We start from the raw sequence: 144,179 nt of genomic DNA, 5'->3' as shown, positions 1-144,179 counted from the left end.
GACTCTGGGGTCTTCCAGTGATTGGTCAGTGTGAGGAATTTGCCTGCCAGTGCAGGGGACGCAGTTTCGATCCCTGATCCAGGAAGATCCCACAAACCTAGGAGCCAGTGAGCCCGTGTGCTGCAACTATTGAGCCTGTACCCTAGATCATGGGAACTACACCTGCTGAGCTCCTGCGATGCAACTACTAAAGCTCCCGAGTCTAAAGCCCATGTTCCTTAACACCAGAGGACACCGCAATGAGAAGCCCTTGAACCACAAGAGAGTGGCCCCCGCTTGCTACAGCTAGAGAAAAGCCCACATAGCCGTGAAGACCCAACAGAGCCTAAAATAAATAAATAAAATTATGTTTTTAAGAAGGCATGGACTCTGGACCCAGTTGCCTAGGGTTGAATCCAGGCTCTCCCCAACTTTGTAACTGACCGAGGACTCAGTTTTTCAGCTGTGAAATGGGGATAATAATATTCCCTTCAACAGAAGGTTATTATGACAACTATTGGGGTTACTGTTTCTAAAGCACATGATATAGTACTTAACTAGCACGTGTTCATACTTTAAATGTTTAAGATCTATATATATTGAGAGTAGTTCTGGAGAGAATGACAGAGAGCTGGGTATTAACACTAAGATGCAAGAAGGAAGAAGGACCCTGTGCCAGTTGACAGTATTGGAGAGAGGCAAGACTGGTACAATCTGATGACCTTGAGGGTTTGAGAGAAGATGGAGTGTGAATGCTCTGCCACCACGAGGAACATCGAGGATGCCCCCTCATTGCTCTGCTACTGGAAAGCAAAGTCCTCAGGTGACAACTAGGTTCCTAAATGGTGCAGAGAACCTACATAGAAGAAAACATGTTTGTGAAGTTATTTCTCAGTATTTATTCATTTCAATGTTGTCTTTTAATCTTAATTCAGTTATATTGAAAAGCCAGTCTGGGAATCAGTGCTGATTTACGACCAACTCCTCATCGATCAGAGGAAGAGGAGAAAAACAAGAGCAAAGAGATAAACGATGTGTTTCCTATAGTATTAATATCAAAGCATGGTAAAGAATTCACCTACAATGCAGGAGACCCAGGTTTGATCTCTGGGTCGGGAAGATCCCCTGGAGAAGAAAATGGCAACCCACTCCAGTGGGTTCTTGCCTGGAGAATCCCATGGACAGAGTAACCTAGCACATTATAGTCTATGGAGTCAAAAAGAGTCATTCATGACTGAGCAAAAAAACATACTTCTCTTTAATGAAATTTTGCCAAAACATAAAATTGTCCCTGCAGCTGCTGCTGCTGTTTGTGAAGTCCTTAGCTGGCAAAGTTATTATTTGGCAAGCATTTGTGGTTTCCTTGGATATTTTTCACCAATTTTATTGTTTCTGAAACCCAAGTTTCCAGGAACCATTAGTTTTCTCAATAACAAAGGTGGTATTTTAGCAGGTAAGCCTTTTAGAGCCTTAAAATAGACCAGGGCATCCTCTGATCAATTCCAAATATTTAAAATAGTAAAATTTCTTCCAATAGATGTATATGTCCGAGAAATCAACCTCATAGAAAAAGCAATATCTAATGTCTGCTGTGAAAAGAAAAGAGTCGCCTTGCATTTTTTTGCATTTTCTCTTTTGCTACCTTCAAAACTTATTAGAGGAACCTAGGTTATTTGCTGCTCTCATGTTTGGCCAATGAAGGACACCTAGCCTTGTGCTGCGGAGAAGGCAATGGCCCCCCACTCCAGTACTCTTGCCTGGAAAATCCCATGGATGGAGGAGCCTGGAAGGCTGCAGTCCATGGGGTCGCTGAGGGTCGGACATGACTGAGCGACTTCACTTTCACTTTTCACTTTCATGCATTGGAGAAGGAAATGGCAACCCACTCCAGTGTTCTTGCCTGGAGAATCCCAGGGACAGGGGAGCCTGATGGGCTGCCATCTATGGGGTCTCACAGCATTGGACACGACTGAAGCGACTTAGCAGCAGCAGCAGCAGCCTTGTGCTGAGATGAGGTAAAAATTGGAGGCTCTTCCTAAACCCTCTAAAATTCTTGCAGTATCTGACTCTTCCTTTTATGCTCATACATCTTGAGAAAGTGATCTGCCTCAAATAAAGATAAGGTTAGACAATAATCGTATTTCTCAGAGGCAGTAATCATATTTCTCATTCTATCCTTCTAATACCAAGGACAGAATTTGGAGGCAAATTTTGGTTATCTTGCATTATCGAAAGTTTCCAGTCCCTATTTGCAGATTTTGAAACTCTCAGGCATTCTTAAAATAAAAATCCATTCAATAAACTCTCTCCCCAATGAGTGATAGTGTGAGACTTTCCTCATTAAAACAAAACAAGAGAAAGATGCATTAAAGTTGTGATTTTTCCAGCACACAAACTCAGAAGCTTGTTAATGGGAGAGGTGAGAGTGAAATGCTTTGTACTCTTCTCTCTTTGGATTAGAGGCTAGATGTAACCAAACACAAAGTAGGGTAGAAGTATTGAACTGGGGTGGGATGATATGGGAGAATGGCATTCTATCATGTATACTATCATGTAAGAATTGAATCGCTAGTCTATGTCTGACGCAGGATACAGCATGCTTGGGGCTGGTGCATGGGGATGACCCACAGAGATGTTATGGGGAGGGAGGTGGGAGGGGGGTTCATGTTTGGGAACACATGTAAGAATTAAAGATTTTAAAATTAAAAAAAATAAAAAATAAAAAATAAAAATAAAATAAAAAAGCATTAAAAAAAATAAAAAATAAAAAAAAAACCTAAAAAAAAAAAAAAAAAGAAGTATTGAACTATGAATCAACAGCAATTGGCACTGATAACACATAATAAGTACACACACATTAATTATATGTAATAATAATATTTAAAGCATTTTTACAAGTGAGTGTGAAACTGAATCATACTTGATTCTTTATGAATCATTATGAACTTGATTCTTTACATAATCTATTTGTGTTTAATGGATATTTCTCAGAAATGTATGTTAACCTCTTATGGAATAAATTGAGTGAAATGGGAAATGATATGTCATTGTATTTTCTCCAACCACAGACTCCCAATGTCCTCTACATATCTTCCTTCCTCAGCTCGCATCAAATCTCAGAGCTGTCTAGTCATTGTGTGTGATAATATCTCAGTTTGGATGACTTCAGGTTGAAACACAACCTAAATGTCATGGAATATCCCTGTCTTCCCTGTGTCCAAGCTAGCCAGGTCTGAACTTAAACATTTCATCATTTTCACAATGGACTGGCTGAACTGGCAGGCTTATCTGAAGATAAGCCCTACTAACTGATCACAGTGTTTACTTCCTCCTAAAATTCCATTGAAATGTCCCTGAAATATTTCTGAAAGATAAAAATTCATTGGAGCAAACTAATGGAAAGAGCAGGGTAGAGAAAATACAATCCACACTATACACAATAAAAGTTTACCATTAAGATGAAAAAAAAAATGTTCTTTCTAATAAAGTATGGCAGAGATTCTTAATCCCAGAAAAAGTAAATAAAAAATGAGGGCAAGGGAACTTTCCAGGTGATCCCATGGTTAAGAATCCACCTTGCAATGTAGGGGACATGAATTTGATCCCTGGTCAGGAAACAGATCCCACATGCTGCACAGCAATTAAGCCAGCACACCCTAACTACTGACCCTGTGTGCTCTGGATTCTGTGCACTGCAATAAAAGATCCCACGTGATGGAACAAAGATTCTGCCTGCCTCAGCTAAGACTGGATGCAGCCAAATAAACATAATTTTTTTTAAATGAATGAGGACAAGAAAATCATAAAACAATGCTTGAGACATTTTATTCTGAGCTAAAGGGTCTAAACTTGAAATGCAGGTGCCTATCAAGTTTAAAGAAGGAAAACAGAATACACACAGGCACTAAATATGGACAAGTCTAAAGAGAAATTCTCAAAAGTTCCTGGGAACAGAGACCAGAGGGAACAGGTCTATGAAAACGATGTGAATATCATACTGGGGTCAAAATCCTCATCAGTACACAATAAAAATCCATTCAATAAACTCTCTTCCCAATGACTGATAGTGTGAGACTTTCCTCATTAAAACAAAGGTCCAGGAAGGCAGTGGAGTCATGTTTTTTAAGTTATCAGAGAATTTATTTTTGAAACCATCATTCTAGTTAAAATTAAAATGATGATTGAAATCCTATAAAGTTCTTTAAAGCTAGTTTGGAATTAAGAACATTCATTCTAGTTAGCTGTATTTATAGTAGGCATTTCTATGTATTATACAATATATCGATATATTATAACAAATATTTTATTAAACTGAATTATAATTAATATACTATATGCTTGTATAATTCAAATATGTAATTTGCATAAGTATAAAACAGAGCTACAAATAGATGGTCATGGATCATTAGAAGCAGGCAAGCCACAAATAAGCGAGCAGAGGTGGGGCAATTCTTAGCAAGAGGAGGTTGTGCCAAGACCTAAGGAAGGAGCAGATGAAAGTGGACCACTGGGCTGTTCCAGCAGGACCCAATCCAGCCTGACATTCCCTGGGTGGTGGCAAGCCCCACTCTGCGAATTCATGAGACTCTGGGTATCCAGCCTTGTTCAGGTCACTTAAACTTCAGCCTGCATTTTAAAAATGATGGTTCAAACCCAAATTCAATCAACAAATAAGAAGAATAAACAAATTGTGGCCAACCCACACAGTGCAACACTACTCAGTAAGTCACAAAGTCACAAAGAAAAGGGAATCAGATACTGACTCATCCTTTGACATGGCTTCTCCAAATCACTAAGCACAGTGAAATGATTCAGACAAAAATAAGTGTATATAATGTATGCTTGCATTTACATAAAATGCTAAAGGTACAAATTAGTGTAGAGTAACATGAAGTTCATCAGTGGCTACCTGGGGACAGAAGGGGGCTAAGTTTGTAGGGATAAATAAGAAGGACATTACTAAAGACATGAAGAAACTTTTGGAGTAAAAAATGTTTAGTCTTGATTTTGGTGATGAATTTGCAGGTGTCTACAAATGTCAAAACTCATCAAATTGTATATCATTTGTATGTGTAGTTTATGTCTATTATGCGTATGTGTATTATGAAAATATTAAAAACTGAGTTTCTCTGTTAAAAAGTAAAAGGTAATGGTTCAGAATTGATCATCTCAAAGTTACCTTCAGTTTTAGTGTTTTGTACATTTGTTGCAGAGGGCCAATGATTGGATGGTCAAGAAAATCTGGCTAATGTGATATTCTTGGCCAGGGAATTTTTCTGGCCCTGAATTCACCTACCAAAATCTGACAGAGAGGGATGCTCTGTCCAAGGGATGATCCCAAGAACCACAAAATAAGCGTGTATAGAGTCTGCAGTACTATAAGCACTATGATACATGAGAAATTTATGTGGCTGTGGATGGCAGGTATTCTTTCCTTCTTGAGTTCCCTCAAGGTTACCAGTTCGCTCTCCTTGGTGGCTGCAATTGCTGATGATCATAACCTCCTCTGTTAACTGATATGGCCGAAAATATTCCATTTCTTGCTTTCAATAATTTGATTTCAGTGGCTGGGCCACATCAGGGGAGGAAGAGTTACTACTTACTTCACTTTCTGACTCCCTGGACATGAACACGGACCCTATTGTTTAACAAATATGCCACCTTGGGCATAAGACTCATCTCTCTTTGCTTCAGGTCCCTCATTTGTGATCTAGAAGTAATAGTAATTTAATATAGTCAAAATATTTCCTCTCACATAGTGTTGTTGTAAAGATTGAATAGGGCAGGTAAGATGGTCCCAAGCAAAGAATGAGCAGTATATAACAAAGCACTCTTAGGTTTGCATACCAGAAGCACTCAATAAGTGTTCACTGAAGCAAAGGCGAGTGGACAAGTCCCACATGAATAGAGTAATTCATAGAAGAGAGAAATGAGGCCTAGAGTGTATTCTTTTATAAAGAAAGTTCAGAAATATTTTTTAAAATAGAATAATATGTAGTTCTAGGAAACAAAGTGGTAAAATTGAAAGATTTGTCTAGCATGTGTAAAAGGTTACTAAAAAAGGAAAAACAAGTGTAAATGTATTAAACTAGATGTTAGAACTGCTTATTTGAATCCAGAAGCTTTATGGTATTCAACAGACTTTTAAACACTTTGATTTTAGCTTTTTCATTTTTAAAATGAGGAAGTATGACTCCCTATAGCTTGTGGCATAGGATTAAGGATTAAAGAAAGTTACTATATTGAAAGCACTAAATCAAAATAAACTGATGATTTACTAAGCAGGTAAAAGTACCTTTAAATCATCTTTAATCACCAAATGAAGATGAGAGAACTTCAATCAAGTATAGTATAAGGTAATCAGAAATAATTCACTATCTCAGGAAAGGTTTATTGATTTAAAGCATACATCTAATAATAGTCAGAAATGATGTGCGAATATATGACTAATTTCTATCAAGCAAGAAAGTAGAAAAAAATCAGAATATATTGATGTGAATTCACTCCTGCTCAGGAGACATGATGCTCTAATTTTTAAATTTTGATGTCTGATTACAACAAAAGTTAAAATGTTTTGTTGTCGTTTTAGTTGCTAAATCAAATCTGACTCTTTTTTTTTTTAACTCCATTGGACTGTAACTCACCAGGCTCCTCTGTCCATGGGATTTCCCAGGCAAGACTATTGGAGTGGGTTGCCATTTCCTTCTTCAACGTAACTTCCCAACCCAGGGATCGAACCCACGTCACCTGCATTGGCAGGCAGATCCTTTACTGCTGAGCCACCAGGGAAAGTTAGAATAGAATCAAGCAATTTATGTAAAAAATTTTTTAGTTTATTTTTAAAAACCCAGATGTATAGCATCCTCCAACCTTTGTACCAAAAACAGGGCTTCATTTCTGAAAAGCTGGCTGGCTTTTATCTAATGTGAAAATTTGTGAGTCATATAAAATGTATTTATCAGCCTCTGTCTGTCATACTTTTATGCCCCCTTCACTTCAGTGTTCTATTTTTTTAAATACATTTTTAATTGGGGCTTTCTTGTGTATCAATGAAAACCCTTATACATAATTTTTGGAACAATGCAAAAGTGAACAAAATTGTAAGTTAATTTCAGATAAAGTACAATATGAGTGACAATCTTAAAAACTCATGCATGGTCTAAACATATGTTAACTAGTAAAATTTCTAAACTCCAGTGAAATTTTATGAGCAGAGGATCACCAACAAGAAGCCCACTCAACAAATGAATGTTATTTATGACATCAATTATCTTTCCCATAGTACATAATTCAACTGATATATGTCTGCATGTTAGTCACTCAGTTATGTCTGACTCTTTGCGACCCCATGGATTGTAGCCCACCAGGCTTCTCTGTCCATGGAATTCTCCAGGCAAGAATACTGGAGTGGATTGCGATGCCTTTCTCATATACATATATATATATCAGTCAATAAATCTAATTCAGGATTGATTTTACCTGACACTGAGATCATATTTCTGAACTCATAAATCTGACCACCTGACAGTGCAGACTTACTGCTTTGCCCTCCTTCAACCAGGACCTCTCTAAGTATTCCACAGAGGCATTTACTTTGTAATAGAAAATATTACAAAGGAATAAAGAGAATCTATAACCAGGGATTAAACTATTATAAAATGATAAAAGAAGATTTTGAATAAAATTATACTACATCCTTCCCCATATATTCTCTTACATTTTCTCAAGAATGCTGCAAGGAAGGGATTAATAACTAGAGATTGTACAGCGAAGTTCAGAGACAAGTAGTAGCCCAAGATCAATGGTAAAATGCCACGTTTCTGGCTCCAAGGTCATGTTGTTTCCATAACAACCAGGTTTTTATGTTATATTGACCAAAGAATGATGAAACTGAATTTAAGTCTTCAGGTCATATTGGAAGCATAATTTATTCTTTTACTTTACAAGTTTTTGCATGTATATGATGAAGTTTTCTACCCAATGCTGTGTTCACTGTAAATCTATATTCAATTCCTCCATCTAAAATGTGGACTTACCCAGAAAATAAATTTACTGTTGAGGAATTCTCTCTCAAGACTTTGCCAGTGATAATGAGTTTGATGGCTTTTCGAAACCAAGGATAAAAGAAAGCATAAATCAAGGGGTTCATAGCTGAGTTATAATAAGCAATCCAAACCAGTATTTCATAAATATATGTGGGAGTGATGAAACCTAGGAAGGCATCAATTATGGAATCCAGGAAGTAAGGCAGCCAGGAGATGAGAAACGCCAGCACTGCGACGCCCAGGGTTCTTGCTGCCTTTCTCTCCCTCTTGGCCACTCTGTCTTGGAAGCTCTCTGAGCATCGCCCAGTCTTGTTGTTCAGATTCTCAATTTTTCTAGCCTGCTGTTTAGCAATGAGGAAAATCTTGGAGTACAGAACTATCATCACAAGGGTGGGGAGGAAAAATAAAAGGAAACTGACCAATACCCAACTCTGATTCACTGCAATTTGACAGCCTCCCACACAGGTGAGAGCACTTACTAGATCCTCCAGTCCAGCTGCATTTGCTCCTGTGCCAAGAAGGGAAAAAGAAAAAATAATAGAAAAGAGCCAAGAGGTGGCAATACACATGCCAGAAACAGACACAGTGAACCTTGTTGGATAGACCAGGGGGTCAGTGACGGCAATGTACCTGTCCAGAGAGATAAAGCACAAGTGGTAGATGGAAGCATAACAGAATGAGCCTTCAAAACAAGAGTGGAATTGACAGTAACGCTGCCCAAAGTACCAGCAGCTCTCCACGGACCTCACTGTGCTGAAGGGCATCACAGTCACTCCCACCAAGAAGTCTGCACAGGCCAGAGAAGCAATCAGGAAGTTGGTAGGAGAATGCAGCTGCTTGAAGTGGAGAATGGAAATCATCACCAGGAGATTTCCAAATACAGTCAGCACAGCTCCAAAGCTGAACACTGTGTACAGGATGAGGCGGGGAGCTGGTGAGTAGGGGGTTTTCACACAGGATCCGTTCAGGTGCTCGTAGCAGAGCTGCACAGCTGCAGCAGGAGACACACTGCTCATGATTCTCTGATTTAATGCCTGGAAACCTGTCACCCTCTGTGGTCCAGGATGTCATTCCATTTTTCAAAATATTCTTAAAGAAAAGATAAATACAATGTCAGCACTTGCCAGTGTATTCTGTCTTTGCTCCCTTGTAAGTGCAAATCTTTACTTACATGTTTAGAAAGTGATTCATATCCTCATCTTGTAAATGATTCACTTCTAAATGAATAAGCAGTTAATTTTCATTGTTACATAAAATGCTGTCTACTTAAATTTTTTAAAAACTTCCTGCATTACCTTGTTCTTCACTTCAGAGGAGAGTTTGTCTTCGAGAAACTATTACATGATGCATGCCCAAATGCCACATTTTATTAGCATTATTTTCCTAATTTATCAGAGCAATGATAATGCCCCAAACACCCTCTCCCCTCAGGAACATAGTTTCATAATTTCAATCCCCAAAGCTCTTAAGATTGAATCCCCACAAGTGCAAGGTGTTTAGAAAGAAAGAATTAAATAACAATTATGTTTATGCTAAACTAAGCTTATGTCCTATAATTTCCTGATGCCATTTGACCTTTGCATGAAATATAATAATGCCTAGTCTTTAAAACCTTTGAGCAGAAATTGAAAGTCATATTTATTGTTATTAGTTACTGCCTTTTCATTCTTGTTAGAATCATTTATGATTTCTGTGTTGAATGTCACTAGAACTCTTCCAAATAAGTCCTTTCTCTCTTCCAGTATCAGTTTGTGTTAAGGAAAAAAAAAAAAAAAAAAGAATCATATATTAAACAGTTGAATGCTTCAGATTTAACTTTAATAATTCAGATTTAGAAAAGAGGAGGAGTAGAGGACAAAATGTTTGCCTCATGAAACAACCAAGGAAGTCCAAGTACAAATAAAACATTGTTGCTGCTAATGTTTTTCTTGTAATGGGAACTATATGGAAGATATTTTTAAAAATAAATTGTTGAAAGAACTCTTGGAATGTGAGCATTCCTATGTTATACTCCATATTTTACCATTGACAAATTTCCATTTCCTCTTGATGTTCTAGAATAGATCAGCTTGTGTTTCAAAAAAATGTTTTCTGATGAATGACTTCTATGTGGTGTGCTCAGTTGCTCAGTCATGTTCAACTCTTTGCAATCCCATGGACTGTAGTCTACCAGGCTTCTCTGTCCATGAAATTTTACAGGCAATAATACTGGAGCAGATTACTATTTCCTCCTCCAAAGGAATTTCCCAACCCAGGGATCAAACCCATATATCTTGCCTATCCTGCATTGGCAGTCAGATTCTTTACCACTGTGCCACCTGGGAAGCACTCAATGACTTCTACTTATGTTGAAAAATCAGCTTTTTAATATTGAGGCATAAAATATATTTGAAAAGTTTACGTTTTTAGTATGTACAGACTGAAGACATGATAAATGTATCCACTCTTGTATTCACAATCAAGAAAGGACACAACACCCCGTATTTCTCCTCAGGCCCTTTTATACTTAATCTCACCCCACATATCCCCTCTCCTATCCTGGGGAACCACTGATCATCCTTCTATGGCTAGGGATTAATTTCTGAGGCCCAAAAATCTTGTGTCAAAAAGGTCACACAGTTTGTGTTCTTCTCTGTCTGGCTTATTTTACTCAGCTCAGCGTCTGTGAGTTTCACCCATGTCTGAGAACATTTGCAGTTCATTCCTCGTTATTGCTAAACGGAATTCCATTGTCTGGATTCAATTGCCTTCCAGTTATTTTATCCATATACCAGTTGATAAATATTTAGACTGTTCATCTTGGGACTGTCATATTGGGAAGTGTATGCTTAACTCTGTAAGGAAGTACACATTTTCTAAGGTAGTTGGACCATTTTATGCTCTCACCAGCAAGCTATGAGTGTTTCAGTTTGCTTGAAATCTTTCTTTCCTCCTGGTGGATTGCCTATCATCTTATAGGATTTTTAAATAAATTAGAGCTTATCCATTATACTTTATTTTACTTCTCTTAACTATATGTGAGAGGCTAACATGTGGACAAGTAATGACAACTCGATGTGGTGATGGCTCTGATAAAGTTTAGGGGAGGTCACCACAATGAAGCAAGGGAATTGTATTCACAGGTAATTTTACCAAGAAGGTAACTTTAAATATAGGTCGAGAGGATCCAGGAGATATTTAAGGTAAAAACAGACAAGGGTTTTCCAGGCCGAGAGGGCAGTGTGTTTTGAGGCTCCGAGATGGGAGCTGGGCGCATTCGCAAGGCTGAGAGCGGCTGTACCGCAGGGGCAGGGTGGGGAGTGGCATGAACTCAAGGAGACCTGCGCACAACCTGGCCCCACCCCCCTCATTTTGCCAAGCTGTTTGGATTTCTGCAGAGGTGAAGGGTTAGGAAGGGAGAAGACATGAAATACCCGTGGTGACAGATACAAATCTTTGCTTCACCTGCTCATGGATGCTAGATAGGATTTATATTTTTCTGCAATACTCTTAAATCTACTTAGAGCCTCACACTGCACCTGGTACAAGAAAAAAATCTCAATAAATACAGGGATTCTGCTCCTTTATCCCCAGAGTGGCATCCATGTTCAGAAAGCTCAGTCTCACAGTATCTGAGGGTGTTTTTTGAGGTCTGTCTACTGAAGAATGCGTTTCCTACCTCTAAGGAGCTGACTTGGCAGCATCTTTGCCTTCCCTGAGGGCTCCTTCCAGCCACTCTGGGAGGTTATGTCGTCTCTCAAAAGCATGTGCATCTACTCAACACATCTACTGTGCATGTTTATCACTTTTCAGAAATGACCTAAAGAGTAGAAATAAAGCACAAGTGGGACATGGAAACATAACTCTTGGTAGCTTCCATCGCTCTTGAGTACAGCACATAATTAATATAGAGAAGAAGAGTCGGAGCATTAAAGATCTACTGAAAGAAACCATTAAAAATACTTTTAAAATATTAAGATATAAATCCTTAGATACTTAAATCTCTTTAAGATGCAGTTTCTAAAATATACCAATGTACCTACAATTTAGTTTCATTAGATAAGACAAAAATATACCAAAGATATATGCTCAAATGTTAGTCCACCAAAATAAAACAAGCAAGCACACAGATAAAACTAACTTCAATGCTTAGAGAAAAATAGAGATGTGCATTGTTAACATCAATTTTAATATATTTATTTTATCACAAGCATTAACATTTTAAAGATAAATTACAAAGTAAATCCCCGCATACACAGACACTGTCTATTATACACAAAGGTACATTTTGTAAAAGTGTAATATGAGGGCTTATTATACGTTGCTTTATAATTTAGGTCAGATTTTTCGCTTTTGTTTTCTTTTGATTTTAGTCAAAAAAGTATATTGAGATTTTCTTTCCTTGTCAATTGCTATTTTTAATGGTCAGTTGTGCTTTTTAATGGTTTCATAACATCTCATTTCAAAGGTAGAGCATACTTTATTTAATTTACACCATATGAATCCTAGTTTATTGTACTTAGCAATGGGGAGATATACAATGAATGTCCTTGTCACATTTCCTTCCTTGCCTGACTCTCTTCATATGCTTCTTTGCCAGAAACAGAACTACAGTCATGTGACATGTGTGATTTGAAATTTTACATAAATATCTTATTTCCCCTCTAAAAGAAAATGCTAAATTATGTTTTTCCTAGTAGTTTATGAAAGTGCTCAACTTTCAGCAGAGTACTCAACTTCTCATACTCTGATTAATCTGATATTAATGATCCAGTGTTGTCAAATATGAGACACAAACTGTAAGATTTTAATTAATTTTAAAATTATGTGTACTTCTGACATTTTAATGTATTTATTAACCATACCTCTGTAAAATTTCATGTTTATGTTCAGTGGGATATTCATCTCCATCTTAATGTTTTGTAAATTCTTTTTATATTTTTAAATCTACTAATTCTTCATCCTGTTTGCTGCCAATAGCTTTTCCAAGTTTGTTTGTTTTTCTTTAATGTGCCTTTCTTTCACTTTGAAGTTGAAAATTTTAAATTTAGTGCATGAATCTATATTCTGTCATGATTCCACCAATAAATTATAAAAACTATGTTTTCTTCTAGTTTTTTAATATCTCAAATAAATCAGTTTTGATTTTGTAAAATACATGAAGCAAGATCATTAAGAGTTTTTCAAAAAGTTTTATACCACATTAACATTTCTAAATTATCCATTTTTCAATAACATAAATAGTAGTGTTATTTTTATCATGAATAACTATAAACTCCAAATAGTACTTATAGGGGGGAAAATAAAAGACAATTGCCCTCCATTATGAGCTGGAAGGTAAAAGCAACAAACTTCATGAAATGAGAAAATTGTTACACAAAAGAAACTACTATTGCAGTACACACACATATTGCTCATTGGTATTCCTACCTTTACAAAATATCTCATCAAATATAAAATATGAATCTCATCCTGGGTCTGTAAAAGCTGATGGATATGGCTCAGAGATCTTTAGGAGCTCCAGAAAGACTGGACCCCAAGAATCAATTCACTAAAAATAAAAACAAACTAAACTGAGTCCTGGGGTTGCGGACACGACTGAGCGACTGAACTGAACTGAAACTGAGTTCACAGAAAGACATTCACAGAGAACTTGGAAGAAACATTTGAAAATGAAAAAAGAAAAAGTTAAGCTTGGTAGGAAAGGTAAAAGAATAACAGGGACTTGAAAGAGAAAAATAACAACTGGTAGAGCAGGACAGTGTAAAGATGTGAGGAAACTAGAAACTATGACCACTCTGTCAACCACTAGTAAGTAATATGTTTTTATCAAATGCTCAAAGGATGTTCACTTCTCAAAAAATAACAGTATTAAACTGATGCTGCTGAAATTGAGGTACTGTTTTTCCTCCCCAATTTAGTGGATCATTTTCAAGCACTATATTTCATATAACAATTATTCAGAAATTTTCAATGTATCACTAGATCACTGTTAAATTTCTTAAATCATCACTATGAAATTTGTTTTAGAATTTAGTTTTGACTGATGAAATGTCCTTTAATATTCCCAGTTTAATAAGTCCTATTACTCTTTTAAACCAAAGGAAAATGAGGCATAAGTCAAAGGATTTAGAGCCAGTTATAGTAACTGAATGAGCAAAATATCTCATAAGCATATTAAATGCTATAAAACTCAAAAAAGAATCAATGAATGAATCGATTACATTGAGAAATCATGAGACCAAAAGTACTAAGCTGTGATGTCCAGGGTTTTAGCCGCTTTTCTCTGTGTCTTAGCCACTCTGTTCTTGCAGTTCTCTGGTAACAATTTTACTTTCTAGTAATGTTTAAATCTTTTAAATCTGTTTTCCAATCACAAGAATAGTATTTCTGTACCGAAGAATCTTAACAAAGCCAGGTGTGAAAAATGATAGAAATCCTACCAATATGCAGAACTGATTTAAACAAGTTGACAATCACTTATCAAGCAGAGGGCACTTACTTATCCCTCCATCCTATCATCTTGGGCATCTGCGTACAATTTGGCGCCACTGTAGGCCAGAGACAGGATGCAGAAGATGCTGGAGGCAATTTCTCAGACAGACACCAGTGCAGACCTTAAGCATAATAGATTTAACTGAAACCCAAAAGTTTCCTGGGAATATGAGCTAAGCTGAAAAGGCGGGGGGGGGGGGGGGGGGGGGGGGGGCAGTGGGAAGCAACAACCTTGAGAAAGTTAATCACAGAGAAATTTCTGAGGAGTTGGAAATAAGTAGACCACTTTGTAAAAGAAAGACAAAGGAAATCAGAGACGACTGAAATGTTTACAGGATACAAAAGGAATGGTTAATGGGACAAAAAGGTGTGTGGCAGAAGAGTGGACTGTCTGCAGAGAGTGGGCGGGCTACGGTGAGTTCTGCAGTAGTTAACAAATAAGGGAGTTAACATTTATTAGTCAAATAAATAGTTTTGGAGAAGCAAAAAGTAGTGCACATCCTAACAAGACTGAAATACAAGGGCTTCTCCAGTTAAATTGGAAAAGCCATTTGTTTTCTTTCATGAAAAATCTTACTTAAAACTCATTTCATTTGGAAAAGGTAAAGATATCTTCAACCTCCTCAACCCAATGGCTTACATTTTTTCAGAGGACAAATTCATGCTCCCAGAACTATCCTTGAAAACCCGACCACTCAAACTGACTTTGATGGCTTTCCTAAACCAAGGGTAAAATAAAGCATAGATCAAGGGGTTCATGGCTGAGTTGTAATAAGCACACCAACAGCAAATCTCATAAATATAGGCCGGGGTTATGAAGCCCATAAAAGCATCAATTAATGAGTCAATACTGTATGGTAACCACGAAATCATGAATGCTATGACCGTGATACCCAGGGTTTTAGCTGCTTTCCTCTCTCTCTTGGCTACTCTGGATTTGTAACTGTCTGATGATGACTCTGTTTTGCTGCCAGTATTTTCAATCTTTTTAGCCTGTTGTCTGGCCACAAGGAAAATATTACTGTAGAGAATTATCATGACAAGGGTAGGTATAAAGAAGGACAGAAAATCTATCAATACCCAGTTTTGATTTACAACCATCTGACAGCCTCCTACACAGTTGAGGGCACTAGACAATTCCTCAAGCCCATTCTCATTGGCACCCGTGTAGAACACGGCACCACTGTAAGTAAGGGGCAGGATCCAGGAGATGCTGATGCATATCCCTGACACAGACACCGTGAACTTGGTGGGATAGACCAGAGGGTCAGTAACAGCAATGTACCTGTCGATGGAGATGAAGGACAGGTGGAAGAGAGAAGAGTAACAGAATGCTGCGTCAAAGCATGTGTGAAAAGTGCAGAAAGTTCGCCCAAAGTACCAGCAGCTCTCCACAGACCTGACCATACTGAAGGGCATCACAGTCATTCCCACCAGAAAGTCTGCACAGGCCAGAGAGGCGATGAGAAAATTGGTTGGTGAGTGCAGCTGCTTGAAATGAAGGATGGCAGTCATCACCAGAAGATTTCCAAACACGGCCAGGACAGCCCCAGAGCCATACACCATGTACAGAATCACGCGGGATGCGGGTGAGTAGGGGGTTTTCACACAGGATCCATTCAGGTGCTCGTAGCAGAGCTGCACCGCTGCACTGGGAGACGAGTTGCTGCTCATGATCTGCCCTTTACACTCAAAGAATTCTGTCCTTGATTTTCATAAAGAATATAGGATTCTGATTTTCAATACACCTAGGGGAAAAACATACATCCACTAGGATATCTGAGGAAATTATCAGATATTATTACAATTATTTTTTAAATTTTCCGTATTTCATAAATCACAAATGTGTTTAATAACAAAGCACAAACATTACACTGAACAATAACATTGGGAGTAATTTCAACTAATGCTTCATTCCCTGAATTTGATAAAATTTTCTTTTAGTCATAAATATTTTTCTATTTTTTACCTCCAGAGTTTCTCTTTGCAACAGGCAGTGATATGGGAAGTAATTACAGAGTGAAAGAATCATCTCCTACCAGGTTATCTGCATTACTGCCTAAAGCACACAATCCTTCCTGATATATAAAAGCTATCTATAAGAGAATCCCTAGATGGAATCCCTGTAGTGAAAGGTGTGAACTTGGAAGATTATTTTCAAGAGTGATTATTAAGAAAGTTATTCTCCAAAAGAGTTTCTCGCATTAAGCTACCCATTATGTTTTTTTGGCCAAAGACTTTTTAAATCCTTAGACTTGAACATTTTGCCAATTCTTAATCCTGTTGTGGCCACTTTACTGGATTTTAGCTAAAAAGATATAACTGGGTACACACAGTGAGAGCAAATACTTGGCTTTTTTCCTCCAGTCAAGAATCATTTTTATATCTTCAGTGGGCACCAACAAACAGACAAGGGAACATACACCATGAGCAGCTTGTAATGGACGAATTACATTACAGGAAAGCATTAAAAACACCATGATATTTAGGCACACCCACAATTGTGAGCTTCTGCAAAAGTCAGTGCTGGTTGAGAAAAGATTGCTCTCTTCTCGGGATGTTGTCACTGGAAGCAGTTTGCAATGTCTCTCCATCCACCTGAGAAATGGGTGTAATCCCTCTGAATACTGCTGCTGTGAGATCCTCACAGATAGAAGACCTTACATTCCCCTCTGTAGTGCACTCAATACTGCCCCCTCCACAAATGATATTTTCATGTTCTAACCCCCCAAATCAAATATTCTTTGGAAAAGATGTCTTGCAGTTTTGATAACACATAGTATGTATATTAATTATATGCAAGTTTTAAGCATTTTTGCAAGTCAGTGTAAAACTGAGTTGGTTATGAACTTGATTCTTTACATAATTTATTTCTGTTTAATAGATATTTCTTAATATATGTTAACCTCTTATGGAATAATTTGCTTGAAATGGCAAATGATACAACATTGTATTTTCTCTAATCAGAGACTCCCAGTGTCCTCTGCAAATCTTCCTTCCTCATCCCTCATTAGATCTCAGGCACACCCCAGAGCTTTCTAGTCACTCTGTGTGTTAATAATTTAGTTTGGACAACTCTAGTTTGAAACTACAGTCTAAATATAAAAAGAGTATCCCTGTCTTTCCTGTGCCCAGGCTAGCCAGGTCTGAACTTAAGCACTTCATCATTTTCACAAGGGAATGCTTGAATTGGTACGTACCATCTGAAGATAAGCCCTGTTAACTAATCACAGAGTTCATTTCCTCCTAAAACCCTATTGAGATGCCCCAAAAAGTATTTCTGAAAGAGGAAAATCTGATGGAGCAAACTAATGGAAAAACCAGGGTAGAGAAATACACTCACGATATACACAGTAAAGTTTACCAGAAAGGTGAAAGAAATGTTTTTTCTAATAGATCCTGAAAGAAATTCTTAATCCCAGAAAAAGCAACTAAAGAATGAGGACAAGAAAATAATACAAACAATGCTATAAAAAGTTTCTTCTCAGCTAAACTTCATGTTCCTACCAAGTGCAAAGAGGAAAAATGATGCAAATGCAGATGCTAACTACAGACACATATAAAGAGAAACTTTTAAAAGTTCCTAGGAAGAGAGGCCAGAGGGTACCAGCTTATGAAAAAGACGTGAATATCATATTATGATCAAGCTCCTCATCAGTACACTATGTCCAAGAAGGCAATGGAGTCGTGCTTTCAAAGTTATCAGACAATTTATTTTAGGAAACATAACTCTAGTTAAAGTCAAAATTTTAACTGAAATCTTATAAAATTCTTTAAAACTATATGAAACTAAGAAGAAATATATAATGCATAATTGTATACATATAGCATATATTTCTATATATCATACAATATATCAATGTATTATACCAAATTTTTATTCTACTGAATTATAATTAATATAATAAAATACGTGCTTATATCATGTAAATAATATATAATATTTGCATTAGTATAAAATAGAGAAGGAATAGATGGTTGTGGATCATTAAAAGCAGGCAAGTCACATATAATGGAGCAGAAGTGAAGCAATTCTTAGAAAAGAGAGCTTGTGCAGGACCAGAGGAGGGGCAGATGAAGGTGGACCACAGGGCCGTCCCAGCAGGACCGGATGAAGCCAGACACCCTCTGGAGAGTGGTTAGCCCCACTCTGTGAATTCATAAGACTATGGCTGTATGACCTTGTTCAAGTCACTTAAGCTAGGGTCTGTACCTGAAAATGGATGATTCAAACTCAACTAAAAACGAAGAAACAAACGTGGTCAATTCACACAGTGAAGTACTTCTCAATCAAAAAGAAAAAGAATCAAATGCTCATTCATGTTTTGACATGGCTTATTCTCTATATTATTCATCAGAGTGAAATAATTCAAAGAAAAATGAGCACATAATATAATGTATGGGTGCATTTATATAAAATGCTAGGAAGTACGTTCCATAAAATTCTAGGACATCCCACTTGCTGGACATGAGTTTGAGCAAGCTCCAGAAGTTGATGCTGGACAGGAAGGCCTGGCTTGCTGCAGTCTATGGGGTGACAAAGAGTCAGACATGACTGAGCAACTGAACTGATTGAGGGAGTGCAAATTAGTATAGAGTGACATAAAGCTGATCAGTGGCTGCCTGGGGATGGAAGAGGGTTGAGTGTGTAGGGATGAGCAGGAATAACATTACAAAGGACATGATGAAATCTGGGAAGTGATATATAACAAAGCTAATGGAGGTGATGGAATTCCAGTTGAGCTGTTTCAAATCCTGAAAGATGATGCTGTGAAAGTCCTGCACTCAATATGCCAGAAAATTTGGAAAACTCAGCAGTGGCTACAGGACTGGAAAAGGTCAGTTTTCATTCCAATCCCAAAGAAAGGCAATGCCAAAGAATGTTCAAACTACCACACAATTGCACTTTCCTCACATGCTAGCAAAGTAATGCTCAAAATTCTCCAAGCCAGGCTTCAACAGTACATGAACCACCAACTTCCAGATGTTCAAGCTCGATTTAGAAAAGGCAGAGGAATCAGAGATCCAATTGCCAACATCTGTTGGATCATAGAAAAAGCAAGAGAGTTCCAGAAAGAAACCTACATCTGCTTTCTTGACTATGCCAAAGACTTGACTGTGTGGATCACAACAAACTGCCAAATTTTCAAAGAAATGGGAATACCAGACCACCTTACCTGCATCCTGAGAAATCTGTATGCAGGTCAAGAAGCAAAAGTTAGAACTGGACATGAAACAACAGACTGGTTCCAAATTGGGAAAGGAGTATGTCAAGGCTGTATACTGTCACCCTGCTTATTTAATTTATATGCAGAGTATCATGCAAAATGTCAGACTAGATGAAGCACAAGCTAGAATCAAGATTGATGGGAGAAATATCAATACTCAGATATGCAGATGACACCACCCTTATGGCAGAAAGCAAAGAACTAAAGAGTCTCTTGATGAAACTGAAAGAGGAGAGTGAAAAAATTGGCTTAAAACTCAATATGCAGAAAACTAAGATCGTGGCATCCAGTTCCATCACTTCATGGCAAATAGATGGGTAAACAATGGAAACAGTGAGATGCTTTATTTTTTAGCTCCAAAATCACTGCAGATGATGACTGCAGCCATGAAATTAAAAGATACTTGCTCCTTGGAAAAAAAGCTATGACCAACCTAGATAGCATATTGAAAAGCAGAGACATTACTATGTCAACAAAGGTCTGTCTAGTCAAAGCTATGGTTTTTCCAGTAGTTATGTATGGATGTGAGAGTTGGACTATAAAGAAAGCTGAGGGCCAAAGAATTAATGCTTTTGAACTGTGGTGTTGGAGAAGACTCTTGAAAGTCTCTTGGATTGCAAGCAGATCAAATCAGTCAATCCAAAAGGATATCAGTCCTGAATATTCATTGGAAGGACTGATGTTGAAGCTGAAACTCCAATACTTTGGCCACTTGGTGCAAAGAACTGACTCATTGGAAAAGACCCTGATGCTGGGAAACATTGAAGGCAGAAGGAGAAGGGGACAACAGAGGATGAGATGATTGGATGTCATCAAGCTCCAGGAGTTGGTGAAGGACAGGGAAGCCTGGCATGCTTCAGTCCATGGGGTTTCAAAGGGTTAGACATGACTGAGTGACTGAACTGAAGTGAACTGATATATGTTCAGGCTTGATATTTATAATAACTTTACAGGTGTCTACAAATGTCAAAATTCATCAAATTATAGAAGTATGAATAGATTATATCTGTTATGCATGTCTATTATGAAAGTATTAAAATTAGAGTCTCTAAAAATAAAAGGGATGGTTCAGAATAGATCATCTCAAAGTTGCCTTCAGTTTTAGCATTTTATACATTTATCACAGTGGGCTAATGATTGGAAGGTCAAGAAAATGTGGCTAATGTGATATGCCTGATTTGGAAATGTTTCTGACCCTGAATTTACCTACAAATGCCTGACAAAGAGGAATGCTCCTTCCAGGGAATGATCCCAAGAACTACAAAATAAGTGTCTGCAGTGTCTGCAATTTTGGTATTACTATAAACACTATGATGCATAAAGAATTATTTATCTAATATATGTGAAAGGATCCCATCTTAATGACCCAGATAACCACAATGGTCTGATCACTCACCTACACCCAGACATCCTGGAGGGTGAAGTCAAGTGGAATTTAGGAAGCATCACTATGAATAAAGTTAGTGGAGGTGATGGAATTCCACCTGAGCTGTTTCAAATTCTAAAAGATAAAGCTGTTAAGTGCTTCACTCAATATATCATCAAATTTGGAATACTCAACGGTGGCCACAGGACTGGAAAAGATTAGTTTTCATTCCAGTTCCAAAGAAAGGCAATGCCAAAGAATGTTCAAACTTCCACACAATTGCACTCATTTCACAGGCTAGCAAGGTAATGCTCAAAATCCTTCAAGCTAAGTTTCAACAGTATGTGAACCGAGAACTTCCAGATGTTCAAACTGGATTTAGAAAAGGCAGAGGAACCAGATATCAAATTGCCAACATTCGTTGGATCTAGAAAAAGCAAGAGAATTCCAGAAAAGCATCTGTGTTTCCTGCATTCACTACACTAAAACTTTTGACTATGTGGATCACAACAAACTGTGGAAAATTCTTGAAGAGATGGGAATACCAGGCCACCTTAACTGCCCCCTGAGAAAACTGTTCAGGTCAAGAAGCACCAGTTAGAACTGGACATGGAACAACAGACTGATTCCAAATCAGGAAAGGAGTACATCAAGGCTGTATATTGTCACTCTGCTTGTTTAGCTTATATGAAGAATACATCCTGTGAAATGCTAGGCTGGGTAAAGACTGGAGCTGGAAATCAAGCTGGAATCAAAATTTCTGGGAGAAATATCAATAATCTCAGATATGCAGATGATACCACCCTTATGGCAGAAAGCGAAGAAGAACTAAAGGGCCTCTTGATGAAAGTGAAAAAGGAGCATGAAAAAGTTGGCTTAAATCTCAGCATTCAAAAAACTAAGGTCATGGCATCCACTCCCATCACTTCATGGCAAATAGATGGGTAAACAATTGAAACATTGAGAGTCTTTTTTTGGTTCCAAAATCACTGCAGATGGTGACTGCAGCTATGAAATTAAAAGATGCTTGCTCTTTGGAAGAAAAGCTATGACCAACCTGCTGCCGCTGCTGCTGCTAAGTCGCTTCAGTCGTGTCCAACTCTGTGACCCCATAGACGACAGCATTAAAAAGCAGAGATATTACTTTGCCAACAAAGGTCCATCTAGTCAAAGCTATGGTTTTTCCAGTAGTCATGTATGGATGTGAGAGTTGGACTATAAAGAAAGCTGAGCACTGAAGTACTGATGCTTTTGAACTGTGGTGTTGGAGAAGACTCTTGAGAGTCCCTTGGACTGCAAGGAGATCCAACCAGTCAATCCTAAAGGAAATCAGTCCTGATTATTTGTTGGAAGGACTGATGCTGAAGCTGAAGCTCCAATACTTTTACCACCTGATGTGTAGTGATGATCCATTAGAAAAGACCCTGATGCTGAGAAAGATTGAAGGCAGAATCGAAGGGAAAGACAGAGGCTGAGATGGTTGGATAGCATCACCGACTCAATGGACATAAGTTTGAGGAAGCTCCAGGAGATGGTGAAGGAGAGGGAAGCCTGGTGTGCTGCAGTCCATGGCGTTGCAAAGAGTCAGATACAACTAAGTGACTGAACAAAATGTTTGTTCTTATATAATCTATGAGAAATAGAATATGTCCTGCCATATCAGTAAACAAGAATGTTACAGTCATCAGCAACTACAGTCCTCCAACATGAGCCTCTGAGTCCTAACGAAAGTCAGAAAAGAATACCTATCATTTAATAACCATCACACTGTACCACTCCCTACAGTGAGACCTGAGAATACTCAGAATGTGAAAATACAGGATACTGACCCCAGGCCGCTGAGGTGCATATCAAAGAAATGGTTTCAGTGAGCCCAGACTCTTACTTCTTCCCACATATAGAAAAGCACTAAATTTCTTAACTTGACACATCTGGTTTCTTTAATTAACAGTAATTTTTTGATATTCACAACTACCCACCCTTTGTTGCAAAACTCCTATATATCTAGTTTCTCCCCTTGCCTCCTCGGAAAGTTCTTCAAAACTCTCTGAAATGCCATCTCCTGGGCTGTGGTCCTTGTTTTGCCCTAAATGAAACTTAATTCTCAACTTTCATGCTGTGCAATTTTTTTCCAATGTCTATGAAGTATTTCTATATTTAAAGGAAATATACATTTATTTATTCAGCAAATAGGTGTTGAGTTTCCCCTATATTCCAAGCAAAGTGGAAGGTTCATCTTGAAGCTACTCATATGAACAAGTAGGTCATTTTCTTCTGAGGCATGCACTGTGGGGGAGAGATGTGCTTAGTCAGTCAATCATGTCCGATTCTTTGTGACCCTATGGAATGCAGCCCGCCAGGATCCTCTGTCCATGGGGATTCCCAAGGCAAAATACTAGAGTGGGATGCCATGCCATCCTCCAGCGGATCGTCCCAACCCAGGGATCAAACCAAAGTCTCCTGCATTGCAGGCACATTGTGGGCCACAGTGCAGGAGGAGAGATAGGGCACTATAAATATATATATATATATGTATAAATATAATATAAATATGTCCAACATATGATCAGAAAGCAGCAAGTAGTATGATGGGCAAATGAACAAAGTGGTGCCTAAGAAGGTAGGAGCTATTTAGATATGTATTCAGTTGCTACTGTTTTAATTTCTCATCCACACAAAAAAATGAAGACAGACTTTACAACATATTCTTGATACATGAGCTATTCAAGGAGTATAAAAGGTGCAAATATAATCATTTGCTATCATAATAATATACTATATCCATGAAAAAAGTTAAATGCAATCTGGAAACCCACAACACAAAGATGGCATGAGGTGTTTTGAATGTACAAGACTTGCTATGGAGAAGAGGCTATGAGTGAAGTCGCTCAGTCGTGTCCGACTCTTTGCAACCCGTGGACTATAGCCCACAAAGCTCCTCCATCCATGGGATTCTCCAAGCAAGAATACCGGAGTGGACTGCCATTTCCTTCTCCAGGGGATCTTCCCAACCCAGGGATCGAACCCAGGTCTCCCACAGTGCAGGCAGAAGCTTTTTTTTAACCTCTGCACCACCAGGGAAGCCCTTTGAAAGTGAAAGTGTCCAACTCTCTGTGACCCCATGGACTGAATTCTCCAGGCCAGAATACTGGAGTGGGTAGCCTTTCCCTTCTCCAGGGGATCTTCCCAACCCAGGGATCGAACCCAGGTCTCCTGCATTGCAGGCAAATTCTTTACCAGCTGAGCCACAAGGGAAGCCCCACTATATCCATGAAAAAAAGTTAAATGCAATTTGGAAACCCACAACACAAAGATGGCATGAGGTGTTTTGAATGTACAAGACTTGCTATGGAGAAGAGCCTCAAAGGAACCAAGTAATCAGTAATAGAAAAAACAAGAGCCTGTATTTGCTTGATGTGCAGACCAATCCTGCTGTAGAAATTAAGATGTAATTTATTTAAATGAACCTCTCTTCACCCTCAGGGGGGAAACTTTATACAGTAAAATACATAATGAAGAATTGTAGGTTAAATGATACATCACTAAATCAATTACTCCCATCAATGTACTGGTATCTCCAAGGAGTTGTGTTTAGTCTTTTCTCTGTGATGACTGATTTTTTTCCTTAAAAAAATTGGTACCAAGTCTTATGTTCATATTGCTCTCAATAACTTGACTGCAGTGACTGGGCCACAACAGAGGAGAAAGAATTATTGGTTACTTTACTTATTCTCTGATTCTTTGGATGTGAGTATCAGCTCTATTGTTTAACAAATACACCGCCGTGGGAAGGAGACTCACCTCATTATGCCTCGTGTCCCTCATTTATGACCCAGAAGTAATAATATAGCAATAGTATTCTCTCTCACATAGTATTGTGAAGACTAAGTAGGGCAGGTAAGTCAGTCCCAAGCACAGAATGAGTGGCCTATAACTCAAACAAAGCATTCTTAGGTTTGCATATCAGAAGCACTCAATAAATGTTCATTGAAACAAAGGCCAATGGATTAGTTCCTACACCAACCAGAGTAATTCATAGTAGAGAAAAATGAGAGCAGGAGCTTAATTTTTTTAAAGAAGAAAGTTCTGACATAGTTATAAAAACTGAAGAAATGTAGATCTAGGAAAGTGGAAAAATTAATGATTTGTCTAGTACGTGTGAAGCTCTACTGAAAAAAGACAAGTGAAAATGTATTAAACAAGATGTTAGAAGCGCTTGTTTGAATCTGGAAGCTTTATGATATTCAGCAGTTTGTAAACACTTTAATTTTAGCTTTCTTATATTTAAAATGAGGAAATATGATTTCTCTATAGCTGTGAAATAGAATTAAAGTTACTGCATTGAAAACCCTAAATGAAAATAGCTGATAATTTCCAGTTCAGAACTGAAGAATTGTGGCTAAACTAATACTAAGCAGTCTAGAGTGCCTTTAAATCGTGTCTATCATCTTTAATCATCAGATTGAGAGTTTCACACAAGTAGAATATAATCAGAAATAATTCCCTATCTCAGGAAAATTTTACCAATTTGAAGCATTTGTTTAATAATAGAAATGATGTGCTAATGTAAGACTGATTTACAACATGCAAGAAATTACAGAAAAATAACAAGAATATATTGATGTGTATTTACTCCTGCTACAAAGATGTGACACTCTGAATTTTAAATCTTGATGTCTGATGACAACAAAGCTAAAGTTAGAATAGAATTAAGCAATTTATTTAAAATTTTTAAAATTTATTAAAAAAATATATATACAACATCCTCCAATCTTAGTACCAAGAACAAGTCTGCATGTCTAAAAAGCTGGCTAAGTTGTACCCAATGTGAGTTGCTTAACTTATTCAGTTTCAAATTTGTGGATTACACAAAATGCATTTATCGGCCTCTGTCTGCCATCCTTTACACTCTTCACTTCAGTTTTCTATTCTTTTGGGCACATTTTAAATTTGGGCTTTTGTTTGAATCCATGAAAACTTTTATAAGTAATTTTTGGAATAATGCAGAAATGAGGAAATAATAAGTTAATTTAAGATGAAGTACAATAATGAGTGACAATCTTAGAAACCGATGCATGCACTGAACATAAGTTAACTGGTAAAATTTCTAAACACAGCTGAAATGTGATGAGCAGACAATCAACAAGAAGAAGCTCATTCAACAAATGAAAGGTATTTATGGCACCAATTACCTTTCCCATAGTGAATAATTCAATTGATAGGGTAGTAAAGAACTCTGTCTCTGGATTGATTTTACCTGACTCTGATTATCATATCCTTGACTCAGAAATCTGAAAACCTGACAGTGCAGATTCAATATTTGCCCTCCCTAGACCAGGACCTCTGGATCTTCCAGCTCCTTTGCATTTTAATAGAAAAATGTTACAAAGGAATAAAGAAAAGTCTTAACCAGGGACTGAACTACCATAAAGTAATAAAAGGGAGGATTTAGAATAACAAAAATATACTAGATCCTTGTCATGCATTCTTTTCAATTTTTTAAGGATGCTACAAAGGGGAGATTATTAACTAGAGAAACACAGTGAGGTTCAGAGAGAAGTAGCAGCCCCAGATCAGTGTTAAATGTTTCTGGCTCCAAGGTCATGCTGTTTCCGTAACAACCAGGTTTTTATGTTAGATTGATTAAAGACTGATGAAACTGAATTTAAGTGTTTGGTCATATCAGAAGCATTTTGCATTAGATCTTGCACATATATGATTAAATTCTCTACCCAGTGGTGTGTTCACTGTGAATCTATTTTCAATTCCTCCATCTTAAAAGTGAACTTACCCAGAAAATAAATTTACTGTTGAGGAATTCTCTCTCAAGACTTTGCCAGTGACAATGAGTTTGATGGGTTTTCGAAACCAAGGATAAAAGAAAGCATAAATCAAGGGGTTCATAGCTGAGTTATAATAAGCAATCCAAACCAGTATTTCATAAACATATGTAGGAGTGATGAAACCTAGGAAGGCATCAGTGATGGCATCCAGGAAGTAAGGCAGCCAGGAGATGAGAAACGCTAGCACTGCGACGCCCAGGGTTCTTGCTGCCTTTCTCTCCCTCTTGGCCACTCTACCTTGGTAGCTGTCTGAGCATCGCCCAGTCTTAATGCTCAGACTCTCAATTTTTCTAGCCTGCTGTTCAGCAATGAGGAAAATCTTGGAGTACAGAACTATCATCACAAGGGTGGGGAGGAAAAATAATAGAAAATTCACCAATACCCAACTTTGATTCATTGCAATTTGACAGCCTCCCACACAGGTGAGAGCACTTACTAGATCCTCCAGTCCAGCTGCATTTGCTCCTGTGCCAAAAAGAGAAAAAGAAAAAATAATCGCAAAGAGCCAGGAGAAGGCAATACACATGCCAGAAACAGACACGGTGAACCTGATTGGATAGACCAGGGGGTCAGAGATGGCAATGTATCTGTCCAGAGAGATAAAGCACAAGTGGTAGATGGAAGCTAGACAGAATGACACGTCAAAACAGGAGTGAAATTGACAGTAACTCTCTCCAAAATACCAGCAGCTCTCCACAGACCTCACTATGCTGAAGGGCATCACAGTCACTCCCACCATGAAGTCCGCACAAGCCAGGGAAGCGATCAAAAAATTGGTTGGAGAATGCAGTTGCTTGACGTGGAGAATGGAAATCATTACCAAGAGATTTCCAAATACAGCCAGCACAGCTCCAAAACCAAACATTGTGTACAGGATGAGGCGGGGACCTGGTGAGTAGGGGGTTTTCACACAGGATCCGTTCAGGTGCTCATAGCAGAGCTGCACGGCTGCAACGCTGGGTGAGCTGCTGTTCATGGTGCTGCTGTCAGTAGCTTGTAAACATTTGGAGAAGTTCTGTCCCTTTGCAGTCACACAAAATAGAGCAGTTTTCTATTTCCTGGTGGGAGAAAAAAGATCTCGTTGCACTGATTACCTTTGTTATAGTTACCAAACATTATCCCCGTCACCTGTCATATATCTGTATCAATCTGTGAATGTATAACAATGTATTCTATTCAAATGTCCATAAATCTTAGCTATTATTTTTCTTATAATTTAGAATGTAATTTAAAACAATATTCTAAATCAAATAAGAATGTAACAGAAAATAAATATTTCAAATATTCTTTGCTACAAAAGATTTCTTGTCTTATAATATATCAACAATCGTTTATTACCTGATCTATATATGAGGAATATTCCTCTTTGCCAAAGGTAGTAAATGTGTGTAATTTTTTACTCGTTGGTTACCTTGTACTACCCAACCACCCTCCCCAGACTGTCTAAAAAGTTAATGACAAAACCCCCCAGGAAGCACAGCCAAATCCCATGTCCAAAATTATCCACAGTGGAGTCCCTATACTGCAAGGTGTGAAGAAGAAGAAGAAACTTACGCTTAATAATCTCTGGTTAAAATGTATTGTTTCATGCATGGCCACAAGAAAAACTCAAGAAAAGCAAAGGAACACACTCACTCAAAAACAAAGATGCAAACTAAACAGAAGTCAAATACATATTAAAAGATGATATATCTTGATTAGAGTGTATGCAAAGAATGGAAGTTTGCTTTAACAATTCTGTAATTCACCATTTTAACAGGTTAGAATTCTATGACCATCCAATGAAATGCAAAAATGCATTTGATAAATTTTAACTTTTTGTCACTGCTAAAAGAAAAAATTCTTAGCTAACTAAAAATACAAGAGATCTTTTGTATCTGAAGAGGTCTATATACTAAAAGGATCTATCACATATGATATACCCAGCAGTGGAATTTGAGAGAATTCTCTTTAATATGAGTCAAAAAGCAAAGATGCTTCAGTGGGAGAAGATTTATAGAGTATAAGTCATTGTAAGACATGCATGAATTCACTTGCATTCCATTCATTCATGTAGGCAACATTTATATATGTTTATTCATTGAGAATTTATTTGGGTCAAGAGTCTTAAAGATAGGAGAGTACACAAGAAACATCCCCTGCCCTTAAAGGGGGTCTTCATGTAATATGAAAGACAGACAGAAAATAGCAATAATAATCTGCTTCAAGCTAAAATCAACACATATGAAAGATGTAAAGTAATGAGAAAAAGAACAAAGCTGGAAGTATCACGTTCCTTGACTTCAAATGATGCTATGAAGCTGCTGTTGCTGCTGCTGCTGCTAAGCCGCTTCAGTCGTGTCCGACTCTGTGCGACCCCATAGACGGCAGCCCACCAGGCTCCCCCTGTCTCTGGGATTCTCCAGGCAAGAACACTGGAGGGGGTTGCCATTTCCTTCTGCAATGCATGAGAGTGAAAAGTGAAAGTGAAGTCGCTCAGTCGTGCCCGACTCTTAGCGACCCCATGGACTGCAGCCCACCAGGCTCCTCCATCCATGGGATTTTCCAGGCCAGAGTACTGGAGTGGGGTGCTACGAGGCTAAAGTGACACAAAAACAGATACACAGATCGATGGCCTCTGAATAGAGAGCCCCAAGATAAACTCACGCTTATGGTCAGCTAATCTGTGGCAGAACAGGCAATCTATGACACAAATGGGGAAAGGACCGTCTCTTCAGGAAGTGGTGTTGTGAAAGCTTTCACTTCTCAGAGAAATGGATTCTTCAGCTATGCTTGTACACATGGGACCATGGGACACAGGGATTTCTAGGACCTGTCATGACTAAATGCTACTCTCAGTAGCTCAGGAATCTTTTACTGTCCCTGTGCTGCGGCAGAGTGGTGAGATGATCTGTCAGGCTACATCCGTAGACAGCCTAGGTGACCATTTCCGCCCTATGGTCTCCATTCTTTTTGACTTCTTGTCCAGAAAATGGAGAATGAGCGTCCCCTACTCTTGGATCTTCTCCCTTCAAACACACTTGACTCTATCAGATTTCTGTCACTGCTACAAGAAATCACCACAAACTTGGTAGCTTGAAACAACAGAAAGACATTCCCTGATAGTTCTAGAGGCCAAAATTATAGAATCCCAAATCAAGGTGTTACCAGGACCATGCTTCTTCTGGAGGGTCTAGGAAAGAATCCACCCCAGCCTCCTTTAGTTTCTGCTGACTCCCAGCATTCTTTGGCTTGTGGCCTCGTCACTCTCATCTCTGCTCCTGTTATCACATCACCTTTTTCTCTGTGTGGGTAATCTCCTAGTGCCTCTTCCTTATATGAACATGCAGGGCGATGCCTTTAGTACTCACTCAAATAATAAAGGATAATTTTCCCAACTAAAGGTTCTTAATCACATCTTCAAGAGCTTTCTTTTTTCAAATAATATTAGCATTGATGGGTTCTAGGGTTTAGGATGTGGATCTCCATATAGGGCTTCTATAACCAATTTTATGAGCTTATCATTTATTATTACTCTCAACTCAGACCATATTCAGAGAGATGGGATACCCTTCCCAATAGACCTTCACTATTCTTTTACTAATTTTTGTTCTCCAATTATCCTTCCTACTCTTATTCCTGGATGCAAGGAAGCTTTGCTATTGTCCAGAACTACCTCAAATCTATTGAACATTATTTCTTCCTGTCCCAACAGAGTCTGGCCTTGAAAGTCTGAAGTGTTAGGAAAATAATCCTACTTATTCCTCATTTCAACCAAAACAATCAAAATAGAATAGATGTTCTAAAGAGGTATTTCAAGTTTCTCTTATTTACAACTTGATTTTTTATTATGTGGAAATTTTAAATTTTGAAACATGATGGTAAGAGAAAAATAGGAAGAAGACAATGAGCATTGAAAATAATAGGGAGGTGGGCATGAAGGGTGAAAATACCAAAAAATGTATTCACCAGAAGACTGGGAAATGGAAAAGTAAAAAATCTTAGCAGTAAGGAAAGATGACCAACGTGCTTTTGAAAACACATTTCTAGGAGATGGTTGAAGACACTCACTTTAAACAATGTTTGTTTCATTGAATTTGAGCAGCTTTCCCCAAATTTGGAATTATACCCAACACTATATTCTATGCCATTAAAAATGGAAATTTTTTAAACTAAATTTCCTCATTTTAATTTCTTATACAGAAAACAAATTTATATTGATAAATTTTCAATCTTGATCAGTTATATTAAGTTTTAATTCTCCCCAAACCAAGGGTAAAGAAAGGAATTTAAAGCTGAATTTTTAAAATCCAATCCAATATGTTTATTGTAAATTAGAATGATTACTGTGTATATATTTAATATGATTGTTGATGTGTTTGCATTTAAATGGATTGTATTACTGTTTCTTCTAATCATCAAATTCTTTTCTTTGTTCTTTTAAGCCTTCTTGACTTATTTTAATTAATTTTTGTTATTATTCAATCATTCCCTGCTTTGAAATGATAAATATCACTTTTATCATTCTGTTGGCAGGTACCCAAGAGTTTCAATACATATTGTTGATTAATTAAATTTTATGAATTCCAAGCAGTGCAAAGAATTGCCAGGAATCACAGCTAAATATTTAAACTTTTTATCTCCCCCACCTCTTTTGATAACTGTTGTCATTTATTTTATTTAAATAATTTAATTTAAATTGAATTAAATCCCAAAAGATTTAATTTAAATCCCAAAAGACATTTATTTTAGTTTAGCATGTATTAAGTTTTCTCTTCTTTATACTTTGTGATATTCTTCATTATTTCCTACCTTTCAGTGTTTCCTCTGGAATCGGTTTTCTTCTCCATGGAGAACTTGCTTTAATTTCTTTGTGTGTGATGGTGTGCTGGCAATGAACACTCACTTTTTTCCAACTAAAATATATTTTTATGTTATGTTGCCTTCAGCTTTGAAAGGTGTGTCTGATACTACCTCCAGAATTCAAAGTTGTCAGTCATTTTATATGATGTGAGCTGGAAGCAGACATCTTTCTTATAGAATTTTTTTTTTTTTTTTGGCTGTGCCACTCCCCATGAAAGATTTCCCCCTATCAGGGATCAGACCCATACTCCCTGCAGCGGAAACTCAGAACCTTAACCACTGGACTGCCAGTGAAGCCCTTGTGTAGGATTTTTAAAAAACATAACAGGAAAGTTTTCTTAGGGGACATATATGGTATAATTCAAAGTCACAGAGTGCTTTTCCAACTCAAATAAATTAAACAATTGTGGGAAATGTATGTCTATAATCTCTATTTGTATGGCAGGTGAAGGCATTTGGTGTCCAGAACTTGCTTCTCAATAATATCAAGGCAAACTGAAATTTTTTTTTTAGTCACATCATCTGCAAACAATGATACACTAATTTTTCATTTTTGAATTTCCATGTCTATTTATATAGCTTGTCTAATTGTATTAACTAGTACTTATAGCATTTATAAAATGTGATAACATTGGACCATTTTGCCTTTATCTGAGCCTTAAAAAAAGTGCTCCTAAAATTTTACCTCTGAGTATGTGTTGAATTTCAGTGATAGATATATTTTTACCATGTTAACATGGAAACAATGAGCAATCAAAACTTTGCATAGAACTTAGGGAAGATCCAGGAACTTCATTCAAATGCTCAGTATTAACATGGCCTGTGTCTTTGTTCTTTCTCTCTTGGGTATAATATAATAGACAATATAATAGATTCATCCTGACCTACTGATGAATTTTTCTGGAATCATGTTGCCAACTCTAATTTAGTCATCTAAGACCAAGGAGGTTATAATGTGGTGTCAATACCATCAAAGCATTGTAAGTTTTTATTAGAAAGCCATGATAGGCATATCTGGGATAGTCACATTGAGAAAAGACTATCACGAAGCATATGACAGAATCTGATCTCTTATTTTCTTTTGTTGTATTCCACATACTCACTTCATGATCAAGTGAATTTCATATTTAGAATTACATTGAGATTTTGGTGTCATTTGTAACAAAATATTTTGCTTACCCATGGGATAAACTTTAGAAAGCTTAATTTTCCTTTGGCCTTGTCATACATTATCTATAATTTAATTTAGTAACAGTGCAATTCTCTGTGACATTTATTGAATGGAACTATCAGTTCAGTTCAGTCGCTCAGTCGTGTCCAACTCTGTGACCCCATGAACCACAGCACGTCAGGCCTCCCTGTCCATTACCAACTCCCGGAGTCCACCCAAACCCATGTCCATCGAGTCGATGATGCCATCCATCCATCTCATCCTCTGTCGTCCTCTTCTCCTCTGAACTATAATATGATCCAACTCTTTCACTTAATTTTTTCTATTGTCTTCTATACTCTAAAAATAAGGAACATTATGTCTTTTCTTAAAAATCTGCTACAGCTAATCTAATCTATTAAGGATAGGAAGTGATAGCATGAAAATGTGTTTATGGTTACCAGGCCACTCATCTATTCTTTGTAGACTGTGTTTCTCTTTTCCCTAGCCCAATCTTCCACTTAAGGAAATTAATCCCACCATCCAAAATAGCTTTCACACTCCAGTCTGCCTATACAAGTTGAAACATGCTTGAAGACACCTCAAAAGTTCTTTCTACTAAAAAAAAAGCCTCTTTAACAATATTTTAAGTCCTCATAATAATTTTTAACAAAGCCATGGGACCATATGTGGGCGAGAAGACAATGTTATAGGAAAGACCAATACCGAGTACCAGTCTGGTAATGGCAACTAGTCCTCTGCTTACAGGATTTAACATCTACGGTACTCTTCTAAGCCTCAAAAATATAATTGAAAATTCATTGTCCATATTACCTACAAAAATTATTTCCCTTGAGGAAAATACTACACAAAGTACTTTTTTTTTAATCTTTAGCCATCCTTGACACAGGTATTTGATTATAATTAATCTTCAGTATTTGTTTGATAACAATGAAAAGACTCGGTGAAAACCAATGAGAAAAATTACTTCAACCATTTTAACTGAAATGACAGCACAGAACAATCAAAAAGAAAAAGGCTTACATACCAGTACTTTATTACAAATTTGTTTCATTATAAAAAATATTCCAGAAATGCATTCCAAAAACTCTTATTGAATCAATAATGTAAAATATTCCAGAGATCAACATGTAAACTTAGAGCACATGTTGTTTGTACTCTCATTAATATAAAAATTTTTGTAAAAAGCATAAAATTCTTGACCCTACAATATCCCAGAGAAGTAAATACAGACTACGTTTAGGTGAGAAAACTGCTGAGAGTGAATGGGGATGTGAATTACACTTTACTTTCAAGCAAGAAAAATTGGTGCCGAAATGGTCACTGTCAGTGATAATTGCTTTCACGTGCAGATTTTACATTAGCTAATGATGGTGATTGCAGCCATGAAATTAAAAGACGCTTACTCCTTGGAAGGAAAGTTATGAGACATTACTTTGCCAACAAAGGTCCATCTAGTCAAGGCTATGGTTTTTCCAGTGGTCATGTATGGATTGTGAGAGTTGGACTGTGAGGAAAGCTGAGCACTGAAGAATTGATGCTTTTAAACTGTGGTGTTGGAGAAGATTCTTGAGAGTCCCTTGGACTGCAAGGAGATCCAACCAGTCCATCCTAAAGGAGATCGGTACTGGGTGTTCACTGGGAGGACTGATGCTGAGGCTGAAACTCCAGTACTTTGGCCACCTCAAGCGAAGAGTTGACTCATTGGAAGGGACTCTGATGCTGGGAGGGATTGGGGGCAGGAGGAGAAGGGGACGACAGAGGATGAGATGGCTGGATGGCATCACCTACTTGATGGACGTGAGTCCAAATGAACTCCGGGAGTTGGTGATGGACAGGGAGGCCTGGCGTGCTGCGATTCATGGGGTCGCAAAAAGTCGGACACGACTGAGCGACTGAACTGAACTGAATGATCATTATGCCAGTCTTTTTGTGGTACAATTTTTCCACAATTTTCTACTTCTGAGTAATGTCTGTAACTTATATCTGATTCCAAAGCAGAATTACTGCTTCCACAATACTGCGAGTGAACATTCCAAGATTCTGCCCAGCCATTAAGCAGAAGAGGCTTACCTCCTGCTCCAAAAGCTCCAGGAAGGTACAGAGGAGATAGAGGTACAGACCCTTGTGTGTGTGTGTTAAGTCCCTTCAGTTGTGTCCGACTCTTTGATACCCTATGAATTGTAGCCCGCCTGCGGGGCTCCACAGCCATGGGATTTTCCAGCAAGAATCCTGAACTGAGTTGCCATGCCCTTCTCCAGGGGATCTTCCAAACCAAGGAACTGAACCTGCGCCTTACATCTCCTGCACTGGCAGGTGGGTTCTTTATCACTAGCGCCATCTAGGAAGCCTTATGTAATGTTATTGAGCCTGGGCTGTCTGATAAGGGCTGAATCAGGTCCCCTCACCCCTAATTCACATGTTGAAGTCCTAATTCCCAGTATTAAGCAGTATAACTGTATTTGGAGACAAGATCTTTGAAAAGGTAATTAAGTTAAAATGAGTTCTTAAGGACGCGCCCTGATCCAACATGACTGGTATTCTTAGAAAAGGAGATTAGGACGCAGACTCTCACGTTGCAAGGACCATGAGAGAACACAGAGAGAAGTCAGCCATCTGCAATCCAAGGAGAGGGGTCCTCAGAAGAAACAGACTGCTGACACATTGATCTTGGAATTCTACCCTCTAAAACTAGGAGAAGATAATTTCTGTTGATTAAACCACTCCTCTGTTGATGCTTTGTCACGACAACCCTAGTAGCATAATACAATGTTGCAAAAGACTGAGAAAAAAGAACCATTGAAAGCTATATGAAAGTTGAGCATGAATGAGAAAATTATGACAGATATGACAATGAAAAGTGAGATTCAGGATTCAATGAAATGGAAAGAGACAAGTGCATGTGGTAAAAGCATGTGCAGAATGTTGAGACAGGCGACACAGGTAAGGCACTTTATCATTTATTATTTAGTGCAATAAATATCTTCACAATGTAAATATCTTTACAGCTTATGATTAAAACACCTGCCTGCAAATTTGTTCCTGCTGCTGCTGCTAAGTCGCTTCAGTCGTGTCCGACTCTGTGCAACCCCATAGACGGCAGCCCACCAGGCTCCCCCATCCCTGGGATTCTCCAGGCAAGAACACTGGAGTGGGTTGCCATTTCCTTCTCCAATGCATGAAAGTGAAAAGTGAAAGTGAAGTCGCTCAGTCATGTCCGACCCTCAGCGATCCCGTGGACTGCAGCCTACCAGGCTCCTCCATCCATGGGCTTTTCCAGGCAAGAGTACTGGAGTGGGGTGCCATTGCCTTCTCCGACAAATTTGTTCCTGGCTAACTTGAAAAAATATAAATATTTCCCCAATTTTGAAAGGCTTTATTCATTTTTTGTATCTAATTTCATCATAAATTCATAATTTTAAAAACAGCCCTAAATATTCAACTTAGTGCTCTCATTCATTCTGAAAATAAACTAATGGTTGACGAACTATCATTAAAAAGTCCCCCAGTTAAAATGACTTTCATGGCTTTCCTAAACCAAGGGTAAAATAAAGCATAAATCAAAGGGTTCATGGCTGAGTTATAATAGGCACCCCAACAGCAAATCTCATAAATATAGGCAGGGGTTATGAAACCCATAAAGGCATCAATTAATATATCAATTGTATATGGTAACCATGAAATCATAAATGCTACTACTGTGACCCCCAGGGTTTTAGCTGCTTTTCTCTCTCTCTTGGCCACTCTGGATTTGTAGCTCTCTGATTCTGCTTTGCTGCCAGTATTTTCAATTTTTAGAGCTTGTTGTTTAGCTACAATAAAAATCTTACCATAAAGAATTACCATAATAAGGGAAGGTATAAAAAATATCAGAACACTTATCAAAACCCATTCTTGATTTACAACAATTTGACAGCCACCTATACAATTGAGAGCACTTACTAATTCCTCCATCCCATCGTCACTGACACCTGTGTAGAACACAGCTCCGCTGTACACAATGGGCAGAATCCAGGAGATGCTGATGCATACCCCTGACACAGACACCGTGAACTTGGTGGGATAGACCAGGGGGTCAGTAACAGCAATGTACCTGTCGATGGAGATGAAGCACAAGTGGAAGAGAGAAGAGTAACAAAAGGCCACATCACAGGAACTGTGAAGGGCACAAAATCTGGCTCCAAAGTACCAGCAGCTCTCCACGGACCTGACCATGCTGAAGGGCATCACGGTCACTCCCACCAGAAAGTCCGCGCAGGCCAGAGAGGCGATCAAGAAATTGGCTGGCGAATGCAGCTGCTTGAAGTGAAGAACTGAAATCATCACCAAGAAGTTTCCAAAGATAGCCAATAAAGACACAAAGCCAAACACTGTGTACAGAATCACCCGAGATGCAGGTGAGTAGGAAGATTTAATACAAGATCTGTTCACACTCTCATAGCAGAACTGCACGGTATCAGGTTGGGAAAGATTGCTGGTCATGGTTCTGCAGTTGGACGCTTGCTTTTTTTTTCTGCCCTTCGGAAAAAATGGTTCAATTCTGAAAATTAAATAAATAAAATAAAACTGTATACTTGAATTGTGCTTTTTAAAACTTCCTCATATTACATGTATTTTCCATTTTGTTATGTAAAGAAATTAAAAGAATTTTTAAAATTCTGAAATTTATTCCTTCTGTGTTTATATAATTATTTCTCTGTATGTCAATCTCATAGGCAGTTAACTTTAAGCAAATCTATTATGATTATTCAGAAATCACATTATCTGAATAATTGAAGAAATTTCATTTAAATACCTGGCCCTTCACACCTGTGAACTTCTTCCTTGCAAAGGATAACCACATGCAACAATCACACATCTAAAAAGTCACCTCTTAAAGGACCTCAGCCTTCACGTTGTCTGAAAAGTTAACACCTAGGGTGCTTTAGAAAGCCAGCCAATAAACTTTGCCCATTATAAATTCCTCACAAGCAATCCCTGTAGTGTAAGGTGTGACTGATGAATTTTGTTGATTATAATTAAAAAGTTTTTCTGCAAAACATGTTTCTCTGTGCCCTTTTACTTTATCAAAACACGATTTTCACATCCAAGAAATCTATTTTAATTCAACTGTTCCAAAATAGCCTCATTCTATATTCGGCAATGATGTTACCTATTCCCTGTTTATAAGACTGGCTGCACAATTTGCAGGATCTGGGACAAAATAACAATCTGGAGATCTTTGTTCAAAAATATGAAAAATAGTGCCCTCACATTGACAAGTTTTTTCCCCTTCTCTGCAGTTTCTCTCGACTTGCCAAGATATTTGATTTTTGCTGTGGAATGCCTCACTCCCTTGGACATGGAGATACTAGCAGGTCAAGTGCAGGTCCTCGTAGGTGCCTGGAGACCCTGTTCTGCAACTCAGTCGCCCACCCACTGCCAGGCTCCTCCTCCCCCAACCACTGAAACAATAGTCCAGGCTCTGTTTGGGCTGAGGAAGCTGAGCCAGGCATCTGCCCTTCTCCTGGGCCTGCTGCCTGAACCACAGACAGATAGACAACCCCTGGGACTGCGGCCTCCACATCAGGACCCACACAGTGCATGAAGCGGGGGTAGGTGAAGGGCTTGGCCCACTGAGTCTCTACTGGAACGTGCCGTGGCCCTCCCAACCTGAGACGGGATGACACCTGCCATGCCGACAGTGAGGCTGCTGGCGTGCACACCTGACCACAGCCTTCCCGATGCCACGTCCAGTCCTCGCACAGGGTGGAGAAGGAATGGCTGTGCTAGGAGGTCAGAGTAAGGAAGGAGACACTGGACTGGGCCCAAAGAGCCAGGGGCTGGCTGAGGAGCAGGTGGATGAAAACCCCTCCCAGGGAGAAAGGGACATAATGGGAGACAGTCATAGGTAATGTGATTCCAGGTTCCAAGACCCCGCACATGCTCCATGGTCCCTTCCAACTTCACATACAATATACAACTCAAAGATAAAATTATTACAAATTCCAACTGCAGCCACACACCTCAAAGCCTGATAGCAGGATTCAGTGCTGCTGGACTAGTGGCAACCCATGGAAGGGCCCTGTCTGATTCGCTTCTAAAACTAAATTATCTCTTTGTAACAGCAACTAAATGAAGCAAAGAATGTCAAGCGGAGGCAGCTACCAAACTATCTGATGGGACAATTGGGAGCTGAGGGCCAGGCAGTTCTGATGGTAATATCCTTTCTGGAAACAGAATTTTGCCCTTTGGGTATCAACAGGAAATCAGAGAATTACAGAAGCAGACTAAAGACTGTAAAGTGTTAATCACTCAGTCTTGTCCAACTTTTTGGGACCCCCATGGACTGTAGCCCATCAGGCTCCTCTGTCCTTGGAATTCTCCAGGCAAGAATACTGGAGCGGCTGTGGTACTGTATTAATGTACTTTTCAAGGTACTGTATTGTAAGATTAAAAATGTTTTCTTTTTTTTGTGTGTGCTTGTGTTTGTTTGCCTTTTATGTATTATTTCTGTGGAAAGTATTATAAACCTATTACATTACAGTACTATATAACCGATTATGTTAGTTGGGTACCTAGGCTAACTTCATTAGACTTAAACAAATTGGACTTAATGAATATGCTCTTAGAACAGAACTTGTTTCTATGTAGGAGATTTATTGTAATTGTATCCCTCATCTGAAATAAAAAGGAAAAATGATGTGTTTGTCTACAGAAAGAAAAAACAAGAATACTGGAGTGGGTAGCCATTCCCTTTTCTAGGGGATCTTTTTCTAGGGGATCTTCCTGACCCAGGAATTGAACCCCAGTCTCTTGCATTGCAGGCAGATTCTTTACCACCTGAGTGGTATCATTCTGAGTACCATTCTGAGCCACCCCATTAAGGTATTTCAAGTCTGAGGAAAAAAGTTACCTTTGATCCTTTAAAGCATATAGGAAGCAACCCTACAAAACAAACAAGTGATGAAGAATTTTTTCCTTTACATTATGTTTAATAGTGAAAAATTAAAGTATAATCTGTCATTAAGGATAAAAATAGTGAAAATAGCTTGATATAAAAATGAAACAGATATTAAAGATGTGCATGAAAACAATTACTCAGCTAATTGTCAACCAAATTCTCCTGGGCTGTGCTACCTTTTCTTCACTCTCAGTTCTCAAACCTAACTTGTTTTCAGCCCACTCTTATTCAGTAACCTTGCCTCCCTATTTTCTGACAATATAACATATAGAATTTAAAGAGGATGCAAAGATTTGGGGTGCATACTGGAAGCAGGAATCAAGGATGATTCCCAGGTTTTTAGCTGCCAAAAAGAAAGATACAGTATGTAGGACAAAAAGTACATTTGAGAAGAATGATGATGGATTAAGCTGGGGTTGGGTGGAAGAACATAAAACTGAGGTTCTTCAGTGAGTAGGTTAGCCTGCATACTTTTAGCTCAGGAAAAAAATTGTGCCTGATATGATCGTGTGGGTTTCCTCAGCATACTGGTGTCTTTATGGGCATAGGAGTATATGTGATTGCCCGCTCTACACCTGCCATAAAGCTTAGGATATATCTGATATTCAGTAAGTATACAAAAAAGATCTTCATGACCCAGATAATCGTGATGGTGTGGTCATTCACCTAGAGCCAGACATCCTGCAATGCAAAGTCAAGTGGGCCTTATAAAGCATCACTATGAACAAAGCTAGTGGGGGTGGTGGAATTCCAGTTGAGCTACTTCAAATCCTAAAAGATGATGCTGTTCAAGTGCTGTACTCAATATGCCAGCAAATTTGGAAAACTCATCAGTGGCTACAGGATTGGAAAAGGTCAGTTTTCATTCCAGTCCCAAAGAAAAGCAATGCCGAAGAATGCTCAAACTATCACACAATTGCACTCATCTCACACACTAGTAAACTAATGCTCAAAATTCTCCAAGCCAGTTTTCAACAGTACGTGAACTGAACTTCCAGATGTTCAAGCTGGTTTTAGAAAAGGCAGAGGAACCAGAGATCAAATCGCCAACATCTATTAGAAATAATCAAAAAAACAAAGAGTTCCAGAAAAACATCTAATTCTTCTTTATTGACTACACCAAAGCCTTGGACTATGTGGATCAACACAAATTGTGGAAAATTCTTCAAGAGATGGGAATACCAGATCACCTGACCTGCCTCATGAGAAACCAGTATGCAGGTCAAGAAACAACAGTTAGAACTGGACATGGAACAGCAGACTGGTTCCAAATAGGAAAAGGAGTGCATCAAGGCTGTATATTGTCACCCTGCTTATTCAACTTTTATGCAGAGTACATCATAAGAAACGCTGGGCTGGAAGAAGCACAAGCCAGAATCATGATTGCTGGGAGAAATATCAATAACCTCAGATATGCAGATGACACTACTCTTATGCCAGAAAATGAAGAAAACTAAAGAGCCTCTTGATAAAAATGAAAGAGAAAAGTGAAAAAGTTGGCTTAAAGCTCAACATTCAGAAAACGAAGATCATGGCATCTGGTCCCATCACTTCATGGCAAATAGATGGGAAAACAGTGGGAAAAGTGGCAGACTTTGTTTTGGGAGACTCCAAAATGACTGTAGATGGTGACTGCAACCATGAAATTAAAAAACGCTTGTTCCTTGGAAGAAAAATTATGACCAACCTAGACAGCATATGAAAAAACAGACATTACTTTTCCAACAAAGCTTTGTCTAGTCAAAGCTATGGTTTTTCCAGTAGTCATGTACAGATGTGGGAGTTGGACTATAAAGAAAGTTGAACGCTAAAGAATTGATGCTTCTGAACTGTGGTGTTGGAGAAGACTCTTGAGAGTCCCTTGGACTGCAAGGAGATCCAACCAGTTCATCCTAAAGGAAATCAGTCCTGAATCTTCATTGGAAGGACTGATGCTGAAGTTTAAACTCCAATATTTTGGCCACCTGATGCAAAGAACTGACTCATTGGAAAAGACCCTGATGCTGGGAAAGATTGAAGGCAGGAGGAGAAGGGGACGACAGAGGATGATGGTTGGATGGCATCACCGACTCTATTGACATGAGTTTCAGTAAACTCTGGGAGTTAGTGATGGACAGGGAAGCCTGGCCTGCTGCAGTCCAAGGGGTCACAAAGTATTGGACACAACTGAGCCACAGAACTGAACTCAACTTACCTCTGCTATTGTAAGTTCTTCCTCTGCTCCTTTGAGGAGCAAATCTTTTTAATAGCCTCTTGTCTATTTTACCACCCACAACTCTTTCTTTAGTACCTGACAACCATCCCTTTGAAATGTTAGCATCAGTTCCCCATTTGCCATTTCAGTTCACTTCAGTTCAGTCGCTCAGTCCTATTTGACTCTTTGCAACCCCATGGACTGCAGCACACCAGGCCTCCCTGTCCATCACCAACTCCGGAAGTTTGTTCAAACTCACATCCATCGAGTCAGTGATGCCATTCAACCATCTCATCCTCTGTCGTCCCCTTCTCCTCTTGCCTTCAATCTTTCCCAGCATCAGGGTCTTTTCCAACGAGTCAGTTCTTCACATCAGGTGGCCAAAGTTTTGGCGCTCCAGCTTCAGCACCAGTCCTTCCAATGAACATTCACGACTGATTTCTTTTAGGATTTCTTTTAGGATTCTTTTAGGATTGATTTCTTGCAGTTCAAGTGACTCTCAAGTGTCTTCTCCAACATCACAGTTCATGTTGAGGATGGACAGAAAATAGCAAAATTCTGTAAAGCAATTATCCTTCAATAAAAGATAAATTAATTTTTTTAAAAAAACATCAATTTTTCGACACTCAGCTTTCTTTATGGTCCAACTCTCACATCCGTACATGACTACTGGAAAAACCATTTAATACTGGGAAAATCAATCCAGGGCCAGGTGGGCAACAATATTTAGCCAGCAGACTCAGGCTAGTATGTGGATAGAAACAAAAGCTGGACAGCAGGTTCATTATAAGACTTACTCAACATTGATTTTGCATGGGAATGGAGAAGGAAATCTTCTCAATAAGTGGACCTTTAATTTGGACTAATTGAGGGACACCAGGAAGTTTTCCCAACTGAATAAATCTTCCCTTCTTGAAATATCACTCCTAGCACTTCATCCTTTTTACAAAGTACTTGTCTCTGGATGCCCCCTAAAACTTCTCTTGTGCCTTCAACCACTGCCAACTCAAAGGGGAAGCTGTGTGAGAATGGTACATTTCACTGTTCATAGTTTCATTCAGTCGGTAGTTACTGTTTAGCAGCTCATAGGAAGGAGACAGGGTTCCTAGGAGATGGTAGAAGTAAAGACAGGGCAAATGGGAGACTCTAAAGTAGATTTTACCTGCCTCATAAATTTAACAAAGATGAGCCATAGCAGAAACCTTACCTATTCTTCTCTTTAAAATTGTCTATTCTGCTTAGCTTTGTATTGTCCTTAGAATTTGATGAAAGATCACCCTTTGCCATTAGATATAATTGAGTATATACCTTTAAACTGCTGTGTCTGTGGACAGAATAAAATATAAATGTCAGTTGCTATGTAATACCTGGGAATATAGTCCACACTTTTTTATTTCTGAGAAATGCTATTGGTTTTTTGAAATTTATTATAAGACATTATGTTATTTCCCATCACTGTGTACGATAGCCAAGAAGTCTTTTTGGTTAAAATGCTTGATTGTATGACTTTAGCTAATCAATCTTATAAAGGCATGTTCTGAAAGTGTCTCAAATAAAACATCCTAATAAAATTCTTTCCACTGATAAAATTTATAGAATTGAAACAAGCAATTCCAATGCAATAATAGTTTGTTTATTGGCTCTTTGAACTCCAAAACCTATAGATTTGTTTAAATCATCCTAATTTTTACACAAGACCTCAATGAGAACACCTATTATCACTTTTATTTTATAGGTAAGCAACTAAGATATACAAAAGGGTAATGACTTAACCAAGGTTGAAGCTAGGAAACGGTAGGGATGGGTTTCAAACCCAGAGAACCTGGCTTTAAAATCTCACTCTGGACTCTGTAGTGTATGTAGATTTTACAGATAAAAGAAGGCACATGTTTCCAAAAATAACTAGACATTCATAATCCAGATAATAAATCTCTGAGGCATCACCCCATGAATTTCCATTTCCACTCTGTATTATGGAAGCTTATGTGTTCTAGCATTTTTCTCATTAAATATAAAATTTGGGGATTAGACAAACACTATCAATACCCAAATCTGGATTTTTCCTAACTACTGATTAGTAAAAATTTTCTACTTTAGAAAACCAAATTTAAAATGAGACAGATTTTTTTAATTTATTTTTTTTATTGAAGGATAATTGCTTTACAGAATTTTGTTTTCTGACAAACCTCAACATGAATAAGCCATAGCTATACCCTTTTGAACCTCCCTCCCTTCTCCAGCCCCATACCACCCCTCTAGATTGATATAGAGCCCCTGTTTAAGTTTCCTGAGCCATACAGCAATTTCCCATTGGCTATCTATTTTGCATATGGTAATATAAGCTTCCATGTTACTCTTTCCATACATCTTACCCTCTCATCCCCTCTCCCCATGTCCATAAGTTTATTCTCTATGTCTGTTTCAAAAGGATGTAGATTTTTAATGCAAAAAAGCAGTATACAATTATTTGATGGATGAAAATAAAGTCATTATTTGCTTAAAAATAGCCTTAGGTGCTTAGAAAGAGCAAGGAACTGTACCAGGTATTGAAATAAGGTGAAAAAATAACAAGTAAAAAGTACACAGCTATTTAGTATTGTTAGTAAACATCAGATTACTTGATATACAAAGTATTATAGATCTGTCTAAAGCCAGAAAATATCTAAAAATTATTGCTAAGGTTCTGTGATAAACTTAGTTTAAAATATAGTAATCAAAATAAATTTCTTGCATGTCAAAGGACAGTTGTCTTTAAAACTCATTTTTGACTTTTAAATTACTATTACTAGTGTGTTTCTGCTTTTTTTTCAAGTGAGATGTAATACTGAAGAGTCATTCTTCAAGATTGATATTTAAATAGATTGGAATGTGTCAAAAATGAAGAGTGAAAACATAAATGAAGAGCATTAGAGCTGAAGAAAAATAAACAGCAGCTTCAAAGGTTGTAAACATGGGGATCTGTGAAATTCAGGTAAGCATCAATTACATCAGTAACAAAAGAAGAAATGTTACAGCAGCGACCAATGAGTGACGCTGACAGTTCTCCAACAGAACCTGTCTATTAATGACGGCCTGTTTTGTCTTTGCAATGTGTTATTGATGGATTATTCACAGCCTTTATGCCAATTGATATATTTGCTCTAATTCCAACCAACACTGAGGCAAATGACAGCAACTGTTCTATAACTTTCTTTCTTTTTTAAATGTATTTATTTTAATTGGAGGCTAATTACAATATTGTAATGGTTTTTTGTTCTACAACTTTCTATTTCTGAACACCCCATTTCAATATTTTTTAATATCAGTTCAGTTCGGTTCAGTCAGTCAGTCGTGTCCCACTCTTTGAGACCCCATGAATTGCAGCATGCCAGGCCTCCCTGTCCATCACCAACTCCCAGAGTTCACCCAAACTCATGTCCATCGAGTTGGTGATGCCATCCAGCCATCTTATCCTCTGTTGTCCCCTTTTCAATATACAGTTTTTAAAAAAGTAGCGCTGTACTTTTAGTATCAACCGATTAAGAAAAATACATGTTGGACAAAAACAATTATGAATTAAATAATGCTTTTACATAAATAATTAATAAAAATAAACATCCCAACCCAGGGATCAAACCCAAGTCTCCTGCATTGCAGACACATTGTGGGCCACAGTGCAGGAGGAGAGATAGGGCACTATAAATATATATATATATGTATAAATATAATATAAGTATGCAATATAAATATAAATAAACATGCATTTTAATAATAGTACGTATATGTGAGACACATAGTATTTATGAAATTTACAACCTGAGGCCTAAGTGGATTAATTACATCTTTGCAATAACTGTCTACTTCCATCTTCAGGGTGTCTTGCTCCAAATACATCCAAGGCTCTGCAGCAATTTTGTATGCAGCTAGCCAAGAAGTTAATCTATTACTTGTATAAATAAATAAGATGTAGAAGAAAGGAGTGGTGCTGAGGTCATCACTGAGATACTTTGGGGGTAAATAACCAAGTGTTGTGTTCTTTTCAATCAAAAGACTTTTATGAAGAACTTCTAGGAGAGTAGAAAAATAAACAATGTATTCTTCTAGGAGAGTAGAAAAATAAACAATGTATTCTTCATTCATAAATGTGAATAAGAGCTTAGAAACATCACTGGACAGTATTTATTTTTGCAATCAGTTCATCCAATGATCACCCTCTACAAAGTGCAAGTGAATACAACAGTATATTTATATATATTTTTTAAGTCCCCCAGATTGTTTTCCTCATTAGATATGAGTGTCACTGTCAGTTTACACTGGCAATTAACACACATTTCTATGAGGACAACATTATTGATTCACTATTGAAGGGACACAGCTTTGAGCTCTTCTCCAGAGAGAATGTGAGGGACCTTAATTACGATCATTTGAAAGGTGACCAGTAGACCTGTTTGGTGACATCATGTCTGAACCAGATAGGTGTTCTGCATGAAGACTCCGTATTCTCTTCATCCTCCTTTATCTTTATTTTTTTTCTCTGAAATACTGTCAGCTCTATTTGAAAGGTATTAATTCATAAATGTGAACTAGCTTAACCTTGTATAAAGTATTTCACAAAGCTTTTTTTTAATAAAACATATAACATACAAAGTTTATGTAACTCTGTTTAGCTATCTCTTCTTTTCATCTCATTAAACAAGTTTGTTATAGAATAGTCTGCGAAAATGAGTTACCTAAATAAAGATTTAAGGCTGTGGTTCAAAGATTTAAGAAGGCAAATCACCTTATTCTTGGTTTTTTCAAATTTTTCTCCATCTTAAACACTTGACATACATGTTTAATTAAAATGAATTAAAATTCATGTGAATAAGAAATGTTATCAGATGAGAAAACTAACGATCTTCCTAGAGTCTATAATACCAACTTGGGTACTTGCTATTTTGAAATAATCCTTGTTTATATTTGGGTAATTCAGCTGTTATTATAATTCAGGTAATGTATACCTCCAAATACAGTGTCTAATACAAACAATGAACTCAAAAGTAGAACAAAATGTTCATTTGAATTAGCATTTTGTGGCTCAAACAGTCAAGAATCTGCCTGCAATGTGGGAGACCTGGGTTCAATCCCCAGATTGGGAAGATCCCGGGGAGAAAGGCATGGCAACCCACTCCAATGTTCTTGCCCGGAGAATCCCCACAGACAGAGGAGCCTGGCGAGCCATAGGGTAGCAAAGAGTCAGACATGACTGAGTGACTAAGCATATCACAGCTTATCCAGATTGTTAAAAAAGCAGTCCATCTCTTTGTCTACATGCTCATTTGACTGTAATAAACTACGTTTTCCAGCAGTAAAATGTTCTGTAATCATGTAATTACTGTACATGTTTTCTGTGAACCCAGTGTCCATAAAATGGAGAGAAAGTATGACTAGGATTTAGAAAACACAGAAATTCAATCTTTAATTCACTAGAAAATTTCCATTGCACCTTTTGCTTTTCCCCTTTTTCTAAAGTCCTTTTTAGATTAACACATTTCAAGAGTTTGTAATCTTACATTAACTTTTAAATAAAATATACTTTAAAGAAGATTTTTTTTGTTCCCCAAAATCTAATTTCAAGTTAGGTAGGATTTTTTTAGCCTCTATATATTTTGGACAACTTAACATTGGTAACAAGTATAAAAGAATCGACAAAATTCACATTATTTGTAGAAACAATGAGAAATTTCAGAGGAAAAGGTAGAGAATCAGAAAAGCATAAAAGAATATGAAATGAGAGGCAACATTACTCATTTATCATTAAATTCTAAAATAAATGCCAAAATTCAACACATGAACACAACAAAATTTTGGAACAACTAACTTTTAAACATTAATGTCCTCCTGGTTGGCAAATGATTACACTTGCCTCTCTAGATCCAAGTACTTAATTTTGCCCTTGACCTTACTTCCATGTTAGTTTTTAAGTTCCTGAAGCAATCTTGTTAATCTATGTCTGCTTCCTCAGAACATAAATTAACTGTGGATGAATCAACTCTTAAGACTTGGCCACTTATGATAAGCTTTATTGCCTTCCGAAACCATGGATAAAAGAAAGCATAAATCAAGGGATTCATAGCCGAATTATAATAAACACACCACACTAAAATCTCATAAACATAAGGAGGAGTTATAAAATTCATATACGCATCGATCACAGCGTCAATAACGTATGGAAGCCAAGAGACCAGAAAAGCTGCCACGGCAATACCCAGTGTTTTCGCGGCTTTTCTCTCTCTCTTTGCTACTCTTTCCTTGTAACTCTCTGAGGAGCACTGAGCTTGGCTGGCTGTACTTTCTATCTTCCTGGCCTGATATTTAGCCACCAAAAATATCTTACCGTATATAAACACCATGACAACAGTGGGTATAAAGAATAGGAGAAAACAGAGTAGAACCCAATTTTGATTCAATGGAGCCTGGCAGCCTCCTACACAGGTGAGAGCAACTACTAAGTCCTCAATCCCTTCCTCATTGGCCCCCGTGTAAAAGATAGAAAAACTGTATGTGACAGAAAAGAACCAAGAGAGAACAATGCATATTCCTGAAACAGAGACCGTAAACTTGGTAGGATAGGTCAGAGGGTCAGTAACAGCAATGTATCTATCAATCGAGATACAGCATAAATGAAATAAAGAAGCAAAACAGAAGGAAGTATCGAAACAAGTATGAAATTTACAGTAGCTCTCCCCAAAGTACCAGCAGCTCTCCACCGACCTCACTGTGCTGAAGGGCATCACAGTCACTCCCACCAAGAAGTCCGCACAGGCCAGAGATGCAATCAGAAAGTTAGTGGGAGTGTGCAGCTGTTTGAAGTGAAGAATAGCAATAATGACCAGTAAGTTTCCAAACACGGCCAGCACAGCCCCCAAACTGAGGACTGCGTATAGAACTGCCCGAGGACCTGGTGAGTAAGGCGTCTTAACACAGGACCCATTCACGTTCTGGTAGCAGAGTTCCACAGCTTCAGCTTGGGAGAAATTGTTCACCATTGCCTTCTTTGAAAGAGTTTAGGGTTCTCCAATTCCCTATTTCAGCAATGTAAAACGAGAAGGAGATGGCAATTTTAAAAGCTTCTGGAAGAAGGAAAATTTTCTGGTTAAAATAAATGAAAGTTAGTAACTTTTCTCCCATTTGGGGGAGAATAGGAACTCTAACCTCTTGGTCTTTTCAAAAACTATTCCCAAGTTTTTAATATAATTAGATTGGGAATTTGTTGCAGAGAGTCATTAAAATACAGTCAGCATTCTTAGTCCAGTGACACATTTTATATAATGTAATTAGTTAATGGTTAGAAAGTCCCTTTTTTGTGTGTTACTTTACCTTTTGAAATCTTGCCTGTAACCTCCTGAGCTGAGAACTGATTAGGCTAACAAGAGCTGAATTTTATCTAATAAGTCATCTCCCCTGAGTAGTCCACCAGTGATGATAAACTGTACTTCATTTTTTCAAGAAGGAAGAAGTAAATTACATCTCCTTCAAATTACAGCCTCAAAAATCCCTATAGTATAGAGTGTAAAGACTAAGGAAATATTTACTCATAACTTGCTAAACTTATTTGGACAGTGTATTTCCTCCACTGGTTATATTTTCAGAGTTTGTGGGGTTTTTGATTTTGTTTTTTTTTTTTTTTTTTTGTATTCCTCCACGGTTTGGACTGCTTGAGATGATTTGGAGAACTATTCTTCCCAAATTGCTACTAATATATAAGCAGTATATAAGTATTTTGTGGCTAACAATCAGTTTTCAGTTCAGTTCAGTTCAGTCGCTCAGTCATGTCCGACTCTTTGCGATCCCATGAACTGCAGCACGCCAGGCCTCCCTGTCCATCACCAACTCCCAGAGTTCACTCAAACTCACATCCATCGAGTCAGTGATGCCATCCAGCCATCTTGTCCTCTGTCGTCCTCTTCTCCTCCTGCCCTCAATCTTTCCCAGCATCAGTGTTTTTTCAAATGAGTCAGTACTTCGCATCAGGTGGCCAAAGTATTGGAGTTTCAGCTTCAGCATCAATCCTTCCAATGAACACCCAGGACTGATCTCCTTTAGGATGGACTGGTTGGATCTCCTTGCAGTCCAAGGGACTCTCAAGAGTCTTCTCCAACACCACAGTTCAAAAGCATCAATTCTACGCTCAGATTTCATTATAGTCCAACTCTCAAACCATACATGACCACTGGAAAAACCATAGCCTTGACTAGACAGATCTTTGTTGACAAAGTAATGGCTCTGATTTTTAATATGCTGTTTAAGTTGTTCATAACTTTCCTTCCAAGGAGTAAGTGTCCTTTAATTTCATGGCTGCAATCACCATCTGCAGTGATTTTGGAGCCCAAAAAAATAAAGTCAGCCACTATTTCCACTGTTTCCCCATCTATTTGCCATGAAGTGATGGGACCAGATGCCATGATCTTCATTTTCTGAATGTTAAGCTTAAGCCAACTTTTTCACTCTCCTCTTTCACTTTCATCAAGAGGCTCTTTAGTTTGTCTTCACTTTCTGCCATAAGGGTAATGTCATCTGCATATCTGAGGTTATTGATATTTCTCCCGGCAATCTTGATTCCAGCTTGTGCTTCCTCCAGCCCAGCGTTGCTCATGATGTACTCTGCATATAAGTTAAATAAGCAAGGTGACAATATACAGCCTTGACGTACTCCTCTCCTGATTTGGAACCAGTCCGTTGTTCCATGTCCAGTTCTAACTGTTGCTTCCCAACCTGCATACAGGTTTCTCTTGAGGCAGGTCAGGTGTTCTGGTATGCCCATCTCTTTCAGTCTAAAATCAGTAAGATTGTTTAAAATACATAATAACTCACCTAGCCCTCCACCTTTCATCCTTAAAACAGAGGCCTGTGTAACTCCTGGAATGGTCTGGGCTAGGGTGGGGAGGTGGTTAGATTAGCTACCTCCCTGGTGGGAATGGATTCACTCAAAGGCATCCAAAATTCAAGGAGATACAAAGTTTGTTTCTCCCAGTGTTTGTTTTTATTTGATTATTTCTATGCTGAAGAATACAGTCTTCAGACAGTTTACAGAAGTCACCAAACAATTTAGTTCAGTTCATTCTCTCAGTCATGTCTGACTCTTTGCAACCCCATGGACTGCAGCATGCCAAGCTTCCCTGTCCATCACCAACTCCCAGAGCTTGCTCAAACTCATGTCCATTGAGTTGGTGATGCCATCCAGCCATCTCATCTTTTGTCGTTCCCTCCTCCTCTTGCCTTCAATCTTTCCCACAATCAGGGTCTTTTCCAACGAGTCAGTTCTTTGCATCAGGTGGCCAAAGTTTTGGCACTTTAGCTTCAGCATCAGTCCTTCCAAAGAAGATTCAGGACTGATTTCCTTTAGGATGAACTGGTTGGATCTCCTTGCAGTCCAAGGGACTCTCAAGAGTTTTCTCCAACACCACAGTTCAAAAGCATCAATTCTTCAGTGCTCAGCCTTCTTTATGGTCCAACTCTCATATCTATACGTGACTACTGGAAAAACCATAGCCTTAACTAGATGGATATTTGTCCATAATGTCTCTGCTTTTTTAATATGCTATCTAGGTTTGTCATAGTTTTTCTTCCAAGAAGCAAGTGTCTTTTAATTTCATAGCTGCAGTCATCATCTGCAGTGATTTAGGAGCCCAAGAAAATACAGTCTGTCCCTGTTTCCATTCTCTCCCCATCTATTTGCCAGGATTGGTGAGACCAGATGCCATGATCTTCATTTTTCTAGTGTTGAGTTTAAACCAGTTTTTCACTCTCTTCTTTCACACTCATCGAGGCTCTTTAGTTCCTCTTTGCTTTTTGCCATAAGGATGGTGGCATCTGCATATCTGAGGTTATTGATATTTCTCCCAGCAATCTTGATTCCAGCTAATGCTTCATCCAGTCCAGCATTTTGCAGGATGTACTCTGGATATAAGTTAAATAAGCAGGGTGACAATATACAGCCTTGATGTATCCTTTCTCAATTTGGAACCACTCCATTTTTCCATATCTGGTTCTAACTGTTGCTCCTTCACCTACATGCAGATTTATCATGAGGCAGGTCAGGTGCTCTGGCATTCCCATCTCTTGAAGAATTTTCCACAGTTTGTTGTGATCCACACAGTCAAATGCTTCAGCATACTCAATGAAGTAGAAGTAGATGTTTTTCTGGAATTCTGATGCTTTTTTATTATCCAATGGATGTTGGCAATTTGATCTCTAGTTCCTCTGCATTTTCGAAATCCAGCTTGAACATCTGGAAGTTCACGGGTCATGAACTGTTGAAGCCCAGCTTGGAGAATTTTGTGCATTACTTTGCTAGTGTGTGAGATCAGTGCAATTGTGTGGTAGTTTGAGCATTCTTTTACATTGCCTTTTTTGGGGATTGGAATGAAACTGACCTTTTCCAGTCCTGTGGCCATGGCTGAGTTTTCCAAATTTGCTGGCCTATTGAGTGCAGCACTTTCACAGCATCATCTTTCAGGATTTGAAATAGCTCAGCTGGAATTCCATCACCTCTACTAGCCTTGTTCGTAGTGATGCTTCCTAAGGCCCGCTTTACCTCACATTCCAGGATGTCTGGCTCTAGGTGAGTGATCACACCGTCATGGTTATCTGGGTTATGAAGATCTTTTTTGTATAGTTCTTCTGTGTGTTCTTGCCATCTCTTCTTAATATCGTCTGCTTCTGTTAGGTCCATACCATTTCTGTTCTTTATTGTGCCCATCTTTGCATGAAATATTCCCTTGGTATCTCTAATTTTCTTGAGAGCTCTAGTCTTTCCTCTTCTATTGTTTTCCTCTATTTCTTTGCATTGATCACTTTAGAAGGCTTTCTTATCTCTCCTTGCTATTCTTTGGAACTTTGCATTCAAATGGATATATCTTTCCTTATCCCCTTTGCCTTTCGCTTCTCTTCTTTTCTCAACTATTTGTAAGGCCTCCTCAGACAACCATTTTGCCTTGTTTGCACTTCTTCTTCATAGGGATGGTTTTGATCACCATATCCTGTACAATGTTATGAACCTCCATCCATAGTTCATCAAGCACTCTATCAGATCTAATCCTTTGAATCTATTTATCACTTCCACTGTGTAATCATAAAGGATTTGATTTAGGTCATACCTGAATGGTCTAGTGGTTTTCCCTACTTTCTTCAATTTCAGTCTGAATTTGGCAATAAGGAGTTCATGATCTGAGCCACAGTCAGCTCCTGGTCTTGCTTTTGCTGACTGTATAGAGATTCTCCTTCTTCAGCTGTAAAGGATATAATCAATCTGATTTCCGTATTGACCATCTGGTGATGTCCATGTGTAGAGTCATCTCTTATGTTGTTGAAAGAGGGTATTCGCTATGACCAGTGCATTCTCTTGGCAAAACTCTGTTATCCTTTGCTGTGCTTCATTTTGTACTCCAAGGCCAAACTTGGCTGTTACTCCAGGTATCTCTTGACTTCCTACTTCTGCATTCTAGTCTCCTATGATGAAAAGGACATCTTTTTTTTTTTGGTGTTAATTCTAGAAGGTCTTGTAGGTTTTCTTAGAACCATTCAACTTCAGCTTCTTCTGCATTAGTGGTTGGGACATAGACTTGAATTACTACCTTGAGAACCCCATGAAGAACACCAAACAATAGTAACTATTTTTAACTTCATTTAACCATGAAAAGTTACAACCTTGAACCTGAATCTTAATTGAACTAGAGACTAGATTACTTACTTTAGTGCCATCAGCTTTCCAGGTGGCTCAGTGGTAAAGAATCTGCCTGCCAGTGCAGGAGACACAGGAGATGTGGGTTCGATCCCTGAGTTTGGAAGATTCCCTCAAGAATAAAATGGCAACCCACTCCAGTATTCTTCCCTGGAAAACTCCATGGACAGAGGAGCCTGGCATGGTACAGTCCAAGGGACCACAAAGAGTTGGACACAACTGAGTGAATGAGCACACACAGCACACGTATCTCATACCATAGATTTGGCCTCCGTTGAAAGTGCAGGTTCTTAAAAAAAGCTGGGTGAACACATTTGTGTATATGTGTATCTTTTATCTACATGTCTATACTCTGTAGTTAGCAAGCTTTGCTAATCTATGAATTATAAACATATATGTGTGGTGCTGCTGCTAAGTCACTTCAGTCGTGTCCGACTCTGTGCGACCCCATAGACGGCAGCCCACCAGGCTCCCCCATCCCTGGGATTCTCCAGGCAAGAACACCGGAGTGGGTTGCCATTTCCTTCTCCCATGCATGAAAGTGAAAAGTGAAAGTGAAGTCGCTCAGTTGTGTCCAACCCTCAGCCACCCCATGGACTGCAGCCTACCAGGCTCCTCCATCCATGGGATTTTCCAGGCAAGAGTACTGGAGTGGGGTGCCATTGCCTTCTCCATATATGTGTGGTATGTGTGTATATATGTCTGTGGCATTTTCAGGCCTTACTAGTCCTTGAGTTCTAAATCAATTCATTTTTACTTTGATTTCTGAAGTTTATACTTATTTAAGTTCTGGCTTACTGGCATAAATCTAAGTCTCCTCCTTAGAACAGATCTCATAGTTACTCCTCAGATTCCCAAGGTAGGTGCATGCATGTACTCATAAGCCAGTTCACCCAATAAAATGACCATTTCACACTTCCATGTTTCCATCTTCTGCCACATAATCGAGAAATTGTTTATTTAACAAAAGTATAAATTATGATGCTTGAAATCTAAATCCCTGAAATAGTAAAGGCATAAGGGATTGAGGCATCTTAACTCCTTATTTCTTGGCAGGTCTTTCTTACTGATCTATTTCGAGGGTAATGTCTCCCGTCTTTGACACTTTCATTTTTCCCTGTACTCTGCTGCCCCTTAGTGGTCACTGTCGGCAATACTGGGCTGACCAAATAAGATTAAGTTAAAGCCCAGAAAGTAAGTTTGTTCAAAAACGTCACCACCCAAACCCCTCCCCAAAGTAAGCTCCGCATCGAACACTTTGAAAAGAGTCTCTGCCGTGACTCAGATGGTAAAGAATCCACCTGCAGTGCAGGAGACCCAGATTTGATCCCTGGGTTGGGAAGATCCCCTGGAGAAGGGAATGGCAACCTACACCAGTATTCTTGCCTGGAGAATTCCAGGTTCCAGAGGAACCTGGCTGACTGCAGTCCATGGTGCTGCAAAGAATCAGACACGATATAGCAACTGAACGACAAACACTTTGAAAGCATGACAGCTAGAGACTACCCACTTTCTCCCTTCCAAGCTACCCCTCCATACAAACAAGTCAAAGAAAGATTTTTGAACTTGTCTTCATGTTCAAAATCACATGGGGTGCTTAAGATTTCAGGCCTTGTACCTAGAAGTTCTAGGACTGTGGTGTAGTGTGTTTTTTTAAGTCATGCACCACAAATGATTCTGGCATTCCACAGAACATTTCTTGAGAAACTCTGCCCGAGGGGAAAGTAGCCCTAGTAGAATGGAAAATGCTCTCAACTCAATCAGAAAAATCAGGTCCATTCTTTCCACTCACACTTGCTAAGCACTTTCTAGAGCCAGGCATCCATGTTTGGTGCTAAGAATGCAGATAAAAGTCACAACCCCTAACCTGCTCATGGTCTAGTTTGGGAGAGGCCAAGCAAACAATTACAGAGCTCTGAGATAAGAACTCTGGAGAGAGGGAGGAGGAGCATTCCAGGGAACAAGGAAGGGGTGAGGGGAGGTCCCTGGGAGAGCCAGGCTGATGTTTTTATTGTAGAATGTTCTCCAGTCAGAGACTCTGAAGTGAGTAAGGACAGATTGTATTCAAGTTCCTAATTTCTCTCACCCTGAACCCATCTTCAAACTCTCTGGGTTTCAATTTGTTATAAGAAAAAGACAGATTATACACATGTCGATTTATACATGTGGTTTTACATACATGTTTAGCTGTTCCTGGCACTTTTCACTTTTACTTGACAGTGTGCTTACAGTTTACACTAGTGACGGTGTTTCTAATAGGTACAGTGACCTCAAGATGTTATTCACTGTCTCCAAATACCTCCCACCCAATGTTTTACGATCCTATATATGTATGTGATCCACATGCCTTAGGAAGAACAGTTGGCTGTTCTTTCGAATGAGCCAAGGTCCTAACTGTTTTGTTGTTAAATTGTGTCTGACTCTTTTGCGACCCCATGGACTGTAGCCCACCAGGCTCCTCTGTCCATGGGGTTTCCAGGGCAAGAATACTGGAGTGAGCTGCCATTTCCTTCTCCAGGGGATCCTCCTGACCCAGGGATTGAACCTGCACCTCTTGCATGCATCTTGTGCACTGAAGGCAGATTCTTTACTACTGAGCCCCCAGGGAAGCCCAAGGTCCTAATGGCTCATTGTATTTCATTATTAATTCATAATAATCTACAAAATAGAAAGCTATAATGCATTTTTGTTTGATCTGATCATTGATCATGGCACTTCAGTGAATCCCAAGGAAGGTCCAAATGGAAAATAAAACAAGATAACGTGAGATGAGGGCAGATGAGATGAACAGAGAGCAAGAGGCAAATGATAGATAAACAAAGGAAAAGATGAAGGAAACAGAAAAAGAAATGATTCCCTGTCCCCACTGTACATTTCAGTATCTCTTCCTCTTTCACATCCCAGCATCACAAAAACCTCCTCCTCCCGAGGTCTTTCCTGAAGCAAGGTCAACATCTATGCACACTGTTTTAATCCTGGCCGTGACTCCTACAGTAGCAAAAACACGTACAGAGTACATCCCTGTGCTAGGTGCTCTCACAAATGTTTTACATTGTTAACTCATTTAATCATTAAAACAACTGTATGAGGCAATATGATTTCTACTTGACATGTGAAAATAGAAGTACACAAACTTTGAGTAACTTATGCAAATTTAGGGAAAATGGGTGGCAAAACTAGAATTTCAACAAACCTGTGTCTTTGTCTTAAACTCTTTCTGTGACTGTCTGAAGACAGCTTTTTAGTCCCTTTCTCTACCTCTTTAATTCAGTGGCTTGTGAAAAAATGAGGCATCGGAATTATATTGATGACTTCAACAAGGAAAAAAGAACTTGGAGGGGAAATGCGTTAGCAAGTTTTGAGGAGAATACCCATTGAAGGTCATAACAAAGCCACGGCTCAGCTGGATTATTTCCTAAACTGTAAACTGAGTAACTGTTATAAGAATTTCTTCAATGTTTTTAACATGTACACTTTTTCTTTAACAGTCTTCAATAATCTTCCATTCTAATTAACACGAGATTTTTTTAATTGAGATATAATTGGTGTAATGGTATAACTGACATATACCATTTTATTCGTTTTAAGTGTGCAACATAATGATTTGAGATAAGTACATACTGTGAGGTAACTACTAGAATAAGTTTAGTTAACAACCATCGCCACACTTACTGACTAGCTACAATTATTTTACTGTGATGGGAACTTTTAAGATCTGTTCCCTTAGGAACTTCCAAATATACATTACACTATTTTCAACTATAGTCACCATATTGTACATTATATTTCCAGGACTTTATTTTGTAGTTGGAAGTTTGTACCATTTGACAGGTAAGAAAACTGAGGCCCAGAGAAGGTAAGTGAGTTGTCCAAGACTACACACCTTTAAGTGCTAGAGCTGGGGCTTGAGCCCAGGCAGCCTGATTCCAAAGAGCATACTCTTAACCACCACATGATGGTCTTCCTTTCCCTTGCCTTTATTAAAGCTGCACTGTTGTCTGTGTGCAAACATCCTTAGGGAATTCCATTGACAGATATTTATTTTGTTCCCAAATGCTTGACACTTAAAATCATATTGTGATATGTCGTTTCAACACACCTGTCCAGGCATTTCCTCAGGATAGATTTCTAAAGGCGGTGTTGATGGGCTGAAGAGTTAGTACATTGCATTTGAAAGTTTGCAGAAAGGGTGTGTCGATTTATAAAGCTGCCGCACTGTAAGAGTGTCCATTTCCCCATATATCTACCTGTTCGCACTATGTAGTATCATTCCTATATGCCCAGCCTCTCATGTGTGACAGTGTAGAGCCCTTTCTTACACAGGTAAGACTCATAGATGCCCTCCTTGTTTACTTATCACAAGGTGGGACAGACTAGATCAAATTCCCATTCTTAGCCTCATAAATGATTGGCTGAACTTCTAGTCTCTACAAATCAATCAGAACAAAATGCTAATTGAGTTCAAACAACAGTTAAGATTCCATCTTTCCCTCAGGTGCCTGAACTTGGTCTAAGGCCAGCCCCTCCCTACAAATGGCCAGCCCCTCCCTAACAGCTTCTCCTGAGAAAGGACAGGCCTCCGGAGAAAACACTTTCTAATCTTTTCACTCCCTTTCATTCCAAGTCCTGACACCTAGTTCTTCTTAGCCTGGTTTCCTCCTCTCTAGTAAAGAAACGGAGAAGGCAATGGCACCCCACTCCAGTACTCTCGCCTAGAAAATCCCATGGACAGAGGAGCCTGGTAGGCTGCAGTCCATGGGGTTACTACTAGTTGGACACGACTGAGCGACTTCCCTTTCACTTTTCACTTTCCTGCATTGGAGAAGGAAATGGCAACCCACTCCAGTGTTCTTGTCTGGAGACTCCCAGGGATGGGGAGCCTGGTGGGCTGCCGTCTATGGGGTCACACAGAGTTGGACACGACTGAAGCGACTTAGCAGCAGTAGCGGCAGTGAAGAAATGGCCTATTACCTAACACCCGAGACCTTAGAGATCTTGTGATCTAAAGGCTCTCCTCACTGCAACAGCTCCTTTCTCTCCACTGCAATAACTTTCAAGGAAATTCCCCTTTCACTAAGTCCAGATTTGTTTTTTAACAGGTCAAAACAACAACCACAAAACAGCTTGCTTTATTTTGCTTTTCCTTTTGTACTTTTGTTGGCTTTTCAAGTATGATTATTGGCTATTTTGATTTCTTCTCCTGCCGTTTAAAAACTTTTCCAGATTTTCTCAGTCCCAGGTTATTTCAGCCATTTGTTTCCAGGAGATCCAACCACTAGGAACAGTCCAACACAGCTGTGTCTCTTTGCCTCCCAACCATGAGTCTAGGTTTCTGCAGAGCTTCTAGTCTCTACATGCAAAGTTACCGAAATTTTGGTTTGCTGAGGTGGCTTCCTGGGCAGGAATGTCTCTATCTTGGACTTAGAAATGCATCTCAACACTGCTAAGAGACTGGACCTCAATTATTCCCACCATAAAAAGAAATGGTGATCACATGACGTGACGGAGGTCTTAGCTAATGTCACAATGGCAATCATAGTGCCATACAAAAATGTATCACGTCAACATGTTGTACACCTTAAACTTACACATTATGTGTCAAACATATTTCAATTATCAAAAAAGCTTTAGTATATAAAATTTTGCCTTAGGCTCTCCTTTTTGGGAAGCTTGGACTAAGACTCTTCTGTGAGTTTTCTATTCTGAGCTTTTGCTACTTTTTCTAATGTGATGTCTTAGGTTGGGGTCTCTAGATGCAGAAACTGAACTGGGGTACAAGAGAAGGTGAGAAGAAAGTGTAGAAGAGAAAGGGAATAAGGGAAGGAGGATGAGCCAGGGGCAAAGCTAGGAATGTGGTCTCAGCTAGAGACTAGCTTCAGTCCATCCCATAGGAGCACAGGTTGCACCAGAGAATCAGTTCTACCACAGCTCCAGGAGTTCAGTTCAGTCAGTCATTGACTGAGTCTATGGGATCAGGGCATGCGAGCTTCTGAAGGGAGCAGCTCATCTTGAGTCAAGGGTAGCTCTCCAGAGAAGGCAGTCGTGATTTGTTCTAAGCCAATACAGCTACTGAGGTTTGGTTCCAGTAGCAGTTAAAGGGAATTTGATTGGAGAATCAATAGCCTCCTCCATATGAGGTTTGTCTTTCTTATAAGTGATGAGGCTATGAACCATTTGTGCTAGAATTTGCACATATTTTCTGTTCATTTGTCATTCTCTTTAATTGTGTTCATGATTTTAATAAAGAACTTATAAATTTTTCTGTGAAGATAATCAGCACCCCAAAATAGAGACTACTTTGGTGCAAAGAATATTTTAAGCTGAAAGCATTTGAGATTCAACAGATGCAAAGAAAGAAGAAGAAAAAGAAAGCTTTCTCAAAGCTTCTCTTATCTGTTTAAAAGTAGTAAATTCTGGGAAATTAGGCTGCTGTAAAATTCCTCTTCGGGGCATATCTACTCCAAGAATGGGGAACTCAACTACGTGCATGCATGCCGTGCGTGCTGAGTCACTTCAGTAGTGTCCCACTCTGTGCGACCGTATGGACTATATTGTTATTGTTTAATTATTAGGTCATGTCCAAGTCTTCTGTGACCCATGGACTGTAGCCTGCCAGTCCTCTGCCATGGGATTTCCCAAGCAAAAATACTGGAGTTACCATACCCTTCCCCAGGGGATCTTCCCAACCCAGGGATTGAACCCGCATCTCTCATATCTCCTGCATTGGCAGGTGAGTTCTTTTCCCACTGAGCCAATTGGGAAGCTTTATGGGCTGTAAACCTACCCCAAGTCCCTTCCTTAAAGGAGTTTTAGTTTTAAGACCATTTATGCCTATGTAGGTGCTTCCCTTGCGGCTCAGAGTTTAAAGCGCATGCCTGCAATGAGGGAGACCCGGGTTCCATCCCTGGGTCAGGAAGATTCCCTGGAGAAGGAAATGGCAACCCACTCCAGTATTCTTGCTTGAAGAAGCCCATGGAGGGAGGAGCCTGTTGGGCTACAGTCCACAGGGTTGCAAAGAGTCAGACACGACTGAGCTACTTCACTTTCACTTTCGTGCCTATGTAGACAAATATTAACCCAAACTTTTCTACCGCCAGTCTGTTCTCCTAAAAACCTATTTGTCTTTCCTAAAGAAATCTGGACAAGGTCAGTTTTCATTCCAATCCCAAAGAAAGGCAATGAAAAGAACGCTCAAATGAAGTGAAGTCACTCAGTCATGTCCGACTCTTAGCAACCCCATGGACTGCAGCCTACCAGGCTCCTCCGTCCATGGGATTTTCCAGGCAAGAGTACTGGAATGGGGTGCCATTGCCTTCTCCAAAGAAGGTTTCTTTCCTAAAGAAATCTGGAAAAGGTCAGTTTTCATTCCAATCTCAAAGAAAGGCAATGAGAAGAATGCTCAAACTACTGCACAATTGTACTCATCTCACTTGCTGGGAGGGATTGGGGGCAGGAGAAGGGGACAACAGAGGATGAGACGGCTGGATGGCATCACCGACTTGATGGACGTGAGTCCAAGTGAACTCTGGGAGTTGGTGATGGACAGGGAGGCCTGGCGTGCTGCGATTCATGGGGTCGCAAAGAGCGACTGAACTGAACTGAACTGAAAGAAACCTATTTGCTTTTCTAAGTTTTTCTCCTCCTTACCTTTCCCCTGTGGAGTTAAGCATATAAACCTTTGTTTCTATCTTTGTTTGTTAACACGTAACAAACCAGTGACTTCCTCTGTTTGCCCCAATATTCATGCAAACTAAACCTTTTGGCCTGTTAATCAGTCTTCTGTTAATTTAATTCACAAGGCCCAGCTGCTGAACCTAAAGTGTTAGTCTCTCAGTCCTGCCCAACTCTTTGGGATAGCGTGGACTGTAGCCCACCAGGCTCCTCTGTCCATGGAATTCTCCAGGCAAGAATACTGGAGTGGGTAGCCATTCTCTTCTCCAGGGGATCTTCCTGACCCAGGTACTGAACCCCGGTCTCCTGCACTGTAGGCAGATTCTTTATCAGCTGAGGCACCAGGAAAGCCAAGAGAGTAAAGAGAAAGCTTTTTCTCTACTGCGCTGAGAGGGATTGGGGGCAGGAGGAGAAGGGGACAACAGAGGATGAGATGGCTGAATGGCATCACTGACTTGATGGACGTGAGTCTGAGTGAACTCCGGGAGTTGGTGATGGACAGGGAGGCCTGGTGTGCTGCGATTCATGGGGTCGCAAAGAGTCGGACACGACTGAGCGACTGAACTGAACTGAACTGACATGTGTCATAAATACAGATCATCCCATTCTGCTTTCCTTGCCTTTTTCACCCCAAGATAAAAGCAGTCATCAAGGTATATGGAATATACATAAACCATAAACTTAGATTTACTCAAAGAAATGAAGAGATTCAGGAATGGAATATATGAAGGTAAAATAAATGTTTTTCTCATTTTAAATTGCTCTAAAATATGGATGACCATATTAAAACCGTAAAATACATTATGTTTTTATAGCATATGTAAAAGTGAAATGCATGACAATAACAACACAAGGAAAGAGAGGGAGGATTTAGGAAAACACTACTATAATGTCCTTAGAAATATTACTTGAAGGTAGGCTCAAATTAATTTTTTTCTCTCTCTTTTTTTTAATTATGAAAGTATGACAACACATTTACAGGAGATTTGGAAAATACAGAAGAAAGTTACAAATAGTTTCACTATATATTATAATTTTTTAAGCAGATAAATTAATATTCTTAGTTGGAGTTTCAATATCAAACTCTCAAAAATTAATAGAATGAATAGACTGAAAAGTAGAAGGATATTAGTAGACCTGAAAAGCGCTGTGAACCAATTCAATATAAATAAGATTTATATAATTTTCACACAAAAGTAGAATATAAATTCTTTTCAATTTCCCATAGACTATAATCTAGGAGACACTGGAACATATCCAGGGACATAAAATAAGGTGCAAAAATTTCATGGTCGAAAGGTATTGAAATCATGCAGAATCTGTTCTCTTATCACTGTGGAATTATGTTAGAAATCAACATAAAAAGATATCTGAAGATAACCCATATATTTTCAAGTACAATGTGACATTTACCAAGGCTCAAATTAATTTTAAAAATGGAAACAAATATATGTCAATAAAGGAAATAAAATTATTAAAAATTCTTAATTAAACCCAGGGAAGAAAGAAAAAGGTGAACAAAAAAAGAATAAAAGGAACAAATAAGCAATTAACAGGATGGTAGACTTTAATTGAAACATCATAGATTTAACTCAAACATAGTTTAAATGTTAATGATCCATACATGTTGGTTTAAGATTAAGAGGAATTTGCTCCTACACTGTTGGTGGGAATGCAAACTAGTGCAACCACTATGGAGAACAGTGTGGAGATTCCTTAAAAAATTGCAAATAGAACTGCCATATGACCCAGCAATCCCACTGCTGGGCATACACACCGAGGAAACCAGAATTGAAAGAGACACATGTACCCCAATATTCATCGCAGCACTGTTTATAATAGCCAGGACATGGAAACAACCTAGATGTCCATCAGCAGATGAATGGATAAGAAAGCTGTGGTACATATACACAATGGAGTATTACTCAGCCATTAAAAAGCATACATTTGAATCAGTTCTGTTGAGATGGGTGAAACTGGAGCCGATTATATAGAGTGAAGTAAGCCAGCAAGAAAAACATCAATACAGTATACTAACACATATATATGGAATTTAGAAAGATGGCAATGATGACCCTGTTTGCAAGACAGCAAAAAAGACACAGATGTGTATAGCGGAATTTGGGACTCAGAGGGAGAGGGAGAGGGTGGGATGATTTGGGAGAATGGCATTGAAACATGTATACTATCATGTAAGAATCGAATCACCAGTCTATGTCTGATGCAGGATACAGCGTGCTTGGGGCCAGTGCATGGGGATGACCCAGAGGGATGTTGTGGGGAGGGAGGTGGGAGGGGGGTTCATGTTGGGATCACATATACACCCGTGGTGGATTCAGGTCAATGTATGTCGAAACCAATACAGTATTGTAAAGTAAAATAAAGTAAAAAATAAATAAATAAAAATAGAAAAAAAAAGATTAAGAGGAATTTGAAATAAAAAATACATTTACAACAGCATCCAAACAAATGAATACATTACATATGACTTACAAAATATGCTCAAGATTTGTATACTGAAAATGATAAAACACTTTTTAAAAATAAATAAAAGAAAACCTATATAAATGCAGAGATATACTGTGTTCATGAATTGAAGAGTTTCGGTTTTGTTAAGATGTTAATTCTTTTTAACTAAGAAAGCTTCCCTGGTGACTCAGATGGTAAAGAAACTGCTTGCAATACAGAAAACCAGGGTTCGATCCCTGGATCAGGAATATCTCCTGGAGTAGGAGATGGCAACTGACTCCAGTGTTCTTGCCTGGAGAATCCCATGGACAGAGGAGCCTGGCAGGCTACAGTCCACGGAATTGCAAAGAGTTGAACACGACTGAGCAACTAATTCTTTACTTTCACTTTCCTCTTCGATTGACTTTTGACTAGAGTGCTGTCTACTTAAGATTCACAACATGAGAGTTGCAAATTGAGTTTTACATGGGGGAAAATGAGGCCTGCTGCCCGGGAGACAGCACCTCAGATAACTCTGAGAAACTGCTCCAAAGAGGCAGCGGGGGAGGACAGTATGTATCATTTTGTTAAAAGGAGAGTACAAGCAATCAGGCCCATATTTTTCCAGAAGGCTTTTGCTAGTCTTTTGAAACTTTCTGCTAGTCATGAGAAACAGTGATCACTATGAAGGATTTTAATGCTTTTCTAGATATGAGGAGCTACAAGAATTGGGCTCATAAAATCACCTCCTGAGAATATCTATCTGAAAACCCGTCCTGCCAGTTTTTCCCGAAGCACAGAGTGCCTCATTTCTCCATTACCCTGAACTCCTTTCAGAGGGATGTTGAAGGTCAGCAGCTACAGCAGGACATGATTTAGTCTTTGTAGAGGTAGAGACAAGTACCCATAGCACATGCCAATTTCTAGCTGACAGTGCAAAGGCAACTCAATGGAGAAAAAAGTCTTCTACAACTGATCCTGAAACAATTAGACATCCATATTTTAAAAAAAAGAAACCAAAACTTTGATATACATCTCATACAAAAATAAAAATTAATATGTATTATAGATCTAAATGTAAAAGGTAAAATTATAAAACTTTAAGAAAACAATTTAGAAGAAAATCTGGGTAGTTCTCGATTTGTTAATGAAAAGATTCAACAACAGTAGCATAATTTATAGAAAGAAAAATTTGGCAAATTGGATTTTATAGAAAATAAAATTTTTTGCTCTGTGAAAGACACTGGAAAGGAAAAAAAAAGACAATAGGAGGAATATTTACAAATGACACATTTGTTACAGCCCCCCAAAATATAAAGAACTCTCAAAACCCTACAATAGGGAGACAATCTAACAAAAAAAAAAAAAAAAATGGGCAAACGATTTGAACAGATACGTCAGTAAAGAAGACATATGGATTTTAAATAAGCATATAAAAATGTTCAATATCATTGAGAAAATGAAATTAAAGCCACAGTGAGATGCCACTACACACCTATTGGTTTGGTGGTTTAGTCGCTAAGTCGTGTCTAACTCTTGTGATCCCATGGGCTGTAGCTTGCAGCTCCTCTGTCCATGGGATTTCCCAGGCAAGAATACTGGAGTGGGTTGCCATTTCCTTCTCCAGGGAATCTTCTTGACCTAGGGATCAAACCTGTATTTCCTATATTGAGGGCAGATTCTTCACTGCTGAGCAACCAGGGAAGCTTATACATCTATTAGAATAGACACAATTAAAAAAGAAAATCTAACAATATCAAAGGTTGACAAGGAATTAGAGCAAAAGAAATTCTCATTCATTGCTGGTGGGAATGCAAAATTATATGACCACTTTAGAAAACAACTCGGCAGTTTCTTATAAAATTAAACATATACAACCCAACAATACCACTTCTAGATACTTACCTAAGTGAATTGAGAACAAGTACTTTTATCTAAACCTGCACACATATATGAGTTTTATTTGTAATTGCCCCAAATTGGAAACAACCAATAGGTGACAGATAGTGTCACATAATGACAATGGAATGCTACTTAGCCATAGGAAAGACCAAACTATTGATTCATACAATAGTGTGCATGTATCTTAAAGGCATGCTGCTACATGCAAGAAGGCAGACCCCTTCTATGATTCCTTCTCCCAACCTTACACAATCCCTCACCCCTGCCCATTCCAGGCACTTTTATTTCTAAGAAGTACATTTGAGGGCATGTGGCAATCATGGTGATGACATGAAGCCTGAAGTAATGTTTTCAGATTTGTGCTTCAAATATTCAGTGCTGGCTTTGAGAATAATGTCGTTGAGTGGAGTGGAGGGACAGATGCTGGTGGATTGGGACACAGACCATGAGAGACAGAGATAAGAGGCCACCTATTGACAATATTTAGGAGGTAAAATTAGAAATGAACATACCACTTGTCATGCTGTCATGCTGTAATTTTCCACGTAAGATTTCTCTGGGATGCCTATTAGCTCTATGTTTAAAAGTGAGAGCAAAATCTGCTCTGTCCTTGGCATTTAAGTAGGCACAGGGTGATCTTAGAAAACAAAGAGACTGCAAAGGAAGGTGCTGCTAAGCTGCTAAGTCACTTCAGTCGTGCGCAACTCTGTGCAACCCCATAGACGGCAGCCCACCAGGCTCCCCCGTCCCTGGGATTCTCCAGGCAAGAACACTGCTGTGGGTTGCCATTTCCTTCTCCAATGCAGGAAAGTGCAAAGTGAAAGTGAAGTCGCTCAGTCGTATCCGACCCTCAGCAACCCCATGGACTGCAGCCCTCCAGGCCCCGTCGTCTATGGGATTTCCAGGCAAAATTACTGGAGTGGGGTGCCATTGCCTTCTCTGGCCAAGGAAGGTGAGGGGTGCCTAAAAGCAAGGCACAATGAAGCAAACTTGTTTATTAGATATTAATTTCAGCTGCCTCTTAGTCTAGGACAGATTTCTTAAAACAGCTGTGGTTTTCCCACTAATAGTCAAAACCAAACTTTCACAAGTACTCATGTTCTCATTTATCAATAAATTCCTTGCCTTGCGGTATTTTTCTTTTTGTCTCTTTCATTTCTCTAGCTGTCCCACAAGATCACATGGTGGTCCTTTAAAAATTTTTTTAGTTCAGGGGCTGTCACATGAATGGGCAATTATCTCCTTCTGTTCACTAGAATTACTATTCTAAACACTGGAGATATAGCAGTGAAGAGTTCCCTAGCCTATCCCTACTATCGCAGCAACCTCCTAAGTAGCCAAACCTCTCTCTCTCTCATTCTTCCATGTGTGCGTGATAAGTCATATCCCCATGGACAGCAGGCTGCCAGGCTCCTCTGTCCATGGGATTTTCCAAGCAAGAATACTGAAGTGGGTTGTGATTTCCTTCTCCAGGGGATCTTCCTGACCCAGGGATCAATGCAAGGTCTCCTGAATCTCCTGCATTGGTTCAGTTCAGTTCAGTCATTCAGTTGTGTACAACACTTCCCAACCCCATGGACTGCAGCAGGCCAGGCCTCCCTGTCCATTACCAGCTCCCGGAGTTTACTCAAACTCATGTCCGTTGAGTTGGTGATGCCATCCAACCATCTCATCCTCTGTCATCCCCTTCTCCTTCCACTTTCAGTCTTTCCCAGCATCAGAGTCTTTTCAAATGAGTCAGTTCTTCAAATCAGGTGGCCAAAGTATTGGAGTTTCAGCTTCAACATCAGTCCTTCCAATGAATATTCAAGAATGATTTCCTTTAGGATGGACTGGTTGGACCTCCTTGCAGTCCAACGGTCTCTCAAGAGTCTTCTCCAACACCACAGTTCAAAAGCATCAATTCTTTGGTGCTCAGCTTTCTTTATAGTCCAACACTCACATCCATACATGACTACTGGAAAAACCATAGCCTTGAATAGAAAGACCTTTGCTGGCAAAGTAATGTCTTTGACTTTTAATATGCTATCTAGGTTGGTCATAACTTTCCTTCCAAGGAGTAAGTAAGTCTTTTAATAAGTCTTTAAGTAAGTCTTTTAATTTCATGGCAGTAATCACCATCTGCACTGATTTTGGAGCCCAAAAAAATAAAGTCTGACACTGTTTCCCCATCTATTTCCCATGAAGTGATGGGACCATATGCCATGATCTTCATTTTCTGAATGTTGAGCTTTAAGCCAACTTTTTCATTCTTATCTTTCAAATTCATCAAGAGGCTCTTTAGTTCTTCTTCACTTTCTGTCATAAGGGTGGTATCATCTGCATATCTGAGGTGATTGATATTTCTCCCAGCAATCTTGTTTCCAGCTTATACTTCAGCCAGCCCAGCATTTCTCATGATGTACTCTGCAGAGAAGTTAAATAAGCAAGATAAAAATATACAGCCTTGACATACTCCTTTTCCTACTTGGAACCAGTCTGCTGTTCCATGTTCAGTTCTAACTGTTGCTTCCTGACCTGCATATAGGTTTCTCAAGAGGCAAGTCAGGTGGTCTGGTATGTCCATCTCTTTCAGAATTTTCCACACTTTATTGTGATCCACACAGTCAAAAGCTTTGGTGTAGTCAATAAAGCAGAAATAGATGTTTTTCTGGAACTCTCTTGCTTTTTTGATGATCCAACAGATGTTGGCAATTTGATCTCTGGTTCCTCTGCCTTTTCTAAACCCAGTCTGAACATCTGGAAGTTCATGGGTCACATACTTTGAAGCCTGGCTTGGAGAATCTTGAGCATTACTTTAGTAGCATGTGAGATGAGTGCAACTGTGTGGTAGTTTGAGCATTCTTTGGCATTGCCTTTTTTGGGATTGGAATGAAAACTGAACTTTTCCAGTCCTGTGGCCACTGCTGAGTTTTCCAAATTTGCTGGCATATGGAGTGCAGCACTTTCACAGCATCATCTTTTAGGATTTGAAATAGCTCAACTGGAATTCCATCACCTCCAATAACTTTGTTCATAATGATGCTTCCTAAGGCCCACTTGACTTTTCATTCCAGGATGTCTGGCTCTAGGTGAGTGATCACACCATCATGATTATCTGAGTCATGAAGCTCTTTTTTGTACAGTTCTGTGTATTCTTGCCACCTCTTCTTAATATCTTCTGCTTCTGTTAGGTCCTTAGTATTTCTGTCAGGTCCACACCATTTCTGTCCTTTATTGAGCCCATCTTTGCATGAAATGTTCCCTTGGTATCTTTAATTTTCTTAAAGAGATCTCTAGTCTTTCCCATTCTATTGTTTTCCTCTATTTCTTTGCACTGATCACTGAGGAAGGCTTTCTTATCTCTCCTTGCTGTTCTTTGGAACTCTGCATTCAAATTGGTATGTCTTTCCTTTTCTCCTTTGCTTTTTGCTTCTCTTCTTTTCACAGCTATTTGTAAGGCCTTCTCAGACAACCATGTTGCTTTTTTGCATTTCCTTTTCTTGGGAATGGTGTTTATCCCTAACTCCTGTACAATGTTACAAACCTCCATCCAGTTCATCAGGCACTGTTGATCAGATCTAGTCCCTTAAATCTATTTCTCACTTCCACTGTATGTATAATCATAAGGGATTTGAATTAGGTCATATCTGAATGGTCTAGTGATTTTTTCTGCTGCTGCTGCTAAGCCGCTTCAGTCATGTCTGACTCTTAGCGACCCCATGGACTGCAGCCCACCAGGCTCCTCCGTCCATGGGATTTTCCAGGCAAGAGTACTGGAGTGGGATGGCATTGCCTTCTCCGAACGGTTTTCCCTCCACGTTCAAGGTCAGGAGGGGCAGCCATGAGGAGATACCCCTCGTCCAAGGTAAGGAGCAGTGGCTGCGCTTTGCTGGGGCAGCAGTGAAAAGATACCCCACGTCCAAGGTAAGAGAAATCCAAGTAAGACAGTAGGTGTTGCAAGAGGGCATCAGAGGGCAGACATACTGAAACCATAATCACAGAAAACTAGCCCATCTGATCACACAGACCATAGCCTTGTCTAACTCAATGAAACTAAGCCATGCCATGTGTGGCCACCCAGGATGGGCGGGTCATGTTGGAGAGGTCTGACAGAATGTGGTCCACTGGAGAAGGGAATGGCAAACCATTTCAGTATTCTTGCCTTGAGAACCCCATGAACAGTATGAAAAGGCAAAATGATAGGATACTGAAAGAGGAACTCCCCAGGTCGGTAGGCGCCCAGTATGTTACTGGAGATCAGTGGAGAAATAACTCCAGAAAGAATGAAGGGATGGATCCAAAGCAAAAACAATACCCAGCTGTGGATGCGACTGGTGATAGAAGCAAGGTCCGATGCTGTAAAGAGCAATATTGCATAGGAACCTGAAATGTTAGGTCCAATTGGAAGTGGTCAAACACGAGATGGCAAGAGTGAATGTCAACATTCTAAGAATCAGGGAACTAAAATGGACTGGAATGGGTGAATTTAACTCAGATGACCATTATATCTACTACTGCGGGCAGAAATGGAGTAAATGTAGAAGAAATGGGGTAGCCATCATGGTAAACAAATGAGTCCGAAATGCAGTACTTGGATGCAATCTTAAAAATGACAGAATGATCTCTGTTCGTTCCCAAGGCAAGCTATTCAATATCATGGTAATCCAAGCCTATGCCCCAGCCAGTAACACTGAAGAAGCTGAAGTTGAACGGTTCTATGAAAACCTATAAGACCTTTTAGAACTAACACCCAAAAAAGATGTCCTTTTCATTATAGGGGACTGGAATGCAAAAGTGGGAAGTCAAGAAACACGTGGAGTAACAGGCAAATTTGGCCTTGGAGTACGGAATGAAGCAGGGCAAAGGCTAATGGAGTTTTGCCAAGAAAATGCACTGGTCATATCAAACACCCTCATCCAACAACACAAGAGAAGACTCTACACATGGACATCACCAGATGGTCAACACCAAAATCAGAGTGATTATATTCTTTGCAGACAAAGATGAAGAAGCTCTATACAGTCAGCAAAAACAAGACTGGGAGCTGACTGTGGCTCAGGTCATAAGCTCCTTATTACCAAATTCAGACTCAAATTGAAGAAAGTAGGGAAAACCGCTAGACCATTCAGGTATGACCTAAATCAAATCCCTTATGATTATACAGTGGAAGTGAGAAATAGATTTAAGGGCCTAGATCTGATAGACAGAGTGCCTGATGAACTATGGACAGAGATTCGTGACATTGTACAGGAGACAGGGATCAAGACCATCCCCATGGAAAAGAAATGCAAAAAAGCAAAATGGCTGTCTGAGGAGGCCTTACAAATAGCTGCGAAAAGAAGAGAAGTGAAAAGCAAAGGAGAAAAGGAAAGATATAAGCATCTGAATGCAGAGTTCCAAAGAACAGCAAGGAGAGATAAGAAAGACTTCCTCAGCAATCAATGCAAAGAAATAGAGGAAAACAATAGAATGGGAAAGACTAGAGATCTCTTCAAGAAAATTAGAGATACCAAGGGAACATTTCATGCAAAGATGAGCTCAATGAAGGACATAAATGGTAGGGACCTAATAGAAGCAGAAGATATTAAGTAGAGGTGGCAAGAATACACAGGAGAACTGTACAAAAAAGAGCTTCATGACCCAGATAATCATGATGGTGTGATCACTCACCTAGAGCCAGACATCCTGGAATGTGAAGTCAAGTGGGCCTTAGAAAGTATCACTACGAACAAGCTAGTGGAGATGATGGAATTCCAGTTGAGCTATTTCAAATCCTAAAAGATGATGCTGTGAAAGTGCTGCACTCAATATGTCAGTAAATTTGTAAAACTCAGCAGTGGCCACAGGACTGGAAAAGGTCAGTTTTCATTCCAATCCTAAAGAAAGGCAATGCCGAGAACGCTCAAACTACTGCACAATTGCACTCATCTCACATGCAATGGCACCCCACTCCAGTACTCTTGCCTGGAAAATCCCATGGATGGAGGAGCCTGGTAGGCTGCCATCCATGGGTTCGCTAAGAGTCGGACACGACTGAGCGACTTCACTTTTACTTTTCACTTTCATGCATTGGAGAAGGAAATGGTAACCCACTTCAGTGTTATTGCCTGGAGAATCCCAGGGACGGGAGAGCCTGGTGGGCTGCCGTCTATGGGGTTGCACAGAGTCAGACACAACTGAAATGACTTAACAGTAGCAGTAGCATATGCTAGTAAAGTAATGCTCAAAATTCTCCAAGCCAGGCTTCAGCAATACGTGAACTGTGAACTTCCAAATGTTCAGGCTGGGCTTAAAAAGGCAGAGGAACCAGAGATGAAATTGCCAACGTCTGCTGGATCATGGAAAAAGCAAGAGAGTTCCAGAAAAACATCTATTTCTGCTTTATTGACTATGCCAAAGCCTTTGACTATGTGGATCACAATAAACTGTGGAAAATTCTGAAAGAGATGGGAATACCAGACCACCTGACCTGCCTCTTGAGAAACCTCTATGCAGGTCAGGAAGCAACAATTAGAACTGGACTTGGAAAAACAGACTGGTTCCAAATAGGAAAAGGAGTACATCAAGGCTGTATATTGTCACCCTGCTTATTTAACTTCTCTGCAGAGTGCATCATGAGAAATGCTGGGCTGGAAGAAGCACAAGCTGGAATCAAGATTGACGGGAGAAATATCAATCACCTCAGATATGCAGATGATACCACCCTTATGGCAGAAAGTGAAGAGGAACTAAAAAGCCTCTTGATGAAAGTGAAAGTGGAGATTGAAAAAGTTGGCTTAAAGCTCAACATTCAGAACACGAAGATCATGGCATCTGGTCCCATCACTTCATGGAAAATAGATGGGGAAACAGTGGAAACAGTGTCAGACTTTATTTTTTTGGGCTCCAAAATCAGTGCAGATGGTGATTGCAGCCATGAAATTAAAAGATGGTTACTCCTTGAAAGGAAAGTTATGACCAACCTAGATAGCACATTAAAAAGCAGAGATATTACTTTGCCAACAAAGGTCCGTCTAGTCAAGGCTATGGTTTTTCCAGTGGTCATGTACGGATGTTAGAGTTGGACTGTGAAGTAAGCTGAGGACCGAAGAATTGATGCTTTTGAACTGCGTTGTTGGAGAAGACTCTTGAGAGCCCCCTGGACTGCAAGCAGATCCAACCAGTCCATCCTAAAGGAGATCAGTCCTGGGTGTTCTTTGGAAGGAATGATGCTAAAGCTGAAACTCCAGTACTTTGGCCACCTCATGCGAATAGTTGGCTCATTGGAAAAGATCCTGTTGCTGGGAAGGATTGGGGGCAGGAGAAGGGGACAACAGAGGATGAGATGGCTGGATGGCATCACCGACTCAATGGACATGAGTTTGAGTGAACTCTGGGTTGCTGATGGACGAGGAGGCCTGGCGTGCTGTGATTCATGGGGTCGCAAAGAGTCCGACACGACTAAGCTACTGAACTGAACTTCAATATAAGTCTGTATTTGGCAATAATAAATTCATGACCTAAGCCACAGTCAGCTCCCAGTCTTTTTTGGCTGACTTTGTAGAGCTTCTCCATCTTTGGCTATAAAGAACATAATCAGTCTGATTTCGGTGTTGACCATCTGGTGACGTCCATGTGTAGAGTCCTCTCTTGTGTTGTTGGAAGAGGGTGTTTGATATGACCAGTGCGTTCTCCTGGCAAAGCTCTATTAGGTTAGTGGATTCTTTACCACTGTGCCATCTGGGAAGCTCCTCTCACTCTTATTTCTCTTTATTTTCCCTCATTCTCCAAAGTCTTCTTCGTACAATGGAATTATGAGCACATCACACCTTTGCTTTCATCCTGTAACTCCTATTAGGTATTCATGTAACATGATATGCATGTTTTCAGTATGTAGATTCCATTTGACTTCCTGGTCTCATGCCCCTCCATTCCACCCACTTTGCTTTATCTAATGAAAGTCATAAGAGATCCCTGAGAGTTTACACTTGCCTATGATTTTATGTTTTACGTGTTCTTCCTTTCGAGTGGAATGTCCTTTCCCATCTTGTCTCCCCAGTAAACTCTTACACATTTTTCAAGATTCTAGTAACTCTTCCTTTTTTGAAATGGTCCCTGTCCCTGTAAGTGATCTTCATCTCTGGGCTCCCTCGGCACTGTGTAGAAATCTTTATCACAGCATTTCTTGCAGTGTTCTGGGAGAGATCTCATTCATTGAGGGAAAATACTGTAATCTCATTTTGAGATTTGCATTGCCTCACACAGCACCTAGCACAGGGCAGAGCATCAGTGAGTATTTGCTGAATGAAATAAAGGAAGAAATCAAGATGTTGAATTAGGTCACCTGGACCTGTGCTTCTCATAATTACTTGTGTGATTTTGATGATGTTTCTTTGGGTTTCAGATTTTTTTTCATCTGTCAAATGGGGAAATAGAGCTAGCTTTTCTGTTAGGCTTTCTCCAGCTTTAATACTAGATGGCTGAAATTATCATCTATTACAAAGGCTGAAATACATATTTTATTTGATTACATAATGTTTTATAAAAAGGTTAAGAATACTGGAAAAAAATTTCACATAAAAATCAGAGTTTCCACTATATCTCAACAAAGCTGATAATTTGATTATATTGGGCCAATATTCCTAAAAGTCTACAATCGGCTCTAGCTGAATCATGCTGCCCCTTTAGATGCGAGTGTATGCGTTTTGTCTGACAATCCTGCCCATCTTTTTCTATTGTCCCCTCTTAACAGAGACAAAGTATACGTTGCTGCCTATTGTCACACTTACACCACAGTATTCTTCAGGAAAAATGAGAAATAGAAAATATTTCTTGGGGATTTTCCTGGTGGTCCAGTGGTTGAGAATCTGCCTTTCATTGCAGGGGATATGGGCTTGATCTCTGGTCAGGGAACTAGGATCCCACATGCCATGGGGCAACGAAAGAAAGCCTGAGTGTTGCAACAAAGATGCAGCATAACCACAAAATTTAAAAAAAAAAAATTCTTGTTCTCATTTCTCTGTTTAAAGGAGAAAAATGAAAAATAAATGGAGAGTCTCTTCTATTTCTTATCTTTGGGTGAGCTCTCACTTAAGTACATTTGTATGCATAATTACAAACAACCTAAAATTTGCTCCTAAAGTGAAAGTATTAGTCCCTCAGTCATGTCCAGCTCCCTGCATTCCATGGACTGTAGCCTGCCAGGCTCCTCTCTTCTTGGAATTCTCAAGACAAGAATACGGGAGTAGGTTGCCCTTTCCGTCTCCAAAAATCTGCTTGGGTGGTACCAATTCAAAGTATTCTGGCTTTAGATTTCTTTTCCAGCTTAGCTCATCTGGATTTTGATGTCCTGATGATCCTCTCAGAAAATACTGTTGCCTTAATAAAGACAAATATGTGCTTTGTGCTCAGTTGGGTCCAACTCTTTGTAGCCCCATGGACTGTAGCCCACCATGCTCCTCTGTTCATGGAATGTTCCAGGCAAGAATACTGGAGTGGGTTGCCACTTTCTATTCCAGGGGATCTTCCCAACCCAGGGATCGAACCTGCGTCTCTTGGGTCTCCCACATTGGCAGGCAGATTTTTTACTACTACAGCACCTGAGAAGCCCCAATAAAGACCTCATTAATTAATCTGGTATTTCTTTCACCTGAAGCAACTGATGCTTTTTATCTAACGATTACTTTATTTTTGAATATCATAAGAACATTCTCTGCTCACTTCAAATCCTGGGAAAACTACTTCCTGCCTTTCAAGGATGCTATGAAAACTTGTCTAAGAAAGCACAAGGAAATTACTCTTCGTTTATTCCTTCATTGTTCCTGTTAGAACGGCAAGAACTGCATATTTATACGTTTGCATTTTTTTAATGGACCTGCGAATACGGTCTACTGTAGATAAGTGTTGGGAAACAAGATAAGGCATGCGTTGATGATACGGCCTGAAGTCTAAGGAGGCCGAAATGACCCTATAAAGAAAACAGCAGCTCTCTATTCCCTCTTCTTGTTTTTTACACGCAAACTAGGGCGTTCGCCATCCGCACTTCAGACCTCAAAGAACACCTCCTATGTACTGTGTAATTTTGCAGGAACCCCTATTCCTTATCTTAGAACCAGAGGGGGCGGGGAAGGCAGCTGTCACTCAATTCCACTGGCCAATGAGAGGGGAGAAAGCCCCGCCTCCTTCCCCGGGTGCTATTGCGGGCATGCGCAATGAGCGTTCCAGCGCCACCACCCATCAGCTGAGAATCGTAGCTGGGGGCTCAGGGGCCCTTGGGTCCCCGCGGCCAAAGAAGGAGAAGGAAGCCGAGGAGGTCGGGGTAAGAGGAGCCTCGGGAGGGGGTGTCTCTGGCGGGGCGCCCCGAAAGCGCGTGTCCCCGTGGCTGCCGCGCCACCTCGTTTTTTGTGCGCGTTGTCAGGTGGCCGCCGCCCCTGCGCTTTGCTGCAGGCTCCCGGGAGTCGGAGGGCCGGCGCTAACCCTGCCCCGAGATCGCGCTGCTCCCCACGCCCCGCCGGCTGGCGCGGGTGCGCCGCCCGATCAGGCGGGTCCCGCCGGCCCTGCCAGCCCGGCCCGCCCAGCGCCGGCTGCGCTGTAGCCTCGCCTCCGCCCCGGCCGCGCTCGCTCAGGCGCACGGGCGGGCTACGGCGCCCCGGGGCGGGGCTGGTGCCCGAGCCGCTCCGGCCCAGCTCTGGAATCCAGCTTCTGCCTCGGGCTGGACACCAGTTGACCTCTTCCTCTTTTTAACGCACGGATTTAGAAAACGCGCTTTAAAGTTCTCCTCTCGAATACAGATGGAGAAGGAAATGGCAACCCACTCCAGTATTCTTGCCTGGAGAATCCCATGGACGGAGGAGCCTGGTGGGCTACAGTCCATGGGGTCGCAAAGAGTCGGACACGACTGAGCTACTTCACTTCACTTCTCGAATACAGAACGACTGAAGACGTACATTTCTGTAGTAAAGGAGCCGCCTGTTTATTCGAAGGCTCATCGTGGTTGGTTTTCGGTTTGGCAAGGAGAGTTTGACATGCAGCCTTTCTTTGATCTTTTCAGTGCAGGAAAGCGTTAGTCGCTCTTTCGTGTCCGACTCTTGTGCGACCCCATGGACTCTAGCCCTCCAGGCTCCTCTGTCCGTGGAATTTTACAGGCAGGAATACTGTAGTGGGTTGCCATTCCCTTCTCCAGGAGATCTTCCCGACCCAGGGATCTAACCCACGTCTCCTGCATTGTAGGCAGATTCTTTACCATCTGAGTACCTGCCCTTAATTGGCTTGCAGAAAGCCCTTTGCAGGTACATAAAATATTCCAGGATACCTCCCGACCCCGCCCCTTTTGTTTTTTAGGTTGTTACTTTCCTTAAATTCAGACAAAAAGAAAAAAATGCCCTTCCAGTCAAATGTATATTTTTTTCCTCTCAAGGCTCTTAGATTTGCTTGGCTCTTATATTTGCTTGGCTCTTGTAGACATACGTTAATTTTTGTTTAATTCAGATCAACATATTCTGACCATAATTATACATCATCAGCCCTGGGATTTCTTTGGAAGGAATGATGCTAAGGCTGAAACTCCAGTACTTTGGCCACCTCATGCGAAGAGTTGACTCATTGGAAAAGACTTTGATGTTGGGAGGGATTGGGGGCAGGAGGAGAAGGGGACAACAGAGGATGAGATGGCTGGATGGCAGCACTGACTCAATGGACGTGAATCTGAGTGAACTCCGGGAGTTGGTGATGGACAGGGAGGCCTGGCGTGGTATGATTCATGGGGTCACAAAGAGTCGGACACAACTGAGCAACTGAATTGAACTGAAAGCTTGCACAGCATCTGGAAGAAAAGAAAATGGTTAAATGCTGTGCTGTTCAGTGATACTGGAGGTGAACGTTTCTTCTGGGGTTGTCCTGATCACCGCCCCCACCCCCCCAGGGCAGAGACTTATAGCAGTGTTAAACTGTTTGCTGTGATGTGGACAGGACTCTGCTTGGCAGGCTGCTTTGAGAAGTTTGTCCCAGACTTTTGACTGGTTAAGAATTAAATTCTAGTTCAGATTTTCTGTAAAAGTTACCATTTTAACTCAGTTACATCTACATTTTTCTTCAGATATCTTACTTCTGCTGTTCCTGATCTTGAAATCAGTCTGAATTTTGATTATGATCTCAAACTTTAGCCAGGGGCTGCTGGTTAAAAAATAAATCATATAGAACACCTGCAGTAAGTCTGAGTAAAGTTTGCTGTAATTCCATTTAATTTGAAAGCTTAGAGCGTGAAAGGGTAAAAAATAGTTCTTGGTATTGTGGACCAAACCAAGATAGTATGATAATTTAACGGATGGAGGAGGTGAGCTAACAAGTGCAGTTAATGCAACTTATGTTGACAGTGCTCATGCTTGTAGTAGAGTGATCACCCTGACATCTCTGGATCATCTTCTGTGGCCCCAGCACTTGTGAATTCCACAAGACTGGCAGGCTTGTCTCTCTCATCTCTGTATTCCAGAGGTAGGAATAGATAACAAATGATGTACTGACTAGATGATTTTAAATGATGATTAGCACTGTGATGCAGTAGGTTAAATCAGCAGAGTGGCAGAATGGTGACTCCGCACTTCAGATCAAAGTGACCGTAGAATACTTCTCCAGCCATGTGACATGACTTACGGGGGGGGGAGAGAAGAGCAAGTCACCGAGGGAGGGGGCGGGGGTCATGGGACGAGCTCTCCAGGGAGAGAAAATAGCATGGAGCAGTGGCCCAAGTCAGCGATAAGTCTGGGACATCCTGGATCTGAAAGAAAGCCCTCGAGTTCACTGTCTTAGCAGTGGTTATATTAACCCTCAGCCTGGGCGTGTGTTCTTAGGAAATAGGTACATTTGTTTTACAAATATTTATTAAGCACTTATTATATATACAGATACTGAAAGTAGAGCAGTCTACGCAATAGACCAAAAAAAAAAACCACCACCAAAAACAAACAAAATAAACCTGCCCTTCTGGGAGCTTATTTTTGGAGCACAAGTTGGAGGGAAGTACTGCTGATGCTCACCGTTAAGAAAGTGAAACTGACTATAAACTATTTCTGTTGCTTTATCCGCACTGAATTTATAGAGCATGACCTTTATGTTAATTGGAATTTTAAGGATTCTGCACTGTGTCCATTAGTAACTAGGAATAATGTTTGATGCTCAAGATTCCTTTTTAAAAATCCCCTTTGTTCTTTTATTTGTGCTCTTTAGAAACAGGCTTAAGATTCTCAGTACAAGTATTGCACTTTGATCCTCTCTTCCCATCTTTCCCTTTGTAATGTTTATATATCCTCTTAGAATGCTATTTTTTGAGGTGTTTGGTGAACACTGTTCAATAGAATTTTGCTGAAATGGAAATGTTCCATCCGTGAGCTGTCCAAGCCAGTGGCTACACAGGTATGAACACTTGATAGTGCAAGTTTAGATAATGAGGTATAGTTATTCTGAGTCATAAAACTAGGAATTCTGAATGGCCTTTCAGAAATATACAGCGTGAGTGCTTTGGTGCATTTTAGCTCTGGGCTACGTGCTGGATGGAGAGTGACATGCAAAGCAGACATCAGAATAACTTGGTTGATGTAACCTGTGTGCAAAGATCATACACTTTTAAATCAGTTTATAGTTAGCTGTGTATCTGTTTCTATGTATTTTACAGTATAGTTGGTTGTTTGGATCCTTTATTTCTCATAGCTCATCATCAGGAGAGCCAATCACTGTTGTTTTTTAGATATCACTATAAGCAGAATAAGAGAAGATGAGGAAGCTATGCAGCCGTGTTACCTTGATTCATCATGAAGTCACTCCAGGCCTATTTCCCCATCTTCCTTGAGTTTAGCCAGATTTCATACAGGGTCTGCAGAAAGCTGGTAAATTTGGTGTTTCTGAATTGAGTGGGCTCACCTGTCCTTAATTTTGTTGTACAGGGCAGCAACAACATGGTTTTGTGTTTTAAAATATAGCAACAACATGGTTTTGTGTTTTAAAAATATAGTAGGCTTTAAGATTTAGTTTCAAATTTTAGTTCTTTTCTTACATTAAGTGTGTTGCTTATTCTCATTATACCTCAATTTCTTTGTGTAAAAAAATCATAATTATTATTGTACCTATCTCCGTAGGCTTGGTGGAAGAATAAACTGAGAAAATAAACATGAAAGTTGTAAACACAATGCTTAGGAAATAATGTTAGTGATAATCTCGTTGAGTTTTTCTTTCCCTTCCATAGATCACAGTTTCTTTTCATTCTTAGCTCAGCACTGAGCCAAGAGACTCACCACTGCACCCTTCCTCTAAGGAAATGCCAACCAATCCAACAGTGGTAGCCCTTTTGGGTGAATGACGCTTAGTTGTCTCACCAGCAGGAACTTCCTCAAATGTAGGCTCTCGAGTAAAGGGATGAGGAACACTGGTAGTTTGTAGCTATTTGGTTGATTCTCTGAAGAGCAGAAAAGGAGACCATAAAAGAAAACAGTGGGGAGGCTTATCCTAGGCTTGTTGAGTCTTGAGGGTTAAGGTTAATGCTACAATATGAAGTGGCAGTCCATGGGACTCAGTGATCATACTCCCCACTCTGGGGGAGAAAGCAGGCCTCAGCTACACCTGTGGTCGGGTGGTCCTGAGGCAGGGAAGGTGGTTGATGTTGCTCCTGCAGGTGCAAGAGCGGAGCTTTCCTTTCTTCTGTGTAGAGTAGGAAAGCTCTTGGTCCCTGGATGTGCATTATCTCATTTGGATCCTGGCTGCAGGCCCAAATGTTACGTGTCTTCCTCAAAGTAGAGACTTCTCATTTTTGCCAGTTCCACTGGCAGCTGAAAAGGCAGTTGGTGAGTTCCTGCAGCTTCAAAGACATAAAGACACTACAGAGAGTGAAGAGTGTGACTTGGAGATAGGGATGTGAGACTCATTTGTGTGTGTGTGGACGGAAGAGCACCCCCAAGAGAGTACATAAAGAAGAAAGAGGAACACGTCCTCATCTAGTGTGTTTGTGTAGGCAGTGAGCCTAGTTGATAGAGGGAAAGGAGAAAGAAAGATATCAGTGAGCCAGGAGGATGTTGCCCCTGTCTGTACAGTAAAATATTATTTGGCAGTGAACAGAAAGGGAGAACGCAATGGCAACCCACTCCAGTGTTCTTGCCTGGAGATTCCCAGGGACAGGGAAGCCTGGTGGGCTGCCGTCTGTGGGGTAGCACAGAATCCAACACAACTGAAGCAACTTAGCAGCAGCAGCAGCAGCAGTGAACAGGAAGGAAAAATCGATACATGCTGCAACATGAATGGGCCTTGAAAACATGCTGAGAAAAAGAAATCAGTCACAAAAAGAACACATTGTATGATTCCTTTAATATGAAATGTACAGAACTGGCAAGCCTGTAAAGACATAAAATAGATGAGTGGTGGCCTGCAGCTTAGGAGCTTGTTGAGAAATGGGGAGTCACTGCTAATGGGTATCAGCTTTATTTGGAGGGTAAGGAAACGTTCTAGCAGTAACGTCGTGGTTGCACAACTTTTTATTATGAGTATTTAAAAACACCATTGGATAGTGCACTTTAAATGGGTGAGTGTATGCTGTGTGCATTGTATCTGAGTAAACTTGTGCTCAATTTCCAGCTTTTTGGACTGCAGCCTACCCGGCTCCTCTGTTCATGGGATTATTCAGGCAACAATACTGGAGTGGGTTACCATTTCCTTCTCCAGGTGCTCTTCCTGACCCAGGGATTAAACCTGCGTCTCCTGTGTCTCTTGCATTGGCAGGCAGAATCTTTACCCACTGAGCCATCAGGGAAGCCCTTTTCAACCCCCAAGCTCTTACTGGGGGAAAAAAGATGCAAAATTTAGAGATCTAGTTGGTGTTTTGTAGGCAGCTTGGGATAGTATTGATCTCGTTGAATTCCAGGTCCAGTGTAGTTTGGGTCCTCAGCTCTTCAGGTGGCTGCAAGCCCAGGTCCAAGGCTACCTGGGAGTAATCTTATTCCTGCTGCCCTGCTGCAGTGGTTCTACTGTTTGAGTAGAAGTTTCATTCACCCTTTTATGAAATTGGTTTTGGGTCTCTGACAATTCCTTAGTGAAGTCCAAAGGGCTCAGAATAGATGAACTGGACCTGTCAATCAGGGAGAGAGAATGGAGAGCATCTAAAACTTCCCAGGGATTCCAGGGTGGCCTCGATACAGCAGAGCACAGGCATGGCCCCAGCACTGTTTTTTCTGTGTCAGCCGTTCCACTGTCGTACTTGTTACCAGCACCAACCGCTAGATCAAAGACACATATTTCCTTGTGGTCTCTTCCCCCTGATTACCAGAAATCTCCAGTGGGTTCTTCTTGCAACATATTCAAACCAAACCTAGCATCCAGAGCCCACCCTCTTCTGTGACATCTGTTTTATGGGGCAGCAAGGACTGTTAGAACCAGAACCCTGGAATTGAATTCCACCTCTGCCTAGTGGGTCGTTTGGGATACCTTTCCAGTTACTTAATCTTCATATGCCACAATTTGCCCATTGTGGCACCCCATTCCAGTACTCTTGCCTGGAAAATCCCATGGACAGAGGAGCCTGGTAGGCTGCAGTCCACGGGATCGTGAAGAGTCAGACACGACTGAGCGACTTCACTTTGGCTTTTCACTTTCATGCAGTAGAGAAGGAAATGGCAACCCACTCCAGTGTTCTTGCCTGGAGAATCCCAGGGATGGGGGAGCCTGGTGGGCTGCCATCTATGGGGTCGCACAGAGACGGACACGACTGAAGCGACTTAGCAGCAGCAGAAAGCCAGGTTTATTTGCCACTACCTACTTTAAAGGGAAGAACTTGAAAATTAAATTAGACTGTCCATGTGAGATGCTTTTCATTTCACAGATGTGCAGTAAATGTTAGGCCATTGCACCTTTTCCTTCTCTGTGTCATCTCCTGCTTAACCAACCATGAGGCATCGGATCCAGGATTGACCATAGATTTCCCCTTCCTTTGGTAACTGACACACTGCCTTCGTACTGTCCACATGGACTGGGTCTGTCTGCCTCAGCTTCATGTCTTTGCCTTTTTTGTTTTTCATATATTCATACTCAGGTATCCAAGTCTTACACCTGAGTTTCATAAATTCTTTTTAGAGAAGAGTGATAGTCATGTTTCCTTTTCCCCATCCCTATCACTTTTGCCTGGCACATGACTTTCTACTGATCCAACCCACCCACCAGCAGAGATGGGATTCAGTTCCAGGATTCTGGTTCTAAAGCTACCCATCCTTGCTGCCCCCTAAAACTAATGTCACAGAAGAGGGCAGGCTGGTATTGCTTTTATTGTTTTATATTATTACCTTTGTCATTCTCGTAAATGGAAGACTTGATTTGAGCATTCTTTGGCATTGCCTTTCTTTGGGATTGGAATAAAAACTGACCTTTTCCAGTCCTGTGGCCACTGCTGAGTTTTCCAAATTTGCTGGCATATTGAGTGCAGCACTTTCACAGCATCATCTTTTAGGATTTGCAATAGCTCAACTGGAATTCCATCACCTCCACTAGCTTTGTTTGTAGTGATGCTTTCTAAGGCCCACTTGACTTCACATACCAGGATGTCTGGCTCTAGGTGAGTGATCACACCATCATGATTATCTGGGTCGTGAAGATCTTTTTTGTATAGTTCTTCTGTGTATTCTTACCATCTTCATTCCAATCCCAAAGAAAGGCAATGCCAAAGAGTGGTCAAACTACTGCAAAATTGCACTCATCTCACATGCTTGTCCTGGAGAAGGGATAGGCTACTCACTCCAGTATTCTGGCCTGGAGAATTCCATGGACTGTATAGTCTATGGGGTCACAAAGAGTCTGACATGACTGAGTGACTTTCACTTCACTCACACACTAGTAAAGTAATGCTCAAAATTCTCCGAGCCAGGCTTCAACAGTACATGAACCGTGAACTTCCATATGTTCAAGCTGGTTTTAGAAAAGGCAGAGGAACCAGAGATCAAATTGCCAACATCTGCTGGATCATCAAAAAAGCGAGAGAATTCCAGAAAAACATCTACTTCTGCTTTATTGACTATGCCAAAGCCTTTGACTGTGTGATCACAACAAACTGTGGAAAATTGTGAAAGACATGGGAATACCAGACCACCTGAACTGCCTCTTGAGAAACCTATATGCAGGTCAGGAAGCAACAGTTAGAACTGTGCATGGAACAACAGACTGGTTCCAAATAGGAAAAGGAGTACATCAAGGCTGTATATTGTCACCCTGCTTATTTAACTTCTATGCAGAGTACATCATGAGAAATGCTGAGCTGGATGAAGCACAAGCTGGAATCAAGATTGCTGGGAGAAATCTCAATAATCTCAGATATGCAGATGATACACCCTTATGGCAGAAAGTGAAGAGGAACTAAAAAGCCTCTTGATGAAAGTGAAAGTGGAGAGTGAAAAAGTTGGCTTAAAGCTCAACATTCAGAAAACCAAGCTCATGGCATCCGGTCCCATCAGTTTATGGGAAATAGATGGAGAAACAGTGGAAACAGTGTCAGACCTTAATTTTGGGGGGCTCCAAAATCAGTGCAGATGGTGACTGCAGCCATGAAATTAAAAGACGCTTACTCTTTAGAAGGACAGTTATGACCAACCTAGATAGCATATTCAAAAGCAGAGACATTACTTTGCCAACAAAGGTCCATCTAGTCAAGGCTATGGTTTTCCCAGTAGTCATGTATGCATATGAGAGTTGGACTTTAAAGAAAGCTGAGCACCGAAGAATTGATGCTTTGAACTGTGGTGTTGGAGAAGACTCTTTGAGAGTCCCTTGGACTGCAAGGATATCCAACCAGTCCATTCTAAAGGAAATCAGAAACTCCAATATTTTGGCCACCTGATGTGAAGAACTGACTCATTTGAAAAGACCCTGATGCTGGGAAAGATTGAAGGCAGGAAGAGAAGGGGACGACAGAGGATGAGATGGTTGGATGGCATCACCATCTCAGCAGACATGAGTTTGAGTAAACTCCAGGAGTTGGTGATGAACAGGGAGGCCTGGCCTGCTGCCAACCATGGGGTCCAAAGAGTCCAACACGACTGAGCGACTGAACTGAACTGATTCAAGCAGATGCTTTCTCTTGATTGTTTTGTTTACTTGTTCGCAGCTCCCCAGGGCCTAATGGGGTGTCGGGTGTGTAGCAGATTCAGCTAGCGTGCTGACTGCCCAAGCCTTTACAGTGTTCCGAGCACACTCGGTGAAAAGGTAGTAGAGGAGTAGCTGAAATTCTTTGCTGTGCACAGTTCTGTCCACAGGGACACTCCTTTTTATCCTTTTTCCCTAACTATGACTGATGTGTGGTATGAACTGAAGAAGAACAGATCTTCATTTTACTCTCTTTCTGTGGCAGCTGCACCACTTAGCTTCCTGTGCTAAGATACTGGCTTCCACAGCAGAATTCTCCTTCCTCTGTCAGGGGAGTGTGCTTGTGATGGGCCTTTTACTGGGTATTTCCTTTTTTCTTAACTTGTTGGCTCTGCTCTTTCAAATTAAACCTTTTTCCCCATTAAAATTAGAGACCCATTAGTGAGCTGTTCCTGTGTTAAGTTAAATGAGAGAAAATGAAATTTCTGGGGAAAGCCTGAAATCTGTGTGCCATATAATTCATAATTGAATGCCTTTTCTCTGCCAGGAATTATTTTAAATGTTGGAGAAAGAAAGATAGATAGTATGTGAACCCTGGCCTATAGTTGCTCACAGTTTAATTAAGGAGAAAATATACAAATGGTTAAAAGGATACACAGAAAAGGCACTTATGGTTTTTCTGGTGGTCATGTATGGATGTGAGAGTTGGACTGTGAAGAAAGCTGAGTGCCGAAGAATTGATGCTTTTGAACTGTGGTGTTGGAGAAGACTCTTGAGAGTCCCTTGGACTGCAAGGAGATCCAACCAGTCCATTCTGAAGGAGATCAACCCTGGGATTTCTTTGGAAGGAATAATGCTAAAGCTGAAACTCCAGTACTTTGACCACCTCATGCGAAGAGTTGACTCATTGGAAAAGACTCTGATGCTGGGAGGGATTGGGGGCAGGAGGAGAAGGGGACGACAGAGGATGAGATGGCTGGATGGCATCACTGACTTGATGGACGTGAGTCTGAGTGAACTCCGGGAGTTGGTGATGGGCAGGGAGGCCTGGCATGCTGTGATTCATGGGGTCGCAAAGAGTCGGACACGACTGAGCGACTGAACTGAACTGAACTGAATTGAAGTCATCCTTTGCGAGATCAAAGATGTTTCCAAAGGGAGTGGATAATTTGAACCTTATTTTCTTTAACATGTTTAATTCAGTTCTACCCTATAAAGTCCATTTTTAAAAATATCAACATGTGAGTTTTACTCTTTGACGGATTCCTTTGGTAAATTTCAACCCTGTTAGGTTCATCAAATTTGTAAAATCTAAGGAGTAACTTTAAAATAGGTATAATTATGTGACTTTTATGTTATTTAGGTAACTGCTAAGAAAACTGCACTTCTCACCAACAGCTGATGAAATTAGTGAACAAGCAAATCAACCATGTCTTACACTCCAGGCGTTGGTGGTGATCCCGCCCAGTTGGCCCAGCGTATCTCTTCCAACATCCAGAAGATCACACAATGCTGTGAGTTGAGTTTTAAATTGACTTTACTGTTTGTTTTCAATTCTTCATGGGAACTTGGTGGAGATTCAGAAATGGACAACCAGTGTTCCTCCAAGAAGAGGTTTTAAAAGGCTAGACCTCTTTAGAATGAATGTAAGAAATAATTATGTTAGAAGAGATAACACTTAACTGCATTTTTCTGTAGTGTGTTAGGCAGTTAATAAATGTTCATTAACGAAAGGTTAACAAACGTAGATACCAAGGTTTGCTTTAAAACTATGTGATTCTGGATGAGATCTGATGAAATCTCATAGCTTTGGAACTTGGAAGCACTTTCACGTTTTAGGAACTTTTGTTTATTAAAAATAAAATCTGACTGGATATGATTTAGGTTAATTTTGTCAGGGTAAATGTGTAGTACATTATTAAAGACAAGGATGAACTAAAGTAGGGGTATTGTTCTCTCCTGAGGCAGATGTAGAAGATAACCATCTCGACTCCCCACAAATTATCCTTTGCTGTACTTGTCAAAGTCGGAATACTAGAAAACTAGTTTAATGTGGCATATTGTTAGGAATTATTACTCCTGAGTATATATAATAAGAATTTTTTTAAAAAAAATCACAGATCTGAGCTATAGGTTTATTTGACTTTTTGTTTCTGAATCACAGCTAATCCTATACCTGGATTATTCTAGTCATTTTGCAATCAATATGTTGGTCGTCTGGACTTACCTAAACTCTTTTAGGATATGTTAATCTGCATAGTTTTATTTTTCAGCCTACTTCATTAAGGCTACTCTGCCAGAGTGCTGACACACTGGAACATCTGAAATGTTTTCAGATGACCAACTGTGTTTCTGTAATCATTAACTTCCCAACAGTTATTACTCTACCTGAAAGATTGAAGTGAGATATCAGTGTGTTTTGGAGTCAAAGGGAGTAAATTAGATTACAGATGATCCTAAAAAAGTGCTGTTATGCTCAGCAGTGTAAGGTAACTCATATTCCGATTTGGGGTAACTCTAGTTTTCTTTGGCTGTTCTTGGAGGAGCAAGGAAGGGAATAGCGTGGAGGTCCCACCTTATCCCCTGCAGAGTCCATAGGATTGGTGCACTGAGGGTTGTTCCAGTTTGTCCTGAGGCACCAGTGTTGGCTCCACCTTGCTCTTCTGACTTCAGATCTGTTCTTGTAGTTAACTAAAAGGGCCTCTCCTTTCTGTGGCTCCCTCACTGCTGATGAGAAATAATGCTAGTCTGCCTCAGGCTACCTGTGGGAAGATAAAGAGAGTTTATAATTTTAATTTGCCTATGTGGAAAATCAGGACCTGTATCCAAGAAAGGAGGCCAGGAGGTCTTTTTCCATAGGATAGGATTGGTATCTTACGTTGGGAAAGCTAAATGGCATCAGGAATTCTGGGAAGAAGATGGGAATGACTGTAGTGCCCAGAGATTACAGAAGCAGTGTGCACCTAGTGATATGAAGGATGCATGGATTGGAAATGGTGTGTGAGCTTGAACTGGAAGGAAGGTAGAGTTAACTTCAGCTGGGTCACGCTCCCTCAGAAAGAGATCGGTTCACAAGGCCAGCCAGATGATATGAGGTAAATTGGACCAGAGTTGCATACTCATGGCCGGGTTGATAGCTAAATATGTGACTACGTTGTGGTTTGGGGCCGTCTTGGAGGATGTGGGAGGGTGAAGAGAAGACCCAAAACTCTTGTTTTTAATAGCCTTGTGAAAGTGAAGTCACTCAGTCATGTCTGACTCTTTGTGACCCCATGGACTGCAGCTCACCAGGCTCCTCTGTCCATGGGATTTTCCAGGCAAGAGTACTGGAGTGGGTTGCCATTTCCTTTTCCAGGGGATCTTCCCGACCCAGGGATCGAACCCGGGTCTCCTGCATTGTAGGCAGACGCTTTTACCGTCTGAGCCACCAGGGAAGTCCCAATAGCCTTGTGAAGAGCCGTTAAAGAGACTGGGACTGTTCAACCCTGGGAAGGTACAGTCACCACCTTCAGATGTTTGAAGCACTGTCTTGTCTGAAACACAAGGAATATACTCTGCTTTATCATAGCGTCCTCCACAGATGAACAGAGCCACGGTAGTCAGTCCTCAGTTTACGAAGGAATAAGGGCATTTGAACAATCATAATTGTTTAGAGATAGAATTGTCCACCTCAGAAGCAGTGCAATTCTGAGCAGCATATGGTGGTAAGATATTTCTCAGGTCTGTTACTCAGAGTTTTAGATACCTGAATAATGATTCAGACTGAGTGACTTTAAAGTTTTGATTTTAAGTATTTATTCATTCAGCAAATAATTTATTGAGCATCATCTGCTTGCTTGTCACTGTTTAAGACCCTGGGTATCCAGCAGTAAACAAGACCCAAAAGGTCCTGTTCTGTAGTTTCCAGTATGAGGAGAAATGAATGTTTTTGTTTTTGTTTTTAATTAATGAGCAACTTAATTTCCCATGAAGAAAAAAAAAAATAATGAGAGTGATGTGAGAGCAGGTGATTAGGGAGAAGCTGCCTTAGGTTAGAGAATCCTCTGAATGCAGAAGAGGAGGGGCTGATAGAAGATACTGGGGAAGAGCAATTAGTTGGAAGCCACAGCTGGTAGTTTTAAAAAGCAGTCCAGAGCTTGAGGTGTTCAGAAAGCAGGAAAAAAAGAAAAATCCAGTGTGGCTGATGCACAGCACTTGAGGCAAGAGTGGCAAGAGGCAGAACTGGGAGAGGAGGCCAGTCAGGTCACCTAGAACCTTGGAGGCCATGTGAGGCCTTGTGGAGCTTAGATTTCAGTCCAGGAGGCAGGGAAGAGACACAGTCAGATCTGCACTTTGAAAAGATTACTTTGGCTGCTGCTTAGAAAATAGACTTTGAGGAAATAGGAGGAGGACACCCTGGCTATGGCAGGGTTTTGAAGAGAGAGCTGTTGCCTTGCCCCAGAGTGGTAGGTGGGGAGCTGGCGAGAAGTGCTGGATGTACCGTGGAGGCACTGCCAGCAGGACTTGTAATGCTTGGCGTGGGCGGGGGCGAGAGGGAGAGAGGACGTCTGGGTGATGCCATGGTTTTTGCATTGAGCAGCCAAGTGGATGGTGGTGAGTATGTACTAAGATGGAAAGAACGATGGTTCAGGAGATGTGGGAGAGTTTTGTTTTGGCCAAGTAAATTTTGAGGTGTCTTTTAAGCATCCAAGTGGAGATGTCAAACGTCTAGTTTAGATATATGAGTTTGGAGACCAGAGTGCCATCAGAATGCAAATGATATTTAAAACTATAAATCTAAAATAATCACATAGAAGGGAGTAGAATTCAGAGGGTTAGAGCTTAAAAAAAAAAAATCTTGACGTTGGGAAAGCAGGGAGAAAACAGCATAGGCAGGAAAGGAACGACCATTAAGGTAAGAAGAAAATCAATCTCTGCTGGGGTTCCAGAGATTAAAAAGAGTGTTTTAAGGATGGGTGAGGCATCATGTGTCTAATGTTGCCAAGACACTGAATAAAATGAAAACAGAGAATTGAATCTGGCAAACTGGTGACTTTGAAAGAGTGAATCCCTGGATATAGTCCAGGGATGAAAAGCTGGTTCAGCCTCCGCAAATCAGACCATGTGATGCATACAATGCATTAACAAAATGAAGGATAAAAATCATATGATCATTTCAGTAAATAGAGAAAAAATGTTTGACAGAATTTAACATCCATTTATGATAAAAACTCTCAACAAAGATGGGTATGGAGGGAACTTACTTCACCATAGTAACATCCATAGTAACAAGCCTGCAGCTAACATCATACTCAATGGTGAAAAGCTAAAAGCTTTTCCTCCAAGATCAGGAACAAGCATAAGGATACCCATTATTGCCACTTTCATTCAAAAGTGTTGGAAGTCCTGGACAGAGCATTAGGCAAGAAAAATAAATAGAAGGGATCCAAATTGGAAAGAAAGAAGTAAAACTCACTATTTGCGGATGACATGATATATATATAGAGAACCCTGAAGACGCCATCAAAAAACTAGTATAACTAATAAAATATAGAACTAATATAATCAAATTAGTGATGTTGCAGGTTACAAAATCAATACTCAGAATCCGTTGTGTTTCTATACACTAAAAACAAACTATGAGAAAGAGAAATTAAGAAAATCCCATTTACAATTGTATCAGAAAGGAATGAATTTAACCAGGGATATATATTGAAAAATACCAGACATTAAGAAAAGAAATTGAAGGAGACACATATAAATGGAGAGCTATTCCATGCTTATGGATAAGAACAATTAATATTATGTCCATATTACCCACTGTAATCTACAAATTCAGTGTAATCCCTATCAAAGTTACAATGGTATTTTTCATAGAGTAAACAATCTTAACATTTATATGGAATTGCAAAACATCCTGAATAACCAAAACAATCTTGGGGAAAAAAAAAAAAAAAGCTGGAGTAATCACAGTCTCTAATTTCAAACTATTACAGAGCTATAGCAATTAAAACAGTATGGTATTGGCATTAAAAACAGACACATAGGTCAATGCAAAAAAATGGAGGGTCCAGAAATAAACCCATGTATATATTATCAATTAATTTACAATAAAGCCAAAAATATATAGTAGAAAAGGAGTCTCTTCAATAAATTGTGATGGGAAAACTGGACAGACACATGGAAAAGAATGAAACAGGACCGCTATCTTACACTAATACACAAAAATTAACTCAGAATGGTATAGACTTGAACATAAGGCCTGAACTATACAACTCCTAGAAGAAAACATAGGTGGTGAGCTCTTTCATATAGGTCTCAGCAATGATTTTTTAAATTTGACAACAAAAGTGAAACCTACAAAAGCAAACATAAGTGAGACTGTATCAAACTAAACCGCATAGCAAAGGAAACCAAAAAGACAAGAAATAACAGGTGTTGGTGAGGATGTGGAGAAAAGGGAACCCTTATTCACTGTCTGTGGGAGTGTAAATTGGTGCAACCACTATAGAAAATTGTATTGGGGGTTCCTCAAAAAATGAAAAGTAAAATTACCACTGTGCTGTTGTGTTAGTCATTCAGTCATATTCAATTCTTTGCAACCCCATGGACTGTAGCCTGCCAGGCTCCTCTGTCCATGGGATTCTCCAGGCAATAATATTGGAGTTGGTTGCCATTTCCTCCGCCACGAGATCTTCCCAACCCAGAGATCAAACCCCAGCCTCCCATATTGCAGGCAGATTCTTTACCATTCGATCCACCAGGGATTCCCATATGATCCAGCAGTTCTACATTTGGATTTTTATCCAAAGGAAACAGAAATGCTAGCTTGAAAGTGTGTCTCACTTCCATGTTCATTACAGCTTTATTTACAATAGCCAAGATATGGAAGCAACCTGTGTCCATTGATGGCTGAATGGATAAAGATGATGTGGTGGATAGATAGATATACACAGTGGAACATTTTTCAACCATTAAAAAACCCTGAAATCTTGCCATTTGTGACTGCATGGATAGACCTCAAGTGCACTGTATTAAGTCAGACGAGGGGGCAATTACTGTATGATCTTTCTTGCATGTGAAATAAAAATAAACAAAAACTCAAAACCAAAAAACCCTTTAACTTCTGCATATGGAGAACAGATTGGTGAGATTAGTAGGTTGTCAGGGGTGAGGGGTGGGAGAAATGAGTCAAGGGGGTCAAAAGGTAAAAAAAATATATATATATATTTTAACTAAAAAGAAGACGGTTCACAGATTTGAAAAATTCAAAAAGAAGAAAGGTGGTGTCCTATCCATGGTCCTTGTGTAGATGGAGAAAAAGGAGACTGAATGACTGACCTGTTCCACTTAAAGGGACTTCCCAACACCCTCTCACCTCTGCGTATATTACTGACCAGAATTTAGAGTTACATGGCTACTGCCAGGAAGGCTGAAAGCATCTTTTAGCTGGATTGCAGTGTGCTCACTAAAAATGGGGATTTCTCTACCTGAGAGAAAAGAGATAAATCAATTATTTAGGAGGCAACTAGTCGATTCTACCACAGAAATACAGAGATGATCAAAGAAAAGGTGCATTTTTTTCCCACTACACAAGGGAAATTCTGGTGAAAGTATACTTGTGAAAGAATTGTCTTTGAAAGTGGGAGGCTATGGGGAATGGACCACTGATAAGTGGTTTGCCTTTTTATCCACTGTACAGATTTGTTGCAAAGTGTGGTGTGGACTCGAAATCTGATGGGTAAAGATGGAAAGTTTCTGAGTTCTGAACAAAATAGAAGGCACAGGCATCAGATAGATAGTGGGAGAGAAAGCTGTTAGAAGTTTATGGAAAGAAGAGAAAGTAAACTACTTGAAGTTTTGACAGTTGAGAGAATGGGTGTACCAGGGAAGCAGAGGAAGGTTGTCTTTTTTAAATTCTAAGATTAAATGTTTAAATGTTGGTAAGTTTGTATTTCGGTAGAGCAAATTACTGCTAAAAATCTAACCTACCATCAAGTGTGTGTTACTGATAAGAAATCACATGGAAGTGAAAGGGAGAAGTGTGAAATTTCACTTCACTTTTTTCCCCATCTGGTAATGCTAATAATATTGAATGTGATTGAATAAGATGATACTTTGCAGCCCATTTAGGTACTTCTCTTCACACTACATTTGCATCTTTTGAATTTGTGTCAGTAAAATTATCTAATTTTACAGAAGAAATCAAAAGAGAAGATGCTGTAAGTAAGGAAACATCCTCATATTTAGAATCTGTACATCTATTCAACTGAAGCTAAAGTCTCCCTGAGTATTGCAGTGGGAAGATTTATTTTCATATTGATTTTGATTAAGATCAATGAAAATGTGTAAAATACTAAATTGTATGGTTTAATTTATACCAAAAAAAATATTGAGTTGTATGGTTTAATTTATACCAAAAATAGCAGTCAAAAGACTTAATTCTTGGAGGAACCCCAAAATAGCATTGAGTAAAGTTGGAATTTTGTGAGTTTTCAAAACATTATTCTGGCAGTTCTGTTTTGCAAAATGTAGGATAGAGGAAACAAAATGTTTTTAAACTTAAGTGGGTTTTTTTTTTCCTCCCTATTAAGCTACTTTTTGTTACAAATAATCTCTAGTCTTGTTGATTTGCTTTACTTATGATGTATTTAAACCACATTCAGTTCAGTTCAGTTCAGTCACTCAGTCGTGTCTGACTCTTTGCGACCCCATGAATTGCAGCACACTAGGCCTCCCTGTCCATCACCAACTCCCGGAATTCACTCAGACTCACGTCCATCGAGTCAGTGATGCCATCCAGCCATCTCATCCTCTGTCGTCCCCTTCTCCTCCTGCCCCCAATCCCTCCCAGCATCAAAGTCTTTTCCAATGAGTCAACTCTTCGCATGAGGTGGCCAAAGTACTGGAGTTTCAGCTTTAGCATCATTCCTTCCAAAGAAATCCCAGGGCTGATCTCCTTCAGAATGGACTGGTTGGATCTCCTTGCAGTCCAAGGGACTCTCAAGAGTCTTCTCCAACACCACAGTTCAAAAGCATCAATTCTTCGGCACTCAGCCTTCTTCCAACTCTCACATCCATACATGACTACTGGAAGAACCATAGATGGACCTTAGTCGGCAAAGTAATGTCTCTGCTTGTGAATATACTATCTAGGTTGCTCTTTTCTTCCAATGAGTAAGCGTCTTTTAATTTCATGGCTGCAATCACCATCTGCAGTGATTACAATAATATAATTTATATTAAGCATAAAATATTTAAATATTCTAAACATGTAAATGTAAAATATGTTAAAAATAAAATTATGTTAAAATAATATCACTTTCTAAGTATATGCAGTAAATAGATACAATAAACTAGAACTTTATTAGAGATTTCTCTGTGGAGCATTTAAAATGATTAAGAACCTGTTTTTATCCTAAGGGAGAAAGTGTTCTGTTGACAGAAAGTGTTCTGTGAGTCAGCAAGTTGTTTGTGCTCCATTTTGACAGTATTCTCTATTGCTGGCCTTAACATGGAATTAAATCTTTCTTAGTGCAGTGTTCTAGGCAACCATTCCCAATAGACTGAAGTTGACGTACAAATGAAACTGATTGTTATCCAAAGACCAGAAGATCATAGTGCTTTAAAGACATGCTTAGATTTAGTTCTCAAGTTATTGTTTTAAACAGTACCATTTTCATTAACAGTATGAGGAAAGGAGATATGCACTCGTTTACCCTGTAACATCTGTATTTTGTTTGAGACATCCTATGTGTGACATCCAGGACAAGGATAAGCAAGTCTCTGTGGGTTGAAAAGGCTTGAGCCTACTATATGAGGTGAACCAGAAGAGGGTGTTTCGCAGGGCCCCCTCATCCTGGTGCAAATACACACAATTCAGAGAAGGACTCAGGACACATGGAACACACACAAAGAATGCATGTTTTTGAAAGAAACAGATAAATATATTGACATCCCTTCACATAATTAAAGACTTTTTTAAATTAAAAAAAAGAAGTATTTATATATATATATATATATATATATATATATATATATATATATATATATATACACACACACACACACACACATAGAGAGAGAGAGTTGTATAGAAATTATTAACTTATATGCAGAGTACATCATGAGAAACACTGGGCTGGAAGAAGCACAATCTGGAATTAAGATTGCCAGGAGAAATATCAATAACCTCAGATATGCAAATGACACCACCCTTATAGCAGAAAGTGAAGAGGAACTAAAAAGTCTCTTGATGAAGGTGAAAGAGGAGAGTGAAAAAGTTGGGTTAAAGCTCAACATTCAGAAAATGAAGATCATGGCATCTGGTCCCATCTGCTGCTGCTACTGCTGCTAAGTCGCTTCAGTATGTCCGACTCTGTACAACCCCATGATGGCAGCCTACCAGGCTCCCCCGTCCCTGGGATTCTCCAGGCAAGAATACTGGAGTGGGTTGCCATTTCCTTCTCCAATGCATGAAAGTGAAAGGTGAAAGTGAAGTCGCTCAGTTGTGTCCGACGCTTAGCGACCCCATGGACTGCAGCCCACCAGGCTCCTCCATCCATGGGATTTTCCAGGCAAGAGTACTGGAGTGGGGTGCCTTCTCCACTGGTCCCATCACTTCATGGCAAATTGATGGGGAAACAGTGGAAACAGTGGCTGACTTTATTTTTTTAGGCTCCAAAATCACTGCAGATGGTAATTGCAGCCATGAAATTAAAAGATGCTTACTCCTTGGAAGGAAAGTTATGACTAACCTAGATAGCATATTGAAAAGCAGAGACATTACTTTGCCAACAAAGGTCCATCTAGTCAAGGCTATGGTTTTTCCAGTGGTCATGTATGGATTTGAGAGTTGGACTGTGAAGAAAGCTGAGGGCCGAAGAATTGATGCTTTTGAACTGTGGTGTTGGAGAAGACTCTTGGGAGTCCCTTGGACTGCAAGGAGATCCAACCAGTCCATCCTAAAGGAGACCAGTCCTGGGTGTTCATTGGAAGGACTGATGCTGAGGCTGAAACTCCAGTACTTTGGCCACGTCATGCGAAGAGTTGACTCATTGGAAAAGACCCTGATGCTGGGAGGGATTGGGGGCAGGAGGATAAGGAGACGACAGAGGATGAGATGGCTGGATGGCATCACTTGACTCGATGCACATGAGTTTGGGTGAACTCTGGGAGTTGGTGATGGACAGGGAGGCCTGGCGTACTGTGATTCATGGGGTCGCAGAGAGTTGGACACGACTGAGCAACTGAGCTGAACTGTATAGAAATTATTAGTGTAGCTCAGTGAATTATATTACAATACCACACGTCAGGAAGTAGAACATTGCCAGCTTCTTGTAGACCTTCTCATGCTTAGAGCCCATTCATACTGTCCAGAGATCACCAGCATCTTGACTTCTGATGTCACCGATTAACCTTCCTAGTTCTCAACGTTATCTAATGGAATCAGGTAATTTATGTTAAATGTCTTTCTCCCATTAGGTTTGTGCACTTTCTAAGTATTGTTGCATCTGTGTTGTTGCAGGTAGCTGTCAGTCCTAGGTTTTCATTAGTGTATTCAGACATATCTAGTTTTTCTTTCTACTGTTGCTGGACGTTTGGAGTGTTTCTGTGTTTTTGCTTTGTTTGGTTTTGTTTTTTCCTTTTATGAACAATGCTGAGTGAGCACTCTTGTACATTGTTTTGTTTCATGTGTGTGTCTGGAAATTGGGTTGCAGTGTTGTAGGATAATGTGTATGTTCAACTGTAGTAGATACGGCAAACCAGTTACCCAAGTCGTGGCCCCACCAGCCACTGTATCAGTTTATGTTGCTCCAAATTCTTGCCAATATTTGACATCTGCAGTCTTTTAAATTTTACCCATTTTAGCCACGGTTGTGTCCCATTGTGATTTATATTGCAGTTCCCTGATTAGAACCAGACTTTTCAGAATTTCGCTGAGTGGGGAAAATCAGTGAGACAATAGAAGTTTCTAATTAGGCAAGCTCTGTGTGCGTGCATGCACATTTCCTGAAATCAGATCCAGAGACCAGTGTGACCTGAGTAAGCTGTCTAGTCTTCCAGGGCATGATTTTCTTATGTATTTTTTCTGTGGGCTGGATTATGATCTGTTCTAACTTTAACAGGCTATAATTTTAACCAAGAGAAATTGGTTAAACCAAGTAAAAAAATAAAAGTCCTGAGAGCTCTTCTGACATATGTGAGATTATTCTCTTTGGTATTAAGAAACCAGTTGCCATATCTGGACCCTTCATGCATGCTTTTAAATTCCCATAATGGAAATAGTCATCCATAAGTTACAAGTAGAATTCCACTGAGAGCTTTGTATTATTTCTAAATAATAAGAGGTGGGAGAATTGCAGCTACAAAGGGTTCTGGGGTGCATCATGTCAGAATTAATTAAGTTATGAATTGAAGGAAGTTGATAGATAGAAATAACCACAGCTGACTACGAAACACATTCATTGAGGTAAAAGTTTACCATACGTATACATCACAGTAAGTCTTACCAGTGCTAATAAGAATTCTGGCATTTGAGTATTGGTTTAAAGGATAATCTAAAAGAGGAAGCTGGAGAGTGGATAAAGCTTGCCTTTGGAAAATGAACCAAAAAAAGATCCATTGGTAACTTTATAAAATATGAATGTGTACATGTAGAAGTTTTCTTAGCAGAAAAAATATGCGTGATATGTCATATGTGTTCCAGAAGATTTGAGAAGTCAGGACTTTGTAGGGGGGCCATAAAATGTGTGAACTGAAGCCCATATTATAAAGGTTAAGGGAAGATGACTGAAAAAAGATTTGTGTTGAATCTTTATTGTTTTATTTTTTTAATTATATATCTCCTATAGATTAAAGCTATTGATCTAACACAGATTTGTTTAGATTTGAAGTAAATATTATTGGTTTCTCTGTTGTGATTTCTTTCCTTGTTTATTGAGAAGGATCAGTGCCTGGCTCTTATTCTCAGAAGGTCCTTAGGACTTTGAGATGAAACATAAAAATCTCTATAATGGTGTAAGCCCTTTTGTTTCTTTTACGAATGAATGCAGTTCTTTTAACTACAGTCTGTTGAAGGACACTCTTTTTGCACCTTAACACATGACTGCAAAAAAGGGAAGCTGGTATCATCAACTTCTCCTTTTTGGTTGCCAGAGCAGACTTTTCTTTAAAAAGGATCACCAGTCCTGAGAAGTTAATAAATTGACTGTAACAGTGTATTTACCTAGGAAATGGAGCTGTTTCCTTCCTTTTCCTAGGGCGATTGGTTGGTGAGTGTTGGTGGAAGGGAAGGCAGTTTATAGAAGGAAATGAATAGAAAACATGTTCTCTCTCTCTCCCGCTCCCTCCCTCCTTTCCTTAAAATGCAGTATGTTTTATCTACTTCTGATGTCACATGTCTGAAAATACCTGGTTGAAGTTTTTTCCTCTTGAGGAGAGAAGCTTCAGTAGCTCTGAATTCACTGTTGTGATTTTCTTCGCCTACGGTGTTGACATGGAACAAAGGGAGGGGTAAAAATTCATCTTAATCCAAGGGAATCTGAACAAATAGCAGCCACCCTTTCTTCTCTCTGATGCTTTTGCCTACGTGATTGAACGCGAGTGTGGTTTACAACTGAATGTGAGTGAATACTTTCTGTTTGTTTTAGGAACTAAAATTTATTTTATGAACTAAAATAAAGATACAGCTCCAGGGAGCTCTGTCCCTCACTGCCCCCATAGGTAAACTGTCTGTCCTGAATGTGAACATTCTTACCCTTGGTCCCAACCTCAGTCCCTAGTTCTGTGTAGTCTTTGCTCCCCGTTTGCAACCTAATGCACATCCTGTTGGTCCCACTTGCCAAATTTGTCCTTTCCCCTCTGCCTCTGCTGTCACCAGGCAGGTCCCAGCTCCTACTCTTTCTTCTCTGGGTGAAAGCAGTCTCTGAATTGTACCCCCGGCTCCCATTCCTGCCCCCCTGCAGTCTCTTCTCCATACTGTAGCCGAGGTGAAGGATGTCAGACCATGTCAGCCCGCCATGCACCACCATACCTTCCAAGTCTGATCCTGCCCTCACTCTCCAACTCCTGCCACTCTCCCCCTTTGTAGATTTCAACCACAGTAGCTGCCTTACCCCTGACTGAACAGTTGAGCTCCTTCTTAACTCAGAGTAATTGCACTTGCTTTTCCTCTGCCTCAAACATTTTCTCAAATCTTGGCACAGTTGGCTCCTCCTTGGCATTCAGGTCTCAGCCCAAAGGTTGTGTCATTAGACATATCTTCCCTGACCTATCGTGTGCTTCCTCCACTCATTCTTTCTCATTAAACAGTTTTGTTTCTGTGATGCCTGTCATCAGTAAGTCTATTGTTCAGTCACTCAGTCATGTCTGACTCTCTGCGACCCTGTGGACAGCAGCCTACCAGGCCTCCCTGTCCATCACCAACTCCTGGAGCTTACTCAGACTCGTGTCCATTGAGTCAGTGATGCCATCCAACCATCTCATCCTCTGTCATCCCCTTCTCCTCCTGCCTTCAATCTTTCCCAGCATCAGGGTCTTTTCCAATGAGTCAGCTCTTCGCATCAGGTGGCCAAAGTATTGGAGTTTCAGCTTCAGCATCAGTCCTTCCAATGAATATTCAGGATGGACTGGTTGGATCTCCTTGCAGTCCAAGGGACTCTCAAGCGTCTTCTTCAGCACCACAGTCTGAAAGCATCAATTCTTTAGTGCTCAGCCATCTTTATGGTCCAACTCTCTTCTATTTGATTGGTATATTAAACTACTATAATTGTCCACTTATTTTCTGCATTCCCTACTAGGATGCAGCTCCTAAAGAGAAAGGACTTCACATGCTCTGTTCATAGCTCTGTCTGTCCTATAAGAACAAATGAATAATCTCAAGTAGGTTACCCTTTAAGTATGCCTGGCATGTACTAGCCATTATAAATGTTTATTTCTTTTCTTACCTTTGACCTTATGGCAGGAATCTCTTCTCACTCATTTGGTAATGAGATGCTGGTTTGTGAATTCTTACGTATTTCATCTTTATGATTTTTTTCTAGGTGCCAACATTTTTTCCTTTACTACGAGAGTCTCTAATCTCTTCTATGGCAGGGGATCATACTTTAATGCAGAGTTATATCCCTCAAGAGCTTTGCATACAGAGGCTATTAAGAATCCATTGGATGACAAAGGATAGAATAGAAAGGCAAGAATAGAAAACTTCAAAGAAGAGAATGTTATGATTTCAAGATGTGACCCTGGAGGGAAGGAACAGTTTGATAAGATGGGAAGCGCTCAGCAATCCTGACTACAGTGCTACAATGTAAAATCAACTGAATGAGAACAAAACAAGGTTTATAAAGAAATCTTAGTGCTCACATTGGCAGCACATATATTAATACTAAAAATGGAATGATACAGAGATTAGCATGGCTCCTGTGCAAGGATGACATGGAAAGGGAAAAAGGTATCTTAGAAATCTTATAGGAAAGGCACAATACGTTTCTATGAGCCTGGTTCTGGGGCAGGGTGGGGGCTGGGGAACCAATGTTGAATGTGAATAATGGAAAGGGAGAGGGGAATGAGAGGGTACAGAAATCACTCTATGATGCATGGATTCATGCAGCATTTGGAAATACTAGGAACATTTCATCTAGAGGGGGATTGGATTGTTGCTTCAAATAGTTGAAGGGATGTCAAGAGGAACCAGAGCTCAAATTGCCAACATCCATTGGAAATCATGGAAAACGCAAGAATTCCAGAAAAAAAGCCACTTCTGCTTTATTACACCAAAGCCTTTGACTGTGTGGATCACAACAAACTATAGAAAATTCTTCAAGAGATGGGAATACCAGACCACCTGAACTGCCACCTGGGAAATCAATATGCAGGTCAGGAAGCAACGGTTAGAACTGGACATGGAACAACAGACTGGTTCCAAATCGGGAAAGGAGTACGTCAAGGCTGTATATTATCACCCTGCTTATTTAACTTCTATGCAGAGTACATCGTGTGAAATGGCAGTCTGGATGAAGCACAAGCTGGAATCAAGATTGCCGGGAGAAATATCAATCACCTCAGATATGCAGATGACACCACCCTTATGGCAGAAAGTGAAGAGGAGCTAAAAAGCCTCTTGATGAAACTGAAACTGGGGAGTGAAAAAGTTGGCTTGAAACTCAATATTTAGAAAACTAAGATCATGGCATCTGGTCCCATCACTTCATGGGAAATAGATGGGTAAGCAATGGAAACAGTGACAGACTTTATCTTTTTGGGCTCCAAAATCACTGCAGATGGTGACTGCAGCCATGAAATTAAAAGACGCTTGCTCCTTGGAAGAAAAGCTATGACCAACCTATGCAGTATATTAAAAAGTAGAGACGTTACTTTGCCAACAAAGGTCCATCTAGTCAAAGCTGCGGTTTTTCCAGTAGTCATGTATGGATGTGAGAGTTGGAGTATAAAGAAAGCTGAGCACCGAAGAATTGATGCTTTTGAACTGTGGTGTTGGAGAAGACTATTGAGAGTCCCTTGGACAGCACGGAGATCCAACCAGTCAATCCTAAAGGAAATCAATCCTGAATATTCATTGGAAGGACTGATGCTAAAGCTCCAATATTTTGGCCACCTGATGCGAAGAACTGACTCATTAGATGCTGGAAACGATTGAAGGTGGGAGGAAAAGGGAATGACAGAGGATGAGATGGTTGGATGGCATCACCAGACTCGATGGACGTGAGTTTGAGCAAGCTCTGGGAGTTGGTGATGAACAGGGAAGCTTGGCATGCTGCCATCCATGGGGTCACAATGAGTTGGACGAGACTGAGTGACTGAACTGAAGTGTCAAGCGGAAGAGGATCTCCCTTCTTTTTGTATGATGTTAAAGAGAGTAATTAAGAGTTGAGTCGAAGGAATTGCAGTGATTATGAGTGGTACTTCCAGCAAGTTTTCTGAGGTTGCTATGGGCTGGTACAGGTTACTCTTTCATCCAGGTGTTTGAGCGTACATCAAAGATTCTTGACAAGTATCTTAATTTATTCATTAATATATGTATTTTTTTTAACCTTCCCCTCTCGTAAGCTCTGTCAGGTTCCTTGTTATGGACTGAATTGTGTTCCCTTATTCATTTGTTGAAGTCCTAATCCACAGTGTGACTGAATTTGAAGATAGGGCCTTTGGAAAGGTAATTAAGGTTAAAATAGGTCATGAGGGTGGTGTCCTAATCCAGTGTGACTGGTGTCCATATGAGAAGGGGAGAAACACCAGGGATGCCCAGGCACAGAGAAAAGGCCACATGAGGATATAGCATGAAGAAGGCCATGTGCAAGCCAAGAAGAAGCATCAGGAAAAGCCCACCCCACTGGCACCTTGACTTTAGGCTTCCAGCCTCCATCCAGAACTGCGAGAAAATAAAATTCTGTTGTTTAAGCCACCACTCTATGGTATTTTGTTATGGAAGCCCTCACAAACTAAACACAGCCCTGCATTCCTTGGCATGTTGCACTGGGGTTTAAAGTGACAGGAAACCCAGATAATGCTGAAGTTGGCTTTTGAATCCCAAGATTCTACAGTTTGTTGTAATGTATTGTATTTCAAAAGTAATGTGGGTTCGTGTGGTTTAGGCAGGTATTGATACAGAAGGAGAGAAGAGATATTTATATTAGCTTCTTTGATTTTTATGAAAAACTCAAGATTCTGAAAGATGTTTTCATTTACTGAATAGCACATTAGGAAGAGTAATTCATGGATAATATAGAAATACCTTTATTAAATAGTCCTTTGTTATAAGATTTCTTCTGTTTGAAGTGATTACTGATAATGACCATAATGATAAGCCAAGACTGAAAGTGTGACATTAGTTGATTTTTCAGCTCTTATCTACCAAAATCCCTAACTCAGGCTTTTACTCTGGGTAGAACTAGACTTTTGAACATGTAAATAAATGGAACTTGGATACACAGATAAGAGAATGTTCTCATCTAGGTATCATTACACTAAGTATTTTCTCTGTATAGAACTTGGAAGGATTCATTTGTAAAAACAGCATGAATGGTAAGTTTCCCCCAGTGTTAAACTTATAATCTTAGGATAAAGTCTCCATGAACAGAGGTTTGGTAAGTGCTGTATGGCACAGTCATATACTAGAGGACGCACAGTGTTGGGCTCAACTAGAGTTTTGGATTTGTCGAATGGTTAAGATGAGTAGAGGGAGGGACTCAAGGACACAAGCAGGGGAGTAGAAGATGATGATGTTTAGGCTGGCTGTGGAGTGCAAGTTGGGTCAGGAGGCCAGTGAACCAAGGGGGAGGGGGAGGTTGTGTGAGGGAAAGTGACAAAGAGGCAGGACCTAAGGGCTCTAGGTCCTGGGAGTTGTCAGAGGCTTGTTGGGATCAGGGTACCAGTCAGAGAGTGCTAGGCATACAGGAGGTGGTAATTTGTAAGTAGTATCTATGAAACTAAGGTTATGGAACAGTTAACAGGTGTTGGTAATAAGAAGGCATTCGGTTAGATCTTAGAGTGTGTGATTTTGAGAGGATGGAGGATAAGTTCATTTGGAAAGAAACATACAAAGAACTGGGGCTTCCCTGTGACTCAGCTGGTAAAGAATCTGCCTGCAGTGCGGGAGACCTGGGTTCAATGCCTGGGTTGGGAAGATTCCCTGGAGAAGGGAAAGGCTACCCACTCCAGTATTCTGGCCTAGAGAATTTCATGGACTATACAGTCCATAGGATTGCAAAGAGTCAGACATGAGCGAGCAACTTTCATTTTCATAGAAAGAACTGAGGCCAGGATTGTTGTTCAGTCCCTCAGTCAGGTCTGACTCTTTGCGACCCCATGGACTGCAGCGTGCCAGACCAGGATGGTGGCAGGCTTATCAGCATGGGTATTGAGATCACCAGGAGCTGAGAGAGAGGAGTCGAGAGTGACGGTGAACCTGTAGCTAAAACCATCAGAAAGTCGGGAGTGTGACCTGAACAACCCAGAGTGACACCCACTATTCCTGGGGCTCTTGCTTTCTGTGCATCTAACCTGACCTGTCATTTTTTCTTCATTGCAGAAAAGAATTCTAAATTCTTTTTCTTCCCCAGGTTACTCTAGTTTCTGCTTCGTTGGTGCTTATTATCTGGCCCTCTTGCCTGGGAGCTCTTTTGTGATCTTGCTTTAAAACTGCAATTGCTTCACTGAGTTTAAAAAAAAAAAAAAATTCAGTGCTATTTTGGGTTATAATTTTCACCTTATCCACTTCTGTGGTTACGTTTTTTTTCCTGCTGCGTTTTCCTCATAGGGAGTTTTGCTGTTCTTTTCCACAGTTTTTTATAGTCTTCCGCATGGTTGTTATATCTGTTCTTTCTGTTGTTATTCAGTGGAGTGAGTGTGCTTTTCCTGGCTGTGAAGGGAGAGGGAGGAGTCAGACTCGACTCTAGGGCCCCTTCCTCTCGGTGCTGCCCTAAGGCACCGTTTCTTTCCCCCTCTGCCTCTCAGAACCTAGGCCGGTGTAGGAGGGCTTTCCCCTCCAGCCATGGTGTCCCCCCATCACGCCATTGACTCCCAGTGTTCAGCTGCTTCTTTCTAAGGTGTCCCTTTCCTCTTAGAGAAAGGTGACAGTTTAAGAGGTGGGTAGCCGGGGACCCGAGGGTGGTCTCAGCCTCCTGATGCCACCGCCCCCAGCAGAGCACCGCCCCCGTTCCTTCTCAGCGCTGCTCCTGGACCCCTCCTCGGGGTGCACTCGTCGTCTTCTGCTGGTGGATACTTGCGGGTGACATTTTGGAGCTCTGCCTCCCCTGCCCTCATCTGCAACACCTCCTCACTCCCTGTCCACACACGTGGCTTCTCACCCAGGATCTGCTCTTTTCTGTTCCTTTTGGCCACATGTGCATATTTTTGAGGATTTTTTTGTTGTCTTGGTTTCTCTGAAAATACAACTGCGGTTGGATTTCTCCCCCCACCCTCACTCTGTTCTTTATGGCTTGGGGAGGGAAGAAGAGGCAATAACATGTGAGCCAGCAGGGTGTTGCGGCTAAAACTGATCAGGAATTCAAACTGAGGTTAACAGTTGAGGAAGCACTGTCATTTAAGCGGGAGGGGGATTCCTCACGTGGCTAATACTGCTGCTGCTTTTGGAGCAGGGGGAGGCCATCAGCAGATGACAGGAAGGAAGCTCGTCCAAGAGGTGAGGTGGGCTGAGGAAGGGTCAGGAAGGCTGGAAAACCAGAAGGAGTAAGGCTTTCCCGCTGGCAAGCCCCCCTGTGTTAGCTGTGTACACAGACCACCCTCTCAAGGGGCCGTGTCCTACTCTGGGCCTCTGTTAACTCCTGATTCTAGACTCCCTCCGACTAGGTCGGCTGGGCAGGCCCATGTGACAAGATGTTAGGTCTGAAGTCTTTGCTAAATCAGAGCTTGCAATGTTCTGGCTACCTTCGAATTCCAAAGTACTGTTTAGATACAGTTGGCAAATGACTCGCTTTTGTACTTTGTTCATTTTTGAGAACATGACTTCAGATTTAACGTTTTGTTAGTCTACAGAAGCTTTAAAATGCCCGAAATTGCAACTTTGTTCCACTGTGTGCCTTTCTTGAAATATCTGGGAAGAAAACCAATGAGGAATTTAAAATTAAATGTGTTCTAGATGAGAGACTGCTTCATGGAAGCAGGACTTGCCTGCGGGTGTTGGAGTACCAGGAGGGCAAGCACAGTAAACCAGAGGGCTTGGCCCCGGCCGCACCAGCTTCACCTTCAGCTTCTCAGCCCAAGACTCATTCTTTAGAAAATCCTTCATTTTCCTCCCCACGATGCACATCAGTTTTTTCACTCTTGAAGAAGATAAGCTCCCTGTTCGGGTCACAAGACAACATATTGGGAAAAAAAGCCCATAATTATTTCAGTAGTTTTCTTTCAGATTTTCTAACGAGTTTTTCTACTTACCATGTGCTTTTTAGAATTACAGTATACTTTTCTTGGTTTTTCCTGATATAAGAAAATAAACCTAGGTCACTTGATTTTTTTTTTTTTCTTCAAACCTTTTTGTGTTCAGACTTATTTTTAACCAGCTGATGCACGTATTTTTTCATGGTGCATTATCTTATGCACCTTGTACTGAGTAATGATTAGCCCAACCTAATGATTCTAACTCTGATTATCGTAAAGTTACCAGTAATAGCATCTTGTGTTCTTTGATTAGGTTGGTACAAAAGCAGTGCAGTTTCAGACAGTGAATTTTAATCGTTATCTGTTCAGTTCAGTCACTTAGTCATGTCCAACTCTTTGCGACCCCATAGACTACAGCACACCAGGGTTTCCTGGCCATCACCAACTCCCGAAGCTTACTCAAACTCACATCCATCGAGTCGGTGATGCCATCCAACCATCTCATCCTCTGTTGTCCCCTTCTCCTCCTGCCCTCAATCTTTCCCAGCATCAGGGTCTTTTCCAGTGAGTCAGTTCTTTGCATCAGGTGGCCAAATGATTGGAGTTTCAGCCTCAGCTTCAGTCCTTCCAATGAATATTCAGGACTGATTTCCTTTAGGATTGACTGGTTGGATCTCCTTGCAGTTATAAATAGGCTCAAACACATCTGTATTAATCAGAATAGGAACCATTACAATCAACCCATTCTTGCTTATTTGAGAAATAAGTTTGTGTATTCCTGTAGCATAAAAATTTGTGCTTTCAGCAAACTGTTGGAAAGCGTTTTCTGCTTCCTGCTGGTTGTGAAAGCGTTTTCCCTGCAAAAAGTTGTTGAGACGCCTGAAGAATTGGTAGTCAGTTGACAAGAGAGGTCAAGTGAATGTGACGGATGAGGCAAAACCTCGTAGCCCAATTCGTTCAACTTTTGAGATGCTGGTTGTGCAATGTGTGGTCGGACATTGTTGTGGAGAAGAATTGGGCCCTTTCTGTGGACCAGTACTGGCTGAAGGCATTACACCTTTCAGTGCATCTCATTGATCTGCTGAGAACGCTTCTCAGAGGTAATGGTTTCACTGGGATTCAGAACGCTATAGTGGATCAGCCTGGCAGCAGACCACCAATGACCATGACCTTTTTTGGGTGCAAATTTGGCTTTGGGAGGTTTTTTGGAGCTTCTTCTCAGTCCAGCCACTTAGCTGGTCATCGCTGGCTGTTGTGTAAAATCCATTCTTTTGCCACACCTCACAATCAGGTTGAGAAATGGTTCATTGTTGTTGAGTAGAATAAGAGAAGACGACACTTCAAAATGATGATTTCTTTGGTTTGCAGTCAGCTTATGAGGAACCCACTTACAGAGCTTTTTCACCTTTCAATTTGCTTTGAATGCCGAATGACTGGAATGTAGATGCTGAGTTCTTCTGCAATTTCTCATGTAGTTGTAAGAACATCACCTTTGATGATTGCTCTTAATTGGTCATTGTCAACTTCAGTGGCTGGCCACTGTGCTCATATTCAAGGCTTTCGTTCGTCTCCTTTGCAAAACTTCCCTAACCACTATTGCACTGTACGTTCATTAGGAGTTCATGGGCCAGACTGTTGATGTTGCAAGTTGTCTCCACTGCTTTACGACCCATTTTGAACTTGAATAAAAAAAAATTGCTTGAATTTGCGCTTAGTCTTTGAGATGATTGAATGACATCACTGACTCAATGGACATGAGTTTGAGTAAACTGTGGGAGTTGGTGATGGACAGGGAGGCCTGGCGTGCTGCAGTCCATGGGGTTTCAAAGAGTTGGACGTGACTGAACTGAACTGAAAAATAAATATAAAGTAAACAGCAAGTAATGCATTAGCAAAAAAAGCACAAAGCAAGAAATGTCCATTAAAATGATAATATAACATAACCACATTTATTTGAGAATGTATTCCAATATCAAACAGCAAAGTTCAACAGTGCAAAACCACAATTACTTTTGCACCAACCGAATAGAAATCTATGCCATTTTGCAGTGTTTTTATATATACCATCTTCTATAGTATTGATGCTTAAAAGCACCCTTTAAACTAGATGGTTTGATAGATGAGGAAAGCCTGGAGGCTAAAACAGAGTTTGTTTTTACTTAGAGTTTGTTTAATATTTAGTAGGGATTTTCCCCTGTTAATAGTTCAGTTTCTCACTTGTATGTAACTGCTAGACACGGTCGCTGTCAGGTAATAGCTGACTTCCTTCCCAATTGGGGGTTATTACTATCTGCTCTTGATTTGTATTTATCATTATCTCCACAATTCTCATAACTTTATCAGAGTTTATTAGATTTCAATACCTTCCTACAGCATGTTTCACATTAGTTAACATATGTTGATAAGAATATTCTTATTCTTCATTTTGCTGTAAGAACATCACCTTCAATGATTGCTCCTAGTTGGTCATTGTCAACTTCCAATGGCTGGCCACTGTGCTCATCTATGACTTCCAGAAGAAAAACATTAAGTCCCTTCATGCTGTTCTCTCTCATTTAGTAAGCTCTTTCTGTTTGCAGTACAAAGCCCTGACGTACATTGCCCCGAGTTGGAGTTCCTGATGACTGAGGAAGAGGTGATTTTCCCTCCACTTGACCGTGAGGCAGTTATAGCTTGGAGAGATGAGATCGGTTGCCCAAGGTCAGCAGCCAGGAAGGAGTGAGGTCAGGCTTCCAAATCAAGCTGTCTGGCTCCCAGACTGCTTGCTGGTCAGTGTTAAACTCGACTTCCTGTGTGTGATGTGGGTGAGACTTGAGTCAGAATCTCTAAACCACTTGCCCACATGTTTTAATAACCGTTTTTTTTCCCCATGATTGACAGTTTCAGCTGAGTTATTTTGGATTGAGCAACAGAGCTATTTTGTGCCGAAAGAGCAGGTGGTTGTATTCTGTTCTCCGTTATTTGGAGACATTTCTTTGAAGGTGGTCTATGTGCCTTTTAGGGCTAACTCAGGGTGTCCCCAAAGCCTGGCCACTCTCACTGGTCAGACAGTGTCCTCCCTGGTTCTCTGGGAATTCTGACAGGTGGTAACAGTGCACAGCCTCTGATAGCATGCCTATAGTGGTACTGACAAAAAAAACAAACCCTTTGCTATGAAGCAGTTTTTTCCTTAGGTCATCCACTAGATGGCAGCAGACTCTTACGGAACACAGTGGGTGTTTGGTACAGAAAAGAATGAAGCGGCAGAAAGGGCATGGTTTGAGTTTTATATAAATAATAATGCACTTTTCCTGGATGTGTAGGAAATGGTGTTCTCCTTATGTTATGAAAAATGTAATATACTTTAATGTTACCTCTCTAGTAGAAATAGTGCAAAGAGTTGTAGATTGTGAATAATGCAAAAATAATTTGTTCGTTGTATTCTTGTAGTAGTGCATCTTGATTTAATCCTATCTCAGTGTATTAGGTGCGTTTTTCTTCAAGTAACTGTTTATGGTTATGGAAAGAATTAATTCCTTAATTTTCATGTTTCACAAGGGTTTTTTTTTCTTTCAAATTAGACATTTGCCAGTAAAAATGAATATGACTACTTCAAAAATTCGCAATACTCCAGGCAAGGTAATGAGACGAAATCTACTAGACACGACTTGGGAGAAGCTAGGAATGATTATCAGTTATTTTAGATCACTATCCTGTTTGTTACCTACCTAGAAACCTCTTTTTTGTCTGTCTGTCTCTAAACCAGTTTTTTTGTAAACATTTTTGAACATGTCAACATGAGTAAGGCAAAAGATCATATAAGCCACCATCCTAAAACTAGGAGATAGTCAGAAACTGGAGAGTAATAAAATAGATTGGTAATGATACATCAGTTACTCTGCAAAAATGTTCATCCAAAAAAAATGAAAAAGTAACCATAATTGTTTCTAAATTAATGTGAGAAGAGCAGCAGTTAAAAATAATAACTGACACAAACCAGCACCTTTAATGTACCGGTATCATTTTGTGGTTGTTCAGTCTCTCAGTCATGTCCAACTTTTTGCGACCCCATGGACTGCAGCTCACCAGGTTTCCCTGTCCTTCACCATCTCCTGGAGCTTGCTCAAACTCATGTCCATTGAGTCAGTGATACTATCCAACCATCTCATCCTCTGCTGTCCCCTTTTTCTCCTGCCTTCAATCTTTCCCAGCATCAGGGTCTTTTCCAGTGAGTCAGTTCTTCACATCAGGTGGCCAAAGTATTGGAGTTTCAGCATCAGCATCAGTCCTTCCAATGAATATTCAGGACTGATTTCCCTTGGGATTGACTGGTTGGATCTCCTTGCCGTCCAAGGGACTCTCAAGAGTCTTCTCCAACACTGCAGTTCAAAAACATCAGTTCTTCAGCATTTAATCTTCTTTATGGTGCAACTCTCACATCACGATTACTGGAAAAACCATAGTTTTGACTATATGGACCTTTGCTGGCAAAGCAATGTCTCTGCTCTTTAATATGCTGTCCAGGTTTGTCATAGCTTTTCTTCCAAGGACCAAGCGTCTTTTAATTTCCTGGCTGCAGTCACCATCTGCAGTGATTTTGGAGCCCAAGAAGATAAAGTCTGTCACTGTTTCCACATCTGTTTGCATGAAGTGATGGGACCAGATGCCATGATCTTTGTTTTTTGAATGTTGAGTTTTAAGCTGGCTCTTTCACTCTCCTCTTTCACCTTCATCAAGAGACTCTTTAGTTCCTCTTCACTTTCTGCCATAGGGGTGGCACATTCTTTCTGAAAATTGCAGAAATTCAACTTCTTATACATGCGTGCTCAGTGGAAGACTTGCAGCACTGCTCAAGTGTGAAATAGACTTAGTAACATAGTGTATACTTAGTACACTTAAGTACCATACTGAACTCAGTTATGGTTACAAAGTTTTAGTAGTTTCTACTAATTTAGGACAAGGATCAGCCTATTTTTACTATAAATGGCCAAATAATAAACATTTTAGGCTTTGCAACACACATATGGTCTCTTGTGTATTCATCATAGTTGTTTTGGTTTTTGTTAACCTTTTCAAAATGTAACAACCATTTTTACATTGTATACATTTTTACATTGTTTTATACATTGTATAAAACGAGTCTGAAAGCCCCCACAGGCCATATATGGCTGACACTGATGTAAGAGGGTGATGCTGGTGTTATGTAATGTGATGTCTATGGAATCTTGCTCATAGGGCCTGAAGAAAGGACAGGTGTTTATTTCCTCATCAGTTGCAGTAGGGCAGAAGGCTCCTTGTGGTCCATGGTAGGCCTTGAAATGTGCTTTGAACACCACTTGAAGCACCAGAGCGTCTCAGCTCAACTCCTTCAATTTTGCACACTTATTTTTCCTTTCTTTGCTTTGGCAGCTATCGTACCTGGATTAGGAAATAATCTTTTTAAAAGTCTTTTACTCTTAGCCCTTTTAGCACTCTGAAAAATACTGTTTTAGAAACTAAGAAGTCTACATTCTAATCCCAGCTCTTCTACTTAAAAATAGCCATAGTTTCTGGAACAAATCAGTTATTCTGTCTGGTATTCAACTTCATGTGTATAATAAAATTGAGCTAATACCATATAATATTTCTCCTGAATTTGATTCAGTAATTTCAGATGTGTGTTTCCATAGGCTCTTCATCACCTGATCAGATGATATCTTCACTTGTTCCTCAAGTTTGTGTGCTTAGTCACTCAGTTGTGTCTGACTGTTTGCAACCCCATAGACTGTAGCTTGCCAGGCTCCTCTGTCCATGGAATTCTCCAGACAAGAATAGTGGAGTCTGTTGCCATTTTCTCCTCCAGGGGCTCTTCCCCACCCAGGGATCAAACCCGCATTTCATGCGTCTCCTGCATTGGCAGGTGGATTCTTCACCACTGTAGCACCTAGGAAGCCTGCTCCTCAAGGTTAGAGCTGTACAGATTAAAGAAACAGGAATGATTGTTGATGTCCAGAAATCCTGGTGGATAGTAGGTACCCAGGCCATGTTGAATGAATAAATAATAAAGGAACATACCTACCTCTGTTAACTTTCTTCTTATATATGCCTTGTGTTTTAGAAATACATATGGGGCTTCCCTGGTGGCTCAGAGGTTAAAGCATCTGCCTGCAACGCGGGAGACCTGGGTTCGATCCCTGGGTCAGGAAGATCCCCTAGAGAAGGAAATGGCAACCCACTCCAGTATTCTTGCCTGGAGAATCCCATGGATGGAGGAGCCTGGTGGCCTACAGTCCACGGGGTCGCAAAGAGTCGGACACAACTGAGCGAGTTAACTAACTAACTAAGTCTTAATATGTAAGATTCAGTCTTTCTGATGCTGTTTTGTGGCTCAGTTTAAAAATATTCATTGAGTGTCAACAATATGGTAGATGCAAAAGATCTGATAATGAACAGTGAATACCTAGTTCTTTCCTTTAGGAGTTTATTTACCCTTGTGGTTGGAGGAACCAGTTGATAATCTGAACATCAAGTTATGTCTTAAGTATGATACCGAGGTTCGAATCTCCAAAGTAAAGTGTCTGGTATCTTGCACTTCAAAAATAATACAAATGCCTCCTCCATTAGGCTCTTTGGATTGTCCTTCAGTAGAACACCTATACATAGGTCCTTGTTTGAAACATTATGAGAGCATTTATACTATGTATTGATACTTTTTCCCCTCCTTTTCTAGATTGCATACTGTTTGAGTGTAGGAGGCCTTGTTTTACATTTGCATTCATGAAAAACATCAAGCACTTAGTTAATTAAATGCACTCTATTAGGCAAAGCTGAATGGTTGCCTTTCTAAGAAGCTTCATTTTATGAGGTACTGTGTTATTCAAATTATTGTTTTAGAGTGAAAAGAAAGTTGTCAGCTAAAGCATTTGACTTGTAAGCAACTTTGGTATTTATGGAACCTCAATAGCATTCAGTCAGTCTAGATTTTGATTATAAGTAGCTAAGCTAGTTTTATGAGTCTGGTCTTTCTTTTCTTGTGATTGTTGCTGGGACTCTGTCATTATTAATCACCTGCATTACTCATAATGGAGGCCAGCAAAGCTCAAGGACTCAGAATGGTTTTGTGACCGTACTGTCCAGTTTGTTCCCCCTAAGGACTGGTTCTGTAATGATACTTCCCAGTGGTGCTATTATAAACCAAAAAGATCCAATGTCATAAAAATTTGGGGTATCAGATGGCCAAAAATCCCCATTATAATTCATCTCTTTTGTTTTCTATAATGAATATATTTCTCCTTTTTTTCATATTTAAGCTTGAAAAAATTAAAAAGCCCCATTTAGCATGGTGCTGCTATTGCTCATACAACCCGCACTCCTCTCCCATCTCCGCTGACAGGTAGAACCAAGACGTGTATTTCCTGCTTCCAGTGCCAGGTCTGTTTGGTGATTTCCAGTCTATGCCTCCTCTGATTCAGCAAGATGGGGGGTCACAGTATTTCCTTAATCTGTGGACCAGAGTTTAAGTGTAACTGCTAACAACATGCCCCTATAAAACAGTGGAGAATAGAGATAGGGAAGGAAACAAATAGTTAATTTAAGGATCCACATTACAGAGCAAGGAACAGAATATTGACATGTGCTATAGTCTGCCACTTAATGGCTGGAAACAAGGCTGCAGTTTCTACTAATCCTTTTCTCCTGGATAGCTAGTCCATGTTCCTTTTACCTTCTTTTTGTACCTCGACTGTGGAGTAACCCAGACTTTCAAACCCAGATCGTTGTTGCTCCTGCTCACGTGTTAGATCATACTAACTTTTCTGATTGAAGACGGCAGTATTAGCTAGTTCCCTGCAGCTCATTTCCCAAGGTTTGTTTAGACTTCTCCCTCTGGCTTTGCCCTGGGCACACTTTTACTTCCCCTTGATAATGACCTCAGTGGACATTGTGCTACCCTGGCCCCAAGTGGCCCCATGTAGTCTCAGCTTCCACTCAGGTGGAGCCACGGTTACACTCCTTACTTGAATATTGTCTCTAAATCATTTCAAGGGATGGAAGAAAAGTTTGTAAATGGGTGAAAGTGAAAGTGAAGTCGCTCAGTCGTGTTCGACTCTTTGCAACCCCATGGACTGTAGCCGATCAGGCTCCTCTGTCCATGGGATTTTCCAGGCAAGAGTACTGGAGTGGGGTGCCATTGTAAATGGGTAGTTAGATGTAAATGTGAACTATTTCTCTTCACTTTTCCACTTTAGGTCCTAAATCTGAGTTTTCTTTGTGGATATGGTTGAAGCAGCACCAGAGAGTGGTGGGTCTTTGCAAGCATAAAGGTCCCATGGGATTGCATTTCAGCTTCCCAAGATACTGTCGCTCAGGTGACACCGTAACTGGATCTTTAAAAGGCCATTAGACATTCTAGGAATCCAGCGGCTTCCAGATAAAGGAGTACTGGCAGACCAAGGAATTCTTGGTCTTTGGAAGCTCTGTTTTATATATATGTATATATATATATACATACATATATATATGTGTGTGTGTGTGTGTGTGTGTGTGTGTGTGTGTATATATATATATATATTTGTTTTTTTTTCTCTGTTACATTGAGTATCTTAATCAGGAGCACTGGTGTGTAGAATGATTGTGATTGATACATGGATTCAGAAGCCGGTGGGATCATGGGGGGAGGGCAGCAGAAGAAGCAGTGCAAAATCCATAGTGCTGCTATTTCAGTCAATATAAAATTCCACCTTCACCAAGATGGAAGGGCTCTAATCATCTTGCCGCTGGGTGACTGGCTCATAACCCCCAAGAATGGTGCCATATTGTAAATTTACTTTTGATTGCTGTTGACTGCAAACTGGTACATGGCATTGTCAGTAATCATGTTAGTCTGAAGAAGGGGAAGTCTGTGTTGGCAAGCCTGTATGTAGTTTTTAATTCTTAAACCATTCCTGGTTGTTTATTCCATTGAACAAGTACTGCAGAAGTTGGAGTGAGAGGCAGGTTGACTAACACACAAAATCTAGAAAAGAGATACATCAACAAGACAGTGAAAGTGTTTGTCACTCAGTCGTGCCTGACTCTTTGCAACCCCACAGACCGTAACCCACCAGGCTCCTCTGTCCTTGGAATTCTCTAGGCGAAAATACTGGAGTGGGTAGCCATGTCTTCCTCCAGGGGATCTTCCCTACCCAGGAGTCAAACGCAGGTCTCCTGCATTGCAGGCAGATTCTTTACTGTCTGAGCCACCTAGGAAGAACCTGTCAACAAGATAACATAACACCTAATATGTAGCAGGCAACTCAAGTCACTGGGTCACCCAGTATATCACTGTTTACTTTTTATCCAAGAATCAGTAGTAGGACTAGAACTATTCCTCAAAAGGGTAATATTGGCTTGACAAAGAGCATCATTTTGCTCAATGAATCTAAGGGACTTCTCTTGTTTTTTTCCTAGTGGACCTTGCCACTAGTTTTACGCAGAACCCAGAAATTCCACAGGTTCTGGAGTTACCATTGGATCAAGCAGGTCATTGAAGCCAAGTTGTAGAACTGCTTATGCCACAACTTGAACCAGCAGGATAGCCTTTTCTGTTGGGGAGTTGAAGCCAAAGCCAGCAGCCTTTTAGGGCATTCAGTAAAATGGATTGGAGCCACATAAAAAGTGTGACTAAGCCGTATTTTCCCATTTGTATTTGAGACTGCAAAGAAAAGCAATTTGCAGGAGTATATCAATGATCCATACAGATCAATGGGCCAAGATTCTTCACTAAGAAAACAGGTTTCTGCATTAATTTATCTTCTGTCTGCTGGCATACTTCCATCCTTCCAAGGCACCTAAGAGAACATGTGGCTTCTCACTTTGCAGATTTTAAAAGCACATGAAAGCAATGTATTGGACTTGTGTAGTGTTCTGTAGGAGGAAAGGCTGAATAATCTTGACGTCTGACTTGTACAGTGATGAAGAGGGTGTATAACCCTAAGATAAGACATTGAAGGCTTGCCGCCCACCCCATCCAGCTGAAAGCATACTCCTCTTGTTTTCTATTTTTTAGGATAGAGCAAAAAGTGTTTACCATATCAGAAGGTTTGTACAAGGCGCCAACAATTTTGATGATGTGTTCTAGCAAAGAGACCACAATTTGAGGAGCATCTCGGTTGGAGTCACCATTTAAAGAAGCCTCTGCTAGCCATCGTTACTACTAATGTTTGCTTTCCTCATCCTCTGCACAGGCCAGTCAAATGGGCGTAGGAGAGGCTTCACAGCTCTCAGCTCTCTTCAGGTCTTCCTGACATTTCTGGGCAGTGAACAAGAAGAGGTGTGGCTGATCGTCTTCTGTTTTGTTGAAGTGTAGAGCCCTGGGGCTCCCAGTTATGTCCTCCTTTGCATATGAGTTCTTTCTCAGGGAGAAAGGATGAAGACTGGGGTTGCTGAGTGTATCTGTTTACAAAAACCAGGGAAATAACCATTTGGTGGACTTAAGCTCCCTCCCACTGGGTCTATCAGAAGCATCTCTACTTAATTTCTTTTTAATGGCCAAACAATTTTATATAGCGTCCATGCATTAAAATTATTTATCCTTTCTAGGATTGACACTTTTTAGTCTTTTTTTCTTTTTTTTTCTTGCTATTCATGTTTTCAGTGAATATTATTAAAGGTACTGTTCCTGGCCTACTTTTGTCCTGGCTTGTCTGACCTTTCCTTGGTTATTTCTGATTCTTTCTACATGATGAATATTACTCCTCCCTATGTCTTTACCTTTATGAAGACTTTTGCTTATGATTATATTATCATCTGCTTATTTTGCTTGACTTTTTCCAATCTGATATATGAAAAGTTGATTGTCAATGAAGTTGAACTTCGCTTATGTTTATTTGCTTGTCATTATTTTAAGATGATACCTTTTACCTTTTTTTCATTGGACTATTTTTATATTTCCAACTTATAGGAGTTTTTTTTTTCTGTATTAAGAATATTAACCCCTTTACTCATCATATGCTGCAGGCATTTTCTCCCACGTACACACACATATGTTACTTGTATGGATTTGTAATAAAGATACATATTTTTCATATAGCATTTAAACTTTTTGTGTATTTATTGCCAGTTTGATAATATTTTCCTTCATAGTTCTTAGTTTTGTATTATACTTGGTTAATATTTTGAATCAGTTCAGTTCAGTTCAGTTCAGTCGCTCAGTCGTGTCCGACTCTTTGCGACCCCATGAATCGCAGCACGCCAGGCCTCCCTGTCCATCACCAACTCCTGGAGTTCACTCAGACTCACGTCCATTGAGTCCATGATGCCATCCAGCCATCTCATCCTCGGTCGTCTCCTTCTCCTCCTGCCCCCAATCCCTCCCAGCATCAGAGTCTTTTCCAATGAGTCAACTCTTCGCATGAGGTGGCCAAAGTACTGGAGTTTCAGTTTTAGCATCATTCCTTCCAAAGAAATCCCAGGGTTGATCTCCTTCAGAATGCACTGGTTGGATCTCCTTGCAGTCCAAGGGACTCTCAAGAGTCTTCTCCAACACCACAGTTCACAAGCATCAATTCTTTGGCACTCAACCTTCTTCACAGTCCAACTCTCACATCCATACATGACCACAGGAAAATGTACCTGGGCCAAAATCATAAATAAGATTGTGTAATAAGTACATTTTTATAGTTTTATGTAGCAGTTTAATAGTTTCAATTTTTAATGTTTAAATTATTAATTTTTTACAGATTTATTTTGCTTCATGAGGTAACATTGAGTTCTCTGTTTTAACCCCCAAATGATTGGTCAGTTTCCTCATGTCATTTATTGAGCAGTCTTTTTTTCACTTCAGTTCAGTTCAGTCGCTCAGTCGTGTCCGACTCTGCGACCCCATGAATTGCAGCACGCCAGGCCTCCCTGTCCATCACCAACTCCCAGAGTTCACTCAGACTCACGTCCATTGAGTCCTTGATGCTATCCAGCCATCTCATCCTCCCTCATCCCCTTCTCCTCCTGCCCCCAATCCCTCCCAGCATCAGGGTCTTTTCCAGTGAGTCGACTCTTCGCATGAGGTGGCCAAAGTACCATGGCCTTTTTAAAAGACAAGAATCCTCTTGAAATAACGATAAATGCCTGGATCAGTTTGTCTTACCAGCATACTTTTTTTGAAAGTGAAGGCTTTAAACCCCTATAAGGTAGCCTAGGAGAATCGGCTGAGGTTGAGAAGGAAATAGATAATTTATTGTACAAAGCAGCCATAAGTTTAAAACAGCAAACAAAGTTTCTCATCTCACAAAAGAAAAGGTCTATTACCAAAAAAAAGAGCAAAAAGAAATTCCTTTGTAACTAGCTGAATGGTTAACAGTTGCTATATGTCTCCTCTCCACTATTTATATTTTCCATCTCTGACTTGAAAGCAATATTCATTACATCATCCTGAGTGAACAAAAGTAATCCTGTGTTTTGGAATACAATCATTCCCTTGATCCCATAAATAAACAATGACTTTTTAAAAGCATTTAAGCTATATAAATAAACGACTTCTTTTAAATGAAAAAGAATGGGTGACTTGGATCATTTTTCTCTAGTTCTTGGAAATGTGAAAGTTCTTTACTTTGAGATGGGTTTTCAACTTATCTCTGCTTGCCATTTTATTTGTGTACAGAAATGCATAAAACTAGAACCTTCCCCTTTGTAAAGAGCCTTTTTTTTATTACTATTATTACAGTGGTAGACTTCTGAATGGTGAACTTAGCATGAAATATTTAAAACCTATAGAAGAGTAGAAGTATTGTACAGTGGTCTTTTTATATACACTTTACCTGGGTTCACCGGTTGTTGACATTTCTCAACATTTGTTTAGTCTTTCTCTCTCCAGATTCAATTCAAGTTTCTCCAGTCGTCTCTACAAATTTTTAAAAATAGTTTTTATAGGGTTTTTCTTTTTTCCTGAATCAGGAGCCAGTCAAAAATTGTATACTGGGTGTCTTAGTATTTTGTGTTTTTGATTTAGAAAGCTTTCCTGCTTTTACATATTTTTTTCTTTTGTGACATTGATATTTTAAGAAGTACAGATCAGTTGTTGTGTAGATTATCACATAATCTAGATTGGTCTGATTTCTTTCTCATGATTGTGTGTGGTGTGTGTTCAGTTGCTCATAGATTCCAGTTAAATATTTTGGCAAGAAAAATACATAGGTCATTTTGTGACTTTCTTGTTGCATCATGTCAGGAGGCTCATAATGCTAGTTTGTACAATTGGTGATACTAAATTTGGTCATTTAGGACCAAATTTAAGCAAGTTTTAACAAATTTTAAGCAACAGATTAATCTTCTAAAAAGTTAGCGCAAGTTAATAACATGTATGTGATGATAATTTGAGGTCATGTGAGTATTCCCATGGTTTTAGCATCCTTTGATTCTTGCTTGAATTGCTTATTACATAGACAGTTGAAAATGGTTATGCTAATTTTGTTATTCCTCCTTCATTTATTAACTGTAATTCATTCACTTTATATCCCAGTGAATCATATTTTCCTCACAGTTTTTGTGCCAGTAGAATTTACATGACAGTCCATGTGCCATTGTACCAAATGTGCTGATGGAATAGGGAAGAAAATAATATTTCGGATCATAGTTACAGTTTCACATGTTAAGGTATCCACACAATACATTGTCACTGATTAGATTTGAATAAGCCATTGATTTTTTTTTTCTCAACTAATATTTTCTATATTTATGTCTTTGTTTTTCCTGTCTTTTTCTAACTGTCCTATTGCTTGTGTTAATTTCTAACTTAATTTCTAATGGTCTAACATTTGTAGTAATTACTGTACATTTACTTTCTATCATAATAGCTGCGGAAATACAGAGGACTCTGAATCAACTTGGAACACCTCAAGATTCACCTGAATTAAGGCAACAGCTGTAAGTATTTAGTTAAACATCAAAAAGAAAATAAATAAAGAGGGAAAACCACCTATTGTTATGTTCATTCGCCTGGAAAATCCCGTGGACGGAGGAGCCTGGTAGGCTGCAGTCCATGGGGTCGCTAAGAGTCGGACATGACTGAGTGACTTCACTTTCACTTTTCACTTTCATGCATTGGAGAAGGAAATGGCAACCCACTCCAGTATTCTTGCCTGGAGAATCTCAGGGATTGGGGAGCCTGGTGGGCTGCCATCTATGGGGTTGCACAGAGTCAGACACGACTGAAGTGACTTAGCAGTAGCAGCAGTGTTATATTTATTGGAGAAAACAATGAAAAATTAATAAGGTTTTTCTGGTGCCTCATTTGTACTCAGATTTTGTGTAAGTTTTTCCCTGTCTAAAGTGGGCAGCTCTTTTTCTTTATTTTAAAGATCTGGCCTTCTCTATCAAAGTAGAACTTCTTGGTTACCTAGTACTTTTTAATAGGTTGTTTTTGATGGTTTTAGAAAAACAGTACTCTAAGCTTCCCCCTGTGTGAGTCACTTCTCATAGCTAACAATCCTTGTGATGATTTTTATTTATTTCTCTTAGATTTCATTGCATATCCAGTATGAACTATGCCCCCCAAAAGTTTATCGTTACATCCTTGAATTTCAGAAAGCATTAGCCTCTGTTTAAAAAAATAAAAGATATAACCGAGTAATGTACTTACCTATTTGAGTAAATTAGTATGTTATAGAACAACAGCAACAATCCTTTGTGGTGGTACAGATTTTACAGTGTGTTTTTACACCTTTTCTCATCTGAACCTTACAAAACCGCAGTGAGCTAGATAGATCAAAAGAACTATTTCCATTTTACTTATAAGGAAAACATTTCTGTTTGGGCTTTGATGGTTTGCCCAACATTATTCTAAACCTGAGTCATTTTATATGTTAATTTAGCACTATTGCCAGCTACAAATTTCAAGTAGTATATATGTAATAAATGAAATGCCAGACATTAGCTACAGAAGGAAAAGTTCCAAAAAGAAGAGATTGGAAGATAGGTAATAATAATTCATATTTTTTCTGAAGTACAGTTTGAGGAATTTATAGTTGTCTTATAATTTATATTGCATTTTTCTGCAGTGGATAGATATCAGGGGGATAAACATGTCCCAAATCTAAATAACAAACCATCATTTATTAAAATAAAGTAGAACAGAAGCCATAATTCTTAATAGTTAACAATATTTTGCTAAGCTTAATAGTGGAGATTCTGAATATGTAGACATCATTAAAGTCTTCTTTTTATAATTTTAATTGTATTACTTTTCATAAAGATTTATAAAACATATATAAAGATAAGGCATTTGCTAAACATATATAAGTGTGGTATAATTCCTTGTCAGTCAAATATAGATATCTATATACTGAAAGATATAATCATATGCTGCTGCTGCTAAGTCGCTTCAGTCATGTCCAACTCTGTGCGACCCCCACAGATGGCAGCCCACCAGGCTCCGCCGTCCCTGGGATTCTCCAGGCAAGAACACTGCAGTGGGTTGCCATTTCCTGCTCCAATGCATGAAAGTGAAAAGTGAAAGTGAAGTCGCTCAGTCATGTCCAACTCTTAGTGACCCCATGGACTGCAGCCCGCCAGGCTCCTCCGTCCATGGGATTTTCCAGGCAAGGGTACTGGAGTGGAGTGCCATTGCCTTCTCCGATATTATCATATAGTTTCTCATTATTTTAAAGCACCCAAAGTGTGAGCAATACACAGGAAACTCAAACAGGGGCTCTGTATCAACCTAGAGGGGTGGGATGGGGAGGGAGATAGGAGGGAGTTTCAAAAGGGAGGTGATATATGTATACCTATGGCCGTTTCATGTTGAGATTTGACAGAAAACAGCAAAATTCTGTAAAGCAATTATTCTTCAATAAAAAATAAATTAATTTTTTTAAAAGCAAAAAAAAGAAAAAAGGCAAAAAAATAAATGAGAGATAATATATATGCAAGGTACTGATGTTGTGACCTGTAAAACATCACATGAATACAAGCTTTTTTAAAATGTCAATTTCCTTAGTTATAGATCTTACTTTTCACTTTATAAGCTAGTTAGCAAGGTAGAAACAGATAACTATATAATTTACCTCTTTCACTGTGTTCGGTTTTTTTTTAACAGAGAAGTGCTATCATTTTTTTCCTATGGTTAACATAAATAATAGTAAATTTGTACTATTATTCATTTTGACTTCTGATCTTTTTTCTTTTTTTTAAATAAAGTATCTATAGGATATAAATACTCAGGTAGAGGAATAAGAGAGGCTGTCTGTAACCTGAGAACTGGACAGAGTTTTAAGGCTCCCACATCCCCCAGATATCAAACATCAGACATTTTACAATCTCGCATTGGCTTTAGTCATCTTTTCTAAATAGCTGCTGATATTTATTTCTCAAAGCTTGGTTATCTCCATATGTGAAAGTAAAGCACCTTCCACATAGTATTTACTCAATATTTATAGGACCTGATAACTTTGTTTTCATAGAGAAAATTTGAGCCAGTCTCTTAAAAAGTGATTTTTCTAAAACTGTTCATCAGGGTTGAATTGAGTGGCAGAGTTATAGCTTCAAGAAATACCTTAGTTCTTTAACTGTAATACATGTTGTTTTTACTTTAGCCAGCAAAAGCAGCAGTATACGAACCAGCTTGCCAAAGAAACAGATAAGTACATTAAAGAGTTTGGATCTCTGCCCACCACCCCCAGTGACCAGGTATGAAGCTTTAAGACACACTGTTGATGTACTGAATGTGAAAGGAATCAAATGCATTGTAGGATCTTTGAACTGTTGTACTAGAAAGGAAATCAAGGGGGAAAAATCTATTTGAGATTAGTTCAGAGAACACAAAAGTGTATTTAATTGCCCAGGTAGTATCCTGTGGTTCAGTAAAGCAAAAATTATTTCCATGCAGTTGTCCTGACCCATAATTAAGTAAGTGCTCAGAAAATGCTTCCTGGCTAATTGTTTCCTGGCCTTCCAGGACTGACTTCATCAACATGCATGCTCATTCAAGATGTGAGGTTTCCTAGGGGCACACGTTTTTATTACCCTGCTTACTTAGTGGAAGTTACTACTTAGGTGAATCAAAGGTTTTATTTCCATTAAAATAAAGAAGAGGAATTACTTTAAAAGGGTGGCCTAGTTTTTAGGATGAAAACTTGAGGTGAAAATCCAGCATTATGGGCCTTTGCCTCAAGATAAATATGCACAGTGTTTGAACACATTATCAAATTGAGCAAAATGTTATTGCGTGTTAATCAGTAAGGGTCTGTAATATAGTGGATAAAATTTTCAAAATTAAATAAAGAGCCAGCTACTAGCAAAACACCTTTTGCAAATTCTATAGAACTTCACAGCTTGATTCTAGCAGGTTTCTTTTCCCCGCCTCTCCTCTAGCGTCAAAGGAAAATACAGAAGGATCGCTTAGTGGCTGAATTCACAGCATCGCTGACAAACTTTCAGAAGGTGCAGAGGCAGGCTGCCGAGAGAGAGAAAGAATTTGTTGCTCGAGTAAGAGCCAGCTCCAGAGTATCTGTAAGTATTTAAAGCAGCATTGTAAAAATGAACACAGTATTTCCCAGGGATCCTGTGAAAAACTACAAGGCATGTTTTTTGAGCCTTAAAGTCCTGTGAATATCTTGGAAATCGGTGTTGAACATTTATTTTCAGGAGTTTTCTGCTCAGTTTTTAAAAGGATGATAATTGTGTATTATTGGCGGCTCAGATGGTAAGGCGTCTGCCTACAATGCGGGAGACCCGGGTTCAATCCCTGGGTCGGGAAGATCTCCTGGAGAAGGAAGTGGCAACCCACTTTAGTACTCTTGCCTGGAAAATCCCATGGACAGAGGAGCCTGGTAGACTACAGTCCATGGGGTCGCAAAGAGTTGGACACAACTGAGCGATTTCACTTGTCACTTGTGGTTATTCTGTCCATGTCATGGAACAAAAGATTACAGATTATGTAAAAATACGGAAACATTCTGTCAGAGAAGATTAGGAATCAAATCCTGATTTGCACCTGAGGCTGTAACTTTGTATTCCTGCTGGAGTAGAAGACTCTTTACTCCTGGGTTATATGAAGATGATTTGAAATGAACAGAGTGAATATATTGTGAGAATAATTGAAAATGAACTTAGACCTGGAGAAGATAAATAGAAGGATAAGTTAGAGTGGAATTTTGATTTAATCTAATTTTAAATCTCCCTGGAAACTATCATAAGTGTTTCCCTGTTCCTTAATGTAGAGGTTCCAAAGCTGCATTCTTTGTTAATCAAATAATATTCATTATTTGGCTCTTGAGAATATTTAATGAATTGCTTCCATGTCAGCTTAGGTTATAGTTTTATTATTGCTTGAAGTAATTGACTTAAAATAGTAGAACAAGAACTTTTCTCTTTTCTTATACCTATACTCCAGTGTGTACATAAATCAGTTTAAATTATTAGAGAGGAAAATATGAGTGCTGTGTGCTTTTCCTTTGTGCCATCTCAATCCATTCTGTTACTAAATTATTCAGGGTGGTTTTCCTGAGGAGAGCTCAAAAGAAAGGAATCTTGTATCTTGGGAAAGGTAAGAAGTATAAAACAGTATGCAGAGTAAAAGATAATTTTTCATATTTGTTTTTTACATCATGGTCTTGGGCAAAATTAGTTTTCAATATATCTTGATTCCTAAGTTATTTATAAATAGAAAACAATACATTTGAAAAAATTTTTAAATAATTATTATAAAATATATAAAAATAGTCCAGTATAGTAATAGTACTCTTTAGTTATTTATCCAGATAAATATTATTGACTTAATTTTTGATTAAGATTATTTTTGAAATCGATTATTCCCATGTGTGAGGTTTAAGTCAACCAAGAAGAAATACTCACTTGCTAGATGTAATAGCTTCCGATAATTAAATAATAACTCTAAAAAAAATCATTGAAATGAAAATGAATAAAATTTGGTTAACATTTCTGTTATACTTTCAGAATTTAAGTGAGCAATTCTGTGACTTTGAAGCAAAAATGTTCTATTTAATAAGTATTTCTGTAATAAGAAGGAAGTCCCCTTGTTTCCATACTGGTTTTTCTTTTTTTACATATTCCTTTCTTTTTAATAGCCAAACTCAGCCTCAAGCTCAGTTGCAGGATGAAGAAATTACAGAGGACGACCTGCGCCTTATTCAGGAGAGAGAGTCTTCTATCAGACAACTCGAAGTAAGCTTTAAATTGTAGAATTGAACTGCCTCACTTAGTGAGCTTGTTCTCAAGATGCTTAGGTGATACTGGGAAAAGGGTCAAGAAAGAAAACTAAATAAATATCAGTTCGGTGGCATTTCTCATATAAGTTAGAATCATTGCTTTTAAAAAGAGTAATCTCTTTAGAAATTGTGCTAGGATGAGAAAATATACTTCCCTCCACTCCAAATTTTCTTTCTTTTTTTTTTTTTAATTCTGTTAAGTCATCTCAAGGCACCTGAGCATTGAGAAAAATGTCAGTCTAGTGATGAAGTTCTGTTCAGAGTCTGGATGGCTTCTGTGGCACATAATACACATCACACCTGCATGAATAAGATTTCTTCCAGGGGCTTTAAATGTATTTTATTTCCCTTTGGTACATGTAGGATATTGAAAAGGGCTAAAAGGTTTATAGCCTTAGTTTATAGGGAACCTACCTGTTCCCTGGAAAGTGGCCTGATAATAGCTAACAATAGCTACCATTTATTGATGGATTCCATCCACCAAGCACTATATGATAAATTGTTTCTGTTGTCTCATTTAGTTTTCATAAAAGTAACTTAACTGTGTCACTATCACTCCCCATTTTACAGATGAGAAAACTAAGTTCTAGGATGAATGTGTAAATCGCCCCACTCTTCCTGAATAAAGTATTTACATATTACTCTTTAATCAGGCAAAATAATAGTTATATATTAAAGAAAATTAAATTTATAACTTATTTACCCATCACTATTACATTGCATATTCAAGTTTATTAATCTGAGAATTTGAATTTACACCTCATGTTTTATTCTTTTAAAGTGTCAGATTGAGGGACTTCCCTGGTAGTCCAGTGGTTAAGAATCCACCTTCCAGTGCAGGGAACATAGATTCAGTCTCTCGTCAGAGAACTAAGATCTCACTGTGAGGAAATTAAGCCCACTTGCCGCAACAAAGACCCAGCACAGTCTTAAGTGTCAAATTGACATATATATTTTTACTGGAATATTTTCAGTGTTTTTGAGGAAATACTGCTTGTGATAACAAGACTAATCAGATTGAATGGTGTAAAATTCAATAACGCACCACCCTTCTCTATTACATAGATCGTTCATTTCCATTCCAATGATATTTTTAACATTACAAACTTGTTTTAGAGAAATGGTTACTGTTATTCAGAGTCTACTTACTTGGGATTGCCTGTAGTCAAATAGTTTTCTCACATGTCCAAAATGCATGTTATTAAGTCCAGAGGCATGCTCACCTAGGTATGAGTAGTGGTTTGGGTTTTTTAAAAAATTTTCCCCCTTTGTGGATTGGGGACTGAATTTCTGATTACAATAATATGTACTTTTTTTCCTCTTAGGCTGATATTATGGATATTAATGAAATATTTAAAGATTTGGGAATGATGATTCATGAGCAAGGAGATGTAATAGGTAAGCCCTACATGTGAAATGTCATGAGGTGGAAGCAGGTCTCATGCAGTTTCCCTGAGGTAACTTCTCAGAGTAACGGACCTCCTTTTCTCTCGTTGGGTCCTCCTGGAGTCAAAACTACCGTGTCTGCAACAGACAAAGCACCACCCTTGGCATTATCTGAAACAGATCTCATTTTTGGCTCCTACTGGTTGAAATGACCAATTTCATGTATTTAAGAAGTCCCAAATTTAATCAGGGTCTGCTGCTACTGAGATCATGGAAGGTTCCATGTAACATCATCCTAGCTCATTCCCAGGACCTTTGGTTTCTGTCTTATCCCAGTTTAATTCTCATCACACCAAGACTTTGGAGAAAATGTCTTTTCATAAAGTGCACACTGTCCTCTCTTCTCAAGTAGAGGGAATAAGTAGCCATTTGCCTAAACATTCATTCTCATAACGTTTTTAGCATATTAATTTAGTAGTATTACTTCGTTACTGAGGATTTTTTAATTCTTTTTTAAAAACTCTGTAAGACTTCCTTTAAATTTTAAATGTAATCATAATTCATATAGGATATAATTAGCAGCGTTGATCAAGATTCTGATCTTCTTTATCATTTTTAAGTATGAAGATATTTGTGAGTATACTAAAGGTATATTTAATATGTTTTCTGAATTTGGTGTTTAAATTTAAATACAAGTTTAAATACTTGGACCTATAGTTTAATTATTATTTTTCTATTCTTACCCTCTTCTGTAGTCCCAGTAGATCACAGGGTAAAACTTAAGAAACCATTCATTCATCCAATAAATATTTATTGAGTGCCAACTACTTTAAGGCATAAATCTAGGCACTGAGGATTCAGCTGAAATTAAACAACAAATAAAAGATATTATAATCTAATTGGAGGAGAGAGACAATTACAACAGAAAGAAAAGTGAGTGGTGATAAGTGTTTCTGGGGAAAATAAGGCCAGATTGGGGTGGGGCTGCAGGTTCTGGGGAAGGTGCTGCTTTTCAGTGTGGAGTCAGTAAGGGCAGGTGACATTTTAGTGGGGACTTCACGGAAGTAAGGAAGCCAGCGGGAGAAGAGGTTCCAGGCAGAGTGAATAGCAGGTGCCCTGGCCTTTGGGCAGAAGCATGCCTGGCATTTTAAGTGAATGGAGTGAGCACAAGGAGGATGGAGACAGTGTCCAAAGTCACGAGGGACCAGATCACATAGGCCGCTGAGCCATCATAAGAACAGTCTTTGTATTAATAGAGGAGAAGCCACGGGAAGATGTGAGCAGAAGGGTGTAATCATCTGACTTAGATTTTAAGAGACTCACTTGGACTATTAGGTTAAGAACAGAGGTTGAGAACATGAGGTAAAGGGGAGGTGAGAACAGAGGTTGTGAACGTGAGGTAAAGGAGAAGTGTCTGGACTGGGGTTTTAAATCTGGGTATCATCTGCACATAGATGATATTTAAAGCCATGAGATTAGGTAAGATCACCTGGGAAATAAGTTTAGATAGAGAAGAGAGGGGCTTCCCTGGTGGTTCAGTAAAGAGTCTGCCTGCAATGTAGGAGACCTGGGTTTGATCTCTGGGTTGGGAAGATCCCCTGGAGAAGGGAATGAAAACCCACTCCAATATTCTTGCCTAGAGAATTCCATGGACAGAGTAGCCTGGCAGGCTGCAGTCCGTGGGGTCACAAAGAGTGTGACATGACTGAGCAAGAGGAGGTTCTAAGGACTTCTAAATATTTAGAGCACAGTCAGCAAACTGCATCCATTCTTTTATGTATCTATAGCAGGTTTTGTACAACAGAGGCATAGTTGAGTATTTATGACAGAAACCAGAAGAATGAACTGCAAAGCTTAAAGTATTTATTATCTGGCACAAAGACAAAGTTTGTCAATCTCTGATTTAGAGGCTAGAGAACCAAGGAGGAACCAACAAAAAATAACCAGTGATGCAGAAGAAAACCACGTGAGTGTATAGTTTTAGTATGGTGTGGAGGAAGCATTTCAGGGTGATGACCTGTCTGCTCCCTCTGATGCTGCTGTTGCGCTAGGTAAGCTGAGGATTAAGAGTTGACTGCTGAATTCAACAACATGTAGGGCATAGATGACCTCCGATGAGAGCTGTGCTGGTGAAATAGTGCAGGTAGAAGCACGATAAAGTAGGTTCCAGAGAGGCTGGGAGGAGAGTGACCGGAGATGGCAAACGGAGATAGATAGCTTTTTCTATCAGTGAGGTCCTAACTGCCAGAGGATGTGGCATCAGTGAGAGGTTTGAGGGTTGGTTTGTGTTTAAGATGGCAGCAATAGGATTGATGAGAAAGAAGTGCTAATAGTGAGAGGGAAGCAGTTGCTGGCCTGAGGTCGTTGAGCTAGGCAGCAGGAATTGGGATAAAATGCACACATGGAGGGGTTAGCTCTCACTGAGCACAGATGGGTCCCCCGCAACCATGGGAGAGAAGTCTGAGCACAGAGATGGTTGCATGTGGTAGTGGGTAGGGTCAGAGGAGATTGTGGAAGTGTCTTCTGATTGTTCCTGTTGTCTCAGTGATCTGGAAATAAGGCCCCTGGTGGAGAATGACAGTGAGTGAGGAGGCATGGGAAGTTAGAGGAGAAAGTGTGACTTACCTTCCAGGAGCTGGGGAGATGGGGCAAGAGTGCTCTGCAGTCAAGAATTTAAAGTGAAATAAGTCAGCCCCGATGACTTTTTTGTAGCCATATACAACTGCACAGGATAGGTTGGGGGCTATCCTGTCAGCTAAGTGTGACTGCAGTAGGGGGGAAGAGGGCTGACGATGAGTGCAAGAAAGCGGTGGCAAATGACTGTCCATGGAGTCAGAGGTAAGGAAGAGGGAAGGAAGGACATGAGGTATGCCATGAAGGCCATGAAAAGGGGTAGGATCACTGAAGCTGGGTCTCAGAAGGAGAGAACTCTCACGGTAGCAGGTGGTGATCAGAGAGTGAGACCTGGAACGGAGATTACAGAGAAGCTGCAGTTGCTGGTAATGACAGGTTTGGAACGTGACCATGGAAATAGGTGGCTCAGAAAGCATCACAGGCAAAGTTAAGGAAAAAATGTGTGTTCAAAGAATTGAGAGGCCTGGGTATTTGAGGGTCAGCAGTTGGACATTGAGATCACCAATATGGATAATAGTAGAAGCATTGAAGAGAACATCAGTGGAGCAGGAACTAAAACATTCAAGGAAAAAGATGAAAAAACATCTCGGGATGCCTGCTGCACTGTGGAGTGAAAGAGGTAGGCGTGAGCTCTGAAAGTCAGCAGGGAGGAGGAGGAGACAGCACTCATCCATCCTACAGATGTAGGACATTCTACCCCCAGTTCAGAGGAGGGGAGGAAGGAAACCTGTCACCACTTGAGAAGGCTATGGGGACTCTCAGGGATCCTAGGTTTCCAGCACAGAAGGAGGTTGATGCTGGCCACAGAGCAGATGACGGTTTTCAGGTCTCCCTGTTTCCCCTGAACCAAAGTTCAGAATGCTTTGCTTGGGTATTGAGTTGGCCATCACAGAATGCAAACTCAGTGACAGCATTTTTGGGGTTTACCAGGTAGAACTGGAGTACGCTGTAATGAAGATAATCAAGTTCATTTTCTTCACATTGTTTCTGTATTGTTTGAGGCACCTGAGAAATACAGTTGCTAAAAGAAAATTCAGCTGTACGCATATAAACCTTTGAATAATCAATGTATTTAATTTTAACCGTGAATAAAATTAGGTGATTAGTGCAGCTCTATTACTAGCACATCAGCCCCTGTTTAACATTTTTGTGTCTGTGTTTTATTTTGAAGATAGCATAGAAGCCAACGTGGAAAATGCCGAGGTGCACGTCCAGCAAGCAAACCAGCAGCTGTCAAGGGCGGCAGACTATCAGGTAATATCAACTGTGCTAAACTGTCCTATAACTTAGGCTATTAAGTGTGTGTGTACGTGTGTGTGTGAGAGAGTGTGAGTGTAATCATGTGGATGGAGATGTTAAAATTTAAAATCCCATGGAAGACAGGCCAGAAATATGCCAGTCCATTAAAACTGGGTTTAGCCTGTTAGTTCTCAGGATTGAACAAGTGTTGTGCCCACAGGAACAGGCAGTTTAGCATTTAGAGTCTTGAGAGGAGCAGTAGACAACTCCACTCTTTTCTGGCAGCTTCTGGTCTCCAAGGTCATTTTCACATTTCAAACCAGAAACCTGTTTGACAGCGATTTCCCTCCCTTTCTTGCAGTTCCTTTCTGCCTTTGTTTTTGGTCTGTGATATTTTGGACTAAAGAGGCTAAGATCCTTGTCCCAGAAAGATGTCTCAGGTTCTGTGGAAATTTTCTTAGTTTGGACTGTCCTTGACCGGTGGGTATTTGGTCAGCATTCAGCAGACCCTTCACCAGGAATGAAGTAATCCCTAAAGTGAACCAGGTTAGTATAGGAAATCCATACGTATGAGTCAAATATAAATACATACAGAAGACTACAAATATTAGTACCGTAAACTATATCATTTAGTATGTAAATCTTTGATGTTTAACAGAGATAAGTTCTCTTTGCTGCTACTGCTGCTAAGTTCTCTTTCAGTTCAGTTCAGTTCAGTTCAGTTCATTTCAGTCGCTCAGTCGTGTCCGACTCGTTGTGACCCCATGAATCCCAGCACACCAGGCCTCCCTGTCCATCACCAACTCCCGGAGTTCACTCAGACTCACGTCCATCGAGTCAGTGATACCATCCAGCCATCTCATCCTCTGTCGTCCCCTTCTCCTCCTGCCACCAATCCCTCCCAGCATCAGACTCTTTTCCAATGAGTCAGCTCTTCTCATGAGGTGGCCAAAGTACTGGAGTTTCAGCTTTAGCATCATTCCTTCCAAAGAAATCCCAGGGTTGATCTCCTTCAGAATGGACTGGTTGGATCTCCTTGCAGTCCAAGGGACTCTCAAGGGTCTTCTCCAACACCACAGTTCAAAAGCATCAATTCTTCTTTGGGAACCCCTAAATACCACCCTATCATTTTATTTCCCTTTTAAAGCTTCATTATTTGTTGATGTAGTTGTTCATAATTATTTTCTCAGAAATTGTCACCTTCCTATAAAATTTCTAAGATATTGTCACCATCCTAGGCCTTTTTAATCACTTTTCACTTTTCTCACTGATCTTAGAAGTTGCCTTTAGTTTTAGTGCAGTTTTCTCACTGGACAAATCAGTACACATTCAGTAGCATGTCAGGAACAATGAGGTTGGATAGAGGATGCTGAGTTATACAGCCAGTTCTGCTCACCAGCAGAATAACTCATGTTTACTGTCTTTGTGTATGAGATTCAGACATGCAGCTCAGTTCAGTTCAGTCGCCCAGTTGTGTCCGATTCCTTGCGACCCCATGAATTGCAGCACACGAGGCCTCCCTGTCCATCACCGACTTCCAGAGTTTACTCAGACTCACGTCCATCGAGTTGATGATGCCATCCAGCCATCTCATCCTCTGTCATCCCCTTCTCCTCCTGCCCTCAATCCCTCCCAGCATCAGAGTCTTTTCCAATGAGTCAACTCTTTGCATGAGGTGGCCAAAGTATTGGAGTTTCAGCTTCAGCATCATTCCTTCCAAAGAACACCCAGGGCTGATCTCCTTCAGAATGGACTGGTTGGATCTCCTTGCAGTCCAAGGCACTCTCAAGAGTCTTCTCCAACACCACAGTTCAAAAGCAGCAATTCTTCAGCACTCAGCCTTCTTCACACTCCAACTCTCACATCCATACATGACCACAGGAAAAACCATAGCCTTGACTAGATGGACCTTTGTTGGCAAAGTAATGTCTCTGCTTTTGAATATGCTATCTAGGTTGGTCATAACTGTCCTTCCAAGGAGTAAGTGTCTTTTAATTTCATGGCTGCAATCACCATCTGCAGTGATTTTGGAGCCCCCCAAAATAAAATCTGACACTGTTTCCACTGTTTCCCCATCTATTTCCCATGAAGTGATGGGACCAGATGCTATGATCTTCGTTTTCTGAATGTTGAGCTTTAAGCCAACTTTTTCACTCTCCTCTTTCACGTTCATCAAGAGGCTTTTTAGCTCCTCTTCACTTTCTGCCATAAGGGTGATGTCATCTTCATATCTGAGGTGATTGATATTTCTCCCGACAATCTTGATTCCAGCTTGTGCTTCTTCCAGCCCAGCGTTTCTCATGATATACTCTGCATAGAAGTTAAATAAGCAGGGTGACAATATACAGCCTTGATGTACTCCTTTTCCGATTTGGAACCAATCTGTTCTTCCATGTCCAGTTCTAACTGTTGCTTCCTAACCTGCATATAGGTTTCTCAAGAGGCAGGTCAAGTGGTCTGGTATTTCCATCTCTTTCAGAATTTTCCACAGTTTATTGTGATCCACACAGTCAAAGGCTTTGGCATAGTCAAGAAAGCAGAAATAAATGTTTTTCTGGAACTCTCCTGCTTTTTCGATGACCCAGCGGATGTTGGCAATTTGATCTCTGGTTCCTCTGCCTTTTCTAAATCCAGCTTGAACATCTGGAAGTTCACGGTTCATGTATTGCTGAAGCCTGGCTTGGAGAATTTTGATCATTACTTTACTAGCATGTGAGATGAGTGCGATTGTGTGGTAGTTTGAGCACTCTTTGACATTGCCTTTCTTTGTGATTGGAATGAAAACTGACCTTTTCCAGTCCTGTGGCTATTGCTGAGTTTTCCAAATTTACTGGCATATTGAGTGTAGCACTTTCACAGCATCATCTTTTAGGATTTGAAACAGCTCAACTGGAATTCCATCACCTCCACCAGCTTTGTTCGTAGTGATGCTTTCTAAGGCCCACTTGACTTCACATTCCAGGATGCCTGGCTCTAGGTGCATGATCACACCATCGTGATTATCTTGGTCGTGAAGCTCTTTTTTGTACAGTTCTTCTGTGTATTCTTGCCACCTCTTCTTAATATCTTCTGCTTCTGTTAGGTCCAGACCATTTCTGTCCTTTATTGAGCCCATCTTTGCATGAAATGTTCCCTTGGTATCTCTAATTTTCTTGAAGAGATCTCCGGTCTTTCCCATCTGTTGTTTCCCTCTATTTCTTTGCATTGATTGCTGAGGAAGGCTTTCTTAACTCTTCCTGCTATTCTTTGGAACTCTGTATTCAGATGCTTATATCTTTCCTTTTCTCCTTTGCTTTTCTCTTCTCTTCTTTTCACAGCTGTTTGTAAGCCCTCCCCAGACCTCCCTAGCAATTTTGCTTTTTTGCATTTCTTTTCCATGGAGATGGTCTTGATCCCTGTCTCCTGTACAATGTCACAAACCTCCGTCCATAGTTCATCAGACACTCTACCAGATCTAGTCCCTTAAATCTGTTTCTCACTTCCACTGTACATGCAGCTCAGCAGAGTTAATGTCACCGCATCGCAGACTGAAGGTATCATTCCTGAATAGTTGAACACACACACACACACACACCCCTAGATTAATCTGTGACCACCAGCTGTTAAATCTGCTCAGATACAGAGTTCAGCAAGATTCATCAGTGACTAGGATCCATGTCATTTCATTTTGCTTTTGAATTTTAGGGAGATGTAGATATATCCCCAGCTTTTACTTTTCCTCTTCCTTGTGGAAGGAAAACCTACAGCTGCTCTGGGGAAAAAGGAACACATCTTCCCAAGCTAAACCTTCAGAGCTAGAACTGCCCCCACCTCCTTAATCCCACAGGACCTGGTTGTTATTGTTGTTCAGTCGCTCAGTTGTGTCTGACTCTTTGAGACCCCATGGACTGCACACACCAAGCTTCCCTGTCTTTCACCATCTCCCAGAGTTTGCTTGAGTCAATGATGCCATCCAGCCATTTCATCCTCTGTCACCCCTTTCTCCTGCCTTCAATCTTTGCCACCATCAGGGTCTTTTGCAGTAAATTGGTTCTTTGCATCAAGTGGCCAAAGTATTGGAGCTTCAGCATCAGTCCCAGTGAATATTCAGGGTTGATTCCCCTTAGGATTCACTGGTTTGATCTCCTTACTGTGTAAGGAGCTCACACAGGACCTGGAGGGATGAGAAAAGAGTCATGCAGCACAGGGGCTGGGAAGAGAGCAGTTTCCCAGTAGTCCTACTTGGCAGCCTTGATTTTAAATGATGCCTCTGTAAGATACAGTGTGGTGCCTCTAAATAGTTCGGATGGATTAAGAACATAAAACAAGGTGGAAAATGCTCTCATCACCATAGCACCCCAGAGTCTTGCCTCCCCTGGAGATGGTGCCCCAGGGAAAATAAAATTCTCTAGTGGAACAGTTGTCATTGTTGATGAAGGCACATTACACGTGAGTCTGCGGTAACCAGGTAGAGTCTGGGGAAAATACATGGGCATGATGAAATTGAAATGAACTGTGTTTAATTAGTATTTTGTTGAAAAATTAGATGGCCATGTGGAATACTAATCAGCATTAATAGTTTTTAAGAAAAATTGAGTCAGAAACATATCTTTTTGGTAAATTTTACATTACTGCTGGTTGACCCAAGGCAAATTTACAGACTTTTCTACTTTGTAAGAAAAAAGATTCCTGGATATTGTCATGAGATGGACAAGCCTTTAGAGAAATACAGAAATCTACAGCTGGGCCAGGAATGAGGAATGGAGCAAAGCTCAACCTTTATAATTTAAATGAGTGTTTTTTAATTTTTTTTAGCTCTTTTTAAAAATTTATTTGCATGTTGAAATTCTGAATGCAGTTTCCATTCATATTTAGGGATGAGAACGATTTGGGAAACTTAATTAAACTTTAGGAAACATTACCAAATATTTGCTGATATGGTCAGCAAACTCATTTTGAAGAGCAGTTTTTTGATAAAAGTTTAAAAATTGATGTCTTTAAGCTGTTTTTTGTTTTCACATATAGGTAAACTCTATCTCTTAATTTTTATTCCTCTGTATCTTTCCCAACCACACATCTAGAAAAAGCACCAACAAAAGTTGAATAATTACCGCCTGAATTAATACCATTAATTCAAGAATATATTTTGAAAGCATACTACTATATGTATTGAAAAGCAAAAAAAATATAGCCCCAAATTTGAGGGCGAGAAAATACCATTGATTTTACTCTAGAAATGAACCAAATGATTTTCACTTGCCATCGAGATGCTCCGCTACATCTGTAAACATGTTTTTTGTTTTTGCATCTGCAGCGCAAATCCAGAAAAACCCTCTGCATCATCATTTTTATCCTTGTTATTGGAGTTGTAATTATCGGTCTCATCATATGGGGAGTGAAAGGCTAAGATGATAAAGGAGCACACTACTGCACTACATTATGTAAATTATGTAGGAAGATTCCTTTAATCATGGTGGGTTTTTTTTATTATATTCTTTTAAAGCAGTTGCCTAAAGGATGGTTCCCGTACTCTGTTATTTTTATTTGGAAGAAAGTTTTCTTTGGATTAAATCTTTTATTTTCTAATGCTGAAAGTTTTCCTATATATCACTGCTGGCATGCTTTTCAATCTAATAACTGTTCTGCCCACATTGTATTTGCCTTTCATCTATAATTTATTTATCCTGTTGACTTAGCTTTTGGAAATTAGTAAATTTAAAGGTGTGTGTGTGTGTGTTTTCTGTGTGCACCTTCCCATCACAATGTAACATGCACCCATGTTTGTGTCACTTTGATTACAGATCTTCAATTTAATTTTGATTTGTGCCAGCAGAGGAAACATTGTCAGTAACTTTCAAAAGTAACATATATGTCTGTGTTTGGTATTTTGTTGTTTTCCTGGTTCACAGCAGCATAAGTTGTCTATTTAACTTTTATCTTTGTTTTTCTCTTAAGACCCTTGTTGATTCTCAGTGAAGTCAGTGAATAACTTCCTAGTATGTCTTTCACTCCTGATGTGTAGATAGTAAGCATTTGTTGTAGATTGCCTAGTAAAATGCTAAGGATAGGTTGTTTTTATATAGGTTCTGTTGAGCCTGACGTTCCTTTACAAGGAACTGTGTTGTCAGTATAAATGTTTAATGTGATCTGGAGGAAGAGTATGACAAATCGGTACCTATTGTGTTAGAATTCTAAAGACCCCAAACTTATTCTGCTGTGTATCTCCACAGCTGTTATGATGGAAAATTAATTACCTTCCCTTTTGTCCTATAGAATAATGATTACATTTGTGTCCTTGGGTCAAGATTACTTTGGGGAAGTAACTTTCCCACAGTTATTGTTTTTTGGCACCTAACACTTAAAATTCTGGGTTTCCTTTGCATATAATTTTGTACCATCCTACGTTAGCAAATGAATTGGATGTTTGCCAATTAACTCACTTGCCTTTTTAAATCAATGTTGTTTTAATGCACTAATCTGTATACTATAAAGAAGATCATCTTTATAGTTTGTATTTTATAATGTTCTTACATAGCAGTTTGATAGTGAAGGCAATGTTTTACATGGCAAGCTATGAGACTTCAGATGGGAACAAATAAAATATTAAGTAACTAAGTAAATTGTATCTTTGCAAGCAAAATAAAGATGATTTTAAAAGTGCCTGAAGAGTTTTATTTCAAGAGAATTCCGCTTCTGCAGGACTTGATACTTAACTCACACTTTTGCCACTGTACTTACCTGAAATCTCAACCGAAGAAGTGTAACCACATGGCTGCCATTTTGCATCTTGCTGGAGTACCAACTCACTCAGAGTTTTTATTTTGGCCCTCTTTTGCTGCTAATAGGTAGAAGCTGTTTTGCTTATTACCAAAACACAAGAAGAGCCTGTAGAAAACTGTTTTGTGAGTGAATGATTAGGAATATCAAGACTGTGTTCACCTACATGAGACTGCTGTATTGAACAGGTTGGGTGATGGAGGCAAGAGAATTCTTACAAATTCTGCCTATTCTGAAGGCAGTGCAAGCCCATCAGGCCTGCTGGAATGTGATCCTTCTCTGTAAGTGCACAGAGAAGTGTCATAGCCAGTCTCTTAGGACTGTTTATGGCTGCCACAAATCAGCTCAATTTTCTGCCGTGATTATACTGGATAAAGTGTTTATTCTCATACAGGCAAATGCATCTACTTCTGTTTATTTCTTGCTGAGTTCCCAGTAACAGCAAAAGCACTTACTTCGGGAGACATGAGTTTAAGCACCTTAATTTAAAATATACTATTTTATAAATTATTTTGACTGGGACACAGATCGTTGAAAGCAGGAGCCTGAGTGATTTGTACTCTTTTTAAGAAATTTATTAACTTAAGAGAAAATTTTACACAAAATATTTGGAATACAAAGAGAGAAAAAATAAAAAATGGTACAGTATTCAAATATTTAAAATTCTTAACAAAGTTTTCCTTTAGGTGAATTTTAGAATCTGTTTGAAAGGCAATGCTTACTTTCATGACTGTCAACATATCTGAATCTGTTTGAGTCGAACCAAGTCTCAAGCTGAAGAAGTTTCCTTATCAAATGACACATCATTCCTTTTAGTGTGCTTTGAAGACATACTTGCATGATGCTGACTGTAATTAACCAGCCTCTTTGCTTAAATTGAATGACGGTGTCGCAGGAAGGGTTTGACCACTGTATCAGTCATTAAATATTATGGAAATGTTTTAGTTTTGCACAGTGATTAGTGGTAGAGGACTATGTGGTGCCATTCCAACACAATGCAGCTTGTTTTTAGTAGGCACGGGATCAGCCCTAAAAAATACAGATGTGGACACAGATGGACCTTGATCTCAGACAGCAAACGGTAGAGACAGCCTCTGGAGTCAGGCCTCCTGAGCACACTGGGTGCCCAGCAGTTGTGTTTGTCTTGTCCACTGAGAGCACTGCACCTTGAAGAGGCTGAAATGGAGTCTTCTTTGGTGTCATCACTGCTTTTGTTAAAAAAATAGTAAATTCAAGAGGGGGTGGATTCTGTGTATACCTATGGCTGATTCATGTTGGATGTTGGTGGAAACCAGCACAATTCTGTAAAGCAATTACATGCTTCAATTTAAAAACTTAAAATTTAAAAAAGTAAAATCTTACACACAAAAAAATTTGAGTGCTGATTTAGACAGATTTACAATGAAAAAAGACTTTTTTATTTTGAAGGCTTCTCGTTCTGCACTTTGTTCTGGTTAGGAAAATGGACTTGTTTACCAATAGAGAAACAGAACTGCTAATTTTTTTCCCACCAACTTTAACAGAAGAGAAGAAAAATCCAAGGCTTTCTCCTTGACATAGTTGACTCTTTCCATCTGTCAGCATTTCACCACTTCGCTGGGTTGTGTCACCGCAGTATCACCGTCTCCTCTGTGTAGTGTCCTTTGCAGTGCAGAGAAGCCAGAAGGTCCATTTTTCTAGAACCAGAACCCCCTTTGTTTTCTGGTTCTAAGAATGGTCCAGTGAGAGGCATTTCCAGGCAACTGAGGAGGCAGAGAAGGGCAAGTTCGCCCGCCCTCAGACACCCTCCCTCAGACACCATCCAGGCAGAAGTGTGTGCAGGCTCTGGACATGGGCGTCACAGCACCTTTGAGATTTCTCACAGGTCATCTGTTCTGGCGCTGTCAATAGCCAAGACAGTCACTGACAGCTCCTTGAGACTCAGCTGGCGTCAGTGGTGCAGGCTGGGGTGACAGGAGTCTCGGGAAGCCTTCCAGATTGACAGGGTCTCAGGGATGAGCTCCTGAGACCCGCCCGGGGCGGAGCTGCAGACACACCTTCCCTATCCTCCCTTCTGATATTTCTAATTCACCACACTGAAACCCTTTGGGCTTACATCATCATGTGATGATTCTAACTGAACCAAGGTATAGAGGTTGAAATAGCTTAATTCAACATGAAGGGAAAACAGGTTTTCTACATGTCTTGTCATAGTGAAAGACATGCTGCTTCACTGAGCCTATTGACTTTGTTAAATCCAGCTGAAATGAAGAAAGATGAACCTGCAGGTTTATATGCAGGTGATTTCTTTATTTCTCATGTGATAGTATTTTTAAAAACACAGATTCCTAAAAGTGGAGAAAATGGTTTTATCTTCACTGATTGTGGGTGCCAGTCTTGTTAAGCATAATTTCTCGCTGAGAAATAACAAGCTGCTCAGATCTTATGGTGTTACTGAAGAGGTCTGGGAGCCAGAGGACTGAGCAGTTTCTTCCCTCCCTTGCTGTCTCGTTGCTCAATAAATATTTGAGTACTTAATTTGGCATTTATTTTGTGTCAGGCTGCTACATGCCTGAGCACAGGGGCTATTAAAGTGAACCAAAAGAATGTGGCCCCTGCCTTTAAGGAGCTTACATTTAGCACTTGATGGTAGGGGGAAGACGGTGGGTGGGAGAGGGAAGAGGTAAGGGAATGGGAATGGATTTATCATTCTTTGGACCACCTACACTCGGGGACCACTCATTCTTGAGGACTGGCTTCCTGTGTTTCGTGTCCTTCATTACCAAGTATCTGAGTTTCATTCATTTTTCTTAGTTAACAGACTACTAGAAAAGTGTCTGTGGAGTAACTGCTAGTTTGAAAATTGATCTGTATGTATTGTCTCTAGTAAAAGAAACTTCCATCTTTTGATGGCAGCATCTGAATTTAAAGCTAGTGCATCCTGATAGTCAGGACTGACATTTATAGGAGTTCTGCAAAATTATTGCTCCCAATATTGGAAAGGAAGGAAAATAAAAAGGATTTTGGAATCTATATTTCTTCAGAATACATTCAAAGCCAATGCATTATGCATGCTCCTTGTAAAATTTCCCTTAAAATATTTTTAATTTAACCCTGCCATATCCCTTGACATTTTTGGCTGGGGGGAGGGTGGGAGGGGAATGGGAATAAAGAACAGCCTCAGTGGCTCAAGTTTAACCCATTTTCTTCTAAATTAAACACAGTTTCAATTTGTCAGTTTTAATCCTTTGTCTTGGCAATCCTTTGGTTAACAGTAAAATCATGAATGTTGGACAAGACTTGGCAACTGAACAACAAAATTATGAAATTTTATTTTTCTCCAAATCTAATTTTAAATGCAGAAATAGAGCTAAATAACTGACACACTAAATAGATTTTTATAGACCCTGTTGCTTCTGGCAGGTTTTTAAGAGGTTGGTCACTTAATTACTCAGAGTGGGATTCCTGTAGGTTTTGTGTAGTGATGGCATTCCTGCTTAAAATGTGAGTGGTAGAAGGCAAAACCAGATTTCCTGTGCAGTCGTTACATGCACAACACCCTTACTTGTTTTAGAGGGAATCTGCTAGAACTCAACTGAGTCTTTAAATAAACTTGAAAGGGCATTAATTCCCACTTTGGCAAACCCAAAGTACAAATTTTTAAGTGTTTACTGTAAGTACTGTTAGACAGTAGTTACTAACTCCAATATCTCTTAGAATTGGTGGAAACTTAGAAATGCAGTATTTAGCCTCAACAAAGATTTACTGATACTAGTTTCAGTTTCTAGTGCCTTCTGGAAGTTCCATGTCAATGTTGAATGGTACATCTGAAATACTGAAATCAGACCAGGATAAAAGGAACCAAATTTACATCTTCAGAAGCTAGAGATTTAGCCCAAGAGTAAGGGTAACTTGCATAGCTGAAGACCTAATCATGAAAAGCTTTCATGAGTAGCTAACTGAAAAGTAAGGCATAACTGTAGAAAGGACAGACAAGGAGATAGAAAATATGAATGAGAGGTGATGAGACCTGAAGGATTAAAGGAGAAGATCTAATATGTGTCTAATCAGAGTCTGAAAGGTAAGGAATAGGAAAACATGAAAGAGATGATTGCTGAGAAATTGCCAGAATTAGTAAAATACAAGAAAAAAAATGTATATCAAACAGGAAAAGTAAAAGGAAACCAATGTAGTTTCCTTACAAGGAAACTTAAGAACAACAAAGACAAAGCGATCTTAAAAGCAGCCAGAATAAATAAACGTCACATACAAAGGAATGATAAATTGACAGCCAACTTTTCAGTGCCATAAACTGAAGCCAAAAGACAGTAGAATAACATCTTCCAGGTACAAAGTGAAAATAACTGTCAATCTAAAATGAATGCCCAATGAAATTATCTCTCAAGAACAAGGGTAAAATAAAGACAGTTTTGGTTTTTTTCAAAAAGGAGAATATATGACCAATACATATTCATTTAAAGAATAAGGATGAATTTAGAGTAGGGGAAAATGAAGAAAGGTCTGAGATGCAGGAAGGAGTGATGTACTAAGAAGGAAAATATTAAAGAATGTTTCTATGACCTCTAATTAGGGACATTTTTCTTAGAAACCAATTTTTGCTTAAAACCTCTTTGTAAATAGCACTGTTAACTGTTTAAGAAATCCCCAAGACCAGTCACCTAAACAGTGTCTAGTTAAAAAAATCTCAGTCCTCTACTCAGTGTATGGCATCCCTATCTTAGCATCCTTTCCCTAGGAAAAAGACCATAGTGTCCAATGGAACTAAAAAAATTTTTCCCAACCAATCTAAAGCAGGTTTTCCTTAACTCTTAAGAGAGAAAGAATGATTTCTAACACATATGTTATATTTATCAGTTTTTCATTGAGTCATACTGAAAGTAGAAATTACATTGTTGGTATGCCTTAGTTGCCTATTCAGAATCCATGCAACTCTTGCCCATTCTGAATGGTCTCAGACTTTCCTTTGGAATATTCTTTTTCCTCTGTTGGATAGCAGCCAACATGCTTTGGGTGGAATTGACTCCAACCTGACTTCAGAGGTGGTGGGTACTACTTTAGATAAATTGGTCAGCCTGTCCCATTCTTTTTGCCTTGGCAGTTGGTTCAAGGATGAGCAGAAACACAATCCAAACAAGCAGCTCCAGAATTACTCTCCTGCAAACTGTAATCATATCTGGGCAACTAGTGGGCTCTGGTGCACCAGACGTGAAGTTGGACAGCAACACAGCATTTTAATACTATGAGGGATGACATAGCTTCAAGAAAAAGACATGAAGTTGGGTAGAATCATTCATTTATTTATTCAGTAAGAATTTGCTGAATGCTTAATAAATACTGGGCTCTAAGAAGAAGCAAAATCTTAATTAGCAAATTCTGACACTGGGGACAATGAAACGGTTCATAGCTTCCACAGTTCATTAGAAACATCTCTTAAAACTTCATCCTTGTATCTAGGAAGACTTTCGCTTTTCCAATCAGGAATTTTAGTTCCAGAAGGAAAGAAAAAAAAAGACAATGAAAATGTTGTATGAAAGGTTTCTTTCAAACTTTCCTCAATCAACAGTTTTTACCCCAGTCATGATGCTGAGAGACTTCAGAAACACAAGTGACTCTGTGTTCAGACCAAGTACTTTGGCTTCAGGAAGATGAATGATCGGACCTACTCACCATATGATTATAAGGGTCAGGTAGTTTAAAAAGAAATTACAATCTGAATTGAACCAAGGATGAACAGTGTTGCTATTGAGTTTCAAATCCCAGCTAATAAGCATAACCTTGTAAAGAGAGGTTAGTGTTTGGGAAACTGCATGTTCTTGCAGAAAGGCAAAGCTTTTGCAATATAAATAGTTGTGAGTGTACTAGCTTTCATCTTTGATGCCTTAACCCTCTGTGTTTAGAGTTTTGTTTGTTTGTTTTTTTTAATCCGGGGCCTGGAATGAGAATTTTAGAAGCTCCAGATACTAAAAAGACTGTGATGGCAACCCCAGATGTAATTTTTTTTTAATTTATTTTTTCAAAAGATCATAAAGCTCACCTAAATACTGAAATTAAAATGGCTTTTTCTAGATTTCCTTACTTTGAAATGCTGCCTAAGTTCATCACATTTAAACTTTGCTAGTAATTTCTGATTCATTTGCTTTTTTGGCATCTTAAACACTTACTTAGCCTGTTGGGTAATAATTCAGCATCAATTGCATTATAAATGTCATAATTTTTCTGTACTTTAAAAAATATCGACAAAGGGGAAGAGTTATTTCAGGGAAGGATTTGATCACTCAGGGCAAACAATATGCTTTGATTTGGGGTACTCTGTTGTTTTAGATGCTAAGTTGTATCTGACTATTTTGCAACTCCATGCCTGGCTCCCCTGTCCATGGGATTCCCCAGGCAAGAATACTAGAGTGCCATTTACTTCTCCAGGGGATCTTCCCCACCTGGGGATTGAACCTGGGTCTCCTGCACTACAGGCAGATTCTTAACCACTGAGCCATCAGGGAAGCCCTTGGGGGTACTCTAGACTTGACTTTTTTCCTAAATAGTTCTAGTAAGAAACAAACTTTAATCCCCAGTATATCACACACTGACAAAACAAAAATCCTGCTTTTTCTTTTTTCTTAAGATAAAGCAGGTCTTATTTTGGTGCTGTGCAAAGTTTGGTTTAAATTAAACATGGTTGGAGGAGACACTTAGGTATGTAAAGGTCACTGAGATGAATGGGTCAGGCTTTTTCCTGATTTGCTTTTCTAGGACTTGGTGGTAATGTATCTCAGAGAACTACGGTAAGGTTAGCCAGTAATTTTTAACTAAAGAATGCTCAAAGGTCTACTTTTTCTTAATTCCCCAAAGCTATTTATGATTTGTAAAGTAGTATGTTTTAACCTTTTTTTAAAAAGAACATTGTATTAAGAGAAAATGAAGAGACCAAATCTCCCATTTAATAATTTCAATATGACATTTGTATTCTTTTTTTTTTTTTTCATCTAAAAGCCTCCTCAAGCTCTATGAAAGAGAGCAAAGAGATATTGATTCCTTTTTTGGGGGGAGGGGGGTGAATCATTCACTGGAAAACATTCGTCATATCAGGATCTTAAAGCAAGAATAAATATTGCCCTCAAAGCTTACTATAAATGAGTAGTAATCAAGACAATGAGATATTGGCACAAGAAGGAACATATAGATCAGTGGAAGAAACTTGAGAGTCCTAATATAAATGATTGCATCTGTGGTTAATTGATTTAATTAAACTGCATCAAAATTAAAAACACTTCTTTCTTTCACATCTGTCCCTGTATGGTTAGTCCTTGCTAAGTCA

The 144,179-nt window shown here is 39.7% G+C and overlaps 6 protein-coding genes and 1 non-coding gene across 8 annotated transcripts; 2 read left to right on the top strand and 5 right to left on the bottom strand.

Moving 5' to 3' along the window:
* Positions 1 to 8,011: 8,011 nt before the first annotated feature.
* LOC128053309 (trace amine-associated receptor 7a-like) lies at positions 8,012 to 9,049 on the bottom strand. The gene has a single exon (XM_052645809.1). The coding sequence runs from the start codon at positions 9,038 to 9,040 to the stop codon at positions 8,012 to 8,014; it is 1,029 nt and encodes a 342-aa protein (XP_052501769.1). The 5' UTR covers positions 9,041 to 9,049.
* A 6,085-nt stretch (positions 9,050 to 15,134) lies between these two features.
* On the bottom strand, positions 15,135 to 16,178 carry LOC128053303 (trace amine-associated receptor 6). Its single transcript, XM_052645804.1, has one exon. It carries the CDS (start codon positions 16,170 to 16,172, stop codon positions 15,135 to 15,137), a length of 1,038 nt encoding a protein of 345 aa, XP_052501764.1. The 5' UTR covers positions 16,173 to 16,178.
* A 10,701-nt stretch (positions 16,179 to 26,879) lies between these two features.
* On the bottom strand, positions 26,880 to 27,911 carry LOC128053304 (trace amine-associated receptor 7a-like). Its single transcript, XM_052645805.1, has one exon. It carries the CDS (start codon positions 27,909 to 27,911, stop codon positions 26,880 to 26,882), a length of 1,032 nt encoding a protein of 343 aa, XP_052501765.1.
* An 8,493-nt stretch (positions 27,912 to 36,404) lies between these two features.
* On the bottom strand, positions 36,405 to 37,430 carry TAAR8 (trace amine associated receptor 8). Its single transcript, XM_052645793.1, has one exon. It carries the CDS (start codon positions 37,428 to 37,430, stop codon positions 36,405 to 36,407), a length of 1,026 nt encoding a protein of 341 aa, XP_052501753.1.
* Positions 37,431 to 48,045: 10,615 nt separating this feature from the next.
* LOC128053305 (trace amine-associated receptor 9) lies at positions 48,046 to 49,092 on the bottom strand. The gene has a single exon (XM_052645806.1). It carries the CDS (start codon positions 49,090 to 49,092, stop codon positions 48,046 to 48,048), a length of 1,047 nt encoding a protein of 348 aa, XP_052501766.1.
* A 26,889-nt stretch (positions 49,093 to 75,981) lies between these two features.
* Positions 75,982 to 136,750, top strand: STX7 (syntaxin 7). 2 transcript variants are annotated; one of them, XM_052645716.1, is made up of 10 exons: positions 75,982 to 76,086; positions 86,230 to 86,380; positions 119,483 to 119,552; positions 122,219 to 122,312; positions 122,997 to 123,134; positions 124,118 to 124,170; positions 124,712 to 124,808; positions 126,178 to 126,250; positions 130,044 to 130,126; positions 135,405 to 136,750. In XM_052645716.1, exons 2-10 carry the CDS (start codon positions 86,296 to 86,298, stop codon positions 135,495 to 135,497), a joined length of 786 nt encoding a protein of 261 aa, XP_052501676.1. In that variant the 5' UTR covers positions 75,982 to 76,086; positions 86,230 to 86,295; the 3' UTR covers positions 135,498 to 136,750. The 2 variants fall into 2 exon arrangements, with proteins under 2 accessions (XP_052501676.1, XP_052501678.1); XM_052645718.1 differs by having other exon boundaries at positions 76,011 to 76,086; positions 86,265 to 86,380.
* On the top strand, positions 100,201 to 100,311 carry LOC128053627 (U6 spliceosomal RNA). The gene has a single exon (XR_008199945.1). It is a non-coding gene; the product is annotated as a U6 spliceosomal RNA (small nuclear RNA).
* Positions 136,751 to 144,179: the final 7,429 nt, after the last annotated feature.

Source organism: Budorcas taxicolor, chromosome 9 (assembly GCF_023091745.1).
Source record: "Budorcas taxicolor isolate Tak-1 chromosome 9, Takin1.1, whole genome shotgun sequence".
Taxonomy (NCBI): Eukaryota; Metazoa; Chordata; class Mammalia; order Artiodactyla; family Bovidae; genus Budorcas; species Budorcas taxicolor.
This window is presented reverse-complemented; position numbering and strand designations above follow the sequence as displayed.

Coding starts and splice junctions, on each gene's coding strand:
- LOC128053309 (XM_052645809.1), bottom strand. CDS start 9,040: ATGAGCAGTGTGTCTCCTGCTGCAGCTGTGCAGCTCTGCTACGAGCAC.
- LOC128053303 (XM_052645804.1), bottom strand. CDS start 16,172: ATGAGCAGCAACTCGTCTCCCAGTGCAGCGGTGCAGCTCTGCTACGAG.
- LOC128053304 (XM_052645805.1), bottom strand. CDS start 27,911: ATGAACAGCAGCTCACCCAGCGTTGCAGCCGTGCAGCTCTGCTATGAG.
- TAAR8 (XM_052645793.1), bottom strand. CDS start 37,430: ATGACCAGCAATCTTTCCCAACCTGATACCGTGCAGTTCTGCTATGAG.
- LOC128053305 (XM_052645806.1), bottom strand. CDS start 49,092: ATGGTGAACAATTTCTCCCAAGCTGAAGCTGTGGAACTCTGCTACCAG.
- STX7 (XM_052645716.1), top strand. CDS start 86,296: ATGTCTTACACTCCAGGCGTTGGTGGTGATCCCGCCCAGTTGGCCCAG. Junction 119,553..122,218: donor CCTGAATTAAGGCAACAGCT/GTAAGTATTTAG, acceptor TTTTTACTTTAG/CCAGCAAAAGCAGCAGTATA. Junction 124,809..126,177: donor CTTCTATCAGACAACTCGAA/GTAAGCTTTAAA, acceptor TTTTCCTCTTAG/GCTGATATTATGGATATTAA.